This window comes from Stylophora pistillata, chromosome 4, assembly GCF_964205215.1.
Source record: "Stylophora pistillata chromosome 4, jaStyPist1.2, whole genome shotgun sequence".
Lineage (NCBI taxonomy): Eukaryota > Metazoa > Cnidaria > Anthozoa > Scleractinia > Pocilloporidae > Stylophora > Stylophora pistillata.
This window is the reverse complement of record NC_142522.1, coordinates 33440616-33581752: the sequence shown is the minus strand read 5'-3', so window position 1 is coordinate 33581752 and position 141137 is coordinate 33440616. Positions and strand designations below refer to the sequence as shown.

At 38.9% G+C, this 141137-nt stretch overlaps 13 protein-coding genes, 1 long non-coding RNA gene and 5 pseudogenes across 22 annotated transcripts in view; 11 read left to right on the top strand and 8 right to left on the bottom strand.

Moving 5' to 3' along the window:
* LOC111332340 (voltage-dependent calcium channel type A subunit alpha-1) overlaps window positions 1-25108 on the top strand; it is a 50475-nt gene extending 25367 nt beyond the window's left edge. Inside the window, exons 20-44 of one of the 3 annotated variants that reach the window (XM_088756533.1) lie at window positions 305-434; window positions 1192-1251; window positions 1918-2024; window positions 2741-2852; window positions 3781-3888; window positions 4585-4637; window positions 5228-5276; window positions 6249-6349; window positions 6802-7003; window positions 7422-7586; window positions 8315-8422; window positions 10386-10469; window positions 11672-11803; window positions 12243-12308; window positions 15200-15309; window positions 15607-15745; window positions 15920-16047; window positions 16629-16725; window positions 17890-17995; window positions 18792-18908; window positions 19310-19419; window positions 20786-20797; window positions 21124-21201; window positions 22113-22202; window positions 22995-25108. In XM_088756533.1, the coding sequence (XP_088612659.1) occupies window positions 305-434; window positions 1192-1251; window positions 1918-2024; window positions 2741-2852; window positions 3781-3888; window positions 4585-4637; window positions 5228-5276; window positions 6249-6349; window positions 6802-7003; window positions 7422-7586; window positions 8315-8422; window positions 10386-10469; window positions 11672-11803; window positions 12243-12308; window positions 15200-15309; window positions 15607-15745; window positions 15920-16047; window positions 16629-16725; window positions 17890-17995; window positions 18792-18908; window positions 19310-19419; window positions 20786-20797; window positions 21124-21201; window positions 22113-22202; window positions 22995-23330 (2800 nt within the window). In that variant the 3' untranslated portion in view covers window positions 23331-25108. The remainder of the gene's footprint in view (window positions 1-304; window positions 435-1191; window positions 1252-1917; window positions 2025-2740; window positions 2853-3780; window positions 3889-4584; window positions 4638-5227; window positions 5277-6248; window positions 6350-6801; window positions 7004-7421; window positions 7587-8314; window positions 8423-10385; window positions 10470-11671; window positions 11804-12242; window positions 12309-15199; window positions 15310-15606; window positions 15746-15919; window positions 16048-16628; window positions 16726-17889; window positions 17996-18791; window positions 18909-19309; window positions 19420-20785; window positions 20798-21123; window positions 21202-22112; window positions 22203-22994) is intronic. The other 2 variants (XM_088756534.1, XM_088756535.1) reach the window with 2 other exon arrangements.
* A 2807-nt stretch (window positions 25109-27915) lies between these two features.
* Window positions 27916-31070, bottom strand: LOC148733425 (uncharacterized; annotated as a pseudogene).
* Window positions 31071-33958: 2888 nt separating this feature from the next.
* Window positions 33959-43031, top strand: LOC111332339 (uncharacterized). The gene is made up of 10 exons (XM_088758481.1): window positions 33959-34402; window positions 34745-34956; window positions 35581-35645; window positions 35761-35865; window positions 36646-36778; window positions 36932-37633; window positions 38696-38774; window positions 38958-39026; window positions 39640-39728; window positions 40662-43031. The coding sequence occupies exons 1-10, from the start codon at window positions 34163-34165 to the stop codon at window positions 41338-41340; spliced, it is 2373 nt and encodes a 790-aa protein (XP_088614607.1). The 5' UTR covers window positions 33959-34162; the 3' UTR covers window positions 41341-43031.
* A 74-nt stretch (window positions 43032-43105) lies between these two features.
* Window positions 43106-44798, bottom strand: LOC148733424 (uncharacterized). The gene has a single exon (XM_088758480.1). The coding sequence runs from the start codon at window positions 44730-44732 to the stop codon at window positions 44046-44048; it is 687 nt and encodes a 228-aa protein (XP_088614606.1). The 5' UTR covers window positions 44733-44798; the 3' UTR covers window positions 43106-44045.
* Window positions 44799-48152: 3354 nt separating this feature from the next.
* LOC148733423 (uncharacterized) lies at window positions 48153-50146 on the bottom strand. The gene is made up of 2 exons (XR_016000149.1): window positions 49249-50146; window positions 48153-48904 (listed from the first exon to the last, which is right to left on the bottom strand). It is a non-coding gene; the product is annotated as an uncharacterized LOC148733423 (long non-coding RNA).
* Window positions 48357-60636, top strand: LOC111332335 (uncharacterized). 3 transcript variants are annotated; one of them, XM_088757396.1, is made up of 4 exons: window positions 52376-52528; window positions 53911-54011; window positions 56001-56431; window positions 58556-60636. In XM_088757396.1, exons 3-4 carry the CDS (start codon window positions 56050-56052, stop codon window positions 59113-59115), a joined length of 942 nt encoding a protein of 313 aa, XP_088613522.1. In that variant the 5' UTR covers window positions 52376-52528; window positions 53911-54011; window positions 56001-56049; the 3' UTR covers window positions 59116-60636. The 3 variants fall into 3 exon arrangements, with proteins under 3 accessions (XP_022793382.2, XP_088613521.1, XP_088613522.1); XM_022937647.2 differs by lacking the exons at window positions 52376-52528; window positions 53911-54011 and adding an exon at window positions 48357-48684; XM_088757395.1 differs by lacking the exon at window positions 53911-54011 and having other exon boundaries at window positions 52371-52528.
* A 720-nt stretch (window positions 60637-61356) lies between these two features.
* Window positions 61357-63955, top strand: LOC111332304 (sulfiredoxin-1). Of its 2 annotated transcripts, none has more exons than XM_088757397.1 (2): window positions 61357-61818; window positions 63442-63955. In XM_088757397.1, the coding sequence occupies exons 1-2, from the start codon at window positions 61687-61689 to the stop codon at window positions 63649-63651; spliced, it is 342 nt and encodes a 113-aa protein (XP_088613523.1). In that variant the 5' UTR covers window positions 61357-61686; the 3' UTR covers window positions 63652-63955. The 2 variants fall into 2 exon arrangements, with proteins under 2 accessions (XP_088613523.1, XP_022793350.2); XM_022937615.2 differs by having other exon boundaries at window positions 61389-61899.
* A 1804-nt stretch (window positions 63956-65759) lies between these two features.
* On the bottom strand, window positions 65760-67714 carry LOC111332320 (dolichol phosphate-mannose biosynthesis regulatory protein). The gene is made up of 4 exons (XM_022937634.2): window positions 67516-67714; window positions 67242-67331; window positions 66564-66666; window positions 65760-66147 (listed from the first exon to the last, which is right to left on the bottom strand). Exons 1-4 carry the CDS (start codon window positions 67594-67596, stop codon window positions 66086-66088), a joined length of 336 nt encoding a protein of 111 aa, XP_022793369.1. The 5' UTR covers window positions 67597-67714; the 3' UTR covers window positions 65760-66085.
* Window positions 67715-67802: 88 nt separating this feature from the next.
* LOC111332319 (uncharacterized) lies at window positions 67803-70772 on the top strand. Of its 3 annotated transcripts, none has more exons than XM_022937630.2 (6): window positions 67804-68067; window positions 68480-68512; window positions 69119-69157; window positions 69245-69307; window positions 69786-69881; window positions 70395-70772. In XM_022937630.2, the coding sequence occupies exons 1-6, from the start codon at window positions 67912-67914 to the stop codon at window positions 70482-70484; spliced, it is 477 nt and encodes a 158-aa protein (XP_022793365.2). In that variant the 5' UTR covers window positions 67804-67911; the 3' UTR covers window positions 70485-70772. The 3 variants fall into 3 exon arrangements, with proteins under 3 accessions (XP_022793368.2, XP_022793365.2, XP_022793367.2); XM_022937632.2 differs by having other exon boundaries at window positions 67805-68067; window positions 68483-68512; XM_022937633.2 differs by lacking the exon at window positions 69786-69881 and having other exon boundaries at window positions 67803-68067.
* A 1088-nt stretch (window positions 70773-71860) lies between these two features.
* On the bottom strand, window positions 71861-78068 carry LOC111332328 (potassium voltage-gated channel subfamily A member 7). Its single transcript, XM_022937642.2, has 2 exons — window positions 76656-78068; window positions 71861-72912 (listed from the first exon to the last, which is right to left on the bottom strand). Exons 1-2 carry the CDS (start codon window positions 77863-77865, stop codon window positions 72611-72613), a joined length of 1512 nt encoding a protein of 503 aa, XP_022793377.1. The 5' UTR covers window positions 77866-78068; the 3' UTR covers window positions 71861-72610.
* Window positions 78069-80847: 2779 nt separating this feature from the next.
* On the top strand, window positions 80848-89615 carry LOC111332310 (high affinity copper uptake protein 1). The gene is made up of 4 exons (XM_022937622.2): window positions 80848-81063; window positions 85092-85158; window positions 86135-86321; window positions 87224-89615. The coding sequence occupies exons 1-4, from the start codon at window positions 80947-80949 to the stop codon at window positions 87423-87425; spliced, it is 573 nt and encodes a 190-aa protein (XP_022793357.2). The 5' UTR covers window positions 80848-80946; the 3' UTR covers window positions 87426-89615.
* Window positions 89616-89686: 71 nt separating this feature from the next.
* On the bottom strand, window positions 89687-93134 carry LOC111332311 (protein SLC31A2). Its single transcript, XM_022937623.2, has 4 exons — window positions 92621-93134; window positions 90857-90926; window positions 90272-90485; window positions 89687-89963 (listed from the first exon to the last, which is right to left on the bottom strand). The coding sequence occupies exons 1-4, from the start codon at window positions 92624-92626 to the stop codon at window positions 89702-89704; spliced, it is 552 nt and encodes a 183-aa protein (XP_022793358.2). The 5' UTR covers window positions 92627-93134; the 3' UTR covers window positions 89687-89701.
* A 131-nt stretch (window positions 93135-93265) lies between these two features.
* LOC111332334 (gamma-butyrobetaine dioxygenase) lies at window positions 93266-98719 on the top strand. Its single transcript, XM_022937646.2, has 4 exons — window positions 93266-94005; window positions 95350-95455; window positions 96368-96570; window positions 97754-98719. The coding sequence occupies exons 1-4, from the start codon at window positions 93344-93346 to the stop codon at window positions 98088-98090; spliced, it is 1308 nt and encodes a 435-aa protein (XP_022793381.2). The 5' UTR covers window positions 93266-93343; the 3' UTR covers window positions 98091-98719.
* Window positions 98720-103004: 4285 nt separating this feature from the next.
* Window positions 103005-104103, top strand: LOC148733422 (uncharacterized; annotated as a pseudogene).
* A 1032-nt stretch (window positions 104104-105135) lies between these two features.
* LOC148733421 (uncharacterized) lies at window positions 105136-109688 on the top strand (annotated as a pseudogene).
* Window positions 109689-109729: 41 nt separating this feature from the next.
* On the top strand, window positions 109730-111105 carry LOC148733420 (uncharacterized). The gene has a single exon (XM_088757416.1). The coding sequence runs from the start codon at window positions 109750-109752 to the stop codon at window positions 110695-110697; it is 948 nt and encodes a 315-aa protein (XP_088613542.1). The 5' UTR covers window positions 109730-109749; the 3' UTR covers window positions 110698-111105.
* Window positions 111106-126410: 15305 nt separating this feature from the next.
* On the top strand, window positions 126411-128540 carry LOC148733419 (uncharacterized). Its single transcript, XM_088757777.1, has 2 exons — window positions 126411-126631; window positions 127031-128540. Exons 1-2 carry the CDS (start codon window positions 126504-126506, stop codon window positions 128268-128270), a joined length of 1368 nt encoding a protein of 455 aa, XP_088613903.1. The 5' UTR covers window positions 126411-126503; the 3' UTR covers window positions 128271-128540.
* LOC148733418 (uncharacterized) lies at window positions 128138-131277 on the bottom strand (annotated as a pseudogene). Its single transcript, XR_016000298.1, has 2 exons — window positions 130068-131277; window positions 128138-129826 (listed from the first exon to the last, which is right to left on the bottom strand). The product of XR_016000298.1 is annotated as an uncharacterized LOC148733418 (transcript).
* A 7536-nt stretch (window positions 131278-138813) lies between these two features.
* On the bottom strand, window positions 138814-139855 carry LOC111320917 (uncharacterized; annotated as a pseudogene).
* Window positions 139856-141137: the final 1282 nt, after the last annotated feature.

Here is a 141137-nt window from a genome sequence, read left to right as displayed (position 1 = left end):
ATCACAAGAAACCAATCAGAACAAAGGCTTATACGGAACCAATCAGAACAAAGGTTATTGTCAAAAGGAACCAATCAGAACAAAGGTTATTGTCAAAAGGAACCAATCAGAACAGAGGCAATCGTCAAGAGGAACCGATCAGAACAAAGGTAATTGTCATAAGGAACCAATCCGAATGTAAATAAACAATGCCCTGTAGCGCTTGAAAACGCGGTTAGCTTGTGATTCCCTATTGGAAATAGCTACAGTGCCTCTGGCAATAAAATGAAAGGAGGTCATGTTATGTTGCTGGTCTTTTCTTTAGAGTACGGAAAGCATGTCACTGGCTGGTGAATTTAAGGCATTTTGACAACTTCATCCTGGTCATCATTCTTATAAGCAGCGTCTTATTGGCTCTTGAAGATCCAGTTAACGAAAATTCCAAAAGAAACGAGGTAAGAACCCGCGCAGTTTAAGTAGCCACTGTAAAGAGGTAAAGGTTACAGTGACAGTAATGACCACCGTGTGGTTCTAAGGTAAGTCTGCTGGGAGAGAGGTCTGGGTTCGAGATCCGACCAGGTCAATGTGTTGTGTTCTTGGACAAAACTCTTTACTCTCACTGGGCCACTTTGCACCCAGGCCCCTGTGCCACTTCGCACTCAGGCCGCTGTGCTACTTTGCACCCAGGCCGCTGTGCCACTTTGCACTCAGGCCCCTGTGCCATTCTGCACCCAGGCCCTTGTGCCACTTTTCACCTAGGCCCCTGTGCCACTTTGCACCCAGGCCCCGGTTGTTCAAAGGTTAGATAACGCTATCTTCTGGATAAATCTCTATTCGGTAGATAGCGCACAACGTTTTCCTAGCACTTATCCGCTGGATAGCGATTTATCCGTTGAATAGCATTATCCACCCTTTAAACAACATGGCCCAGGAGTATGAAGGGGTATCGGCGAATTGTCAGGGAAGCTTGACTGCAAGTCGCCTCATGTTAAAGAAACTTTGGCTTGGGTGGGTGACTTGGCTCGAGAACAAACTTTTACGATATGTGCAACTGTAGAGAGCTGACCGTTTGAAGTGGTTTGCTTTTTTAATCACCCCTTCTTTGTCCTGGTGTCACTCTTGTGCAGCCTCATGGCATCGTTTGTATTATGATATAACGATAAGTGGTGAGTGACTAGGTGTAATAACGATGATTTCTTTTGAATGTTTTAGGTGCTCACGTATTTTGACTATGTGTTCACGACAATATTTGCAATGGAGGTATTTGTCAAGGTAATCTATCTTAAATTTCCTGTATTTGTATTTTCCAGTCAACACAAGCACCATGCGGAAAGGTCAAAGTAACTTAAGGGAGCTTAATGAAACATAGTTTCAGAAATACTGTGATTTCATTTTTTTTCTTTAACCTTTACCACGTTAAGAATCACCCAACTGGCTCTTTGTAGCCGGAGTGTCAAAAATGATCCGCGATTGCGTAAGTTTTATTTTTCTGCGCTTGGTGATTGGTTCAAACTCTCGCTGCCCTTTTAACCGATCAGAGACAAAACTAAAACCAATCGTAACTTTGGTCGGTTTCCTGTGTTTTCATTGACTCTTCTGAAGTTGTTCCTTGTTCTGATTGCTTGCTGTAAAAGTCCATTTCACAGTTGCGTGCTTGGTTGCCAAGCCTTTGAACAGGAGTGAGGCTAAGGGTGACCTTGTAATGATAGAAACGTTGCTGCCTATGAAACGTAAATTACTTTGTTATCATGTTATCTAGAAAATGGTCTCTATTACAACAGGGTCACCTTCAGCCTCAATCCAAACCAAAGGCTTGGCAACTAAATGGCCTATTACTATAGCATTAGTCGTGGTTTTTACGACCATCAATAGAAGATCTAAATCCCGATTAAAAAAAAACCTTCCTTACCATAGCTGTGGACTGTTTTTCTCTTACAGCTGGTTGATTATGGAGCTATTCTTCACCCTGGCTCGTACTTCAGAGATGCCTGGAACTGTATTGATGCTCTGGTAGTATCATGTGCCATAGCATCGCTTGTGATGGGGTAAGAAGGATTGTTTTTAATGCCTTGCTTTACCCTTTACCCTTTACACCCTAGCATCATGCATATTCTCCAAATTGTTCCCCATACATTTCCTGAGGTAACAATCAGGAGCTTCTCTAGTTGATGATCATTTCCTACATTCTTGTGACCTTATTGTGTTTGATTCAGCGGTTTTTTGTTTGGAGAAATTCAATGCATATCCCTCTTAATGGTCTAAGGGTTAAGAGGATGGCTCCAATGAGCTTTGGGTGTGGACACTTTGCTTTCAAAGTACCCTTTTGCACTGCATCGTCAGGAAAACGTGACGAAATGCTGAGGTGGGTGGGGGGGATGGGGCCATTAAGTCCAAGCAAAATCATTCCAAGTCACGTTTGTTCGCAAACCGAGACTAGCTCCGTCAGTCTTTGCCACTTGTAGGATTGACCTTAACTTTTAACCAACAAAGAAAATTTACTTCAAAACAGCAATATTGTCTTACCGATGAAAGGTCAGTAGGCGAAAGGTTTCCGCTGTGGGGCAGGTATTTCTTTCACACGGAAATAGAATAATTACTCAATTTTTATCTTTTCACTGGCACTTCACGATTTTAAGACTACTCAGTAGTTCCTCTGGCCTTGAAAATCGTAGTTGTTTTCTGCGCTGAATTGAATAGTTCTGCGTGATTATTATTGGCACCTGAATTAATTATTTATGTTTTGTTTGTTTGTTTCGTGCAGCAATCAGGACCAATCCACGATTAACCCACAGTCTAAGAAGACTGTAAAAGTTTTGCGAGTTCTCAGGGTTCTTCGGCCACTCAAAGCGATCAACAAAGCCAAGAAATTGAAGGTGCAGTTGATTATGATTCTAGACTTTTATTTGGTTCATTCAAGGAAACAAGACTTGGGGCCTGTTTCTCGAAAGTCCCGGTAACATGGCTTCGGTCCTTTCGAGAAACAGGCCCTTGGACCGTTAAAAACGAGACGAAAACGAAAAATGTCGAGGCGAAAAGCTCTATTATTACACCAACACAAATTACGCACATCTTATCGGCTGTGCACAAGCTGATTGGATCAATGAAAGGATCTGAGCAACTACATACCAACCCCCCCGTCCCATGACCAGTATTAACCCTAACTTGTTATCAGTTGACTGTTGTTTGGTTTGGGGAGGGGCTGGAGCGCAGTTGCTTAGAGCCTGATATTGATCCAGCTTATTCATGTAACTCGAAACCACGTCAAAACAAACGGTGCACCCTAACAGGTTCCCTGATCACTTATGTGTTCATATAATAAAATGCCTTAACATGTAATTTTAAGGCCTTGTCAGTTAAGGTATGTTCAGTCTGAGCTTCAAAATTTTTACTGGTACAAGAAAAGTGCAAGTGTTTCTGAAGTGTTACAAAAGTGTATAATGATAACCTACAGGGGGATATACGGGAAGCGCGGTGGCCGACTGGTTAGTGCGCTCGACTTCAGATCGAGTGGTCTGGGTTCGAGCTCTAGCCGGGGACATAGTTTTGTGTTCTTAGGCAAGACACTTTACACTCACAGCGCTTCTCTTCACCCAGGTGTTTAAATAGGTACCAGCGAATTTAATACTGTGGGGGGGGGGGAGCATTACGCTTGACTGTATCACTTCTAGGGGGGAGTAGATATATTCCTATTCGCGTCATGCTCTGGAAACCGGAGTTAAGCGCCGGCCTGATGGGCCACTTTGCTTGTAAACAGACTTTAACAGGGGAATATCATCTAACAATATTTTTGTGCCATTACAGGCTGTGTTCCAGTGTATGGTTTACTCACTGAAGAATGTTCTCAACATTCTGATCATCACTTTATTGTTTCTGTTCATCTTCTCTGTTATTGGAGTTCAGCTTTTTCAGGTAACTTGCTTTATCGATAGATGATATCTTTATTCCAGGCGTGATTTCTCCAGCATTTGATAAGCCTGGTGCAGGCTTTCGGTCAGCGGAGAAGAACAAAAGTGTGGGTGAGCCAAAAAGTGCGGTTGTTAAGGAGACGGCCTCCTAATTTTTTTTTTTCTTTTACCTGACTTCCCGCCTTGTTTTGAAATTCCGCCTTTTCGTTTGTTTCTTCTGACCGAGAGCTTGACACACGGCAGGTTAGCATGAGGTATTATAATCCCTAGCACGCCCTAAAATGCCTGTACAACCCTTGTATCTGAATCCCCCTCCCATTAGTTTGAACCCCCCTCCCATTAGTTTGAACCCCCCTCCCATTAGTTTGAACCCCCCTCCCATTAGTTTGAACCCCCCTCCCATTAGTTTGAATCCCCCTCCCATTAGTTTGAACCTCCCTCCCATTAGTTTGAACCCCCCTCCCATTAGTTTGAACCTCCCTCCCATTAGTTTGAACCCCCCTCCCATTAGTTTGAACCCCCCTCCCATTAGTTTGAACCCCCCTCCCATTAGTTTGAACCTCCCTCCCATTAGTTTGAACCCCCCTCCCATTAGTTTGAACCCACTCTAGTTTTATAGCTATGTCATAAACCCACTAGGAAATGAGAAACAGCAACAGCAAGAAGTAAACAGCCGTTTGTGTAATTTGAATCCTTTTAGGGAAAATTTTTCGGGTGTGATGATCCCTCGAAGATGACAAAAGAGGAATGCCAGTAAGTACTCCTCATCTCTGCACCATTTTACACGAATTCTCGTGGTAGTTAGTATCTAAACGTTTCTCTATCACGGATTGGAATCGATGACATATACAAGCTCATAATAATGTTATTTTTATTGAACGGATTTTTTGAGTCAAGCATATTCAATTTCTTATTTAGGAAATAAGGTCGAGGGCCTACTCAATAATAATAATAATAATAATAATAATAATAATAATAATAATAATAATAATACCTTTATTTAGACACCATAATGTTTAAAGCTGAACAGCTTGTGGGGTCGCGTGTAAATCCAAATAAACTCTAAATGAAATAAATTCAAATGATGATGGTTTTTGAAGAGAGGGGAAAACCGGAGTACCCGGAGAAAAATCTCTCGGAGCAGAGTAGAGAACCAACAAACTCAATCCACTTATGACGCCGGGTCCGGGAATCGAACCCGAGACACATTAGTGGAAGGCGAGCGCTCTCACCACTACGCCAACCCTGCTCTCCCTCAAAGAAGTCTATGAAATAGTTCATACGCCACCGAATAACCCACAAACCTATAAGTTTGTGACAAATGTTTTCTCTTCTTTTCGCAGAGGAAAATACCTGCATTACCCTGACTTGACGGACATGTCCAAAGTTGAGGTTAGTAGCTCGGCAGACCTAAACATGCCCCCTGGAAAAATGCTTACTGCCAATTATGTTTTTCTCGCTTTACATTTATCTCATCGTCGACAATGAGCTCTGTCGTTTAGAAATGATTAAGACGTGAAACGAGATTGGTCACCTCCCTCTCTATGTCACGCAGCATATTTTTAGAAGCGTCGCGTGACATCAACCGTGACAGCCTCGAAAACCAGTATCTGATCTGGAATGCGAAACTACATTGTCGAAATGAGTCCTTCTGGTGGCAACGGAAATGGGCATAAATAGGCAGAAATCTTCAAATGATAGCATCAAAGTTCTAAGAATAAATCGAAAGGGAGCAAGGGGCGTTTGAAAACAGAGAAGATCTAACGCTTTTCATTCCACTAATCTATTCGTGTTTTTCTCGTCGCCATGTTCCCACCAGTGGCGTAGCTCCGCTTTCTGCATATAAATCCACATACAACCCACGATTCCTCCATTCTCTCTGACGAAGGGCTAACGCTCGAAACGTCAGCTTTTTTATTCATTACGGTGGCCAATTTACAATTTCAACTTAGTTGATACAACCAAATCACCTTGTTACCCCCACCGACGCAACACCACAGTTCTTTTAGAAACTTTCAGCCTTTATTCGAAGATCTAAACAGATTCGAGACGACGGTGTTGAAACGTAAAGAAAGATGTCTTTCGTCTTGTCATGGGTGTGCGACCAAAAACAACATAATCATCACTCGTCCGGGTTCCGCGCTCCTATGTGCTATCACTGAACCACAGAGACTCTTCGGGTGAGCTAGGCTATAACTAGTTTCGTATGTGACACGACCTTGCATGCTGCACAGATCAGCAATGTTTAAGGCGTCATGAAGCTATACATAGTGATATTGTTAATTTTTTTAAACAAGTCTACGTGATTAGTTTAATTTAACACAAACTCTTTCACGAATGTGTGTCATCATATGATCCTATTAGGTCAAAGATCGAACATGGTCAGGTCAAGACTACAATTTTGACAATGTAATCCAAGCAATGTTAGCGCTGTTTACGTCATCCACAGGAGAGGGCTGGCCAGCGTAAGTTACCCCCCCCCCCCTTCAACAGGAGAATAGCTTGTAACTTCTGTCAATATCATTACATGAGCCAGCAATAAGCTGATTGAATGAGAAAAAGAACTCAACAAGAGGTTGTTGTCTTGATGTGACAGGAAATTCTCATAACTAATTTGCAAAGTAATTAGGAACAATTTGAAGGGAGAATTACGTCTGAGGTCTTGAGGTTCAGGGATATAACAATGGATTCAGGGCCAGTTTGTAAAAGCAGACGGAAAAATGTAAACAGAAGAAAGTGAGCTTTTGATCGTTGAATAAATTTTGTGCCCATTTTCAACACTCGACACCTAAAAAACCGTTCCTTGTTTATTGGCTCCTACCTTTTCAAGCCAAATAAGAGCCCTCCCCCCCCCCCTACCCCGGCGAAATTCTGACTCACTAACCGCTGAACAGAATTTTACTTTGTCCTCTTGCAGACTCATGCAGGCCTCTATCGATACAACAGAAGTCGATCGTGGACCGATCGTGGATAACAAAGTCGAGATTTTGCTTTTCTATATTTTCTTTGTCGTGGTTTTTTCGTTTTTCTTCTTAAACATTTTCGTGGCTCTCATCATCCTCACTTTTCAAGAACAAGGAGAAAAAGACCAGGGAGAGTGTGAACTGGACAGGAATCAGGTGAGTTGTCGGTCTTAGGTGAACAAAAGTTCGTACTATTGTACAAAATCGATTGAGACGCATTCGGATTAACGGGGGAAAGGAAAAAATAGGGAAAAAAGTCAGTAATTGTTTGTTAGAAATCTTTTTAGTTTATTTTTGAAGAACTCTAGGGTTGTACTGTTTTAAATTTTGCAGCTAAGAGTATTAAGACCTTGAAAGGAAACGGAGGACTGTCCCATCTGTGTGACAATCTTGTCTGCGTGACAGCATTTAAAATAATATGAGAAAGAGATACCGCTTTGAATTTTTCCCTTAAAACAGAATAGCTCCAATGGATGAATTCAATGCGTAAGAACTTCAATTTAGAAGTGAAAATCCATCCTACCAGTTTACTGGAAAGTATTTCTTAAGAAAAATCTTCTTTTCTTTTCATCAGAGAGATTGTCTCCATTTTGCTATTGTGGCCAAACCCTCAGAGAGATTCATGCCGGAAGATCCTAACACGTGGCAGTACCGTATATGGACAATCGTGGACTCCAGACCGTTTGAATATTTTATCATGTTGCTCATTGCTCTCAATACGCTCATTCTAACTATGAAGGTGAGTATGGAACCCAGCATACAGCTGTTCATAGGCCGATTAGCCCTGACCCAGGGTTAAATTTTAATTCAGGTTTCTTTATTTTTCTGTTCAAAAGCCCTTTTGGGATACTTTTCCCAATTCTTTTTGGAGCATTCAATCATCAAATTGTAGACAAATGGAATTAAACTGAATTTTCTTTCACGGCTTTCAGACCAGAAATCAAATTTTACACCAACCCTGTGTTATCTTTACCCAGCTTTGAACAACCCGACCCAGGCTTTTGTCATCACTCAAAACCCACTTGACGCACCGGAGTCCCAGAGAAGGGGGAGAATGGGGAGAAAGGGGAGGAGGGGGGGAGTCCTCTTGCAACTCAATCGCTGTCCAGAAGTAATTATCGTAGCGCTCTGATAGACCCCATCTCCCATGAACCAACCGCCCAGACCTTCTCATAAGCTCCCTGTAAGTAAGCCCCTCCCTCCATCCCCAAATAGATAGATACTCAGATTTAGCTTATCCTTTTGGGCCAATAAGCGTTGCAGTAACTGTACTTGATTGCGACCAATCACAGAGTGAAGTGAAGTAAAGTAAAACCATACAATCTCGGATTGCTTTCGACACTTATTGGAAAATTTCTCTAAGGCTATTGGCGACGGTTTTAATTTGTCGGTGCATCGCATTTGATTCAATACTCTCTATGTATACCAATTGTGCTTTCCTTTTTTTCTTTTTTTTTTTTTTACCAGTTTTATAGAGAGCCTAAAGAGTATCGAGAAATTCTGGATCTGTTCAACACAATATTTACCTTCATGTTCACTGGAGAGGCTATCTTGAAATTATTTGCCTTCCGGACGGTAAGTGGTGTCTCGATTCTCTTTGAAAGAGTCGTGGCATTTTAAGGCTTCTTGTTTTGTTGAGGCTTCACATTGACCTGGTCCCAGTTGTTCAAAGGCCGCTTATAACATAACTAAAGCAAAGTGCGTGCTCTGATTGGTTAATTCAGCATCTCCTATTTGCCCATGGGTGCATGCTGCTGACGTGAGCAAATGCTAAGATAATTTTTCCGGGCGCGCTTGTTTTTTCTGATCACGTAAGATTTGTAAATAAAAGGGAACTGTTGTTCCAATGTATCAATGTTATGTTATAAAACAAATGGTAAACGCCATAGCGTGTACTATTGAGTTATGGATGCACTTGGGAGGTTTGCTAAGCACTCAAGAAGCTAGAGTCGTACTCGGCTATCGCCTCGTGCGACTCTTACGCTTCTTTCGTGCTTAGCAACCTCCTGCATGCATCCATAACTCAATAGTACACGCTATGGCGTTCACCATTCGTTAATTAGCTCTAACCCAGTGTTAAATTTTAATCCAGGTTTCTAAATTTCTCTAATCAAAAGCCATTTTGGGATAATTTTCCTAGTTCTTTTTAGGACATTCAATCATCAGATTGTAGACAAATGGAATTAAGCTGAAATTTCTTTCAGAGCTTTCAGATCTGAAATCAAATTTCACACTAACCCTGGGTTATCTTAACAGAGCTTTGAACAAGCCTGTCCTGGTCGTAATGTTGTGTGTGGATGGCGCATATTAATCAGAGGACCATAGTGTTCCTTGACTTGTGAGATAGAGAAGTGTTGAAATTTATCTTGGGCCCCACAGGATATTTTTTTTTAAGTCGAGATGAACTTTTAAACCGTGTTTCCCCAAAACACTTGCATTCCACCGGCGGTCCATTCCTATCTGAATAAGTTTGAAAGGGAAATGCTTCCTCGGTATCATATGAAAAACAGAGCATGCGCACATACTGGTTGAGAGGTGACTGTTACCGAAACATGTCGGACGTCAGCGTTTTGAAATCAATACAATACAATACAATAATTTATTAAACTCTCTCCGGAGGGGCCTTTCAGAACTTAAAAACTATCTTAATAATTACAATTCTTACAATAATTACAACAATTATAATTACAATAACTACAATAGGGAAGATAAAAATATACAGATGTATTTATATATATAAAATGTTAAAAATCAAAATCGACTGATCAGAAGATGATTTGTCAGCTTACGTTTAAAAATGTTCGTCGAGGAGCTCAATTTTATATCCCTGGGTAAGTTGTTCCAAATGGTCACTGCGCGGTATAAAAACTTCGCTGGCCCGTAGCAGTTTTGTAGCGCGGTATGTCCAGTGTATATGCATTGCGAGTCGAGCGGCCGCTAATCGTGCCTCTCTTAATGAATCTAGAACTAAGGTTGCTCGGTGCCATACCGTTCATGCACTTGTACTTAAATGTTATCACGGCATCACGATAAAATAGATAGTCTTTAACTGGCATCCAATGAAGCTGTTCAAGTTAAGGATCGGTGTAATATGGTCAAATTTTCTTGATCCGGTAACTATACGGGCAGCAAAGTTCTGAATAGCCTGTAACTTATTGATATTTGTAACAGAAGTGTTTGACTATATGCTTGAACAATAGTACATTTTACTGAAAACTAATCTCTTAATTATGGTTAAAAGTAAGTCTTTGTCGAAAGCATGTTTGGCGCGATTTATTTGGGTCAGGCTTGATATACAGGTTGACACGGTCTTAACAGTATGATCACTGAAAGTAAGCTGATTATCAAAAATCACACCTAGGTCCCTAGAACAACGGGTAGGGACCAGATCTTTACCAAGCAAAGACAGGAACATCTATTGTGTCGGTTTTTTGTTCTCATATTCATAAAAAAGAACAATTGTCTTGATAGTAGTTAAAAATATTATTTCAGTGCTTATCTGTAATTGTTTTCTTTTTTCTTTTTTTCGTTTTAAAAGAATTACTTCCGAGACAACTGGAACGTTTTCGACTTCATCATCGTCTTGGGGAGTTTGTTGGACTTCGCTTTGACGACTTTCCAGGTAATTCAAACAATGAAATTAGTCAACAACAAAACAGTTTCTCGTTTATGTGATAGTGGAGTATTAAAGTTCCGGGAAATACTGAAAAGTTCTTGTTGATGAGAGTTATCGGAGGATGGTCTGGGGAAGAAATGCCAGAAGTTATTAAAGAATGGAAGAACCAACGATGTATGTCTCCATTTTTTTAATGTTGTTCAAACGATGACGGGTACATTAAAGAAAAGAGTGAATGCATATATCTTATTAGACGTTTTGTTGTGTAGTATCGCTGTGTATTTTTACGAGTTGTGCCGTATTTTGACGAGCCCATAGGGCGAGTCAAAATACAAATAACGAGTAAAAATACTCAGCGATACTACACAACAAAACGTCTAATAAGTTATTTATTATCCAACACGCCAAACTGTTATTTCAGTGCGGGCGAATTTCGCGGATATTTATTTACGGGGAGTGCGTGACAGAAGTATGCGGAACGGAATTGGCGCGTTCTGTTGCTGTTTCTATTTTCTTCATTAAATGAAGAAATTTTCTGGTCGTCAAACTGTTTTTCTTTGTTCGATTCATCCAATAAACTTGGATCTAAATTTGCCAGCCATTCTGACTCTTCGTCGTCGGAAATATGATTCAAATTGTCCGCCACTTTTTGGTTTTTTTCGTAACTACAATCCAATTCTTCGCTTGCGCGATGCGAGAAAACCTGTTTAACCGGTACTACAATAGACGAGTACAAATACCGCGTGATATTTGTACTCGTCTATGGCGTTATTTGTACTCGTCTAAGTGTAGTTGGATAATAAGGGACCGTATTTCACAGGCGAAACGATCAGGAAAGAGCGCGGTAATGTAATTGGACCAAGGGGGAAAGCCCTTTCGAGTTTACGGTATTTTCGAGGTATCTATGGTAAAATTACGGTAAATCTATGGAGCAATTCGAAAGGAAATCAATTTCGTTTTTAATGCGCGTGAACTTGGAGTTATCGATGGTTTTGGTTACAGGGGGGGTAATGGTACTCTGCTTTAGAGATCTGCGCGCAGTTATCAAGCAATTGAAGTCGTCTTTGTGCATACTTTGTTGCTTTTCATTTGCAGTTCACTCTGTCATTCTACTTGCTAACTCCTTGGTCATTAGGATTATAAGTTAATCCTAACTCAGCTCTCAGGTTATATTTAATCTCAATCGCTTCACTCTATTTTCCTCGCAGTCTGAAGATAGCCAGCAGATCCCTTTCGACGTCAGTCTCTTCCGTCTCTTCAGGGCAGCCAGGCTGATCAAGCTGTTAAGACAGGGTTACACAATCAGAATATTGTTGTGGACCTTTCTTCAATCATTCAAGGTGAGCCAATGTATCTAATAGCGGGAGAGTCAATCAAATGTGCTTTTATATTTGAATATAATTCGCTAGAAGAACCGGTTACGTCAAAATAAAGGCGCAGTATAGTTTGGCCAAAAGCAGATTTCGTACACTGTACACACTGTGCCAAAAGAACTTCAGTTTGCTCTTGGTTTGATCCGATCTGGTTTGCATATAGTCAAATCTATTTCAATTTGCATGCGGCTAGTTTTCAGTCTCCAGACGGACGCTTGAATCATGCGTATACAAAAGGGATGTGAACATGGCTTTTTGAGGTAATGAAAAGTACTCTCTCTGTCGTGAGACTCAACATCATCATGGTCACCAGTGAAATATTGCCTCCATCGAGTGCCAAGAGGAGGCATACCATGGAGTTTATTTACTTCAATTTTCTTAACTGTATGAGCGTTCTTTGTTGCAGGCATTACCTTATGTCGGTATGCTTATCGGTCTCTTGTTCTTCATCTATGCGGTCATCGGCATGCAGGTATGTTAGCTTAGATGACGTACTCTTATATTTTAGTTTACTCCATTTTCACTGCAGTTATACTATCACATGATGATGATAATAATGATAATATTAATAATAATAACAGTATCCTTGGGTTTCACCCACGTGACCAATACCTTAGCAACGGTTAATATCCGCCATCTTGGTGTCCCTCGAGCGTAAACAAACCGTATCTAACGAAGAGTTCATGTGAGAAAGAAGGGATGGTTTTATGCATTATTGTTGGCTGTTCGAGCAAAAGTGGAAAGCATAAAGACTAAGGATTTTTTCGTATAATAATTTAATAATTTAATTATCTCTATAGCGCAAAATTCATTATATATATGATCTAATGCGCTATACCTAAGATCATCACAAATCAAGGGGAAGAACAGGAGGAACTAGAAGTTGTTGTATGGTTCGAGGCTTGCGGCTGTTGTAGATCCTCGATTTTTTGGTCGAGCTTTTCTTTGAGCTTCTTAGCCGATGAGAAATCGATGTCTTTAGCCCTCGCATACAGCACTTCATTGACCTATGTCGGCAAAATCCATGAGCATTTTACCTGAGTGCAAGTAAGCTTGGGGTGTCACGAAAACTCACACCCCGAAAACTCAGACCTCAGACCTCAGACCCCGAAAACTCAGACTCCTCGAAAATTCAAGAGATAAACTCGACTCATGATCACTCCTGGTAATCCCGCGTGTATTTTGACCTTTTGGGTCTTGATCCAACTGAAGCAGCAAAAGCAAGGCCGCAAGTTGCACGTTTCGCAAAATCGTCCGATGGTTAAGTATTAAAACATTTTAGAGTGACACAAGACTTCATTTAGCTTAGATTTACCTCCATTTTTCCCGTTAATTTTGAACTTTTCATTCACAGTTAACGGGATCAAATGCGTTCGCTCCAACATCAAAGTATTAAAATGTGGCGTGATTTTGACGAGCCGAAAGGGACGTTTGTTTACCTTTTTGTACTTCGTTGCACAGATCCTTGTTGTCGCTCTGTTAAAATTCTTAAATATTTCGCGATAATAATGGATACAAACAGAGACTCGGCCCACCAGTCCCAAAACGAAGACAATTTTGCGACCCTTGGGCTAGAGTTCTTAAATGAGGCAGAAAGAGAAAAACAACGCGAAAGAAGACTCGGCATCAGCGCCGTCACGATTCGCTTCACTGAAGAATCACTCTTGATATTGTTGTCCGTCTTTCGCGTCGGATTTGTTGCATTGTTCCACCGGTTATATTACAAAAAAAATTGGTTCATGGTTTAAGCTATGCACTATCGAATTATGGAGCACTTCGAAAGCTTGGAGAACACTTCGAGGGACCTGAGTTTTCGGTGTCTGAGTTTTCGTGACACCCAGCGAGCTTGCCATGAATTCTAGTAGTTGCCTCAAACATAAATAAAACACTTGCGATATGTGAGCATGACTCAGCCAGTCCAGCTTTGCATCCCAAGCAATGGGCTGACAAAATAGCCCCATCGTTTTCGGAAATGACCCAAATGTTCACTAAAGGATCATTCATATGCTGTGAATGCCAAACTCGTGCTCTCACGGCATACTTGCCGGCGATTACTTTGCCTACAACTGAGGTTACAAATCCCGACACCATTTGATTAAACGCCTCTAGACTCTTGAACGCCTTGAACTGCTTCTTGGTGTAGAAGCTGGTCTCAAGAACGAGGTAACTCAGCAAGTCCGACGCTTCCACAGGAGGCAAGCATTTTGGACTGAACTTCTCGGCTGGTATGCTTGCAGGGTCAACCCCAATGACCGAGATCTTTTGCAAACATCTTTCCTTCCAACTCTCTAAGCTTTCGGCATACTCAGAGAGCACTGGGATACCTTAAGATGAATGCCGGATACTTTTATCGCTTTTTTCTGTCTGGATATTCATGTAGTTGGCGAGATAATACGGCGATAAGAGAGAGGGCTTCACTATAGAAATCGACTAATTATTCATAAATTTGACACCCGAGGGACACCAACATGGCGGACGCTAACTTCAGCAAAGCTTGTGACGTCACCTGAAACCCAACCATTAATAATTACAATTACAATAAAAATCTAAGTCCATAACGAAGCAGTGGTGTAGACTAGAAGGGAACTGACGAACCATGCGTGCTAGTCAACCCATTTTAAAAAGGCTAACTTACTAACTAGCAACCTTAAGATAATAACAATTATAATAGTAATAGTGTTAAGGATTACAATAACAATTAATAGAAATCTAAGTCCATAACAAGGCAGTGGGGTAGACTAGAAGGGAACTGACGAACCATGCGCGTTAGTCAACCCGTTTTAAAAGACTAACTTACTAACTAGCAACCTTAAGATAATAACAATTATAATAACAATTGATAAAAATCTAAGTCCATAACAAGGCAGTGGGGTAGACTAGAAGGGAACTGACGAACTATGCGTGCTAGTCAACCCATTTTAAAAAAGCTAACTTACTAACTAGCAACCTTAAGATAATAACAATTATAATAACAATTGATAAAAATCTAAGTCCATAACAAGGCAGTGGGGTAGACTAGAAGGGAACTGACGAACCATGCGCGTTAGTCAACCCATTCTAAAAGAATAACTGAGTAACTAGCAACTTTACTGACTAACTGCTGATTTCAGCCCAGGTGGGGTGGTATGTGGGCGCTCAGGGTCGAAGACCTTATCTTTACAGAAGGTAGTGCGTAATGGAGGAACGTTTTGCGTTACGGATTCGCGATTTTTCCTTTGTGTGCTTGCTGGAACAAGTTCCTGCAGTTCACGAAGGCGAATTGAATGGAAAATGTGTTTCTATCACATAGTCGCTGAGAGCCTGGGGCCAGGGTGCATTGTGATAGTAATAAATGGATGTAATTGACGCTGTGGTCTTTTGTAGATGTTTGGCCAAATCAGCATTAACAATGACGAGCGTGGCGAGCCATGGTCCCAGATCACTTCCCGGAATAACTTCCAGTCATTTCCAGAAGCCATTCAAGTACTCTTTAGGTAGGAACACTACTTTGCCATTTGTCCTTTTTCCTAAAAGCGTTTAGGTCATACCGCAGATATATAACTCGCACTGACTGGTAGCTCATCCGATAGGAAACTTCCTTCTGAAAACTGAGACAATGCGTGTCCTTATGCTTGTGTAAGTACAATAACGCATGTTACCAAAATATTCTGAACGCACTGAGTACTGTTATACTCAGTGCCAAGATCTTACGATTCCTGCGTTACTCACCTGTAAATGTCGATTGGGTGGCTGAAAAGATTGTCACGCTTCTTACGTTACTATTTTTGCAGGTCCGCAACAGGTGAAAACTGGCACCTCATCATGAAGGCTTGTGCAAGCGATGCAGACTGTCAGCTGACCGACAAGAAATGTGGCAGCACGTTCGCGTATTTGTACTTCATCTCCTTTATTTTCTTTTGTTCCTTTCTGGTTAGTTTTATTTTCTGGCTGTTTTCTTTTTAAATTTTACTAATTTTGTTTCGTGAAACTAATCACTTATTGCCGGACTGACTGACAGTAATAGATCAGTCAATCTCTCGGCTGATAATATGGTTGGTTCATGATTGCATTTGTAACCGAGACCTTCTCTTATTTTTACGACAGCTTTTGAATCTCTTCGTGGCTGTCATCATGGACAATTTCGAGTACTTGACACGTGATGAATCTATTCTCGGTCCTCACCACCTGGACGAGTTTGTCCGCGTGTGGTCTGAGTTCGATCCAGGAGCCACGTAAGTTTCTCTATTCGGTCACGTGTGTTCGTGAAAGGTTAAAGAAGAGGGCATATTGATTAGTTGTCGTGGACCAAGCACGGCCAATCAGAACGCAACCAAAAAAAAAAACAACCAAACTGTCTAAAGCGCGGGAAAACGCGGTCGACCAAAGCGTGGTTGGTTTAGAAGTGGTGGAACAGAGAATTAACTCTGACGGATTAGATCTACCGTTGCTCTGCCGACTAAGTGACGAGGTCGGACAGAGAAAGTTTAAGTTTGCATCTGATTGGTGGAGAGAACGGTGCGAGTTTCCTGGACCAATCACAAAGCGAAGTAATGCAAAAACAATCCAATCCCGGATTGCTTTTGACACTCAGTTGAAAATTGCTCTATTATGTCGATTGACTCTCCTGGCACTAACGGAAAGAATTGACGCACAAAAGAACAAACAAATGAACAAGAAAATGGACCGGCGAAGGAACAAACGATCAAACAAACAGATTTGTAATGCAAAGAATCAACGACAGAACAAGGGAAGCTATAAAGCGATGAACCAATAGTTTACTTATACCTTCATTTGTGTGTTTCCTTTTCCTCAGAGGCCGCATCAAGCACACAGAAGTATGTCAATTGTTACGACAAATGTCTCCTCCAGTAGGAATCGGAAAGAAGTGTCCCAAGATTGTTGCTTACAAAGTAAGTGAAAAGCAAATTTGAACTTAAAGTGCACCTACACCCAAAAAATTTTTTTCGCTTAACGAAGTAAGCGTATTTTTTTGAGTATTTCTGCGCAAAAATTTTTTTATTTGCTCAGATCTTCAATTTTCTATGCCCAGTCAAAATACGGAAAATCGGCCGCCATCTTGCCCCACGACCGAGTTTAAAGAGGAATGGCTCTAGTGGGTAATGTGACGTCAAATCGAGAACACGAAAATCTGCATTTCACACATTTTCACTTGTTTGGGAAGGTTGTAGTCGATAATTGTCCGAAAATATGCCGACTAAGTGTGTTGTAGAAGGATGTAGCAACGTGCGAAATTTGCAAGAGGGTATCACGCTTTATACATTCTTCATACAACACACCTAGTCCGCATATTTCGGACAATATCGACGACAATCTTCCCAAACAAGTGAAAATGTGAGAGATGCAGACTTTCGTGTTCTCGATTTGACGTCACATTACCCGCTAGAGCCATTCTTCTTTAAACTCGGTCGTGGGGCAAGATGGCGGCCGATTTTCCGTATTTTGACTGGGCATAGAAAATTGAAGATTTGAGCAAATAAAAAAATTTTTTGCGCAGAAATACTCAAAAAAATAAGCTTACTTCGTTAAGCGAAAAAAATTTTTTGGGTGTAGGTGCACTTTAAGATAATTAACTTGTCAAAGGAGAACACTCTGACTGTCAAGTCAAAAGTATGCTCCCTATTTGCGCCATACAGCACGGTGGCCAAACGTGTGCACAAGTGCGAACGTCATAAAGGCGAGATGACCGCTTAGTCTGTGAATACCAAGTTGTCCTGAAGCTCAAAACAGAATGGTATTTTAACAATAAACCTCTTATTAAGTTAACTTCGTGGACGAAAAGTCGAATTTCCTCTTCCCTATTTTTGTTGCCTGTTACAAATTTCTGTGAACGTGTATTATTTCTTCGCACATTTTGCGTGGCAGTGGTTGTTTCTTATGTATTCTCTTGCATTTTTCTTACGCGTGAAATTGGCGCGCAACAGGCCAAAATTGATCCCCTCACGTGTGCCCTTCGTTTGATCACTGTGTTGCACCATAGTAGCAGGGTCATGGCATCTGAGATTGTTTCAGATATGATCGCACGAATCACTAACCTTCGTCGGTTTCTTTTTCAGCGCCTGATCAAGATGAACATGCCGCTGCACTCAGACAACACGGTTACCTTTACTGCTACTCTGTTTTCCCTGGTGCGAACGTCTCTCAAAATTATGACAGAGAAAAGTAAGAAATGACATCGTTATGTTTGCAAGTTGATACCAAACAATTTTTTTATGTTTGATTTTCGAAAATTATCAAAGGTGGGTTTTGCTGGGAGTACACTGACCCAATGTGAGGAGGTCCGTGGAACTACGTATTGGAAGGGTCTGAGTTTTTACCCTGCCCAAGGTTATCTAGGTCCTTTCTCACATAAGTAGACTGGATCGAGTACAAGGGTCGAGGAGCCTAAGAACAAGAAAACTTCAGGCGAAATAGTGTGAAACATCATTCCTGTCTTGCTTAGCGGCACAACTCAGAAACGTTTGTAATGAAAGAAAGTAAAAGCCAAGCAGAACGGGTCTAAGCAAAAATAAAGCTGGCTTTGCTTTTTTACAATATTTTACGTCTAAGTTGCCTCCAAATAGTTCGCTCCTGGGGTTTTAACAATTTTACTTCGTTTACCCTTTAGTCCGTAACATCATTATGTAATTTTTCCACACTGTTCTCTGTGCATTTTCTAAGGCGTTGACAGGGAAGATTTGTCTGATAATCAAGTGCTTCTCTAGTTGAAGATCATTTCCTTTATTCTCACGACCTTTATGTGTAATTCAGGAGTGATAATGTAAGGAGAAATTAGATGCTGGTCACTCTTTGGGGTTGAAGGGTTAATGGAGGAACGGTCGTTTGCACCCCACTTGTCTCCACCACCTATTTTCATCTGGGAAACGTAAAGAATTGCTGATGTGGGTGACTTGCTATGGACTTGAATCCCAGCGTTCCATCCGGGAAGTGTAGCATTGATCTTTGTTGCTTTTTCTAGATAATCTAAAGGAGAACGATAAAGAATTGAGAGCCATGTTGAAACGAGTTTGGCCCAAACTTACCAAGAAGACATTGGACAGAGTGGTGCCCAAACCCCCAAGTCTCATCAACAATGGTATGCATACTCCGTGCAGTACGTGGAATAGGCCATTTTACAGTTGTGTACTTAGTTGTCAAGCCTTAGATTTGGAATGAGGCTGAAGGTGACCGTGTTGTGATAGAGACCAGTATCTATTTAGTATGACAACAAAGTTATTTACATTTGAAAAGCATCAACGTTTGTATCATAACAAGGTCGTCCTCGGCCTCAGTCTTATTCAAAGGCTTGGCAACCAAGCACGTAACTATAAAATGGACTATTCCTTTAGTAGACATTTTCTTTTTTTTCTTGGACCAGGCTGTTTAGTTCTTGTAGTGGTGATTGTTTTCCCCCTTTTTTTTTTTTTTACCATCGATATGTGGAGTTTCATTTTGATGAGAATAGTTTACAGATTTCTTCGCGGTTCTTTTCCTCAGCGAATCAAGTGAACCAGCAGCCACAGATGACAGTGGGTAAGATCTATTGCGCCAAACTCATCTACGAAAACTATAAGTTCATGAGACGGAAAGGGCAAGTTCAATCTAAGGTGAGTGAGGCAGGAAGCTGAACAACTGAATTAGATAGACGAAGCGTTTTTAAACTACGAAAATTTATTAATAAAAGGAGTTCGGTAGCTTGTGTAGGTGGCCGTTTTGTCAGGATGTTTTAATAGCGAGTTAGCTCCGTTCGTTTCTGAAGCCTCATCACTGCCTTCGAGAACCCGAAAAACCGCCAGCTCTTCTGGCCAAGGGATCAGAAGATGTGTTTATTCCAATGCTTTCTGGGTATGTCACGTGATAAGTTTGCCAGGACCATGGGAACAGATACGAGATAGGGCCGTCGAATCACGCTCCAAGGATGTTCTCGAAAAAAATTTGCATTAGAACAGTTGGCTCAAAATTGTAACTTTTCTGTCCAATTTCCCACAAGGCGAGTCTTTTTGGTTCGCTTTTCATTCCCAAGAGCAAAATTTATGTCCCAAGAATAGGATTATTGTTTCTGTGAAATCGAGCTGAATACCGGTTGCTCTTGACTCTCGACAACTGCCTCAGACTCCTGGTTCTCGAACTGGCTCGCAGCTCTCCTTGACCGGGAAGGCACCTGCGTTGCCGGAGAACCGGGGCGACAGTGTGCTGGAAAATGGCTACCACCCAGCCGTCTTCCTCATCCATTTAATCTTTTATTGCTCACGGGTTCTTCGTTGCTGAACGCCGTATATTATTCGCGTATGCTTTGTTCTTACATTGTTTGATGTTTTCTCACTAGCAAAGCTCAAGTTCTGTTTTAATGCTGTTCGCACACTGCATATGATTCTTATACTAATCTTTAAATCATGCCGAATTTTAACTTGCTCAATTCCACGAAGTATTCCGCAATAACATTATGGACATCTAAAAGAAGCCGCGATAAATAAGCCTAAACTTGTTTCACTTGTTTTCTGCACGAGCTGTTTCTCTATTAAGAACGACTTTTCTTGCTCAAAATGACGCGTTCACGAACTTAAAAAAAAATCTTTTAACTTAAAATCTTTTTAATCTTAAACTTTAAAACTCTATTTGTTAAATATAATTTTTAAGGAACAAAGTTATTTCCAGGGCTCTTTCCTCGGCCGTCCCCTAAGAAACAGGGAGCCTGTGAACAAGACAGGAAGTCACTATTAAAGTTTTCAGTAAGAAGCATCAACAAAATTAACAACAGCTCCTAAAGACGACGATCTAAATGATTATCTTAAAGCCATGAACTGATTATGATGATAATAATAATAACGATAATAATATTAATAATAATAATAATAATAAATGACAATAGTAGTTATAATGATGAAAGTAATAATATCAATGATAACAATTTTATTTGAAGAATTTCTTCTCATCTTCATCTCTCTTTCCTTTCTCTTCTCTTTCATGGAGCAGGATTCTGACCAGGTGGGTTTCACTTCATATTCTTAACTTTGTCTCCATCTTTCTTCTTTATTTCTCTATTATTTTATCCAAAACAGTGTTCATCAAAAACCACCAAGTGAGAGAGATTTTTAGCATATGATCGACTGACTGATCGATTGATTGATTGATTGATCTTTTCGTTCAATCACTGGCTGCTTAATTGATTGCTATGACAATTTTAGAGGTTTTTTTTTTTTGTAAGCGATCAGGCAAGCTGTTTCTTTTGCAAGTTTTATTTTTCTTCCTCTATTTTTCTTTTTTTCCATATCTCTGTTTTTCCTCACCATCGACTGGTGTTGATTTCCCAGGGGACTGTTCTCAGTCGATTCGTCGGAGGACCAATGTTCCAGAAATTCCGACGAGATAACGACCCCGAGCTAGGAGAGGTACAGAAACGTTGATATCTCACACATGCGCGTCATCGTTTATCTCTTCCACTTACTGTTAATCAATGGTTGTAAGGGTTGGGTCATGTGACTGAGAAGCTGGAAATATCACGTGTCTATGTTTTGTGTTGCGTGCCCTTACACACACGCAAACGATTGCGACGCATTTACTTATTTTTTTCCTTCGCTCATTACATGTAAACTTAACAATAATAACAGAATAATCTGTGATAATGCAAACTGTGAACGAAGGATTTTTTAAACCTAACTTTTTAACCATATTTTATAATTAGATAACATAAACTTACTTCCTCCTAAAGAGATTTTTAAAAGTCGTGTTTGTATGAGCAGCTTGTTTACGTCTTGCGTTTCCTCCGGTATTACTTGCGTGACCAAAATGACTCGTCTCAAAACGTAAATTAAGCTGTTTAGACAAAGATAACTATTTTTGCCGTGAAAACGTTTGCATAGGACAGTACTCACATTTATTTGCTAAACTTTATACTAAAAAAGAGTGAGTCTAACAGACGTTAAAAGAAAAAAAATCATCCTCGTCACAATCCCTTCTATCCCTCCATCTTAACGTCTTGTTCGCACTGTTATAATTGGCCCCGTCTTATCTTCCTTTGGGCTAGTGTTGTTCATAAATCACTCATTGGTTCTTTACTTTTTGCCTCTGAGTCTTTTCTCCTGACCATGCATCACCCTCTTTACGGGGCCTCCAATCCCTCTTGATAGTACGCCTAAAACACAAAGTGGTCTGCTAAATGTTCCATTCTTAAGTCATTATTCATGTCAAATAACATGCAGAGAAAATTAGCTCTTTGATTCGTGAAAGGAGCGTGGAGGTGAAAATATAATTGAGTTTTTTAAGGAAATGCTTGATATACTTTAAAAATTGTGTGTAACAGGGAGTTCCGATGAACGACATAGCGATTAGCTTAGCTGATGGACCATATCACTCTGGTTCGGCACAGGCTTTGTACCATCCCAATCATCAGGTAAATACAACCTTTTATTACACGACTCGGGCAGCCAGAGGGCCAATAACTAAAATCAACCAATCAAAATGCTCTATTGCCGGTCCAATATTCTCTAAGTATTGGACCGGGCACTGTCCCGAATGGTCCCGAATGATACCGCACTTGTGTCGCTTTGAACTTCAGTCTTATAATAAATCTCTTATTAACCAAGCTTGCTCGGGACCGTACTGGAAGAATATCGGCCCTCAGTCTTTTTTGTACGGACCTCGCTGCGCTCGGTCCGTACTGTCAAGACCTCGGGCCGATATTCTCCCAGTACGGCCCTCGCGCTTGGTTAATAAGATATAAATAAACCAGCTTTTATTGCCTAAATCAGTAAGATTTAGTAATTATTGAGATTCTCAGTTTATTCCGATTAGAACTGAGATTTTATATATTAAAACTGTCCCTGCTCAGCTGTCGTGGCGTTTCTAATCAAATTTTGTCCTATTGATAGAATTAAGGGGCCGACCATTTAACTTTCGAGGGGGAGTGGGTGATTTCTGCTGGCCAATTAGTGCGCAGGACCTCGGAGCGAAAGGTCTGGGTTCGAGCGCTGGCCGGGTCATTGTGTTGTGTTCGTGGGCAAGATACTTTACTCTAACCAGGTCTCTCTCAGGGGAACCTGTCGAAATACTAGGGAATTACCTTACTTGGATTAGCACCCATTTACGGGAGAATTAGCAACACTGTTAGTCACTTTGGAATATCGTAACCATAACTTGGCTCGAGTGCAGACTTAACCTTTTTTTTTCCCTTGTTACTTTCCAGCCTAATGATAGCCCATCCCGCCGTTACCGTCAAAACACACCCATTGCTCACCGATCTACGACTTCGTTAAACGAAGGACGCGGTCCGGGTGTAACGACGGCTTTAGTCGGCCCCCACCGTCGACAACTGCCTCAGACTCCTGGTTCTCGAACTGGCTCGCAGCTCTCCTTGACCGGGAAGGCACCTGCGTTGCCGGAGAACCGGGGCGACAGTGTGCTGGAAAATGGCTACCACCCAAATATGAACCAGCATATTGCCATGGCGATACGAAGTGGGCAAAGTCCTTATGCGATTTACGGTTTAGAAGAAATTGGCGACGAAGATGACTGGTGCTAGCGGTTAAAATCACGTGTGAACCACGTGCTAATGATTTGAAGGAAACTACCGTCGATAGACTTCTGTGGATTGGAACATTCGCATGCTGGTGGTTTTTGCTGATTGCATGATTTTCACGTGATCATTTTGGTACTTCGAGCTTCCTTTTGAGGTTTAAAACATATAACGTGGCTAGAAATTGATTCAGAGTGAAAAACAGATGGAGAAGACACCTTCGTTCCGTCAGCCTTCAGAGGGGAGGAAAAATTACTGTTGCCTTTCTATTAACCAAGTTTTGTAAGCCTCACTGTGCCGAGATGAAGCAGACTTCGGCCAAGAAGTGGAGGAAAATATGCACTCTTTGTTGAAGCCAATTTGAAATATAACTAGGAGAAACAGAACTCCAGACAGAATTGTTGAGTGTAGCTACTCCACTGCACTAGAACCACGCAAATTTGTTTGCTTTTGATAACAAATTTTGCAGCTTTTTCTTGAATTTGTTGTTGTCATCCACTTATTTATTTGATAATGATGGCATTTCGGATGCAATAATGCGCAATTAATTGACCTTAGTATAACTTAATATGTAGAAAAAGCGATAGATTACTAAACGTTAGGATAACAAGTGAAGCCCGCTAATAAAGAAGGCGTTTCCCTCGATATTTTTCCGATACAGTCAACCATAACACTCCCTTGAGTGTTAGCTAATTTTTCCCGGCAGACAAGGGCTTTTTACCTGTTTAAAACCTATTCTCGGTTGATGCGTTTTTGTTTTGATATGGTTTCAATTTGTGCCTTGGTCGTATTACGCTTGCGCACTTTGTAAGACGTTGAACGCTTTGAGTGGTTTGTAAACATGGCTACGTCTAGAATGAACTGAATGACAACAGAAACAGTAAAAGGCTCCAATTCTTGAACGAAAAAAAGACAACGCAAGCGCTGTGGAGCACAGGTAAACTTACAAAGCAGTGCGTCTCGCTGATTGGTCAAAAGGCAGAAATCTGTTTGCTCTGATTGGTGGACTGTCTGCACCTATCAGAGGGCTCAGAATTCAAGCAAGCACAGTTAGGTGACACACTCAGCCAAAAATTGGGTCAATCGCAAATTAGGAATGTGTCTGAGTGTGAAGTTTGTAAGTGGTAGCAATGTCTGCATTTTATTGGCACATTTGAATCGAATGGAATTCATTTTCAACACTTGTTGAAAACAGGTTAGGAGAATACAGGTCTTTCCGCGCTTCGAAGCTCAATTTTGGTTTTGGAATATCTCTACAGAATCTTCCTACCTAACAGCGAGAAGTTGTCATTTAATGCCTTTATGATGTAGTTATAGAATTAAAATATAATAATGATAATAAATTTAAAAGGACCATCGCTTTTAGCAAAGTTTTCAGTACGCAGGCAACTTGTTTCTTACAATTGCTGTTGACATTTTTTAAGTTAGAGTTCCTTTTATAATGAGTTATTCCACTTTTAGAGAAAAAATCACACAGAGCCGTGACGAATATTAATTTTTTAACCGTTATTGTTATTATTATAATTATCTCTGATAGAAGAAACTACTCGTAATAATATATTAAAATCAGCTATAGAAGATTCCTATTCTGTACTCGGTGCAGTTTATTTATAATATTATTGTAAAAATGACTTATTTATGGCTACATTGCTTTTGAAGCACACACTTCATAGTTTCAAATAATGTTCTTATTGTACATAAAGCAAATATGTAATGATTCTTTCAGACACGAGTAAATTCAGATTTGTTTTGGAGAAAGAATAAATTGCTACATTGTGACACTACTGGATACTGTGAATTTGTTTTCGCACGGACGAGAGGGCCTGGAGGGTTCATGGAATGGACAGCTGGTGCAAACATCAGTGTGCGATTTCGTGGTGTAATCCTTGCAGACTACCCCTCACCACCACCACCCCCCCCCCCCCCCATCCTGCCACGTTCTGCGACTATTCTCAACAGAACCCAGAATAACTCATAAATTGTTCATGATCAGGGACCGGTAATTATTGATCAGGGAGCAGGGATGGCGCAGTGGTGAGAGAGCTCGCCTCCCACCACTTTGGCCCGGGCTCGATTCCCCGGACCCGGCGTCACATGTGGGTTGAGTTTGTTGTTGGTTCTCGTCCTTGCTCCGAGGGTTTTTCTCCGGGTCCTCCGGTGCTCCTCCCTCCGCAAAAACCAACATTCTAAATTCCAATTCGATCCGGAAATAGTGGACAAGAAGAGCCACCCAGTGGAAGGTCCATTGCTAAATTTCCTATTTATTTCCTATTTTGATCGCCTGGGGTTGAGGAGGCGGTGAATATAGAGGGATCACTTAGTTTTCAGGGGAACCTGGATCAGTCGTCGCGGAAAGAGTATAAAGTGGGGACTATAGAAGATCGACTGCCATTTAAGGGGGAATCCTTAGAAACCTACAGAGACTAAAGGGAGTTCAATTAAATGTTATTGTGGCACAACCAACCCCTCCCCCCCCCCCTTTCCTGCCCCCAGGCAATACATAATTACCGGTCTCTTAATGTGTTGTCGTTCAAAAGCGCATTTGGTGGTTAGAGCATCCGACTAGATCACGGAGGGTCGTGGGTTCAAATCCCATCTGGAAACTCGATTTTTTAAAATTGTTTATTTCAATTACTTTGTTAGAGTTATAGGGAGGAAACTTAAATAAGGAAGGAAATAGAAATCAATCATTTAAAGCTATTTAGCTTTAGAAGAAAACAACGCTTGTAAGCTAGAATGATCATGTCGAATTGCGAAAATTCAAATTAACACTGTCAAGGTATTATACCGTAGTCTTGACATTAGCTTCACATTGTAAACCAATCAACACAGGGTAGGTCAAAAAATAGTTTTGATCGACATTAGGCACGGGGTCTTTTTACATTGCAGAGACTATTAAATCCCACTAGCCCCTCATACCCCTTTAAAAGATCGAAATGTTCCTAAGCTGTTAATGTCGCCACTATCTTTCGTACACTATTGTCAGAAGCGTTCTCAGAGTACGTTCTTCTTGACATGTAGAATCCTTCACCCTTTAGCTGGCATTTTTCATTCAGCGGGACAATTCTCACGATTTCGTTAACCCTGTTCCTCTCGACAAGGAAAAAACCTTTCGGTGACCCGTTGTGTTTCCAGGCTCCCATATCGTCGCACTTGATGTCGTCTTGATTCTACAGTTTGGAGGAGTCAACCTGGAAACATGCATTATTCTCCACATTTATAGGCTGGGAAACGCACAAGTACTCGGGGTCTTTAATAGGAGTTTAACAAGCGTAAGACCACTGTAAGCCGATTTAATCCAACAGAAAACGGGAACGCATATGCATGCATCCCCTTTGTAGGGAGTTCCAGTCGGCTGCAACGTCTGGGTATCCTCTGACTCGGAATTGCTAATGACACAAGAGTTCAAAACTTATAAGTGCTGATTGTAAGTTATAAATATACATACACAAACACACACATATAATATATATAGATTATAAATATATATATATATATATATATATATGTGAGTTAGAAAAATGCAAAGACTACGCTTTCATCCCTGCAAGCCTGTTTCGTGATTTACAATCACAATCTAAGAGTAAAAGGAGTACTAAAATCATAAAAATACTTGCAATTAAGATCACATCCAAACACCGTCACGGGTATAGTTACTAGACTAATGCGTTCGAAAATACTTGTCCTTTACATTTTGGATTCTTTTACAAATTGCAACCCTGGAGTCATTCGCAAAATTTCACCACTCTCACCAGACAGGGGACTTTAAATCTGTACTGCTTCTCTTCTGTTTCGCTTTTACAGTCCGATATTTGATCTCATTTAATGTGTATCCTTACTCTAAGTGCTTTTATATGGCTGCTCAATTCTATTAGCCTGGTGGTTATTTTGGGCAGCCATGCACTTTATTTTATTTGTTTTATTACTTTTTTTGTAACGTAAATTTAATTTAATTCAGAGGTGCAAATGAAGTTGTTGTTGTTGTTATATGAAATGATGGTGATGAGGATGAGGATGATGAGGATGTTGGTGATGATGATCGCAAAGATAGTGATGGTGATTTAAAACGTTATTGGCATTATATTTCAGTCGATATGACATTCTATACCTTTTGATTCTCCTCCTTCTCCGTTGCCACCTTCAACGTCGTGAATTGTTTCCTTGCTTTGACCTTTTTCATTCTCCTCTGCAGAGGTGCACTGTTCAAAATAGAAACATTAAACTTTTAGCTTAAAGACCAAATAAATATATTTACATTTTGATTACATCAGACACGGAAAGAGGTACTGGTTGTGATTTCTCTTATCTAAGAAGGAGAGAGCACTACCGAATGGATCGAAACAAGTTCATAGCCCCAAACTCAGATGTGAACACTTACTACTTTATTACTAATTCGTTTATTGTATTTTTATTTACATATAAAAACATTTCTCAATTGGAGTCATTTGACTTTTGACCGGTACCATGACTTAACCTCTTGAAGCATAATACGACGTTGATGTAAAAAATGTTTGGGAAATGTTAGTTATTTTTTCTCCCTAATTGACTTTGTGTATTTTTGCAGATAGCTTTAATTTTCTGTCTAAAAACTTCAGCTTGTCAAAACTGAGAAAGGATTAACATAAAAAATTGTTGAAAAACTGCATAAAACTTTCCTGACACTCGATTTTATTAGGATTTGCGATATCCCTCATGCTAATAACTAGCATAGGTTTTCTTTTTAATGAATTATATGGAGGTTGAAAACTCACCAGAAAACGCCATGTCATCCTTGCCAAGCTGATCAGGTCCGCTTCTGCAAAGGGCTGCGCTGGTTTTGTCAGCGGCTTGAACTTCCAAATGGGCATTACTGAGTACAAGAAAAAGAGAGAACTTATAGTGTCTACCTTAAAAAAGTACTAATCTGTTAGCCTTATCCTAAAACAGCTTAAAAAGAGAAAGGCTTCTACCGCTACATGAACACACAATTTTGATTGGCCTCAAATGAATTTGGCAGACTTGAGTGGAGCAACAAACGAGCTTAAAAAATAATTTGAACTCAGAGCAGACAATTCGAATGGAAGCTCGTCAACTGATGCATGCATTAAATTGGGTGCAGAATTACTTCATCACCAGGCTGAAAACGACTTTTTGTCGCAAGTGAATTCAGAGTTGCTCTGTTGTTGGCGTCAGAATAATGTCTACCACAGAGTTTGAAATTTTTTTTAAGCTGGCTTTAGAGTTGAGATGTCCACCTTATATTCACAATCATCGCTGGATTGTGCAGAGTTGTCTTTTTTCCTCGCTGGGTTGCACCAGCTAGTTCATTCAAAAATATTTCTGTCGTCCAGTTCAAAGTGTCATAGTTCGTTTCTGATGACTTCGTCGTTGTCGTTGTCACTGAAAGGGACTTTTGAGTCTAGTTAAAAAATTTTTTATTTCATTTACTGCAAATCGGGATTTTATCATTGGAAACTGAGGAATTATCTTCTACGCGCTGGTTTCAAATAAATCAAATTTCGTTGATTGTTCGTCGCGAGTGCTTTTGTTTTAAAGTCAACATAATGAAGAAAACCAAAAATAAGCAAAATCCCGATTTCTAATGGCTTCAAAAGTAATCAAAACAGTGAAGACTATTTAATTGTATGGCAACTAATGGAGGGTTTCTATAAGAGTGCAAATTAACCTGTTTCTAAATCTGAAGCCAACTGAGCATAATTTTTCTAATTTTAAGCGCTTTAAATCGAAAACTTACCCCTTTGCCAAGTTTTGGGTGTAGCCACAACCACCTTGCATTACCTTCCCTAACATGTTAAGAAGCTCACTTGCATCAGGTCGATTACTGGAATTGAAGTTCGTAGAAGCCTCGTATAAGTTCCATACATTTAACCACTCTGTCTGACATTTCTGGTGATATTTTGTGGATCCTAGAGGTTTCTTTCCATTTTCGAGAAGACGATGGATTTTATCCCTACCATCATCTCCACCTTCCTGTTTAATCTCGACTTCGAAAGGGTAATGGAGACAAGGGTTGATCATGGTAAAAAGGAGCATACCGTACGCCCAAATTTCAGCTCGTTTGAAGGCTTCCAACGAAGCTCCCCGGAGTTCCTAAAATACTTTCGCTTGCAAGGATCTCGGGTGCCATGAAGGGTACTGTTCCTCTATCAATGTTTCCAGTTCTCGACTGACACAAAGTATTGGTTTGGATAAGTTTGGAGCGACTCTCGCCAAAATCGCTTAATTTACAAATGACTGGCTCCACGTTTCACGCAATTGCAAGCTGATCTCTATCCTTTTCCTCACGCTAATGATGGTTGCTGACAAGGACATTTGCTGGTTTCAAATCCCGATGAGCTATTTCTTTACCGTGAAGGTATTTCAACCGGGCGTTTACAAAACCTGGATCGGACCGGATCGTACCGGATTAACAAAACCTGGATCGGATTGCGTCCGATTGACAAAACCCGGACCGGATCCTAAAAAAATCGGATCGCCATAAATTTCCCGCCAAAATAGTCACGTAACATCTCATGATCAAGTTTTGGCATAGAAATAAGACTGCCTTTTTTCGCAGCTCTGTGAAGCAAAGTTGTAATGGTTTTTTCGTATAAGATATTCCACAGGTGCCCCCAGCTCACTACACTAAAGGTATAGCTGTTTCGCCTAAACAGGCATAAAGAACTACAGAAAACAGACGAGGTAAGTTCACATACTTTATTATTTTGAAAACTATACATAATTATGCCCTAAGAAATTCATTTGTAGCCTTGCACACTGTACATGGTTTTTTTTAATTTATTTAAACATTAATTGTAAATTACTGACCCGTCATTGTAAATAGTTGCCGAAAAGCCTTTTTAGGAGCAATTATTAAAGATTATCGTTATCATAACGAACGTTTTGATAGAGCGCTATTACGGACTCCATACACTAGCTGTTTCATAGAGCGCTCAACTTCGACGGTCGACACTGCACTGTAATGTAACACCGCTTTTAGCAACTTGTCACAATACGCCACTTGCATTGTAACACAACACCACTTTCCCGTCACGGTCACGTCCACTCGTAATTAAACAACTATACATTTCGTATTGTGAGCTTGAGAACGTCTGTGGTTATTCATTTTCAACTACAATCAATTACGGTCAAATCATAGCGGCCTCAGTTGACCGGCACTTGCTTAGCAGGTGTCGTTACCTTCCGGGTTTTGTCAGTCGGACGCAATCCGATCCAGGTTTTGTGGATCCGGTCCGGTCCGGTCCGGTCCGGTCCAGATTTTGTAAACGCCCATTTTAACCCACTTATCACATCGCTTGCAATTTTTTCTATGAATTGTACTCCAATCCCCTCGCAGTCGTTTAGGTCAAGGCAACTCAAAAAATTTTTCAATGAACTCATCTTTTCTTCACCTCCGAAAGTACCAAGGTCAAAGTACACATACTCTAACATCATTGCCACAGGCTCCTTACAAACGGCCTTGAACGATGATACAATGTTCTTGAGATGTAACTCGTTCAATATGTTGGTCTCCTTTACGAACGTTTCCGTAAAGTCCTCAGCTGTACTGAGCAGCTTTTTCACTACCACCTTTTCGCCCGGCTTTTCTTTCGGTTCATATTGGGTGACAAAAACCGCTCCGAATGTGCCTTGTCCTATCACATCTTGCCCGGCTAATTCTTCCCAGCTAAACTGCGGCAGGCCATCAAACCGATCTAGTTTTTTATGTTTACTGGCAAAAGCCAAGGGAAACTTAAATTCAGTCATGTTTACCGTAAGTTCATCCTCGGAGACCCAGGGGCAGTGAGTCGATTTCAAGTTAAGGGCAGAAGAGCCCCTGGGGACATTGTCTTACAAGACTAGTTCCAAACGGTCGCAGTCGTTCTGGCATCTGATTGGTGCCAGAAAATCTTTGTGTTTTTCTGCCCAATCAGAGTGAAGTGTCGTTTGGAGTCCTTTCGTGTGTTCTAACACGCACATATTCAACAAGCTCTGTTGCTCCCTATGTTTGTCTCGGCCGTGCGACGAAGCTTTGCGCGAGGTGAAAAGTTTCAGTCTCAACACACAATGTAAGAGAAATCGATCAGATTGTCCGCGAAATCTTACCGGAAATTATACTGAATACTTTCGCAGGTATCACAAGAGAACGAGTTTAAAAGTTTGCGATGTTCGTATAAAACATAATGGTTGCAAGCATTGATATGTCGCTTTAAAAGTTAGATGAGATGTAAGCCTAAATCTTTCAAGATTTTTTTGTACAATTTGTTGTGACTGAAACTTTTTCAATCCCGTGAAGTTATTTCGTCGCACGGGCCACGCAGGTATGTCAAGCAACTGGCGCTTACGCTTACGTAGCTTTTTGTGCGCGCCAAATTCTAATCGTTGCTTTGTAGTAAAGTCTTTAAAATATGGCCAAACTTGCAGAGAACATTAAGTACGTGGACGACCTCCAGCAAGCGCTTAAAGAAAGCTTAGCTGTGTTTCCGGTTAGCTAATTAAAATCTGAACAAAAACTAATCATCGAGAACATCGTGGAAAGGAGATATGTTTTCGGACAGTTACCGAAGGGGTTTGAAGAAAGTTAATCTTTCAACTGCTGCGTTGAGTGTTCAAATTCTTGAGCTCGAAAGGCCACGGCCTCTCTTCTAATCCCTTGGTCATTGTCACTTCACCTCTTTTGTCGATTGTTGAAGACCAAGTTAATTACCTTTGATCATTGGGAATCGATTCTGCTTTCATTGGGGAAAACAAAACCAAAGACAAAGAAATATTGGATGGAAAGGGCGAGCTTGCTTTTATTGTAAATGTCAGCTTAGTACATGGTTATCTACCCACATCTAATAAACAAAAGTTACCATGTTTAGCTTTTCTTTTCAATTTTTTAAGCGAAGATTAGATTAGATTTTTGCCGGGAGTGCACAAAAAAATGCGTAAGCGCCAGTTGCTCGACATACCTGCGTGGCCCGTGCGACGAAATAGCTTCACGGGATCGGAAAAGTTTCAGTGACAGCAAATTATACAAAAAAATCTTGAAAGATTTAGGGTTACATCTCATCTAACGTTTAAAGCGACATATCAATGCTTGCAACCATTATGTTTTATACGAACCTCGCAAACTTTTAAACTCGTTCTCTTGTGATACCTGCGAAAGTATTCAGTATAATTTCCGGTAAGATTTCGCGGACAATCTGATCGATTTCTCTTACATTGTGTTGCTGAGACTGAAACTTTTCAACTCGGGCAAAGCTTCGTCGCACGGCCCAAACAAACATAGCGAGCAACAGAGCTTGTTGAATATGTGCGTGTTAGAACACACGAAAGGACTCCAAACGACACTTCACTCTGATTGGGCAGAAAAACACAAAGATTTTCTGGCACCAATCAGATGCCAGAACGACTGCGACCGTTTGGAACTAGTCTTGTAAGACAATGTCCCCAGGGGCTCTTCTGCCCTTAACTTGAAATCGACTCACTGCCCCTGGGTCTCCGAGGATGCCGTAAGTTAAACAAGACGCGTAAATATATATTCCCTTCCCGCCGTTTCCCGCCATCTAAAGCAGCTTAGGGAGAATTTGGCTTTTTGATATGTTGTGGTACTTCTCTTTATACTGAATGGACATATTTTTTCCCATGATTTTTTTAAGTGAAGGGTAATATATGAAAATTCTGGTTACACAATTGACGATAAAGTCAAACCAATTGAAATCAGGAAAAAAAAAATCATAACACTACCATTAGACATAAGGGATATGTTAATTGTACATTCTCCCAACTGTTGATTGTCACTGAACCTTTGCACATTTATATTCACGTGAATATTATAAATACCATCATGTATTCCCACCCATTTCACCGAATCACCGTCCCTTGGTCTGCAGTACTTTTAACGATATCGAATCAACTAGTGATAAAGCTTCGGATTAAAGCAAACTTGAACCTTGAGGCGGGATTTCCATTCTAGCATAGTTTTACCTGGGTAAACAGTCATGAATTTTGATGGATTCACTGGTGTGAAATTGAAAAAAAAAACAATAACAACAACTTCTCCGCAGACCGTTCATTTATTTGGTCGATTTCATTTCACTCTTCTAAAGATTACTCATTTTAAAGATTCTCGCTTTTAAAGATTCTTCCTTTTAAAGATTCTCGCTTATAACGATTCCCGCTTTTAAAGATTCCTCCTTTTAAAGATTCTCGCTTATAACGATTCCCGCTTTTAAAGATTATCCGTTTTAAAGGTTCCTTCCTTTAAAGATTCCCGCTTTTAAAGATTCCCCGTTTTAAAGATTCCCGCTTTTAAAGGTTCCCATTTTAAAGATTCCCTCATTTAAAGATTCCTCGTTTTAAGAATATTTTTGCTTTTAAAGATTCCCGCTTCTAAAGATTTCCCGTTTTAAAGATTTCCCATTCCCCATTTCCCATTCCACATTACGCATTTCCCATTCCACATTACCCATTTCCCATTCCACATTACTCATTCCCCATTCTAACTGAGATATTTAGAAGAAGAAACACGAGAATTTCCGGAATCAAATGCGAACCAAAACTTAAATTCCCCAGGGAAAGAATGCACCCGATAACGGGAGAACCTGAGGCATAGTTATGAGGACAACTCATGTGACTTTTTTGGCACGTGTGATTGGTTTTCAGCAGGTTTAAATCGACGCGCCGTTCCGCGCCAAATTTTGAATGAACTTGTGTCCGACCACACGTGAAAATCAATCAGTTTGTGCGTGAGAAAAAGGCGAGCCGACAGAACAAAAGCTTTCATCTTTGCTATCGTTTACAACGAAAATTGTCTCCTTTGAAACGACAGCTGAGAGGAAAAGGATTAGGAATTTGCCGGCAAATTTTACACCATGAGCGCCGTAAGAAGAAAATTATTTAGGGAAGGATCGAATACTTGGGCTCCGGATCAAACAATCGCTCAAAGGCCAACTAACGAAGCAGTTGAAAATGACCGCACAGAAATTGTCGAATACACTGTTGTAAACGAGGGAGATGTAGTTCTGAAAGAGCCAAGTGTAGAAACTCCACATGGATTAAAAACGCCCCAAGAAAATGTGTTTCGACCGACGACTCCTTCGTGCTATGAGAAGGTAAATTACTTGTATCTGTTACAATTTGTTTCTCCGTAGTCGAGTCACTCAATTCACGTTCGTTTAACTCAATTTCTAAATTTTTAGGAAATTTAAAACAAATTGTAATTCGTACACTTTGCTTAAAAGTAAAGATTACGTGAAGTTTTAAGTAATCTCTAATCCGAGTAGGACTCTAAACAACATGTTGTAATTAAGATTTAAAAACTTCACTGTAATTCGGTAAGCTCCTCCGAGTTAAAATCTTCCCTTAATTCTCTTGGGCTCGCTTTTATGTCTTCCTAATTTGTAGAGAAATCCCAATACACAGTTTTTACGAGAATCACTGATTTTTTTTGCTAGGATCGTGAAAAGAAACTTCTGATTATTCACGAGGCAGACGATGAAACCGTTCGCAAAGGATGGGCAGGAAAACAGACACTTGAAGGGATACAAGTTGTAACATGTCAATGTGCAAACCTGATTTCAGTCTGTACAAAAGAAACATTTCTAGTTATTTTCCTCGACATATCCTCAGTGACAGGAAACGCTCAAAAAATATTTTCAACTATAAGGTAAGTACTTTAAAAAATGTCGACAAAGCAGTTTTAAATTACTTTGAGAGTACACTTTGTAGCACACGCGGCGTGCCGCCGAACAATGGCAGAAAGGTGTGATGTAACAAACGAATATCATTTTCTGATTCGAAGAACTTCTATTTTGAGGATAACAATAGGTCAAAACTAGCATAAAAAGTCGATAAGCAGTAATTAAAAATTCTTCTACGATTCAATAAACTATAATTTATTAATTTTAATCGATACATTGGACTTAAATCTGCTTTAGTAGTCCTATACTTGTCTTTGTCTGATGTATTTTATCCTTTTCCTCTCAGCCTGGTGTTAATTCTTAATTCGTTTTATCTTCGTTTTATGTGAGAAATTTGCAGCATCTTATATTATTCAATTCAATTAATAATGCTAATGATTCGTATGCATTCCTGAACCCCATGCAGTACAAAAAATAATATTTAGAGCAGAAAGCTGAGATTTAATTGAATGTTTTTCATCATCAAGTAATCAAATAATTTTACATGTTAACAAATAAATGCTTTTCAAGATGAAAACTTCACCTGCCTGCATAGCAGAATTTACTTCAAATTTAACAGATCACTCGATTACTTTTACAAATCACTCTAGGTACAATCCCAATTCTCTGAACCGTTCAGTAGCAATAATTGGATTAACACAAGAAGGAAGTAAAGGTATGTTACAAAATCATATTTTTCATTAAGAAGCTGATCACATAGATCTGCTCTTTTGGTGGCTTTTTTAAATCAAATTCACAATTTTTTTTTTTTTTTTTTTTTTATCACCAAGAGGACTTCAGCTCCCCTGAAATAAATGGCATCATTCAGCTTCCAGTGACGGATGAAAAAGTGAATCAGGTTTTGTTGAAGTGGGCTGGGCACAAGTCATGTGAAGGTCAGGATCAAAACCACCAATATTGACAACCTGCCTCCACCACTCTTAAGGGGATTAGTTCTTAACTTATAAACACTTTGTAGAATATTATCCTCTTAAATAAAACTACCATCTATTCTTGCCTAACCTACAGCACTAACTACTTTCAACAACTGACTCTGGAAAGCTGGTTTACCAACTTAGAACAGACTCCCCTAAACTTCTGTCAACTACTACCGGCTCCATACAAATGACTCATTCACGACATTGACATTACAAACAAACCAAACAGAATGACCTAACTTTACAGGTGGATTGAAACAGACCAATCACAATGGTCTAACGCCACTTGAGTCTTACAACCAATAACATCACGGCAAAACTGACCAATCATTTTACACAAATTGTACCAAGAACATTCTACTGACAACAACTATTCACTTGACTCTGATGATGACTTCGCATAAGTTGTCAAAATGTCATTCACCACCACCAACAACAGTCATTCTCAGGACTACAATCACCTGGACAATCACATTACACTTCCATAGTCTATTCCTCCATTGGTTAAGGTATGAGCTAGATAGGCTTCCAAATAGTCAACATTTTTCCATGTTATGATTATGAAACTGTTTCCTGAATAATGTATAAAATGGCACTTCCAAGCCCCTGAAAATGAAAATTTCCAGGAGAGAAGCATGCTTCCACAACCTCCTACAGACTTTAGGTGCACACTCCATAAAAGGAAACTCTTTATGCTCTTGAGTGCTCAAATGAATTTATAGTTTCACACCATTTCAGGCATGCCATTGACACCAGAAAGTCCAGGAGGAAAGACTCGTTCAGCTGTATCAAAATCTACAGGAAAAACCAAAGAAAACACAGAGGAGACTTTGTCATTACTTGTAAAATATTCAACACCACTACCAATTCAGTAAGTGGGCTCCCTAAACCATTCAGATCTGGGCCAGTTATTGACCCTTACTGAACCAGGATGTTGCAAACACGAGGCCACTTTAATAGTACACATGATCTAGTGTATCACAAATCAATCACTGATTTAAAACTGGTATCATTATGTTTTTAGACAAAATTATAGTAATAGAGTATCCCAGGCAGACAACTCAGATGGAACACTGGAATCCTTCTGCAAAGTCTCCACACTCCACAACAACCAATCAGGGCCCCCCTATCAACAGCCATGTCACCTTGGCCAGTTGATTCCTGTCAATAGAAATAGCTTTGCTGATCTATCACAGAACAATCAAGTCACAGAAGAGGACAGGTTACATCAACAAAACAGCAATACTGCTTCTCCACAAAACTTTCTCATTGGTGGAAACCAGATCCAAAATCAACCTTTATCATCACTGATTCTCCAACGATCAGCACCAGATCACATGCCCACCCAGGAAGATCATGTTTCTGTTCATGTTCCCCCAAATGCAGTCAACACAGTGTATCCTGAGCATTATAATCATACTTATTACCACATACAAGCTACAGATCAAAACAGACCAAACACTATTCCACCACATTTCGTTGCCATCAATCCACCCCCTCTGCATCCAAACACACGAGTTCAAAACCCTGGAGGCCTAACATCACAGGCAGCACCCAAGGCAGATCTCTCTGTGGTGACCACCCAAGCATCACCTGATGGAGAAGGTGGGAAGATAGTCGGCCGTCCGGCATATATGATCAGTGGACAACTGGGCAGCAAAGATATGAAAATCACGTTACTTCATGATGACCTGTCCAAACACAGTTCCAAAGAGAGGATTAGAAGGTAACAGTGCCAACATATTTACTGCTAAACTGTTAAGTTCAACACAAAAGGGATAATATGTTTGTCCAATTCTCATAAATAGTGGTAAGTGTTTGATCCCTACAGAGGGGAAGGGAGGCTGTCACAACTAACTAATTTGACTTTGTCTTTGGCTAATTACAGTGACAATGTAACAGGTAGGATCACTGGACTAAAAGTAATTAGGGATTCTAGGTGTGACAGAGTCACTTAGGCTTATTTCCTACTTAAAACATGTTTGTTCTGTTTATTTTATTTTATGGAATTTTAGTGATTTGTCAGTAATGTTAGTAATGTGTTAATTGTGTTAGTAATGTGTTAATTGTATTATTCCTTTAACTGCCGATTTCCCATATGTAATTCCTGTTTAATTGCCGATTTCCCCTATGTAATTCCTGTTTAATTAACTGCTCCTAGCCCAAATTTGGTTTTAAGTTATTTTTACCTTTTCCTGTATTTTACTATAAGTTACAACCGTTTGCTCGGTGAGTTCAGTTGAATTGTTGCCTTCCTGAGAGTGCCTTTAAAGCGGATTCTAAGCTATACTAGCTTTTGTGTCACTCGTTCCCGTTTTTTTATTGTACCGTTGCATTTATTTCCTGTGTAATAAACTTGTAAATCTTCCCTCGGATCTTTTGTTCTTACGTCAACCGTTTTGGCGGTCTTACATAGGGATAACACCATTATTTCTTCTGCAGAGAGAAAGGGTGATTTTGATATCCTTCTACAGAGTAAGAAGTGCAAAAAGCACATTTATACTGTCGAGCAGCATTTCCTCCTACTGCCAGTGTAAATTTTAAGAAGTACAGTTACAGCTCTCTAGGTCTATGTTACATTAACAAACCACGCGTGAAACATCCAGCCTGGTGAAGTACTGTGCATTTGTCAATAGTAGTCAATAGCAAGTTAGCTATGCAGTATTTGACTACACTAGAGGGAAATATCATGCAGAAAAAGGGGAAAAGTATTTGCCCTGCCCATCATTCTAGATTATCTCAGTCTGTTCTTCTGATGAAATCCTCACTTCATTGTGTTTTCTTCTAGAGAACGAATTAAAGAAAGTTGTGATCAGCTACGCTTTTTGCTGCCAAGTGTTGCCGGAAAAAAATCTGATATGGCATCTGTAAGTAATTAATAAAAATTTGATTCATGTACTTAAAAAAAAAAAAAATTAAACCTGGTACCATATGTTTGTGACAAAACAAAGTTTTTCTCAATGTTGTATTTGCCTAAATTAAATGATGATGGTTGATTTAAATCATACTTTTAAAATTGCAATTACAAATAAATTTTCATTGCTGATCAGATTCTTGAAATGACTGTGAAATATGTGAGAATGATCAAGGAAAGGCTTCCACCAGCTGTCCTTCAAGAGGTAGTTCTAATTGTTATTATTCATTGAATAACACTTGGCTGTCTTCTCAGACTACTTGAAAGGTTGAAGGAAGTGAACAAAATCTCAAGAAAAATTATACAGTGAATTATACTGCAGAAAAGTATTTTGCACATGAGATTCCACCAAAAGCATTGTGTATTGAAAATAACAATCATTAAATGTAACTTGGGAACTTTTCTGACCCCCAACCCTTTTTGATACTTCCATAGTGATTTGCTGTTCACCTGTACAGGTTCTGTTCCCTTGACAAATCAACAGTGGTTTGGTGTGGTTTGTACTCTTATCAACAGCTACAACATTCATTGTCACAGTGGTCAAAATATTGTGGACTCACAAGGCACAGACAATTGAGTCCACAACAAATTTGATTTTCCATTTGTTAGTCTCAAAGTTATCAAATTATTTATTAAATAGTAGGTTAGTTTACTTACCGGCTACCCTGTTTACTTTAATATTTCCTTAAGAACACTTGTTGGGACTATTTACTAAGCTACATGTAATCTATTGGTAGGCATGACCTCTTTTGCAACCAATGTTGTTCAAAGTACAACCTCTAGATTATATATATAAACTTAAAAACTTGTTCTTTCAGATCTCTCAGAACATCGCTGACACAACTACTATACTTCCTAGAAAAAGAAATAAAGAATTATCAGCAAACACTAAACAAGCACGTCCAAGGTAGTAAATGGAAACATTCATCATCTCTCAATAACTTCAAAAAGGGATATTTAATCTACATTTCAAATACACTTTTTAGTTTAGATGAAAACTTTAAGGCATTTGTAGGATGTTTTTAGGCAAAGGTAAACCTTGTGACAGTTACCATGATGATAATTCATAGAATATGATAACTACCTTTGAATATAGAATATGATAACTAACTTTGCTGACCTTTTTTGCTGGTTAATACTTAGTTCTTATTAACCGAATGGGAGGTCTGTATGGTAGAATCTTGACCGAGGTCGTCAGTACAGACCGAACTCAGTGAGGTCTGTACCAGTGACCGAGGTCAAGATTCTCCCATACAGACCAACCTAGCTCAGTTAATAAGATGTTTATTATATGGCTGTGTCTTATATGCCAATTTTATTATATTCTTTGTACCTTTTCTTTCTAGACCAGTCTAGATGTTGGTCTAGATGGGAAAATCTAGACCGCTTTCAATATTGATTTCAGCCAATCAAATTCGTGCATTTGGTAGTTCCCAGTCCTTGTGAGACATGGCCATATAATAAATAGTAATACACTTAATAATTGCTTAGTTTTGTGGTAATCTGCCTGCAGAAGATTAGGGGTAGGCTTAATCAAGACTCGTTGTAGTCATTTTTCTACTCTATTCAAGACAAAAATTGCACTAGATTGTGACATATCAGCTTTACGACACTACACCTTGCATATTCAGACAATGTAGTGAACTGTGTACTGGCAGCATTTACACCTTATTCAAATCCTTGTTTCTGGAAAGACTTCTTGCACAAGATGGTAACTGGTGTAATGTCATACCTTGCTGAAAATTATACACTGCTTGGATGTATGGCCTGTCAATGCAAATTACAGTATCTCCTTTGCCTTGCAATTTAACAGGCTGCATTAGTTAAGTTTTCATTGCAGATTTGCACCACCTGCTAATGTTTGTGAGGGACCACCTGGATTACCACACCCTTTACCACCATTCTATATGAGGTCTGCACCATTTCAAGGCAAAGCCCCAGCAATTGTAACCACAACAGGTCCCATGTATGTGCCCCACCTACATATCAGGCCCAGTCATGAACACACCCAGATCCCTTTACAACAGCATCACATTCATCAACCTGAGCCAGCTAGCTTCAGACTGGCAGCATCACCTCCTTCTGTATTCAACAGCTGTAACAATGGGAATACAGTTCGAGGTACAAATACATTTCAGCATCAATCAGCACATGAACATGTCACAATTAATCCACACCAAGATTACAATGCAACTCACTCATCATTCCACTCCAAACACATCTATCATGGAAACCATCCTCCCATCCCCCCTGTGCCTGGCCACAATTACGACATGCCACAGCAGTGGAGTTTTTTAAAGCTTCCTCCCATTGGAAACATTTTTCATTCCTTAGGTTCAGGTAATTTAAGCCAAGAAAGTGTTAAACATGATCCTAGTGAGTCTGGAAGATCTACACCAACAGATCCTTCATCAATGACTCCTCCACTTTGGGAGAGCAGTGGAAATCTCATGAGTTCAGGCCGACAAGATCATGCTCATATCAACAGTCCTGTAATGTTTAAAGGTACATCAATGTAACACCTGAAAAGAAAAAGCTCTACTTGAAACAAAATGAAAATTTCTTCCAACACGAAAATGTAGGAGAACAACATAGCTTATTGAAGCAAGAGGTAAAAGAAAGCATTGTCTTGTTAGGTTAACAATCCAGCTTAAAACTCCTGGAAAAAAATTGGTTTCAAAAAGCAAAGTTCATGTTTGTTCTTAATAGCTGCCACTTCTACAGAATTTGTCTATTTATTATATCTTTCCAAAATAATTCCACTTTCTTGAATGTCAGAGTTTGTGTAATGAGATAAGACAGCCAAAAATAAATAAAAACAGATTAATTAAAGAATTTGGAGAACCACTCCTTAAAGAAAGGGATAAGAAACCATGAATTCATAAGAGCACACAAAGCTTTAGAAAAATGCATAGCAGATGCAGTCAATATTTGAGAAAGACCTCCTGGTGTTCAGTTTATTTGTAGAAGGGTTAGCTCTTCAAGAAAGTAACGTACCAAGAGATACAAAAATGCTTTCATTGGTGTGTAGAAAGCTCGAGAACTGCCCATTTTGTATGGTGCCTCTTACTGTGTTTTCTATGCAAGCAAATGGAAATCCAAACAGATGCAACAACAATTGTGCGAGTTGAAATCACAATTTTCACTCTGAATTTAAATCAAATTGGTTTTAATTCTGTACATCAGATCAAACTCAAAATAAGAGGCAGGTCTAGAATGTATATGGTTGCTACTGGCTCTTAAGAAGAGCCACACATTTGCACAGCTTAAAGTAATGAGTTATGCTAAAAATAATCATTGTAAATAATTATTGCAGTTCATAAATTACTTGAAACTTCTGCAAGCTGCTTTAAACTAGAAAAAGGCAATTTATCTCTTCAACAATGTGATATCTTCATCATTTTTCAACCAAGGAAGTAAAATCATTTTTAATTTGGGGTTAAATTACTCATCACTTGCTCACTAAAGGCTAGGGTCATGTTGTTCACAGCTAGGTAAAGATAACCCAGGATCAGTGTGAAATCTGATTTAAGATATGAAAGCTTTAAAAGAAAATTCAGTACAATTCTTTTGATCTACAATTTGATGAATGGCTGCCCTTCAGAGAACAGAGAAAAATTATCCATGAAAGGCTTTTGAACAATGGGATAAATTCCTGATTAAAATTTAATCCTGGGTTGGCACTAATCAGCCTGCAAAGAACTGGGCTCAGTAAATTTATTTGTGTGAAGTAGCAAGTTTTGGGTCCATAGTTTCCTGATCATTAGTTTTTAAGCCTTCTATAAAACCTTACAGATTGACAACAGTTACTTCATCCGAGTAACATAACCAGATATGAAGTATGAAGTGTTTCCTTTTTCTCTTGAAAAAAGTAGAGGATATTTTGTAACATTGTTGAAGAGGTGCATTTCCTGAAGCAAAAATTTTAAAATAGGTATTATTTCATAAAAAAAAATTACATTCGGTCTATTTTCTTGAGTTTCAAATATAGCTATGTATCAGGAGGTAAGGCTTCATTCCTCACATTTTAACACAATTTTAAGTCATTAGTTACGTTTACAGATTGCCTTGAGTCATCCTTCAATGTGTATCTGAATGAAGGGATATTTTGATATTTGAAGTGCATCAAAAATGTTTCTTAGGGATGTTTTAGCCCAACCAGAAATACAAAAACAAAATAAAATTTGATATTATCAGTGGCCTTAAAAAGTTTGACACATTTTCTATGGTTACAATTATTAAACTTACAGACTTGGTAAATAAATTATCATGAAATTACCCAGCTTATTGTCTCAAAAATTGGTCTTTATTACAATAAAAATATCCATATTTATCCTGTACAGTAATATCCAGACTGTATAAAAATACTCTATTAATATATACCCTTGTGGACAGCTTGATTAAGGAAGGGGAAAAGGGTATACTCTGAACAAGCAGAGCGGCATGAGTATGTCTTATATTTTGTTCAGGGTATGCCATTAATATGGATCTGCAAACATCTCATCAGCTAACCTTGATAAATTAGTAAACATAATGAAAAAAATTGTCTATCATTTATTTTCTCTTGCACAGAATTGCTTTAAGCAATTCACATGTGTAAATATTCCCCTGCTAAACCTGTGGAATCTGACAATATCTTCAAGGTGTATCTTAACTTTCAACCCTTGTATCCTGTGCAATGGAAAAAAATCCTTTTAAGTTGTTACATAAGCAGAGAAAACCTTTTAGTTCTCAGATTTGATCTGAAAAGTTAGATCTGTTTCAAAGGTTAGCAGTTTATATGCATTTTGATTTGTGCACTGTAAAGAATATTTAGTGGATAATGAAAACAAAAGTATCTATTTTGTTAGAAAATATGCCTGTTTATTTGTCTGTGGACATTACCTATTTCCTTGAGCTTTGCTATCTGAAAATCCGTTCAACTTGCACAACAGATCAAGTCCACAGGCAATGTATCTGGACTGGAGCCATCAAGAGCAGGTTGCACAGAAGCATAATAATACAAAGCAACCGCTTTCTTTGCATAATGCAAGGTTTCAAAAGCGTTTTCTCCGTGGTTACTGGTAGTGGAAGAGGTAACTGTAACAATTAAACAAGTGGTACAAATTGCAGGAGCACCAATAAACCACTGTAGTTTTAATTGGAGCTACTGAATCAGGGTGAGGTTTGGAAATGTCTACACTATTATCCTTGTCAAAATTTCAGTAACAATGTCCTCATACCATTATCTCCTGATTCTTGACAGAGATCCAAAAGTTTGTTCGAATATTTTTTCAATAGCGACTTTTCCATTCTCTGGTAAAGCCCTTGTCCCGATGCCTGTAAAATTTAAAGTCAGCCTAGGAGGTTCACAACGCACAAATTTCTTCTTGCGATACTCGAACTGTTTCCACAAACCATTCACAGTGTCAAACACAAACACAGGCTTTATGGAATCAATTGCCATTTGAACGGCCCATCCTGTACCACCCTCAATGGTGCTTCGACTCGCACTAAGTTTGCCAATGGCAAACACACCGTTTGAATCTCTCACTTGGTACCAATTACGACGAAGTAAATTATTTACGAAGTTATTTCTTGTCGGGAAATGCCTCTTTAAAGTCTTGTTCGCTTTATGCAAGAATTCATCGGCCTGTTTCAATTGTTCGTTATTCAAAACAACTCTAGCAGAAGTTTTTCCTCCGTGGGCCTTGAAAGAAAATGCTTGTACGCGAACACCGTACTTGGTGCCCAAATTTTGCCAGTACGTGTCACTGCCATTAGCAGCACCGCTGAATAGAGTGTAATGTCGCGGATTTCCCAAGTAGTTGTCTTCTATCCTTTGTAAAGTTTCTTCTAGGAAACCTTTTTCCAACTCGTCCTCATCAAAATCATCAAGATCAAAGAATGCATCCTCAAATGAGTTCGGCATTTTAAGCGCCAACTATGAAACACCGTTAGAGTGAGCTTTGACTGAACGGCACCGACAAATCTGAAGAACGCATGCGCATGCGTCAAGTTTTGGCGCGGAAAAAGGAATTATGGGCCGATATTATTTGCTCGGTTGATGATGATGATGATGATGATGATGATAATGATGATGATGATAATGATGATAATGATGATGTTATTTAAATTCGGATGAAAATGAGGCTTGTTAGGCCTCTAGCAATAGAGATGCTAATATACCGAGGAAAATATAAATTACAGAGTTTAAAAATAAATATAAGTCTAAATATAAATAATGATATAAAATTACAAATTACTTAGTTTTCTTATCTCATTCCTGAAAGGGCCAAATCCTGCCATTAATCTTAGCTTATCAGGTAATGTATTCCAAGCCTTAGCAGCAATGTAAGAAGTCGATTTAAGGCCGTAAGTTGTGGTCTTAGCTTCAAGTAAAACAAGTTTGTCTTTTCCCCAAAGATTTCTCTTATTTTCTCTTACTTTAAATAAAGATTGAATATACTGAGGCATATTGTTATAGAGGGCTTTAAAAATGATTAAAAGCATATCTTTTTTCCGTCTACAACTTAATGAGTAACCAATCTTATAACATAGACCGTGATCATTTCCGTTTGAAAAGTCATTAAACACGTATCTAAGGGCCCTCTCGAGTATCTCTCTAATCGGTCACTATCTTCTTTGAGACAGACGGTTTGATTTCCGGATTTCCTGTTACTTCGTGGCGTAGTTTTCCTTGCCGCTTTTATTTTACAGAACAACCTCCAAAAACTTTGTACACCCCCTAAATATTTTCAAAAACTAATTTTCTCCAGCTTTAAAACTTTGGTCCCTAAATACATCATCAAAAAGCTTCAATCAGTGCAGAATGCAGCTGCCAGACTGATTACACGGTCTATGAAGTGTGATCACATCACTCCAATCCTCCTCGATCTTCACTGGCTACCTGTTTGTGAACGAATTAAATTCAAGATTCTACTACTTACTTTCAAAGCACTGCATCGGCAAACTCCAAGAAGAAGAAGAAGAAGAAAGAAGAAGAAACTTTATTAAAGTGTCAAAAAACCGTCTAGCCAGGGAACAAATCCCCTACTAATTTGGGGACACCAATTAGGGGAGAATATACAAACTAAATACAGTAGTAGATAAAATATCTATAGTTAACTTATTAAGAGATTTATAGTAAAAACACACAGAAGTCAAAATGAACAAAGGCTACAGCCTGCGCAGCCATCATCTAAAAGTTCACTTATATTGAGTTGGCGTATCTTGCTTTTAAACGACGTTAGGGTTGTGACGTCCCTGATACTCTTGGGTAGTTTTGTCCATAGCTTAGGCCCTAAATATCTAATAGAGTGCTTGCCATAGGTGACTGTCTCATACCTAGGTATAGAGAAATCTGCTTGCCGCAGATTGTAATTACTATTTGGTTTTTTAAAGATGTTACTTATATATGTAGGGCACAGTTTATGCCTTACTTTATACATAAGTATGCACAGATCCTGTAAGCGACTATTTAGTAGTGTTGGCAGATCTGCCTTCTCTAATAGTTGTTCATAACTAGAATTATTATCCTTGAAAACCGCTCTAAGTCCTCTTTCTTGTAGTCTTTCAAGCTTTCGAGTGTCACTCGCTTTACAAAAATGCCACACTAGGTGACAGTACGTGAGGAATGGTAATATCGCGCTTTTGAATAATATTAACTTAGATTTCATAGGAATTAAATTACGTAGTCTCATCCAATCTATATTCAAGACCTTATCACTCGCTACTCACCTTCCAGATCGCTTTGTTCATCCTCTACGATCAATTTGAATCCTATTAGTTTTAACCTTAAGACTTATGGTTCTTGAGCTTTCTCTGTTTCAGCCCCTGAACTCTGGAACAAAGTACCCAAAAACATACGCTCATGCGAGAACTTAAATCTTTTTAAGCATAAACTTAAAAAATCTACCTTTTTGAGAACTTTTACTTTAGCCATTAGGAAATAGACTTTATATGTTTTTACTTCAATTTTAAGTTTATTTACTTTAATTAACTTTAATTCTATATTTCCTCTCACTTTGTTAAGCACCTAGATCTATCATTGGATAGGCGCTATATAAATATCATTATTATTATTATGCAGTATACACGTTTGGATGCTAGTGAGCTAAGCAAGATAGGGCGAAAATTCGTAACCTGTCTGCATGACAGGACTGTTAACTATAATAATATCTAATACTACTTAAATATAAATGATCAATATAAAACGATAAAAGTGTCAATTGGCCCAATACTAAGATGTTTTTTTTCTTTTTTTAAATGTTCATGATTTACTGTTCGGTTCTTAAAATATCCTTAACTTAAAATGTCCATAAAATCCTGTGCATAAAAACCAAATCATAATGTCATTAAAATTCTTACGCTGTAACCCGTTTAAATGTTCTTGCAATGTTCAGAGTGCTACTTAATACAGCTTTCTGCATTCTCAGCAATATTTCTTTGTATCTTGTACCAAAGAAGCCCTTCATTTCAGTTTCCATGGCTGTAGACCATCCTCCAAGTACATCTATAATGACGTTTACTTGTGAGATCTTGTATTATTGTTATTATTATTATTATTATTATCATTATTTCCATAAGGTCGTAGTAGTAGCAAGTAGGATAAATATTGTAAGAAATATACAACTTTTTTTAGAGGCATGTTTCGGCATGCTTATGCCATCTTCAATCAATGAGTAACTGAACGTGAGTAATTATATAACAGACACGTATCTGAATAAAATATTTTCAGTATGATGTAATACAAAAGCGGGTACTAATTACAGCGTGACAATAAACATGAAATTAAAGGTGTGAACTAAAATGCTAGAAAAGTGTTATAATGCTGTAATTGTTTGTTAAGTTCAGGTTTGATCTTATTTATATAAAAAGCTTCTTTCAGTTTTAAATCGATTGAGTTGTTGGCAGAATCCAGAATAATAAAGCAAGAAAGGGAGTATTTGTTCTTACAAGAAGGAGATGTGTTAAAATGCTTAAAAATATGCGAGTTTTTATCGCTTTCCGTGTGCTCCTTTATCCAAATGTAGTTCCCGTTATATTGGCGAACTTACTTCTCTTTCTAGCATTTTAGTTCACACCTTTAATTTCATGTTTGTTGTCACGCTGTAATTAGTACCCGCTTTTGTATTACATCATACTGTAATATTTTACTGATTCAGCTACTTGTCTGTTATATAATTACTCACGTTCAGTTACTCATTGATTGAAGATGGCATAAGCATGCCGAAACATGTCTCTAAAAAAAGTTGTATATTTCTTACAATAATTATCATTATTATTATTATTATTATTATTATTATTATTATTATTAAGGAGAAAATACCCTCGACGACAACAAAATGCCTCGGTTATAAAGCCAGCTTTTTATTATTTTCCGCGAACGTCGCTAACTTTTAAACCTCGCACGCTTGATCCCGCGTTGTTGACTGCATACGATTTGACCTAGAATTCTATTATTCAGCTCCGTCGAAGGCACCACGTGGTTGAACCGTTGTATGTCACCACTTATTCTATTAATGTCCTCTGTACTCATTGGTTGAATGTTTTCCCGTACGGTTTCGTTTTTCGCTTACCAGGCCTGAATATTCATAGTAGGGGAATGTAAAAGTCTTAAGCGTCTCCATAACCTCGACGGCTGTAACGTAAGAAAATACTAAAAATTATCAGCTAGTCGATTCAGTTTTGGAAACAGAAAAAGTTATGGCATCGGGCGGAATACCAAGTCGAAAACACGCGGTGATCTTTAGTAGAACGTGTCTAATTTTGGAAGATAAAGAGAAACAAGCAGAGCTCAACCAAGAGATTGAAACTCTAAAATCCAACCCTGAATTTGATTTGTACTATACATCACATAGATTAGGCGCACTCCCAGAAGGGTAAGTGAGACCTACTGTTTGTTCTTGTTGTCGTAATTACATTAACTAAGAAATCTTATGACTCGATTACGAATCAATGCTCGTCGTTCCGTTGGAAGTCCCATCACTTTCGTTTGTACCGGAAAGACGTCGTTTCCTTCACCAGTGGTACACTCGTCTTTCTGTCATGGGGTATTTTATCTCTCTGAGTTACTCTTGATCCTTTATTTCCATGAAGAGTCTGCGGATTTAGAGAAATAATTGTTATTTCTACTTCCTGTTCCCGATTTGATATTTGGAATATGTAGAATTTGACACCACTGTTTGTAGATTTCATTTCTAGTTCCGTCAACCTACTATGTCAATTTGATTAATAGAAATGTCGAAATGTAGTAACTGAACATCTGGTACAGTGGTGCTGCTGCCTTATAACCCACAGGCAGCCCAAGCTCACTACGAGAAAAGCGGACGTGACTCTTACCGTGTTGCGTAACGTTATATATTTATAAAGGTTTGTATGGGATGTTATCGGTTTGCCTTAAAAGAGAGAAAAAAATGTCTTGTTTTGAAATAAAATGGGCTCACTTTATTGCCTTGTTGTTTTCTTTGTTGATTCCGAACGTCTCAGGCCATTTTGAAGCGTTTTCGGCGAGTTAGCGCTATGTTGGTGTTCAACTGCTAAAAGAAAGACAAGGCCGGAAACCTATTTTAGAAGCGTCCGTCGCCCGAAGCGAATAATTCCGCCAAAAAATTTCCACCAGTCTCGATTCCTCCAGAAAATCAAAGCAGAGATGTTGCAGTTCCATTTTCCATTCACTCGATTCACAATTCCTCCCCCAGATCTTTCACTAGCGATACTTTTATCTCCAGATCGATAGGCTTTCCCATTTCGAATTTGGCTGCTCTAAACGATCACTGTCCCTTCGCCGATCGCACAGTATGTTGGGTAACAAAAATAAGCCCGGCGAGGGTAGCCAGCGGCCCGCAGTCCAAAAACAAACCCGTTAGCTCCCCTGGTCCCCTCGAGAGGTTTTGTCAAGACCGCATTGTTTTGATCGACCAATCAACATCGCATTGTTTTTGGACTGCGGGCCGCTGGCTACCCTCGCCGGGCTTATTTTTGTTACCCAACATACTGTGCGATCGGCGAAGGGACAGTGATCGTTTAGAGCAGCCAAATTCGAAATGGGAAAGCCTATCGATCTGGAGATAAAAGTATCGCTAGTGAAAGATCTGGGGGAGGAATTGTGAATCGAGTGAATGGAAAATGGAACTGCAACATCTCTGCTTTGATTTTCTGGAGGAATCGAGACTGGTGGAAATTTTTTGGCGGAATTATTCGCTTCGGGCGACGGACGCTTCTAAAATAGGTTTCCGGCCTTGTCTTTCTTTTAGCAGTTGAACACCAACATAGCGCTAACTCGCCGAAAACGCTTCAAAATGGCCTGAGACGTTCGGAATCAACAAAGAAAACAACAAGGCAATAAAGTGAGCCCATTTTATTTCAAAACAAGACATTTTTTTTCTCTCTTTTAAGGCAAACCGATAACATCCCATACAAACCTTTATAAATATATAACGTTACGCAACACGGTAAGAGTCACGTCCGCTTTTCTCGTAGTGAGCTTGGGCTGCCTGTGTATAACCATGTGCCTTTGAATGAGTAGAACATGGTTAATATAATCACTCCCACGTGTTTCGCGTGCCTTAGTATTCTGCTTCAAATATAATGCGTGGCAGTGAGGTATGCAGAGTAATTTGGACGCAAAATGTAAATCATAGTTAGTAGAGGTGTGTAAATACATTCCAAGAAAGATCTGGAGGTTAAAGGGAGATGACGACAACTATTTCTTCAGTGAATTAATTCCCTTTGGAAATGGTTGCATGTTTCATTTTGAAACAGATAAACTGGCTTATCCAATTTTTTGTCTCAATATTCGAAATGCTTTTGATATATGAGAAATTGCACAAAATTTTTATAATAAACCGAGGCATTCAGTGATTTGCTAGTTCATGTTTTATTAAGACAGTTTCTCAGCGGATATGGTATTAGTCACGCGATCTTTATAGAACAATCGGAAAGACGAAGGACCCCTGCATGCGAGGCAATGTGGTTGTGCTTTTTGAAATGATGCTAGAATGTAAAAACTTGAAGTTAACAAAAGTTATTTCTCGCTGTCAGATCTTGAATCAAAACAGAATATTCAAAACTTACCTATCGATCCCGCAACGCCAGTAGCACGCACAACTAAAGACTTGATCGAAGACAGCAAAGAAAACGAACTACAATTAAGAAAGCTAAGTCAAATTGAAACCTTCAACATCAAAGGGAAAAATCGTAGCCCAACTGTAATGCAATGCTACGCACTTACAAAACAAAGTTAATGGAGTAAAAGCATTCAAAGAAAAAGAATGTTTGTCTGTTTCTTGTCAAACGGACATTGACCACAAACAAAATGATAAGAAATGTGTTGGATGACAAAACAATTCGAAACGAACTCAGTAACAAGCCAGCATTGAAACGAAACTTTTCACGGATGATGTACTGAAAAATGAAGAATCTGTGAAATTCTACAAGGGATTTCCGACTTTGGCCTGTCTTATGACTGAACTGGAAATTGCACTATCCAATTTTAATCATCTTTCTCGTCATTACTAAATCGTGGTAGTTCAAAGATTCAAATCCATCCTCAAGACTTTTGTACGAACAGTCTTCGTCGCCGGTAACCATCATTTCCAACCAGACAATGGTAAATATCAGTAAACCTGAAGTCTGCAATACCAGTGAAGTCATGAGCCGGAGTCCAGTCCTTGAGCGAAAGAGGATTGGGAAGTAATTTTCCTCCTGACAAGGAGTGTTATCTTGGAGGTAACCAATTAGTCGCGTTTTGTTGATTCCTCTTCAATTTTAGAACTTTTATTTCTGCTGCATTCAAACACAGCTCCAGTGGTTCTGCCCTTCTCCTCTTCCCTTTAAAATCTTTTGAAGCTCTGATACTTTCATATTTGCAAGGGGGGCCAGCATTCACCGGATTGTTGAGACGAGTTTAATTCCCCCAAGCCTCGACTTGGTGCTAAAAAACTAGGTATTAGACTTTCTCGCAAAAACAATATGCGATTTTGCTAATACTGGGGTTAGAATGAATGCCGGCCTTGGCCCAGTCGCTCGAGAGGCATGTTGCTTCACGCGGCCTCAATCTTTACTTGTTATTGTATATGTTGTAGTTCAATTTTATACTTGGTTCAAATTTTATTTTCCTTTGTTCTCGTTCATGTTGATGTATGATAATGAGTTTGAAACAAAGGAAAATAAAATTTGAACCTCCAAAGCTTTGCAAGTTTCTTTAGATCTGTCTGTTTACAAACCTTTTTGCTTTTTATGACGGGTCGAGGTGATCATTTTTCTATGTGGGAATGTGCAAGTAACCGTAGACATCCCGAAAGGTACAAAATTAGTAACGAAAACCTTTTGCTTTTAGGATGTCTACGGTCGTTTTCACATTCCCACACAGATCAAAGATCCCCTTGGCCCATCATGGAAAGAAAAAGGGTTTGCTAACACACAACTTGAAGAGAATTAGCGAGGCTTTTTTCGTCTCTGCATCTCCCACAACAACACCAAAAATCGAGCCGCGTGAAACAACATGCCCCTTGAGTGACCTGGCACTGGCTTCGAACCCGGTATTAACAAACTCAGTACCAGACTACCAGGTCCCTCAGCTTGAGGGGGGCAAGTTGTTCGCGCTCGCGGGATTACGAGCAGCTTCGCAAATTATTAAAAAAAAGTGTAGTTTTGCAAACCTTTTTCCGTTCCACGATGGACTAAGGAGAGAATATGTAATAATGGCGAAGGGTATCCTGAAAGGTGCGTAAATTTAAAGAAAACCTTTGTAGTCACATGTACTAGTAGCGACAGTAGTAGTAGTAGTAGTAGTAGTAAAACCTCGACTCGGATTGAAGAGTATAGTCTACTAGTGTATAAGCACTATTATTAAAAACTGGATCATTGGATAATGCTATTCAAGACTTTTTATTGGCTTATCCATTATGGTATATAAGCCAATCTACCATAATCTATAAATATGGTAAGCATATGCATCAGCTTAAAATTAAAAGGGAGCTGAAAATTTAAGATTTGCCTAATATCTTGAGGGCGTTTTTAATAAAACAATTATTCCACTTGCGCTTGTTGGATATGAGATGATTATAGCCAACTCGGCACTACTACACGCCTCGTTGGCTGTCTGTCATCTCATATCCAACACGTGCTCATGGAATAATTGTTAAATATCTCAGAGAAATAAATACAGTGAAAAATATATGTACAATTAATGAAAAAGAAAAAGAGAACAATAAGATGTATATATGCTTGTAAAGTTATATATTCAATACAGTCATATAAAGATAGGAATAATCAATCTAGCTAGTTTATAAAGTCCAGGCAGTCGTTTCTAAGAATAGGTTATGCTAAAGGTTGTTCTTAAGTCATCGTTTAACATATTCCATAATTTGGGCGCAAGAAATTTGAAAGAGTTTTTCTCCCATAAGGTGCAGTATTTAGATGTGGTAACTGCAACTTGTAACCTCTAAGCCCATTAATGTTGGTTCTAGGTGTAAGTAATGCTGATATATATGTAGGCAGGTGTGGCTGCTTGAAATAACTTGTGAACTAAAATCAATATATCGAGAAGTCTTTTCTTTCTCATGCTGACATTAGGTTTAGACTTTACAAAAGCATCTTGAACAAAGCTATCATGCAAGACTGTCTCTGTACCAATTTACTATGTTTTTAATTGAGAAGCACATCACCCAGGACACAATGGATGGTGTTTCCCCTGAAACCACAAAACAAAACACCAAGTAATGGTTAGGAAAAAGACAACCTTCATAATTATAAGATCACTATTTTAGTATTTAATTAATTATTTAATATTAGATAAAGAAATATAGAAAGATGTTTGGGACAAAGATAAAATTCTGAGTCCCTATGAGGAACCAAACCTCTGCCCCGTTAGCCCAATGGATAGTGCGCTGGACTTTTGTGCGGGAGGATGAATAAATGGAGGTCCCGTCTCCTGCAGGGTTGGGGTTGGAGACGTTAATTTCCCACACACAAGATTACTGTGTGATGGATGTCCTCCCCTGGGTTGGGATGGTGGGATTTAAAGTTATAAGGTGTTGTTGATCTGTCATTGTAAATAGCGCTCTATAAGAAATAAATTATTAATTATTATTATTAAACCTCAGTCCTTTGGATTCTGCGCTCCGATGCTCTGCTACTGAGCCACAGAGACTCTATGGTGAACAGGCCAGTATGATGATTTGTATATTCAACTGTCTCCATCTTGGTAAATATCCGTGCTATCTGAAACAACTAATCAAGCTAAGATCTACTGCTTACTCCCTAAGGGGCACGAATATTTTATCACTTCCTAAGCCGTTTACAACCACATATGGTCTAAATTCTTTTAGCTATTCATCTGTTAAGTATTGGAACTCCCTCCCTGACCACTTTAGGAAAACTGTAGACTATAGCGAATTTAAGAGCAAACTGTCGGCGCACAATTTCTGTTAATATTACATTTATATCACATATTATTATATTAACGATTATTATATTATTATATTATGAATTATTTTTATCGTTTAACCTGTTCTTTCTGTAATTTTAAAGTAGTAATTAGGATCAGAGATACTAGCTTATAAGCTAATCTAAAATCCGAGGATAAATAAAGTTTATGTATGTATGTATGTATGTAAGTTCATATTTGACACGTGTCCAGCACACTGCCAGGGTCTGCAAATATGTTACTATAAAAAATGCGTCTTTCTCAAGGAGGTGTTGATGTGTTGTTTTGCATTACGGGTGGGTTTTTTTTAGTTAAAGTTGTTTTATGTATGCAGCCTTGCAGGCCGCGCACCATGCCTTCCAACCCTCACCACCTCATATATTGGTAATTAAGACTCATGTTAATGACAAATAAGGGTATCTTTCTAGCTCAGCTGTTGATTAGCCTTAAAACCTAACATTCAAATGTATTTCAATATGCCTGATGCAGTACTTTTATCAATTAACATAAATCCTCTTTGTGCCATATGCATTTTCCTATCCCTGTGAAAAAGAATAACTGTCAGATAGCTTCAGGGCACTTTAGACAGAAGACATCTTTCCTTGTGTCCCATGAAAGCAGTTTTCTGTTACCAGTGTTATAAATGGGTGCTCAAATCCCCTATTGTATAACTCATAAATAATTAGATCTCACTTAAAGCATTTCCCCATGATTAGATTGTTTCATTAAGGAAAAAGAGTAAAATAATTAAAAAAACTGTAATTTTCCTCAGAATATTTCAGAGTATAAGCCTTCTGATATTATGTGAATATTTATATATGACTAATACAGCCATGCATGCTGCTAACTCCAAAGACAAGTGGTTTGGTCAGCATTTTGTAATTAATGTAACACAAAGTGTTCTGTTTCTGTTAACTATTTAATAATATCAGATCACCAAATGGTGACTTTAAGAATGCATGCTAAGCTTGAAGCCTTAGTTTATTGTTTTTAATGAAAAAAAAAATAGCACTTAAAGGCCAGAAACTTGGGTAAGGGGAGTGGCATGTTTTGGTTGTGCCCTTTACATGAATGGTTCAATCTTAGATGTAAAGTCCCCCTATTTCACCAACCTAAACCTTTATCTTCATTATTATAGTCATTATCAGTATCATCATTAAGTTATCTCGTCCATCATCATGATTGTGTGGAGTTTAAATTTAAGATCCACATAGTTGAGGTATCCACATAAACTACAATTTTATTGTTTTGTCAAACTTTGAAGATTTCAACACAATTAACAAAACAATACATCTACTTACACCACCTCTGAATTGTAAGAATGAATTACTAAGTATATAGCTAGTGGACTTACTGCTTATCACAATAGTGTTTATTCTCTGAAATTTACAAAACACCGACACAATTAAGATTGAACATCTTTTCATTTTCAAGGTGCATGATTAACTAAGTAGCTTCTGCCATAGTTAGTTTCCACAGGTGATGGAATTTTAACTTTTTTCCTTTTTGAATATGCTAATGAAGTTAATACTTTTCATGTGTCTCCAACTGTCTTGAGGAACAAAAAAATATTTGGTAGTTTTCCTTTCATTTTTCCCAAAAATATTTATCATTTGGAGAGAAGAATGAAATGGTTGAATATGAGACACAAAGGTTTCACGGAATTGTTGCCATACGTTATGGAAAATTTATCATAAAGCATCAGATCTCTTCTTATTCCTTAGAATGGCATAGTGGCAAATTAATTTAATTTTGTCCTTTTTTCAGATTGCAGCTAAGTTTTTTAAGACGGGGCAGTGAGCTGCGAGGTTTTATCATGAATACCTCAAGTAGAGGTGAAGTTGTAATAATATGTGGTGCTGTGGATAAGGATCTGCATGTGGCATCAACCACAAAGTCGTTTCTCATTGCTGCTGGGTGGGTAGGTCTAGAGCCCCTGGTTGTGAAATATGGGATACCAGCACCCACACCAGCAAAGATGACAGCAATTCTCCAAATAGTAGCAAATCAGACCAGCTGGTACTATTTGTGTACCTTCAATGATCCTGTACCAACAAAAGTGGTTTCTCTTTGTCTGGCAAACACATATACAGTCAGTGACGATGAAAAAGCTATGGCAGAGGCCTTTCAGGCCATCTTGAAAGATGATAACAATAACCCAGTGATCAAGCAGGCTCTAATCTGCCACCTAATGGCAGGTGAGGACATTTTTTTTTTCAATGTTGTCATCTTTAATTGTCAGACTTCGAACTTTTTGGTCATCTTCAGTACACAAGCAGTATGTGAGTGCTGTGGGTGAGAAATGAGAGCTTTCTCCTAAGCAATCACAGCTCACACCACAACAGGTGGGGATTTTTCAATATTCTTATTGGTTGTTTTGCAACTTACCTGTCAAGTTTGCTGATTAGAATTTTACGCACGCATGTTATGTCAGAGGCCATTGCAGGAGATCGATTCTGAAAAATGGAATTCCCCCACACAGTCTTTTAGGTTGTATCTTGGCAGTCTTTGGACCAAATTGCAAGGCAATCAGTACAGTTTACATACTCTAACAATTTGTTCAAAGAAGGCACATTGGCATAAAAACAAAGAACAAGGTGATTTTTGCTTTCTGAGTTTCCCAACAGTTCATGTCTTCGCGTGACCATGGTCACATCTCAGGTAATGTCAACACTGAAAAACTTGAAATGCCAATGGCCAATAGAAACACAGAAGCGTCTCAGGAGACTCTCAGCATAAACATATTTTGGGGGTAATGATAATCTAACACTACCCATAACAAACCGTTTTCTCAGTTATGCTGAATGACAATTTTTCACTTATCTTTTTCTTTTTTCAACCCAAAAGCAGCCTAAGTACACTGCAGCAAAACTTAAATTATGGTTGCTTATGAGTGTGTTTCACTCCAGTAAAGCTCAGTCAGAGATTAAGCATCCGGAGTTTTATTCACACTAGACTACACAGCTCATGGCATCCATGGTTAGTCTTAGTCGACTGAAATTACAATGCAATTACAAGATAAAGTTAGTGTCCACAACATTCTTCTCAGTTAAAATGATGAATGATTTGAACTTACAATTTGTGTTTCACAAATGCTTTAGATCCCTTTGCTTCACCATGTTTACTCAATGACCTGCAACACCTCAATAAAAATGTCCCTACAAGGGAGAATCTTTCTTTTTAAACCCTTGTCACCTAACCTATTTTTCCTGCTTCAGGAAGTCAAGGCGATTACATTAATACCAACGATAATATGAATATTTTTTACAAAAAAAAGTTTACTCGTGACTGAAAATGTAAATTAGAGTGCAAGCAGTGAAGATTGCCTAAACAACGAGCCTTATTTATCCACTTGTGTGAGAATCTTTGGCCATTCTGCATTGAAATTCTTCACTCTTTGTGCTGACAGCCAGGCTTCTTTTTTACTTTCACCTATTCACCTATATAAATTATGGACTCTTCTCCTTTTTGTCTTTCTCCATTTTCATTCTTGTTCTAAATGTGAGTAACCGAAATCAGGAGATGTTTATGAGATTGAAATTCAAAGACCAGGATGTTTCGTTGTAAGAAACCCTTATCAGGAGTCACTTATGTCAACATCTTATATTCACACTTTGGCAGGCTAAAGAATTCAGTTAAAATGTATGTTTTTGTGAAATAACTCATGTGCATTTCAATATTTCACCAAAGTTTTTCTTGGAAACTATAATTGAGATAATAATGCTTAGTTTGATGTGACAAAAAAAACCCTTTAAAATTGGCCCTCAAAGGCCCTCAATTGGCCCTCAAATTGGCCCTCAATTGGCCCTCAAAATGTATGTATCCCTTAAAGCATGAAAATTAAAATTAACTGGACATGCACCTGCAAATGCCTAAGTTGGTTTTATTATCAACTGTTTAATATAAATGGATATGCACTACCAACTCAGTAAACTGCAAAATGACCAATGTCTCATTTTTTGTGCATTTGATTGTTGGCTTTTAACTCTGCCAATAAATGTCCTGTAATTGTCATGTCAGAATTCAAAACATAAAATTCAGCATAACAATCCAAGGAGAGCTTTGACTGTATATTGATCTTGGGCACCAGGGAATATGATAATAATTAAGTTTTGCATGGAATACTCTGACTCTACTAATTGCAAATTTTTTTTAAAAAAATTTAGAGAAATAACATCACTGATAGAATGAGATAACTTGGTGCTATTTATGTAAAAATTCAGTCACTATATTTACCTTTATATGAGTGACTAAGTAAATCTAATTTCGAACATTTTGTAAGCAAACCCTAATTGACTATTTTTTTTTACTTATTCTAACAGCTATTGCTCATGATCATGACTTTAGAGATGTTCAAAACTGGGCAGTAGCCCCATCCTCTTCAACAAACCCCCCACAGAGTATGGAAGAATTGAAAGAGCATGTTAGATACATGATGAATGGACGGAAGCCTGATGCAATATTCTCCAGGTACAAAGCAACAAGCAAATCAAGGTTTGATGGAAGAGATCGCAGACAGAGTAATGACTACTGCCAAAAGCATTTTAAATCAATACATGTGAGTGACAAGTATCGCAAAAAACTAAAGGATAGGGTTGTCTGTGTGTTTGATGACTATCTCACACAAGGCAATACTTTTGAGGCATTACGGAATCTCTTAGTTGAATGCCAAATAAAACAAATAATCTTTGTTTCCATTGGAAAGTTTAAAACAAGGTATGAAACCAAATACAAGCAAAGATCCTTTTCAATTAATGGTGATGTGTACACAGAAGATTACACAGCAGAATTTAAATCCTCTGCACAACACAATGTTCAGTTCAATGCTGATGCTCAGCGAAGCCTTCAGCATCTCAAGGAGCTAGCCAACTATTTAAAGTGAATCCAAGCAGAACTCTTTCAACTAAGTTTAGCAGGCAGCTTGTGTAGATTTATTAAGATGGCCTTTAAGTCATGCTATAACCTGAGAAGCTCTTGTGACACCCTCTTGCTTAAACAACCCGGATTTAAATCTAAAGTGACACTTGGTGACAGGTCGTTTACTTGCGCAGCACCTAAACTCTGGAATGCATTACCATTCGAAGTTAGAAACTGTAAGTCATTGGATATTTTTAAGTCAAAGTTAAAAACATACCTTTTTTGTTTAGCATTTTTATCTTAGCCTGAACACGATATTAGAGCAGTATTAGTAGAACATTAGTATTTGTATGTATTTCTAGTATTTATTTTATTTTATTTTGATAGTTGTATTAATTATTACTGTGTTATTTTATTGTGAAGCGCATTTGAACATTGTATGGAATTTGTGCTATACAAATTATTATTATTATTATTATTATTATTATTATTATTATTATTATTATTTATCCTGTCCTTAATTATTGTGCTGGCCATCTTTTTCATAAAATTAGTATTATGACTTGGTTGTTATCTTGAGCTTCTTATGAGTGGAGAATTTTATCAGTAATATTGTACAAGAAATTTGTGGCTCCATAGAGCTTTAGCCTGATTGTTACCTCTTGTCAGTAAACCTTACTATTAACATTATTAAAGGCTGGTAGTTTCTAAAGAAACTGTTTGGGGCTGCGTTGATGGGGTAATAAAATGATTTCAATATATCAACAAAGTTGAAATGGTAAATTGGCCACCGTTACGATTATAAAAGCTGACATTTCAAGTGTTAGCCCTTCGTCGGAGCGACGAAGGGCTAACGCTCGAAATGTCAGCTTTTATAATCCTAATGGTGGCCAATTTACCATTTCAACTTTGTTGATATATTGACATTATTAACATTATTAGTAGTGGTAACAGGACTAAATGGAGCCAAGATGATCTTTCCAACCTTAGCCAAAAGAGGAACCAAAAGGCAAGAGAAGTTTATCAATTAAATATGCCTCAAGGCTGTGCTCTAAGAAAAATTGAAGAGGGCCAAGTGCTCAGAAACTGTGAAATCCAGGGTGCCCAGCATATGCTTTGTATGAAAAAACTAAGATTTCTGAGTCGCCCAAGAGCAAAAGTAAGGCGCCAGGGGCCACTGGGCACTGCGAGACCACAGCCCTGTGCTTTATGCAAATGATTTCATTCTTGGTTTGCGAAAATGTTGGGTTGGTTTCATTGCAACACTTTGCAACACACTAATTCCATGACATGATTGACATGAGGGACAGTACCCTGACACTCTGATTGGCAATCTGATTGGTGCAAGATACATACCCTAGTGCAGCAATCTGATTGGTGCAAGATTCATACCCAAACACAATGATCTAATATGCTAACATATACCAGCTAACATATACCAGTAGTTATTTTTTTTATTTAAAATATATCTCATAAGTAATGAAGCACTTTTATGGTTATGTTTTAATTTTTATTTGCAATTAAACAGTCCAAACTTTTGGTGTTACACAGTGCATGCATCTATATACACAACATTTTCCCTGCCACACTTTATAAACTGGAATTCATGTGAAATGATAGTTATGATCCATCAAAAATTTTCTTTTGCTCACAATTCTTTTTAACTCTTCACACACCCCAGTTTAAACAGGAGAATTTCCTGTGTTGCTTCCTGTACAATTAAAATCTTCCTTAATAAGTTCTTGCAAAGAAGATACATGTACAAACTCACTCACAAAGTTACCCTGAAAATTAAGGTACTGGAAACTTCTGTTTTGGATGATAAGCTGGTTGTAAATGTCTTCTTTTTCCTCCCCACTGAAAGCTCCATTAGAAGATTTATATTTGAGCCTCGCCATCTACAAATTTCTAGATGAATTGCCAGACATGCAGAACAGGTTAAACTAAAAGTTCCCGAGTTATAATAAAAATTATAAAAAAAAAGAGTTATTTCATTATAGGAAATAGTACCCTATAACCCCATACATTAATTATGCATTCCACTTCTTTGTCTTTCACGACAAAACTTTAAAAACAAAGTCTACCAGTCTGAATGCATAATTAATGTATGGGGTTATATGGTACTCTTGCCGGATAGGGTTTGAAAATCAGTGTCTTAACTACCCTTGACAAAATTGAAGTTGTACTCCATCTTTGAACCATACCCACATACACCCCCCCCAACCCACGACTTCATCTGGCTACATGTAAGTAATTGTTAACGTCAGTACCAGAGTTGTCATACCGTTAACTACTGAATCTTGGTAGATTTCCTGAAGAGTTCTCAAAAGCTTCTAAAACAGCCACCTTTTCATTTTCCAGTAAAGCCCTTGTTCCGATACCAGTAAAATTTAACGTTAGCCTTGGTCTGTATAACTTTTTTCTATCCTTTTTAAGGTTTCTTCTGATGAACTCGTGGTTCTCTCGTCCAGATCAAAGTCATCAACATAATCTAGCTACATACCTTTCTAAAACAACCGCCATTTTTGAATAAACAATGTTCGTGTACCCAGTTCTTTTGGCCGAGCATTGACAAACTCGTCCCACGGTCCCAGTTATGACACGGAAATGGCCGCCACGTTTCCTTTTATACAGATTGGTGTTCATGTGTTGCAGAACTGAGCCATTTCTGCGATCTATGGCTGAAGGAAGTAGTGTGCATTCAGATGGAATCAAAGAAGTCCACCAGGTACCGATGAATGTTATTAATCGCCCAATACCTTCTGTGCTTGAAGAAGAAAAAGTACAGTCTCTAATACAAACAATTCAGGTGAGAGTGTTTTTGATTCACAGCCATCTCAGAAAAAGCTCAGACTTTCTTTCGAAAGAGTTCTTATGCATCTGATAAAAGCAGTTTTCTTCATCGAAAGCAGTGCTGGAAATGTTTTGCCCCTCAAACATATACAGTACAAACATTGTTTGAAATCATAAAAGAACTACAGTAACAATTTTTGATATCAAGCTTAAATATGGATCAGTAACGCTCACTGAAACCGAGACTTCAAAAAGAAAGAAAAGCTCTTTTAAAAAAATTCATACTTACAACAAGATTTCCAGTCAACCGTTGAAATCTAAGTTATTATGGAACACCACAATCATGTTTCATGATCACCCATATTAATTCAACTGATAAAGTATGCAGAGCTACCACTTGTTTATTTCCTCTCCTCCCCCACCCCCCACCCACCCAGCAGGTCTCTGTTATTTCCTTCCACTGGTTTGCACAAAACCAGTGGAAAAAGAAAAGCATTATTCCTATTGGTAGTGTTCTGGTTTATTGTCACTGCATTAGCTGAAAAAAAAAAAAAGAGTAAGAAGACCTTTTTTCCCCAGCAGTGAAATATCTGAAGTATTAGATATTCACTGTGAAAAAATAGTTTTTTAGGAGGGGGCATTGGGGCCTCTGAGAAACCACAAAACTGGAGAAAAAAGGCAGCAAAACCGAAAAACCGACGAAAAAAGGCAGCAAAACCAAAAACCACATGCAAACCTGACAAAACCGCTACATTTTCACCTTTAAAGGGGTCGACCAAAAAGGAAAAACAGAAAACTGCGTCAGAGTTTTCGTGAAAACCGAAAACCAAATGCAAAAACACATAAGATCTGCAAACCGCTCTGAACATCAAAACCGAAAAACCGAACCTTTTTGGCCCAAAAACCGATCCAAAAAACAGTCAAAACCGAAAATTCCAAAGCCATCTTCTTTTAGGGATTTTCTCTCAACAGTAGATTTTAAATGTGAATCAATTAAAAGGCCTGTGTCAGTGAAAAAAGTTTTTAATGATGCTTGTCTACTGTGAAAACAAAGTGTACATACAAAAACACTATAATTCTGAAATATTTTTAAAAGGGCCATGGAATTGATGGGTCATTTTTTACCTTGACTCCTTCATATTATATTATAACATAACCAAAGTAAAGTGCGTGCTCTGATTGGTCAATTCAGTGTCCACCATTTGCCCATAGGTGCCGCTGACGTGAGCAAATGCTAAGACTAGTTTTCTGCATGTGCTGGTTTTTTATGGTCAAGTAAGATTTGTTACATGAAAGAAAACTCTTTTGCTACAATGTGTCAATGTTAGGTTACAAAACAAATGGTAAATGCCACAGTGTACACTATTGAGTTATAGATGCACTTGGGAGGTTTGCTAAGCACTTAAGAAGCTAGAGTCGCTCTCGGCTATCGCCTCGTGCAACTCTTACGCTTCTTTTGTGCTTAGCAACCTCCTGCATGCATCCATAACTCAATAGTGTACACTGAAGTGTTTACCATTTGTTAAATACTAAGACCAAATTGTCTTTTTAACTTAAGGACGAGCATGCAAGATATTCTGTGCCTCCAATTGATGTGTTATGGATTAAAGGCAGACTAGGGGGAGACTATTTTTACTCATTTGGAGGATGCCATAGGTTTGAAGCTTACAAAAGACTCAAAGAGAAAACTATTCCCTGCAAGCTAGTTAAATCAACAGTTGAAGGCCTCAAGGTTTATTTAGGGTCTTCTGTACCTGACCTGAAATAAGGATCATCCCATAATTGTGTTTTGGACACGTATGACGTGGAGATATTCTCAGTCATCTGCCGTAATAGAGGTGGTAAAAAGTGAAATCTGGGACTACCCAAGATGCCAAGACTTTTGTTTGAAAATCAGAGACAATAGTGCTGCCCTTGAAGCTTAATCACACTTCAGTAGAAGAAATGCAAGGGAAAGAGAATTATGTTCATGTAAGGCATACAGACATGTACTGACTAGAAATGGTGTTTTTAAAATTGTACATATTATTGTGAATTGCCTAAATAAATGACATTTCATTATTCTTAAGAAATTTTGAAGCTTAATTTACAGAGTTCTCTCTTTATTCTTGAATTTGCTCCAGAGCACTCTGTACTCTTACTCCTGACCAGACATGATACATGCGTCCAGTTGGTTTGGTAGGGCACAAACACTGAACTAGTAAACACTTTGAATTACCATCCCTACTACCTCTGAATTCAGCATAATGCAAGGGATATTCATGTGATATTCATGTGATAAATTGAGAGGGTGGGTTTCATTAAAATGGAGATGCTTACATTTTTTTTTCTGAATCCTTGAGAGTATCTACAGGGAGAGGGACTGATCAGTAACTGTACGTGTTTATACATGTAGACTTCACATGTTCTCCTCCACTTTTCAAGAATATTTTAATCTCTGGTACATTTATTTTTCTTTCTTTGCTCTTTGGCTGAGATTTGTACCTGTGACCAAGACAAGCCACAGGTTGGGTTCAAATCAAATCATATCAAATCAACCCAGTTTATGCATATTGTTCCTGTCTCAAGTCTGAAGAATTACTAGGTCATTCATCCACTGATGGAAACAACTTTGGCATTCATGCTGTTCATGTTAGAATGTTCCTATTTCTTTGTAATGAAATGTGTATGTACCGCATTCCTCTTAAGTTTATTGTGCTTTAAGTTGTCAGGTTTCCTTGAAAAATCACTGGAAATTCTTTCCAAAAAACACCTATCATGGGAAAGGTAGGTAGGTAGGTAGGTAACTTTATTTCAACTTGGGTTGTCGAGGCTGACTAGGCCCCTAGCAATACATGCTAATATGCCGAGCAACACCCATCCATCCCACCCCAGGGGAGGACATCCATCACACAGTAATCTCGTGCGTGGGAAATTAATGTCTTCTACCCCTAACCCTGCAGGAGACGGGGCCTACAGTTTATTTGTCCTTATCTGAGAAGACTAGAATATCTATCCATTTCTTGACATTATAGAAAGGTAGCAAATTCTCCTCACTTATTTTAAGACCATGAGTATTGGTCCAGCCAAGGCTTGAACCCTCGCCCTCCCACACAACACAATCCGGCACTTTAACCAATTGAGCTAACTGGGAGGCAGTAAGGAGATTTCATGCATTTCTCCTACAAAAAGGGTTGCGATAGTCAATTTCTATTCTTGTGTGGGGAAACTGTCTACATTAGGAAAGCCTTACCAACAAGCTCCAAGAAGAACCTCCCATTAGTGCACTTCATTGCTATAACTTTGTTTTGAGGGGTAGAATTTGGTATTTAGTTGAGAATTTCTCTTTGATGTGAAATGTAAAGTGGTGAGATAATGATTGACTGTTTAACTACAAAATGTATACCATTAAAATATAATTTTCACAATAAAATTACAAGTTGAAGTCTGTCCAAAATTTGTCATAATAGATGGTCATAATCAAAATGTACCAAAGAAAATGTTGCTCATGAAGCAGGTAACTAAAGCTATGTTTGGTATCAACAGTTCACAGTATTACACCAAGACTAATAATTACACAAAGTAGTAACCACTGGTTATTGGATTTTTTTGTCACAATTCAAGGAATTTGTTATTTTCTGTGGTTGGGAAATATGTCAAGTAAGTCATTACTAATATAGATTTTGTAAAGCAAAGATAAACATTTTGAACACTATTAGTTTAATTCTTAGAGAAAACGATGAAACTTTGGGAAGTGTAGGAATTTTCAACAGGTACAAAAGTGAGATGTTTTGCCCCTAGAAATGGTTACAAAGTCAATTTTATTGGTCTTCAATTAACAATTAGGGTACCAGTACACAAAAACACAAAATTCTTAAAAACAATGCTACCAGAAACTTTATATTACAAACATCTTTATTCTTCCTTTTTTTCACAACAAAATGCTTGAACAGTTCATTTGAAACAATAAACTCTGTAGTCCTTATGTTCTTACTCTTGCTGTATATGTTAGCTCTACACAAGCCTCTTTTGCAAGATGCACCTTGGAAGCAAAATTTGGTCTTCTTTACCAAGAGTATGAAAACCAAATACCGCTACTCTATATAGAGTTGGTTTCACAACAGCTTCTTCCATGTGCACTAGCAATTTGTGAGCCTTTTCTTGTTTTAAACAATATTTTTTTTCCTAAGTGTAGAGTAGATTCCATTTTCTAGACAACTTCTTTAACTCTCTTTCTTTGGGGTTGGTTTCTTGCTCTTGATCATCACCACAGCAACAAATACTCCTAAAAAATAAAACTACTTTGATAAGAAGGCAAAACATCTTAATATCACATCATCATGATACTCTGTCACTTAATCTGTCACATAATTGTGTAATCTTAGATAGAACAAGGTTCAAGCTGACAAAAAAAGTAGAGAAACTTGTTTGCCCATTCAAATACAGCTAAAAATGTTACAAACAATATAATTCTGAAAATCTGAACAAAACAAGGTTGAAAAGGCAGTCCAAAATTTTCCCCAAGTTACTTGTTCATCCAACCATAGAATTTCTACATTAAAATTAATTTTGGTAACAGTGAAAACACTTCTCCACTCTTGCAATGATAATTTGTGCCTCCTATCTCTACCATTAGTCCACCCATTCTGTTCCCCCAAATTGATGTCTTTTTGTACAGGTAGTAAAAAGGATAGCAGTTACCTATTACTCCTAACAAAACCACACCAGCAATGACTGGAATTATGACAGCATACATTCTGGGTAGAAATAATCTTTGAATTGGATGGCCTTTCTCCACAAATGGCTGAAGAGAAAATGCAGAAGTTTGTGAGGTCTACGGAATACCCTGACTATTATCATGTGCACCAATGGCATATTTTAAATAACCAAAATTGTTTGGGTGAAGTCCAACTGAAACAAAGTAAATCTTAAAATTAAAAACCAAAAATACTAATTTTAACTAAATAGTAACCATGCCTTTTAAAAATATGACTTGCCCCCTGCCCCCCCCAAAAAAACTACAATCCCAAACACTTAGTTTCAATGCATTGTGTAATTCCGTGCATCTGAAAGAAAAAAACCTCACTTCTCTCCCCCCCCCCCCCCCTTCAGCCATAAAATCAACCCCGAGACTGCAACTCAAGGAGACAGAGACAACCATGACAACAAGAATCACGTCAAAAAAATGCGAAAAGATTCACAAAGACATCTTTCGTGGCTATTTCTGGTTAAAATAGTTAAGAATCCGTTGAATTAGTATTTTATGTAAGGGTAGAAGATTTCATGTAAGTAAAAAAAAAAAGCAAAGTCAGAGTAAATTATCGTTAGGACTGTTCCAATCTTTGGGGCCGAGTGAAAAGGCACCGCTATAGTACTTACCAGTAAGACAACCCATATCGTGTAATACACAAAAATTACAGCACTAACTAACATCATCCCATAGCCAGCAGCACGATCCGTTCCTGTAGCCTGCAATGCAAATAGTAAAGTCAGGAGAGGTTCCATGTCTCTGTGGCACGAGCCCGGAGGTGCACATATACTCATGTACTGAAACAATCGAAGCCTTTACAGCTCGGGAAAAACGAGCGATCGAGAGAAAATGTCAGTGGAAGACACATCAAGACCATAATGAATCCTTAAACAGAAAGCTTACCATTTTATATGGGAAAAATAACCTAGAACTATCAAGATGAACTAAAAGGCAGACAGAAAACGCTGTGAGAAGTTGAATCATCAAAATAATTGGTCAGCGGAGTGACGACCGGAAGTTGAATTACGACTAGTCAAGGAAACAAAGTTCACTTAGCTAACTTTTGTGAAAATGTCAAAGTTAACAAAGGGTTTTGTCAAACTTGTAAACAGGCTGATAATTAATTCTAACAAGAATATTCCCGTCGCATGAGTGAGGTAGTCGTGTCCTTCACCATGGAAGAAACCATGCTTTCATCTCTAACTACTCACAATCTTGTGTCAGCCGCGGTAACGGTAACGAATCCTTATCTAAGAAATTTAAAATTGTTTCAAGATTACAGAACCGTTTGTTTTCAAAATGAAGCTGTTAATTCTTTGCCTTTTGGTGTTCACCTCTGTGTGCTTCGTTTTCGGTGACGAAGAAGAAATCAAACCGAATTTTGTCGACTTGGATGAGAACGATGATCAAGTATCCGATGAATCACCAGAAGAGTTCGAGGACGAAGGAGACAACGTAAGTAAATTTGAGTTACTTTTGTCAGGACGCGGCTAAATCTGTCGTCAAGTAACATCTGTTATTTATTATTGGATTGTTTATCTCAACTTTTATCTTTTGTCAAAGATATCACCAAATTTTGACTTAATCGTGAGTTGCGTATCAAAAGATCGAAAAGAACAGACCAAGAATACACCGTGTTCGGTTCTTTCAAATAATGATTCACCACTTTGGCGCAATGGTCATTATTTCATTTGGCAACTTTGAATATTTGAGTTCACCGCGATCTAAATTCCATAGTTACTTGAAATATTCAATTTTGTTTTGGAGAGGTTTTTCATTTGTAAAATAAGAGAAAGTAAAGCCCCTTCTATTCTAGCTCTCATTATCTTGAAATAATTATGTGCCTTTGTTCTATTTCCTTTTAAAGCAGTATATGCTGGATGAAGAAGACCTCGATGAAGTAAGTACAAACTATAAATCTGTTCAGCACCACAAAAATCGCTCACGGATTCGTGAATTTCTTCCAGTAAACGAGAGCATCGCCTCAAAAAACTTCACCACGCACAAAATTAAATCTCAGGAAAAATGAGAAAAAAAACAAAATGTCTGATCTAAGTTGTTGCCAAAACTCATCGAATAAGTGAGTCACCAAGAAAAAATATTTTTAGTTGGAGATTTCATATATTTGGTTTATTTAGTTCAAGAAGTTTCCATAGCTAAAACCTTAGAATGCTTTAGAAAAAGCGCAAAGTTCTGAGGATTCAAAAACGGTCAAAGTGTAACAGAGCATTGGAAGGAAATTCCTAAATTTTTTCTGTTTGAGACCAAAATGCGTAGATCACGGGTATCCTCGACAAATAAACTCATCCCGCAATCGTCTCAGCGAGAAAAAATCACTCTCCCATTCCGGGAAATGGTAAAAATAACCAAAAGAAACAACGAACTGATCCTATCCGAAATCTCTGTTGCTGAGTATGCCATTTGGAAGAAATCATATTTCTCGAGTCAGCGTAAATAGTTTGTGAGCCATTTTTAGATTCAATGAAAAAAATTTTTTTTGCAACAGGAAGATGACAGTGAACCCGGGGATCCTGATGGCTTTAAGGTAATTATCATGTTTTTGTTGTTCTTCTTCCAGCAGGATACCAAAGCTTTTCATGTCAGATTTCTGTTTTGTCTGTTTTAAATGTAGGACGATGATAATGATCCAAATTCAACAAAAGCTAAAGGAAGAAAACCCGACGTCCAAGCTAAAGTTAGTACAATTGCATTCCCGATATGTTTTTGGAATGTTTCGCTTGACCGTTAAAATCATCTTATTCAAGTTTTTCATTATTTCAACGGTAGTTTTGTTTGAAGAAATTTCGAAAAACTCTGGGAGGAACGAGAAAAGAAGATAAACAATCTACAGGCCCCCCTCCTCCTCACCTCTCACATACATCAATCTGCATAACGAGTTGTAACTTGCTAAGGAAAACTGTTATGTCATTGACGGTAAAATGTCCACGTTCATCCACTGGATTGGTTAACGGGAATATCACGTGAGAACTGCCTGAAATACTAATTCTATCTCGAACAGGGCTGTCCATGAATATAACTCTGACTTTTTTTTTTTTCAAAAAGTCTTGATCGACGATTTAGCGTCATACTGGCCATACACTTCATGTTCAGCAGTCTTCTGTTTTTCGTAAAAAGATAGGTAATAAAGAATGTGAAATGAATTGGCTTTTTAGATCGATGAAATAGGAAAACCAGGAACTGGGGAACCCACAGGCAGTGGCGAGCCAGGGTCAAATATGAAGGAAAATCAGAGCGCTGAGGGAAAGCAAGTAAAAGCGGAATTTTTTTTCTCTTCAACCGTGTCGCTCTTACAAAGAAATCTTTAAATGTGTCAAAGTTTCCATTTCGAAAAAAAGTATTAAGAAATGATACTTATACCTCTTCTAGATAAGAGACTGATTTATGAACTGTTGTACTAAACAGATAAAATATACAACTGAATAAAATTTTTATTATACATGACAGTTTACCTTTTGAGCCTCAGACGTGATTCGCATCTTAATGCTCTCTACGATATCAAAACATCACTCAATAAATAACAATGAGAATAGAAAAATTGATCATTTGGAGTCGGATTTTTTTTTCTTAAAATAACGCCACAATACCTAGTTTCTAAATGATTTTAAAGCCGCGACAAGTTAAAATTTAAAATAAAATCTTAAGTGTTGAAAGTTTAGTTGCCCTAACTTACTAGCCAGTGGTGTACTAAAAAAAATTTATGCGCGAAATTGCCATGTATCTGAGGTTTTACACTCAGTCTTTCCTACAATTTTCTTTAACAGGACGAGAACCTGAAAGACGCTCTGGAGGACAAGCTGGGATTGAACTCCGCAGGAGAGTCGGATGACCCAGACTTCGTCACCAAGAAATAACTCCAAATGTGGCCTCCACTGCCAAAAATAGTACCACTGGCGATCAAGAGGCATAACTTATACTTTTATGGTGCACAGATATACGTTTTGTTACAATTTTTGCTCAAAATTAAGGGGAATTTTTTTTAAGAAGTAACTGAGGTTTTTGGTTTACTTTTTTTTTACAGTTTTGCTTTTAACAGACAAACATATACATTCCTATTTTTGTTTCATTTGCTGCAAGAGTTTACTTGTCAATTGATTTTTAAATTTTAAAATTTATTAAAGAGTGTTGCACCCCTATACAAAGTATGCGTTCTAAGTTTTGCTTGATAGCTTTAATCTTACAAAAAATTAAGGGAAGAGATAGCCATTGGCACTCTAGCTTTTGCGACCAAAGAAGGGAACCGAAGTAACTATGGTGCAAACTTTTGAAACAGTCTAAGGTAACTTTTATAACATGAAGAACTTCAACTGAAGGAATGATAAGTGCAGCCCAAATGAAAATTGAAGAGCCAGCGAAAATTTTTCCGGCGACAACCTCCCCACTTAAAATGTTTCACTTTTCTCCCCTTTAGGATTTTGTATGACAAGTCTTGTATCACGCCTTAAAAGGCACTTTTTTTTTATTCTTTTTTTTTTTCGCAACAAAAGTGTAAGCGAGCAGTCATAAACTCAAATCCCATTTTTTTTGTTTACTCCAGATTCGTTCTCCACCATCGGTTTCGTCAGTGAACCACAAATATGGTCTTAGGCAAAGTTTGATCTATGCGTTAATCCCATCTCCTGTGCCGGTGTTTTCCAACAAGGGCTTCTATTATTTTCTGTTTTTAATGAAGGGTCTTTTTCTTCATTTTATCCGCGGTGATCTCATTTCTCGAGGTTTTTCCCGATCATGGTTTCCTGTGTTTCTGAAATTCATCTGTTCGATAAATAGTGCCAAAAAATCTTCCATGGCTTAAGGTCCTTATGGGAAAGGTGAAAAATTATAGAACCGTCTTAAATCGATTATCTCAAATCAGCGAGGCCAAGTGAACGCTTGGTGAACTGAAACCTACAGCATGTGCCAAAAGACTTGGAAAATTTTGTTGTTCGTGAGTTTTACCTCTCCCGGCCAATCTCCGTAGAAAGTTGAATAAACAATTTCGTGTCACAAAAGTCTGCATTCCTACGTTGAAAAGGTGACTGGGTGTCTTCGGTGAAAAAACTAGATATTTTTATGAATCCGTTTTAACCAAGTGAATATGAACAGTTATGATATCTTGGTTTTTAACACAATCTGTTTGAGATATTAGCTAAGAGCTCAAAGTAGTTTTGCTTTTAACCATTTGGACGCAGAAGTCTATGAAACATGGGAAATCGTTTTCGTTCCTGGTCACTTTAACTACTAAGAAGGAAATGTGTGCAAATTAGTGTGCAAGGGAATGGAAAAGAAAAGAGAGCAAATAACGAAATCTCATCATGATTCAATCTTGGTACTACACAAAGGGGTAACCGGTCACTTTTTATGTCATTTTAGCTGCTAAAGTCACCATAAAAACATATTGGTTTAGCAAAGTATAAAGCATATGATGCAAATTCTGACTTGTAATGGACTTTCAGTGAAAATTGGAGGGCATTCATGCGTGATCGGCAGTTTTTGATAGAGTACAGCAAGAGCACAGGCCTCACTCAGTATTCTACGACGGCTTAAATTATTTCTTATCTTTATTAATGATTTACCCCATTTGGTCAGAACTCGCAAAGCAAAAAGGAGGTGATAATTTATCACTTAAGAATAATGATAGCTATGGATGGAAAGGGTTGAAAGGATTGTAAAGAGATGACAACCTTAAAAAATTCCAACTACATTTTTTCCAGATGCAGTTAATCCACTGATTCTTCTATTCCCAATACTGACTAAAAAGGCAGTTCTCTTGTCTTGTACCCAGATCTTCCATGACAAAGCAATAAGATTTAAACGGTGAGATCTGGGTACGAGATCAGCATTTCTCTACATTGAGATACTCATACATTTTCAACCAGGAGGGCGATGACGACGATATCGTTTGATATGCGCGTCACACCAGAATCTCAGAGTTATCATTATACGAAATCTAAGGCAGACAGTGCGGAGAATTGAAGTTCTGATGTTGGGAGTGAAAGTGTTAAATCACTGTAATACTTCTCGATCGCACATTGTGCCCTATCTGACTGTCAAGTATTAAGTTCTTTACGCTTGGTGGAATCTCAAATAACTCTTCTTCCTCTGCAAACGTCACGAACCTTCTCCAGTCTTCGGAAGATTCTGAAGAATCATCATCTGAGATCTGCAGCTTTTCTGAGGTCAAAAGTTTTTCAATTTTGGCTTTTTCCTGGACGCTGTTGAACTTGGAGCCTATGATTGGCAGCAGTGGGGTGATGATGATCACCCCAAAGACCACGCACACGGCACCATTTATTTTGCCAGCTGAAATAAAAGTTTCAAAATATATCAGGATGAATATTGTTAGAAATTTCGTCTGTCTGGATGAGAGGAAGAGGAAGGGAAGAAAATGAAGAGGGTTACGGCTGTTATCGATGTTCTCTTGCTGTTATCCATGTTGCATCAGAGACTCATCGTTGGTGAAGATAAGGGAAACAGCAAAATTACACAATAGCATCCCTGTAGTTAACAAATGGTAAACACCACAGCGTGTTCCATTGAGTTATGGATGCACGCAGGAAGTTGCTAAGCACGAAGGAGCGACTCTCTAGCGGGAGAGAAGAAACATAGGGGAGAGATCGCCTGCTAAAAATTAAGGAATTGGACCATCGTTGCTCTGTAACTTCTGTCGTCAAGATTACCTCGACATACATTGCATCAAACTGTAATTTGTTTTTCCACAAGGCCGCGATAAAGCTGCAAGAAGATTAGTTAACGTTCGAGAGTCATTCCCTTTGCTAGCACAAAATGGCCCAGGTCATGGGTTCAAACCCCGTGCAGCAGGTCCGTAGGGGCCTGAGTTTTTTATTTTCAGGCCTTATCATCTCCACTACTACATAAGTAGGGTTTATTATTGTGAGGATCGCTTTCATACATTTCATGAAACCACAGTACACAGATATGATTATCATATACTCAAAATTCATTGATTTGTGGTCGAATTACTTTTCATGCAAGGCGAAATCGGATGTATGAGACTTAAATCGGAAGGTACATCGGGATTGAGATTTGCAAAATTGGAAAGAACCGTGGAAATTAAAGGAAAAAGTCCGAAACTTGACGGAGGTGTGTCGCTCTATTGCAATACATGTTCCTTTGATAGTGATATGATTTACTTTCTGTTTAACTACAAATAAATTTCAGGGATACTGCGTCCTCCTTCATTTTAATTTTATGCTAAGAGCGTGCTCAGAACCATTCGTGAATTTCTCTGTTCTTGTCAATTTTTTTTCTTGATTCTCTGGTCTAAGTTAAGCTTTCATTTTCGGCATTTTGCATATGTCAAATCACTTTAAGTCCTCTCATTTGTCATCGGGACTGGTTGTTTAGGTTTCTTCCCACTTATTTGGACGGAAATTACGTCACCTTCGTTAAATAAAGAATATTACATTGTATTGTATTGAAAGGGCGTTCTTTGTTTCCATTGCATCTTTAATTACAGTTTAAACAATATCACAGATTACTGTGATATATCACAATAAACTGTGATATTTTCTAATCAGTCCTTAATCGGTGTGAGCTAGGAAAAACTTGATTACATCAATGATGTGGTATCGTTATAAACAATAACAATTTCATGCCCTCTATACTTAGGATCTCAGTTAAGAAAATAGGTACGTTTTGGAGGAAACAAAAAGCTCTAATGGTGTTTGAACCTTCGAAAAAACTTTATAACTGGAAAGCCATCATTAATGGATAATTACTTCGGCACATGGCATTATAAGAAATATTGCAGCCAGCTGAGGCCGTAGCTGGCTGCTATGCTGGCTGCAATATTTCTCATCATGCCATGCCATGTGCCGAAGTAATTATCTATTATAATTATTGATCCCCATGAAATCCTATTGTTCTGTGTCTGTGTTGGATCTTCGATTTTAGTCGCACTTATGTGTGATAATTGTGATGTTCATTGCTTTTGTTCTTTGTTGTGATGAATATATCTTAGATTTTAATTGTACCGAGGGTTGTTATTGTAGCTCGTTGTTATAGTTGTTTAAAACAGTTCTAATGATGGAATTAATTCGTGCAAGGCGTGTAACACTGCTAATTTGCATACTTTATAAGCCAGAGAATTCAGTCATTTTACTCAGTGCGAACCTGGGTTTAGAAAGAGGATGGATTCGTCGGAAGACGAAGGATTATTTATTACACAGAGCACTACGAAGGCAGATATCTCAGCAGAAATCGAAGGGCACTACACTAATCACTCTCTCAGGCGTTCTTGTGCTACACGGTTGTGGGATGGTAGTGTTTCAGAACAACTTATCCAAGAAACGACTGGTCATCAGTTTTCCGATGGTGTCAGAGCATATAAATGTACCTCATCAGCACTCAAAAGGGAAGCAAGCGAAATTTTCAGGGTTCTCTTTCAAAAAAGGCTGTAACTGATGTAGAGAAAAAGGACGAAAACGGTGCTGGGGAAAATAATACTGCACGAGAGGTTAAAGTAGTAAGTCCGGAAAAATGTGATCAAGAGGGTAGTAATCAGTCAGTAGTTGTTAGCACTAATTCCACTAGAATTGTTATTTCCTATAAATAAACTGATGAGTATAATTCTTCTTAATGCAATAGATTGTGCTCCATACTATCAGTCTCCTTGATTGTATTTATTTTCAGTGTTTGAAAGTTTTAGTTGATTAAAGTGGCACTTCGAAACAAAAAATTAAGTTGCAATGAACGAGAGTTAAACGCAAACGGTAATGTTGACAATGTGGTAAGCTATCAGTTTTGGTGCGCTTTATCCATTAAATTTCCGAAAACAAGCTGCAATATTTTTAATAATTGTAACCTGCACACTGCAACATTTTCAATATTGCAGCCTGGACACTGCAATAAGTTTAATATTGTAGCATGCTTATTTAGCGCGTTTAATTCTATTACCCCTGATAATTTCCCTGCTAACAAAAAGGACCACCTCCGTTTTCCTCATACAGTTGTTTTGTCCTCTTAAAGACTACAATCGTTGATTTAATGCAGAGAGAGAACAATAGAATTTCATGGGGATCAGTAATTATTTGTGGCTACCTCCTTCCATAGGAGGTGAAGGCACATATGCTATCGAAATGAGTGAGTGTTGCTAATAATAAAATACCAAACTTCACCCGATTTTTAACCCAACATCACCTATTGTTTATTTCAAAGAATCTTCGTAGTTCGACACTTAGCGTAAGAGATTATAAGGCGCAACATATAATAGTGTCCGATTTTTGATTTGGACACTAAGTGTCTGACTATTTTGGACACCAGTGGCGGATTTTAGATTTTAGACACTAGTGGTCGATTTTTTATTTTGGACTCAAGTTGCCAATTTTTGATTTTGGACACTGTTGTGACCATCTGAGAACTGACTGGTGGTGGCTTTGTCCCGTGTGGCTTTTCGGGTAGAAAGGGATTTTTTAAGAAGAACGTTTTCGAATCGATGTTTAAGCTAAGGATTTTACAGTCAATAAATTTATTGGTTTGGTTAATATTGGATTTAACAGACACTAATGGTTGATTTTTGAGTTTGGAGTCGCTAGTGGCCTATTCTGGATTCTGGATACTAGTGGCCGATTTTTTATTTTGGCCGATTTTTTTATTTGGACTCTAGTGGCAGTTTTTTAAATTTGGACTTATTTTGTTGATTTTGCATTTCGGACACCAGAGTAAAGTTATAGGATATTGATGAAAAAACACTGCATCCATAACTCAGTAGTGTACGCTGTGATGTTTACCATTTGTTTTATAACATAACATCGATACATTGTAGCAAAAGAGTTCCCTTTCATTTAACAAATCTTACGTGACCAGAAAAAACGAGAGTGTGAAAATTTGTCTTTGCATTTGCACACGTCAGCAGCGTTTACTTGTGGGCAAATGATGAACATTGAATTGTCTTATCAGAGCACGCGCTTTACTTTGGTTATATTACAATAATTGAGAGAGACAAAACCTAGAGTATCACAAAACCTCAAATTTGCACAAAGTAGGAAAGACGTATCTACTTACAATAATTAATTTAAACTTACCTGGAGTTACAGGAACCATATCTCCGTACCCCACACTGGTCAGTGTTATTATGGCCCACCAAAACGCCGCGGGAATGCTCACAAACTCAGTCCCTTCATGTTCTCCCTCGAAATAGTAACAGGTGCTGGCAAACACAGTCGTAGTCATGAGAATCAGAAAGTAGAGCAGTAGGAAATCCTTGACACATTCTCGAATTGTTTTAACAAAGATCTGAACGGAGGAGCTATAGCGATAGATTTTTGCCAGCCTTAAGAGGCGTACCAGACGCAAAACCCTTAGGGTGTACGCGGATTGTGTTGCGCTAACAGACTGCGAAGATACAACGAGAGAGAGATAGAAAGGTAAAACTGCAAGAAGGTCGAAAAGGTTGAGAAGATTCCAGAAGAAACGCCGTTTTTCAGCAGAGGCTAGAAAGCGGATCATCAGCTCTAATGAAAAACAGGCAATGCAAAATGTCTCGATGACAAACAAAGTTTGTAGTTTATTTGATAAACTTTGAGTTACATATACCACTGTACGAATATCTCCGGTGATATTGTCCGATTTGTTTCCATTTTTCTGTTGCCGATTGCGTGCTAACACATGCCCATTTTCTTCATCAAGGTCAGGGAGAGTTTCAATGCACAACATGACGATGGATAAAATAATCACCAGAAGCATAAACGCGTTGACGAGTCGGGCAGCAACGCTAGAGCTGGGATTTTCAAAGAGTTCCCACACCATTCTCTGATACTTGTTACCTGGAACAATTACCTTAGAGGGGCCTACAGACAGTAAAACATTTCCCGGCAGCGAAAGGTATTGCAGTAGACCGTAAAATTGCATTTCCTTCATAAGTAGGTCGTCCGGAATGTGTTCAGGACGAAAAAGCTCCCCAGCAGTTTGGTAAAAATAATAAACACTTTCAAATGCCATTCGATTCCTGTCGAAGAAATACTCGTCCCTTTCAGCATCGTAGAATTCTTCTCTTCGGGCAGAGCGAGCGAGCAGACTCTTGGGGAACCTAAACAGTCGACCGTATGTCAATTCGTACTTCTTCCCACTCACGTTTATTTTGATTCTTTCAACGCTCTTTCCTGGGATCGCGACAGAACTTATGCGCGGTTGTCGGTAACGCGTCAAGTCTCCAAGTCTGTGTCCCAAACGAGGAGATTTAACTCTTGATTCCGACCAGGACCTTCTCCTCGTTCCTACCGGCGACAGAATCATGAAGTCAGCTCAGTGTCGATGAACTTACTGCAACCCGATAAAACTCGGCACGTCCGGCGAAGGTATGTGCACAACAGTAGAACTCCAAACTACATGATTTGCGAATCATTGCTTCCTTTTTTGCAGTTCTGGCTCGTTTTGATTTATAAGTTGCTCAAAAAATAAGTCCTGCTCCAATCTGAGAGTATAATCAGCGGGCATGCTGACGAATTTATTACAACTCTTCCTAATCTTTAGACACGAGGTGTCGCCGAACCAGATTGTTCAGATAATTCACCACTATCTTTACTCAGTAAATTTATTCAGAGTGACAACTATCGATCTTTTTTTAATGGATACCGTGTTATTTTATAAACTCCCTCAGTCACGTATCAGTTGAATACTCTCAAGGCTGACACTGTTAACACAGTAACACTCTTGATTTTGACATCATAAACCCAAAATTATCGATGTTAAGTGTACTTTTATTGAGGTGCGGAAGTATGAATTCAACGAAGCCGTTTATGATCGCTTAACCCAGATCCAAGGTCCAGACATTTGCCCCATGATTTTCTTTCTGACATAGTGAATTTCAAGCAAATGAGATCAGACAAAAGATAATGCCACGAAAGAGAGGCATATTTTGAGTGTCACGTCAATGAGTAATTTATGATTGGCGTTCCATCCATAGCCTGCAGAACAGGCGTATTTTTTATTTTTTTTTTTTTAGCGTTTTTTACGGGAGGCAGCGCGAGGCGAGCGTGACGGTACGAGTCACGCACGAAGGGAGGAGCGCAAAGGAAAATGTTTCTTATTCATATTTTGCACTCCACTGCTCCCGCGTTGCTGTTGTGATTTTCAAGACAAACGTTGAGTCCTTGGACATGACAGATACCTACGAATCATATCGAAAATCGTGTAAAAACAGTACAATGTACTTAAATAGCTGCTACTTTCATGATCTTCATTACTCTAGATTTCAAGAGAGTCAACTGTTTGAAAGAAACTTGAATATCAGTTCATAACAGCCTTTCGCGTTGTCTGCTTGTGACAGAAACAAGATGCTGATTGGTTTGTGTAAATTGCGATTTCTTCTACCTAACAAAAACGATACACGCAACAATTACGGCAAAAAAAAAATGGACCCGCTACCAGTCTTAACCGCATTCATATTTTATTTTATCTGGATGAGTTCAATTTTTATGAGAACGAGATGGTAGTGATGCACCAAAAGGATCAAAAAAGCTCTCAAAAAGGCGCAGATGTCATCCGATATACCTGGTTTTGATGAAAATTGATCGTAAAATAAAGATAGAATCTAAAAATTTTGGACACTAGGCCGATTTTGGATGTTGGATACTGGTTGTCGATTTTGGATTTTGGATGGAAGTGGCTTACAACGCGGAATGCCTTGTTGTGTGAAAGAAAAGTGTCACAAAAATGGAGTTGCAATTAAATAAGAAAATTATCAATAACTAACAGGCGAAATTCAAATTTAAAGAAGCTTAGTTTTATCATTGGAGCCAAGAGGATAGACCGATAGAGAGACAGTGAGGTTCTTGTTAATATCCATAATACCATTCGCTCCGACGAAGGACTAACGCTCGAAACGTCACTGCTTTCATAATCGTAACGGTGGCCAATTTACCATTTCAACTTTGTTGATATATTCAAATTATTCTTGTTAATATGATTATTTGATACCATCTAATCATTGGTTGAATGTCAATTAGTTACTATTTTCTTCCATCATCTTCCTCTTGTGTGGAACAGGATGCTCGTGACAATATGGTGGATACAGTAGCAGCTATATGCAGTCTGAACTGCCAATATGTTACCATCAGTCAAGTGGTATATCGCTCGCACCGATCAAATTGCCGCATTTGAGTATGTATCTCGCACCAATCAGGTCGCCGCACTAGGGCATGTATCTCGCACCAATCAGATCACAGCATTGAGGCATGTTTGGACCAATCAGAGCGTCAAAGTATATGTCAACCATATCATGGAATTAGGGTGTCGCAAAGTGTTGCAATGGAATCAACCCAACATTGACGTACGTTAAGAACGACATCAACAAAGAATTGTGAGCATATCTATCTTGTGAACTGATATATTTCCTCCGTGTGGACCTAGTCGCTATGATCTGTCGAGATTACAAAAGTCAGCTGGGAATTTTTCTGCCATTTAAAAGGTTAAAGCGTGTCTTGTGTACCGCTCCTTCGCTTACAACGCACACGCCGGCGCGCCGTCAGCAAAAGGCCTAACACGAAGTTATCACTGGAACGTTTGTTTTGGAAGGGCTAATTTGGCTGACTCTGCGAAAAGCATTTGCATAAAGCATATTTGATCGATAATCTTGTTTCTGCCTTAGGGTTGCTCTTTTGGCTAACGTCGAAAAGATCATCAAGTTAGAATTGCTTTCTGTGACACTTGGTGACAGGTCGTTTACTTGCGCAGCACCTAAACTCTCGAATGTATTACCATTCGAAGTTAGAAACTGTAAGTCCTTGGATATTTTTAAGTCAAAGTTAAAAACACACCTTTTTGATGCTTCATAGATAGCTGTATGATGTAACAGCGGAAATATGTTTACTTATCTACGTTGTATCGGTCTTGCCTCTATATTTATATTTCATATTCGTTATTTTGGGCCGATCAGATCATCGCTGATCCAACTTACAAGAGTAGGAGTATCGTCCACGGTTGCCTGCTGAACATTTCACAGTTATAAAAGTAGCGTTCAGTTCCAAATGAAAATTAAACTAATTTGCCGTCGTGGTTTCCGTTCGCAGACGTCGCAAATTTTGTTGATTTCACGCTGTTTTCGACACAGGATGGCTATGAAATGTACAAAGTTTTAACGCGCGTAGCATGCCTATGTTTTTGTTCTACCAACCACACAGGCAGAAGCCTGCCTTCACTACCCGAAGCCAATCTCCAAGTGACACACCGAAATGATTAGCGAGGGAAGACTGGTACCGATATCCTTTCAGCATCACTCTCTGCGCATGGTATTGTTATGTTTGGTAGTTTCTAAGCAGTTGTTGAACCGTGAACTTGGTGCCTTGATAACAATTTAGAAACGATTTGATCCCTAACATGGCTCATAACAACATGAATCATAATATGGATTCTGGAATGAACACGTCTACAACGGCGCCGATGACTCATGATCATGGTGGTCACGGCGGTGGTACAGTCCACCATATGATGCAGGTTTAGTTGTTTGTTTTTTTTTCTCTTCAAATTTCATCTTTTAAAACGACATGATTCTAGGCAGAAATTTGGCTGTTGCTTTTGTCTTGAAATGGCCGTCTAGAGACAAGATTCGTCAACTTCCGTTAAGTAAAATGAAGGGTAGTATGGCATGCCGTTTCCCATCCCGTGACTTTGATGTAATTTACTTCGATTTCCCTTTGCATTCCGTCGAAAACTCAAGGATTATGTCACAAAACATGAGCTATTCGTCCATGATCGTGTAACAACGTATGTTTCATTGTACTTCTACAGTCATCTGATGTACTCTTTCCCCGTACTTGAAGAGCTTTTGATTAGATCTCGCCACAGATATTTATTCTATCAAACCATCAAATTTTTGATTGCCGCAATTTCGCACGCTAAACTGATGTTATTGAAAGCTTAAAACATCTTCTGGGTTAAAAGTTTGGACGGCGATCGTGTGTATCATTTTTTTGGCCTTTAAGAATGTAAGAAATTGTTTCAACTAACTTGAACGAGGCAAACTTTGACGTAGTACTTTTAAGGGCAGTATTTATATTTTCGGTTTTAATGTAAGATGTAGCGGCTTGTAAACTTATTAAGCAAAGAGATATTTCATTTACTCATGAGTTGAACTTCTATTAAAGCGTATAGAGAGAATGGTTCTGGGAAAAAATATCAGGAATCTGGCCATTCATCATTTTAATAACAAGCCCATTTTTATCAAGATCACAAATTTACATCTGTTAACTAATGACGTATTGAATCATACGCCCTCTTCTTTGTTCTTAGAATTGTTCTTCTTGCCACTTCGTAAGTTTTCCTATGAGACTATATTAGCTTTACACAGCTGGTTAAACACATCTTTTTGTGTCTTGAGAGCTGAGCCTGATGTAAAAACCACAGAACGTTTTCGATGTGCCAGTTTACAAATATAACTGACTAGCAACAAATTTCAAAATCTGACATTTGTTGCGCTTGTTTGATAAGCTTGACGTCAAGGGGACAACAGCCTACATGGATATTTACATTTCACAATATTGGACCTGTTTCAAGCACTAGGATTCTCACACCAAGATATTGCTACTTTTGTTTTCAACCTCAATTAACTTTTTATTTATTCCACACAACCTTTGAGTTTCTTTTTTAAAGTGCTTGTTGACGATGTAGTTTGGTAACTCCCCTAATTAGTACAAGGTTCTACCTTTCATGTGTTGCTGACAAAATGCTTATTTAGTTGTGATGTTTTTTACTTGAAGTAAGAAATTTTTGCTTCAGCTGTGACAAGTTGGAATGATTTGTTATCATGGTGTTCCCTTTTAATAAAATTCTACTTGGATCAAATTTGGCATCCATCCAACTTTCTATCATAATTGGACAAATTGTACGAAATAGCTTGTCAAAAATTGTTTAGACTGGTTGATAGTATCTGAACAAATTATACTTCAACTTTATTTTTATCCCTTAAAATATAGCTTATGATCCTTTGATTTTGCTAGTGCAATCATGAGCAGTTTCAGTGATATTCTTATTTAGCTGCAAAATGATACAAAAATGATACAAAAATGATCCTCAACAAGAACTACTTTCTTCTTCCCTTTAATTTTACATATCTTCCAAAAGGGAAAGACCTAATTAGGATATTTGGACAACATGACAAATTGTATGCATAATTTGGCATTTATCATAAGACCAATTTCAGAAAAAGGAGGCTGGAGAGTTACCATACATTTCACTGTGACTCAAGCTAAAAATAATATACGTTCAAATCATTGGAACTTGTTCTTTGATTTTCAGCATATAAAAATTGAATTTGCATGCAAGATGCAAGCATTTAGTGGAGGGTCTGGTGAACTGAGATTTTCTAATAACACACACAAAAATCCGCTCAAGTGTGTTCTTTAATTCTTGTGTTATGTTCTTAAAGACACATTAACATGTGAAATCAATAAGGTTGTGAGGGTCAGAAAAAAAACTGAAGGAAAAATTGAGACAACTTATTCTTATAAAGGTTCGTAGTTATAGAATGCTTGGCATTCCAACCAAAGTGGGCAAATTGTGCTTTGGTCCAAATCATGTCAAAAGGCAGAATGTATTATGCAAGCTGTTAGGGTTGCAAGTGTCAATTTTGCTTTAATATTAATTGTGGGTATTAAAAATTATAATGTGAAAATTATTGTAACTTGAGAGTGAAAGTTTCCTGTATTGAAAAGATTTCACCATATCACGGCACAAATTACACCAAAACAAATTACACTAAACAAAGTTAATATGAAAACATTGTTAAGAGAAATTTGCTGAAGATAAAACTTTGTGTTAAGGAAATTAAGAAATGCGGTAATGAAAAATCTGTTTCTTGTACCACCTTAAATATTTGATATGTGGTGGTTATTACTGACAGCAGGTAATATAATGTAACACTTGGCTGCTGACAACTGCATTTTTACCATTTTCTTGGTTACTAGGCCAAGCTTTACGTTACACTGTGAGCTGGATACTGGTTCTAGTTTTTCCTTATAACTTGATTTCTAAGATGCATTCCACGATGGGAAAGGTGATGAAAAGTTTTCCATACTATTTTGATTACAGCCTTTTCATGACATTTACTTCAAGAAGTTCTTACTTTCCATCAGATTTCCAGGCTCAGAGAATTCTTAGTGTGCGTCATCAAATGCAAACCTGAGTGGGACAGCAGTGTTTGTTCATTCCAGTAATGTGAACTATATGGGATGACTTGTCATAAAATCATGTAAACTTAACACTCTGTTATCTTTCCTTTTTGTGTCCAGCCATTTAAAACTTTTCACCCATATAGAACATACCATTATGCTGTGTATGGCCTGATATTACATTGGCATATATAAAATTGGTTTTTGGGCAGATGCTTTCAAAGGGTAAACCCTTTCAAAACCATAGTAACATAATTTTTCCCCAAGCCATGTTTATGGGTTATAGTAATCTAGATAAATGATCTGACTTAAAATCTTGTGATATTTATGAAAAACTGATGTATAGCTTACACTGTAACTGTTACTTTGTAATATAGGTTTCTCCTTGGAATGAACTTTTCCACATTTGTTTGTCACAGTGAAGTACAGTACAAGCTGAATTATTCTCTTCATTTTCAATTGTTAATTGTATTTGAAAGAAATAGGTAGACTGTCAAATCTACATCGTTAGAAACTGAGAAATTTGTGTAGGCTTATGTGAAATCAAGAGATGTGAAAAAAGTTGTTTTTTTTAATTGAAAATTATCACATTTAATGTAGCTGAATGTATCATGATATAATGTCACTTAATAATTGGTAAAAACTTTAATTTGTAACATGCTTAAATTAAGGTGTTTTTCATTCAAATATTTTCGTATACTCTTCTTGCAATTTTGCCTGTGTCAAGAGTACCCTATACTTTTTTCATGAAGGGCAATTTGGTGATTTTTTCCTTGTGAGTCATGATTTGAGTTTTTTTTATTTGTGAATCGTGATTGAAGAGAATAAGATCTTTTAAGTCCAGATGAATGGATTTTTTATTTAAGTGTGACCAGTAAATTAAGAGCTGAATTAAATGTGATTTGTGAACCATTCTGTTTTGCATGATGAATTTCTCTCTATGTAATAGTTTTGGAAATGTGTGTATTGCTCTAGAATGGCTGTGGTTAGGTTTTGAGATGGACCTGATATGGATTGATGAAAGTCATAAAACAGACTGCCTATGGTTCTTAACAAAAAAAATATTTAGACAGTATGTCATCTTTTGATGCAAAGGACTTGTCAAGATTCAAATTAAAAGTAAAAATATTAATTCAACATGATTGTCTTGAATTTTGCATGAATGTGAAAGAGGTTTGGATATAATTTGTGATGTGTGAAAAAGCAAGATATTCACATGATTGAGTTTTGCAAAGGGGTGTAGGGGACCCTCTGTGTTGTTTTGTATTGGAAAATGTTCCTTTTTTTCTTGCTCTTCTGGTCATTAAACAAGTATAAGTGTACAGTTGTATTTATATCTTGTTTGCATTTTTCTAGATGTATTTTGTTGTAAGCGAGAGTGCAACTATACTGTTTGAAGACTGGAAAGTAGATACAGCAACAGGTACAGTACACATGAAAACAACTGGAATTTAACCCTCTACACCCTAATATCAGTATGCATATTCTCCATACTGTTCTTTATACATTTCCTAAGGTGTTAACAAGGAGAATTTGTTTAACAATTAGGAGTTTTTTTTTTTAGTTGATGATCATTTCCTCTATTCTCCTGACCATAGCATGCAATTCAGGGGTGCTATTGTAAGGAGAAATTAGATGCTAGTCACTCTTAACATAGAAAGGGTTAATAGGATGCTATTTCATGGTTAAGATTTATTAACAACCCTTTCACTCCCGAGATCTTGTTAGCAGGGATTTTATTAATTTCGGAATTAGGCATATATTAGGACATAAGTAGGTGGAAGACAGTTCAGGGGTAATTGAGGCAGATTTGTCACCAGTCTTTCTCTTCCATCCATTCAACATGGCACACAGCGAACCAATTGTTGTTGATTGAATTGTTGGAACTTGTTACAAAACTCACCCAAAAACCAAAAAGGAGACAAAATATCAACATAAAACACCTGTATTGATGACTGCCTTTGATTATAATGACTGTTTTCTTAAAAAACATGCAAAAACCAGGAGGTGGAATGGCCATAGTAGCCAGTTCCATTGTGGAGAGTAGCTGCTGGAATTTGCCAGTTGCCAGCTTCTAATGAAATCCCTGTGTTAGTATTTCTCCTTATTGTATGCGACAGTATTCTTATAAAGTTGGGTCTGAGAATTTAGTATTGGATCAACTTAGAATCCTCCATTTGATATTCTTCCGTATTCACATCACTTGTCAGCTTGATATCATATTGATATTGTAAGGAGAAATTCTGTCTTGGTACACATGAGAGTTGAGTGGTTAAGCGCTCTCAGGTTTTTTTTGTTAAGAAATGGTTAAGATTTTGGTCATAAACTTGACTGTATAACTCTCTTTTTTTTTTTTGGTTTGTGCTATTCATTTGATGCATTGATTTATTGGTTGATAGAAATGGTTTTCTCCTGCCTTGGCATTTTTGTTCTTGCTGCACTCTATGAAGGCCTAAAGGTTCTTCGTGAAATTTTGAAAAGGAGATATAGCTATGTGGTCAGCGTGGATTTAACAGAGACCAAGGTGTATGGTACAGGGCCTAACCAAACAACTGTTGTGACTGAATCAAAAGGAAATCTTCCAAGGTTGGAATCATTTATTTATAAACTAGTGCTAGTGGGGAAATATTATTCAACTGTTTTTTTTTCTTTTTATGCAGTAAATAATTTTTCTTTATTTTGCTCATTGTTAAGGTTGTGGACACCTGTCACAACACCGCCTTTTACCCTTTCATTCATAAGAAAGAGCAATGACTTAGTTCTCCTTATTGTGTCAATGCGTCGTTAAGCAGAGAGGGAGATCGAGTGGAAAGAAAGAATAATAGATATTGGGATACGATACTTTATTTGACTGTGCACCAAACTTTCAATGATGAAATTCTCAAAAATGTTTAGCAGGCAGCACTGGGATCTTAGCAATGGAAGGATTGAAATGTTGTATGTTGCTGTGTTGACATTCCTTTTATGTCTGTGTCCTTAGTAAGTGATGGGCAAGAAATGGAAGCACTGGGTCAAATCAATTCTGAAAACCAGAATAGTCACATCATGCTGTACTAGAATTCTTATAAGCTCAAATATTATGGCAACCATGCATTATACTGCTCCTCATCCATCTTTTATGTCTGCGTCCTTAGCTCTTGATGGGCAAGAAACAGAAGCAGGGTCAAATCAACTATGAAAACCAGTCAATAGTTACATCATGCTGTACTAGAATTCTTATAAGCTTGAATATTATGGCAACCATGCATTATACTGCTCCTCATCCATCTTTTACGTCTGTGTCCTTAGCACTTGATGGGCAAGAAACAGAAGCAGGGTCAAATCAACTATGAAAACCGGTCATGCTGTGCTAGAATTCTGATAAGCTCAACCATTGTGACAACCAATGTATTATACTGTTCCTCATCCATTTTTCTTTTGTTGTTGATTTTTATGGTATTTGTTCCTGAAAAAGTCAAGTTGTATTTTTTTTGTCTGTTTTTTGTCAGGTCCAGAATTTGCAATTGGCATCATGTACTTCAAACATTCCTTCATGTTATCCAAGTCACTCTGAGCTATTTCCTCATGTTGATCTTCATGACATACAATGTCTGGCTGTGTCTGGCCGTTGCTCTGGGAGCAGGCTTTGGGTATTTTGTGTTTGGATGGAAGCTGAACAAAGTGGTTGATATTTATGAGCACTGTCATTGATTGATGTTATTCTCTTCCAATTAAGTTCATTGTTTGGAAGGGTAAAAGCATTGATAGCTGGTATCTTTCATAATTTCAGTTTTGTTTAGTTAGTTATTTAGTGTAAACATTGTTTATTTAATTGAAACTTGAAGTTCATTTCAACAATTCCACACAATCACATTCACAATGCTCTTAATTTAGACTGATCAGACACATTAGCTTTCAAGAAATGCTCTTAACAAAATTTATGCATGGTTCTTTTCAAATTATCTCATTTGAAACTTGTTTTGCACAACCACAACAATTTTTTAGAATTTGATTGTGACTGATATGAAGAACATGTGCACTGAGAAAGGATATGGTGAAACACACACTCGTTTTGCTGAACATAGGGTTACAGAAAATACCCAAAAGTATCTCGTGTTCTTGAAAAATCCAGGTGACCATCTTAATGGTTCATAAATAAATTTGTAATAGTTTACATCAGGTATCTCAGGAAAATTGATAGTACCATTCAAGTGACAAAGTAAAGGGGAATGTTTAAACATGAGCTAAAATTTAAGTAGTTTGTAATACAGGCAACACTGTTTGCACTTTCTTTTCTAACTGATTAGCTTCCTTTTTTTTTTTTTGGAAAATATTTGTGAGTACCAGTTTTTAACAGTGTGGTTGTAGAAAAGTGTTGCAATTTTTCATTTATAGAATGAGTAGTTGGAATGAGTAGTTTAAAATAACTTTTATTTAATTTAATTGCTTGCATAGGATCACCCAACAAAGTTTCTCAGAGGTAAATTGATTTTCCAAACTGGGGAATGTATAATTAAAAATATTTTTGTGGTTAAAGGTTAAGTAATAGGGATATTTTTGTTTTTATTATGATATTCATTAGATTTTATTTCTTTACTTTAAATTAGATAGATAACTTTTATGGGCCATTCAATACATTTGATATAAAGTTAATTATGATAATAGTTGTGGGTACTCAGTGCATGTTTATAATGGGCATTAACAGAAAGAGAAACAGAAGATGAGAAGTGCAAAGGAGAAGTGAGATGAAGGACGGACTGAGGTCTAGACAGTGGGAGATCATGGGAAGTCCAGGCTCGACACTAATGGTAGCCAATTAGCCACGGACTAATAGAAATTCAGTTTTGGCTGGTGGTTTTCTATTTCCACTCCATTATCCAATTTGGCCAATAAACAAGCTGAAATTGTCGTTACATCTAGGTTGTCATTAGCTACTTGGCTAGTAAGTTGAAGAGTTAGTGTTGAGCTCTGGGAAGTGCCCAAGTCTTCCTCCTCCAATGTTCACTTCTTGTCGCACTGACTGCTTACCTTGTTTCCCTGTTGCTGCTCTCTGCGCAGGGCAAAGACTAAGACTGTTACAGCTCAGCATGGTTTGGTGTAGTTTTTGCTTTGTTTTTGGCTAGCTTGTGGTGAGATTTGCTCTTTATTTGTTTGCATCAGTCTGTTGGTTTTGTTATTGTTGGGCGCTGTAATTGGGTATTACTGTATCCTTTTTTCTGCTAGCCTTTAGATTATTAGGATCATTATATGAGCAACCAGTTCACAGAAACTTGTTGTCACACAATAATAGCAAAAAGGGTAAATAAGGGTGATGATTATTAATTTTGAAAAGATGTATTTAGTCCTGTACAAGGTTTTTGGAAAATTTTTGCATAAGGTGATGTTGTATTCTGAGGGCTTGAATGATAGATGGATAAGATTGTTTGCAATTTAAAAACATAGTTGTGCACTTCTCCTGTATGGTACTCAAGTTTGAGCCAGTGAGTTACAGTTTCAAGAGCCAGAGATTAAAAAAAATAACAAGGTCAACTAAGACTAAATGAAATTGCTACTGTGATGTGCTGGCTTGCATTTTGAGAAGACAGTTACTTCAGTAACTGTAGACTTCAGGAGTGCAACCACTGATCTGTCTCATAGTATACTATCTCTGACAGAAAAAAATTTGGTGTTGAGAATTTATTCTGGACACAAATTATTCAAGCGAATAAGTTTTCCTTTTTCCATAAATTGGATCAGAAATACTGAGATAACCTTTGTTTTTTTTTGTGAAGGAAAATATGTTTAATAACTGCTTTTCAGCTTAATTTGATAAAGCCTATTTTGCTAGATCTTATTGCATAAGAAGGAAATGTATTTTTCAATCGTAAAGGATCATTGATATTAAATCAATTGAAAATTTCATTTTGTTGTTTTCCTTGTGTGGAGTCTTTCAATTAGGAGGCTGAGCGTTGGTAAAGTGAATGTCAAACGAGTGAGTCACATTTCCTTTATTGCTGTAACAAACGATTACTTTGACATGAAAGCTCATTTAGATCTAAAGTTTTTTCGTGGTCTTCAATCTTTTGGAGCCTTAAGTCATCCGGGAAAATGGCTGAGAAAGCCATATACCCAACTCCTGCCCCAGCAACCACTGCAACCCCAAGCCAAACGTTATACGTCATCACTATTAACATCAGCACATATCCCACCAGCACTTGGAGTGTGTGAAGAAACGCCTGTAATGTGTGGATTTTAATTCTCCATCTTTGGCTGCAAAGAGAAAACAAGTAATGAAGGTCACTGACGTGAATCAAACGCTCGTAATTTTTAGGATTCGATGATTTTATCTCAGGAGAGGTACGTGAGGGTGTCGCCACTGGGGACATAATAGTAGCATGAGGAAATGTCAACAACGGCGCGCGTCCTGTTTCATTTAATAATTGCGCAATCGGCCAGGTTCAGTCTTGTGTGCTAATTAAATTGTGTGTTCTTGTTTTATGTATTTGTATTTATTTTCAATGAAGAACAGACAAACAAATTTTTGATGACAAGTGATCAAGAAAGAAACTCATGCTCACCTCCTGTTTGGGAATCCAACAAATAGTCGTTGTAGGGTTTCTTTATTGCTGCAGGCGTCTTCTGTATCTAGTACATCTAAACTTGTTGACGTTGAATGACAGATGTCCTTGAATAAGAGACGGAGAGGTCTACAAACTAGCCATTGCCTGAATATTTTGAGGCCCTCGTATAGAGCAGTAATTAGAAATGTGATGAAAAAAGCTCCGATAAGAACTGAAATAGAAAGGTTAAAATCTCGTTAACAAGAAAAAACTGTCGAAGACAATATTTCCTGAAACTCTGTTTGCGCAGAAATAATGAACAAGGTTTTGCACTCAAAAAAAATACCTGGTTTCAGCCGGAATTTTTTTCGGTGCGTGGCACTCAGTGAAAGTTCGTTTGTTTACCTGTTCAAGAACTGACTATTTTATGTGATTGTTGGCAGTATTTGCGATTGGCCAGCTCTGATCTTTTATGGGTCAGTTTGTCACGTGTCGTCAAACATCTCGTGGTCCAAAGATCAAACAAAATTATCCTATCTTTACGGTTTGAGAGGTCAACCACTGAAACATTAGTAAGAAAGACTGGGTACAAGACTGTCATACCTTCTATTGAATTAAGCTTCCAGTCTTGAAATAAGAGAGTTCCTTCGGTCCTCAAATGAAACGCATTATCCTAAAAGAAGTGATTGGAAAAAATGTTAAATTGATGATTGAACAAGTGATCGCCTACAGCCTGTTTGCCTCAAACTCATCCTAAACTCATCACGTCTTTGAAAGATCGCTTTTTTGGAAGATTGCAGGCCAATTCGTAGAGAACAATTTCATCCCCGAGGGTCTTTTCCCATCAAATCATTCGTAGGAAAAAACATCCTAGGAACGACCTTAGTCAGAGCATAGTAACTATGGTCAGAGTAGAAATTTTTATGGTGCGATAACTGTAAACGCGACAGCAGTTAGCAAGAGCTCGAGTTGCTTGGAAGTCTGACAGGCCATCAAAACGCGCGTTTGTTGTGGGGAAAGAGGAGGAAACTATGGAGAATAGATGGAGCGATGTTTTGCCTGTGAAACATTGGAAGCTTTTACCAGAAAGCAGTGTTAGTGGCAGTTTCATCAAAAATGTTCCCGTCACTATGCCATGCAGCAACCTCTTAGCTTATCTTTACTTGTGATGTTTGTATTTTTATACTATTTTTTTCATTTGTTCATAAGATTTAGGTAGAAACAGAGCGTGTATCCTAGATAATAGTGGCCAGAGAGAGAAGAGATTGTTACCGACGTTATGGCTGTTATTAAGATAAAGACGGTATTTTAAAATCATTTCTGCCTATTGAAGCCAGAAAAAGGGATAGGCAACTGTCTTCATGGCAACGCTCCTGAAGGGCAAATGCGGGTTTGTTTTGATAACACCCTCTTTTCTGTCAAACAATCTAACTAAATTACAATTTGAAGAGATGTTACCATTGTTTCCCTATTTCTAATCTCTTTTGGAATTTGCATACTAGAGAATTATTTGTGCTAATAGCACCTTTCAGATAATTTTTTTTTTTTTGCAATACTGTTAAAAAAAACATACAACTGAAAACTTTTTTTATCCTTTAAATCGCGAAGACTGAGCTATTTTTGGACTACTCCATGGCAGAAGAGGCCGTTTTTCTTTCTAATCGTTCCTCTATACTGACTCTGACGCAAGTTCATTTCTGTAGTTGTCTGTCTTACGTTTTAATCGGCAAAATATGGGAACCGAGTTAGACAATAATACTGCTGCCTAACAGTAATATTTTTCCTGACCGAAAAGATATATGAGAACATTGTTATCTTAATCTCTCTTTCTCTTTCCTGTTGTTTGCGAGAACAGCGGTTTTAGTATGCCACATCATTGCGCCTGCATAAATCAAACAAAAGCCGACTATATATCGGCAGGGTAAAATTCGTCGTTTTATCAAAGCCTGCTAAGAAGAAAATTAATTAAACTTCGTTTTATAACTTGATTCGTAAAATTTTTGCTCGAGATTTTGCACTGAGCCATGTAATAAATAAGAATAAACCTGTTATTACTTCCCGAAAAGAAAAATATTACAATATCAGTTTAGCGTTGATGAAAACAAAAATTCGTAATTGCGTGAATTCGTTGTCTCATACACTCTTCATAGGAGTACTGAACTGAACGAGTTTTGATTCCCGAAAATATTCGAAATTTAAGCTCGATTGTTATCCATATTAAGAAATTATTAGATCATGTTGAAGATTCCCACACTATGCGACAAAAGAAAATATACTTCGGCATAAATCGAAACTGCCCGCAAGGTCTGACTTTGTTTAAATTAAAACCAGTAGGTATATATTCGATCATACGATTTCGGTACTTACCTGCATTTTACGCTAATACGATGACGACCAGATTTCACCTTGGTGACCCACTAGTTCTTGGTAGGAAATAATGAAATTTAGCCACGACGTGAAGGTACGTCTGAGCTCGTGCTAACGAAATCTAAACAGAGCAATGGCAAAAGCGGAATATTTCACACTGGTAACAGGTGTAAGAACAAAACACGGAAAACCATGACAGCTGACACACAAAAAAATTTCCATGTCGAGAAACTTAGTTATCAATCAAAGGCAAAGGCGTCAGTCAAAGCAAAGACTCGGCTTTGTTCAGTCTCTAACCAGCGAAAGACTTTCATATGTCTTTTGTATAAACCGATAAAAGACCAGCGCGATTAGTCTGCCAAAAGTACGGGAAGTTTGAAGGGTTCAGGAATATATTCGAAAATTCGCTTCTAAGAGAGGATTAAGAAACTCGACTTCTCATCGGCCCCTTGTTCAAAACGAAAAGAATTCCTTGAAGTTCCATTTGTATGGAGTATTTCAAGTAGAAAAGAAAAAGAAGAAGAAGAAAAAAAAATACAAGGGTCAGGCTGTGAGGGGACGGTAGAGCCGCTAGATCCCGGGGCGGGGGCCTAAATAAATACATGGCGTTGCGTGACATCCCAGGACACTGATGGTAACCGCAAGGTATTGTGGTTAGTATAGTTGAGCAAGATATGCTTGACGTTTAGAACCCTTAGCGAGAACCTGAAAACGTTAAAAATAATGTCCTCTTTTGTAAGGCAACTTTTTAGGGCACCACTCGTCACACGATGTAGACTTTTAAGCCCGATGTCGACGGTATCCAAAGCTGCAAATGCCGTAGCTTCCAGTTTTCTTGTCCAGAAACTCGAGAAGAAAGTCAAATGTGGTATGCTACATGTAACATGGAATAACAACTCCGTGAATCGCTATCCTTTTACGTACCTCCGCGATAACTGCCAGTGTTCAGAGTGCTTCCACGAATCTGCTTTCCAGCGATCATTTGACACTGTGGGCAAGTTAGATCCGAATATTTCGCCGGAGGACTACAACGTCATATCAGAAGGAAAAGAGATAGTCATTGCATGGCCCGATGGACACGTCAGTGTGTTTGACTCAGACTGGCTGCACTCTCGTCGACTGAACGATGCGAAGGATGATCCGAGCAGTGAAATGTCCACTACTCTTAACAGAGAAGGGGTAGAATTTTGGAATGCTGAAACTCTTCAAGGAAATGTTCCAAAGCTCGATTTTCAGGAGCTCATGGAGGATGATGGTGCACTTCTAGATTGGATAAAAAATTTGCACATTGTAGGTATTGCTTTGGTGATCAACACTCCCTTGGAGGTGGGACAAGCAGAAAAACTATGTGATAGGGTTGGATATTATAAGACCACTCACTATGGGTATGTAAATACTATTATTTGTTATTTTTTTTCCTGCGGTACGATCCAGCATCTACATGTAGAGTAGCCGAGTCTCAATGTTTCTTCAAATTATGTTTAGAGAAAGAATATAGAGGTTTGATGTAATGCTGTGTTACAGGGAGTTAATATTTTAGTTGGTGTAGATTTGATGGATCAATTTAGCGCGTTGACTGCACTGTATAGTTTTTAGTGTACCACCAGTGGTTCTATTTTTTGTACTTAATTATGCAATTAAGGTTTTGAATGCTTCTATTTAAACAATAGAGTGTTTCTGTCGAGGAACTATCGGCCGATAGTTGCCCCGTGGAAATTTGATGTTCTTAAAACAAATATGCTAGTTTTCTCATTGGCCCCTTGCTAGTTTTAAGAACATCAAATTTGCTAGTTGGTTTTAAGAACATCAAATTTCCAAGGGGCAACTATCAGACCAATTGTTCCGAGAAATAAACAATCTATTGTTTTTATTGCTCGCCACTAAATTTTCTTCTGTGCCTACAGCTTGTCACAAATGTCAATAATTCGCAACCGTACATTGGCTAAATACATTATACCTGTCAGAATTGAAAAGTCAGTTTTTCCGATCTGCCTAACTTTGCGACCGTCAAACTATTCAAAACTTTTCACGGATGAGTACTATCAATCCAGGTATTTTCCACGGACAGGCAACATCCTTCCAGGTATTTTCTGCGGGCAGGCACTATGGGCTGATAGTGTCTCTCCATGGATGAACACTATTGCATCACATGATTGATTTAAACCAATAAGAACCGGAGAAAATTTAGTGGTGAACTATAATAAGTATTAAGTCATTTGTCCTTGGTCTAGGATGAGATGCCACCTTTTTTTTTTGCTCTTCAGCTAGAAATGGGAAGTTGAGACAGAGGGAATGTTACATTCATTTTGCACACCACATATCTCTGGAATTCATTCTCAAAGCACAGACTTTTTTCCCATTGCAAGGTGTAATATGCAGTCTTAACCCCTTAACTCCTATGAATGATCAAGAATGAATTTCTCATTACCATGGCAATACAATTGCAAGCAGACTAGTGATGTGAATATAGAAAAATATAATTCAGGGGATTATTGGTTGATCCAATATCAAATTCTCTCAAGTAACATCATACTAATCATAAAGAAGATGGTAAGGAGAATTATGAATGAGATCTTTGGAGTTAAAGGATTAACTTTTAAGACTCATAATGTGACCCATCCAGTTTAGATCACTGGTTTTCATTGTTAAAACTTTTCTTGACTCTTGTCAGCTGTAGAGGAGGTTCAATTCTGTAGACATCAAGACTAACTTTTCTTTTTTACTTGCAGGCATTATTTTGATGTGAAAACGAAATATGAAGCAAATAACTTAGCATATACTTCAAACTTCTTGCCACTGCATATCGACCTGCCGTTCTATGATTATATACCAGGGGTAAGTGATTTCAGGTTGTTCATGAAGGTTTGGAACCTTGGGAACCCTTAGATGATATCTGTTTTAGCTACTGGTTCATTATTTTGAATCTGAGTTACAGCATTTGTTGACCAAGAGAAAGTAGAAGTGGTTAGTTTCCTGGTTTGTAAGAAGGATTGGCTGTGAGAGAAGGTTGAGGGTACAGGAATGCAGTCTGATCTGAAAGAGAAGTATGGGAGATAGTGTAAAGCTAATGATCATTTATTACTCAATCATCTTTGATACTTCTAAGATGTTGGACTGCATTCAAGTCCTTTCATCTTGAAGGATGTCTTTCTGGCATTTGGACATGGCCCTGTGAAAATTCATGGTCTCCACTCTTTCTTCACATCTTTCTGCCTTAATATTGTTGTTTTTTTTTTTCCTGTGGGGGTTGATTTAATCATGGCTTCTTGCAACTGTTGGTTGACTGCAGTTAGTTTGTTTCAATTGAGATTACAGAGGTGGGGAGGGGGGAAGTTCTCCCCTACACGTGTTGTGTGAAGACATTGCTCTGACAAAAACTATCCAATGAAATTGTAAAATGATATTGTCTACCTGTCCCATGGGAAATGACCTGTTTTTGTTTTCTTGATTAATTTGTAGAAGAGGGTCTTTTGCTGGATTTGTCTGAAAGCTACAGCTCATGCCTTTTTCCAGCAGGTGGGGCTAAAGTACAGGTTGCTAGGGTCACATGTGTAAGTCATCTGACTTGAACTTTGTCCTGTGCTTCCCTTCCCCCTCCCCTCGCCAGACCTATTTCATCTGAAACATGTCTAAAATATCTGAGTCGTGGCTATTACTACCGAGGTGATGTAAATTTAAGAGCAAGAACCCCTCTATTTGAGTCCCTACAGACGCTGCCTATTTTTTAAGTAATGTTCCCTGTTTTAGGTTCAGATGTTGCACTGCATTGAGCAAGCCACTGGTACAGGCGGAGCAAACCAGTTTGTAGATGGCTTCTTCGTTTCACAGGAGCTACAAAAGAAAGATCGCAAAAAATTTGATATCCTGACAAAGGCGCGAATCCAGTTTGTTGACATTGGAAAGGATATGTTTGGGGATTTTCACTACAAATTTGCTCGACACACGATTGAGTAAGTCAGTTGCTACTCAGAAACATTATTGTAGATCAAGTTATATTTGACTGTCAAAAGTAAGGGCAGAAACGTTTTTGGTTCGCTTTTCTATTCCTTGTGAGTGGTCTACAGATGGGGAGCCACGTTCTCACCCTTTCAGATGCAAAGCTAAAACAATTTGCGACTTGTTCCCTCGCGTTTTTTAACGCTTTACAATAGATAGCTTGCCTTTCGTTTACACAGCTCGTTATGATCTCAGTAGACTCTGCGTGATACGTTAACTCGACAATCCAGGGGTGGAGTCTACAGTGCGCTTTTCGAGTGACTTTCGAAAAACCAAAAGCAAAGAAAAATAACCAAACTGCTTAACTGTTTCGTTCCTGATTGGTTTAGAAAGTGGAGCGAATTTTCTGGACCAATCATAGAGCGCTGTAAGGCGCGGGAAAACGCGGACGACTAAGTCGTGATTGGTTTAGGTTTCCTCCTGATTGGTTGAGAAAGTGGAGCAAATTTTCTGGACCAATCACACCGAGGTAAAGCGCGGAAAAACGCGTGTAACATACGTACCGGTAACATTACTCAATGGCTATCCGAACCATGTACATTTATTGCTTGACCAGTGGTTTCTATAACAAACTTAAATTACACTAAATCCAACTACCGAAAATAAATGACATAAACGAAATAATAAACGAAATAAACGCGGCGAAATGAAAACGAAAAACACATCTGACGGTTTGGATCTTGAAAGAACGCGAGACGCAGCTTAAAGACATACAACACCAAATTACGTAACATAACGAAGCTTCACGCTCGAACACTACAATGTATATGTTGACGCGAGGGAACTGAACCCCACCACATGAACAGACCGCTGGCCCCAAAATTTGTTGTAACAACGCGGACGACCAAGTCGTGATTGGTTGAGAAAGTGGAGCGAATTTCCTGGACTAATCACAGAGTGAAACACTAAAAACACTAATGTGGCCTTGAATTACTGTAAAATATTGTAGAAGTCCGAGCTTTCGCCGCCCAACGGCATCATCGGTGACTTCAAAGATTAATCACAGAGTGAAGTAAAGCAAAACCAGTACAATCCCAAATTACTTTCGTCAAACAGTTAAAAATTGCTCTATGGCCAATCGATTTTACCTGACAACATTTAAGACCTGATTGCTTTTATGTCGCCCTTTTGTCACAGGTTGGACAAGAACGGCCAAATTGTACGTTTTGCTTACAACAACCACGTGCGAGACTCTGTAGTGCTCAACTCCACCCCTGAGGAGACTGTTCAGCTTTACGAAGCTTATCTTACTCTGGGCAAGATGTTAAGGGACCCGGCCAATCAAATGGAGCACAAAATGGTCCCTGGGGATATGATCACCTTCAACAACAGTCGTGTGTTGCATGGGAGATCAGCTTTTACTGTCAAAGGGGGACAAAGTCGGCACCTTCATGGCGTCTACCTGGATTGGGATATCATGTACTCTCGTATGAGAGTGCTGGCGAAAAAGCTGAATGTTCCGCTTTTGTACTAAAGCGTACTACATCGTTCTGGAGGTGAAACAAACAAAAAGGGCTTTGGAAACCTGGTCGAGGTGAACTAAAACAGTATTAAGCCATTATACGACCCTTTCCGATACAAAGAAAACAATCATTTTGATTATTTACGGTATTTTTAGCAAAAAAATTATATTTTGATATTAATTGTTTTTCGGGAATATATTCTTCAACATACATCAGGCGCGAGTGGCTTTAGAATGGGGATAAAATGCACTTCGATATTGTTAGAAGTTTTTCCAACACTCTTCAGTAGTCGATACTTTCTTTTTTTCTTCACCTTAAACTTAACACAACTTACTGCCTTGGGGTGTAGTTCAGATCTGAGTGAAATATTGGTCACCAGTTTATAATGGTGACACTTACTGGGCTCTCAATCCACATCCATCGTCATCGTTTCTCAACTTAGCTAGCGAATCACGTTAAATTACGTAAAACAGATTCCGCATACTATGTATGTTCCTTCGTAATATTTACTTTTTAAAAAACTATTTCCTACATCAAATTGTTTACTCTTGCGGCGAAGGTCGGGCAAAACGAAAACAAGGTTGGTGATGTAAAAATTATAGAATACCTATGGAAAGAATAAATATCACATTTAAAGAGATAGCTACAGATAAAATAGTTAAGAAGATTGTTACATCACTAAAATAAACAGAGAATTTGGAGAAGAAAGGGCGCGCCCAAGGTACAATAAGTGGAGTTACTGAGCGGTGCCTAAACTCCCATAGAAGCCTCCCATATTAGCCTCTCAGGAGAGCTTGGGCCACCGTGATGTGCTTAGCGACCTTCGGCATGCACTACAATCTGGAACTGGAACACCAGAACACTCCTGAACACGTAAATGTTAACTTTTTAAAGTGAAAGTGTCCACGCTCTCTCGTAAGAGGACAACCGCGCAGGATAATTGATGCATGGCGATAAAATTTTTCTTGAATTTGCAAATGATCAAAAATATGACTACTGACAGAGCAACAGAACACTGTCAAATTTTCGTTTGTCCGCGAAGAAGCAAGCTGTCTATCCGTTTGACATAAACGAGAGTCGACGTTACCCTCTCTTCAGAAAGCGGACATCTACCTAATTTTCCTCTGGTGTCCGCATATGAGAATAATTTCCGTAGGCGATTGTTCTAGAAATGGACACTTTTTCTTATTCCTAAGGGCGTCCGCTTACGAGAGAGTCGACTGTATTTCTACGTTGGGAGCTGCAAGTTATCAAAAAGTCCCTCATTTCCCCCAGAGCACCCACAGCGAGGTTACTGGTCAGGGGAAATCCTGATTGCAGATTTGATACATGAAGTGAAAGGATTAAGCTGCACGCAAATTGAGTTTTAATATCCTACATCCTATTGTCATTATTGCTATAATGTTCTAACTTATTGATGTGGTGTTCCAGCTTGTTCTGGGGTTCCAACATGTTCCGGTGTTCCTATATGTTCCAGCGTTCTAGCGTTTTCTGGTGTTTTGATTCTGATCGTTAATTGATGCGTGACATTTAAGTTATAATGCTCAGCTCTCTTGTTCGGGTGAAAGCAGCGCACGAAACGTTTTCTTTCACGAGGCTACTTTTTTGGGCGCCATTCGTCGCTACGTGTATAGATTCTTAGGCCCGATGACGGTGGCAGCTAGTTCCTGCTTGTTCCGGAGTTCCTACTAGTTCCGGTGTTCTTGCATGTTCGAGTGTTACCTGGTGTTTTGATTCTGGTCCCGGTTGTTCGAAGGATGGATAACGCTATACGCTGGATAAATCTCTATCCGGTGGATAGCGCAGTACGTTTTGGTAACATTTATCCGCTGGATAGCGATTTATCCGTTGGATAGTGTTATCCGCCCTCTGAACAACCGAAGCCTGATCGTTAAGTGATGCGTGAAATTTAAGTTATGATGTTCTGCTCTCCTGTTTGGGTCAGACCAGCGCACGAAACATGTCTTCTTTAATGACGCAACTTTTTAGGGCGCCATTCGTCGCACGACATAGATTCTTAAGCCCGTTGTCGGCGGCTGCTAAAACTAAAGCTAGAGATGTCTCAGTTTCAGCCGCAGCGTCCAGATTTCTTGCCCAGAAACTCGAGAAGATTACACTCAACGTGGAATGACAACTCTGTGAATCGCTATCCTTTTGCGTACATCCGTGATAACTGCCAATGTTCAGAGTGCTTCCACGAATACTTACACACATACATGAGCACTCTGGCATGGCTTAGACGATACCACAAATGTGGGATCGTTCGGGGTAACCATATCGGTTCTCCCCTATACTAGCATCAGCACTACACTGATGAGGCCCAGAAGGCCGAAACGGTACCTTCTGCAGTTAGTGACATACATATACATTTATTGCGCTCCCTGAAAAGGGCTTTTCAGCAGCAATATTTAAATAACAAATAGACTAACTTGAATATAAATTAAATGAAAATCTTACATGAATTTGCAATAATTTAAAAATCTTAATGGTCTCAATGAAATAAAAGATAAAATCGAATATCAACTATTAAATACAACGTTTCATGATAAATTATTTAAAAGCAGTTCGCATAAATTCTTTTTAAAAGTCCTTAGTGAAGGGGTTAACTTTAGGTCCAAGGTGAGTGAGTTCCAAACTTTTGCTCCCCGAAAGGCAAATGACCTCTGGCCAGTAGAAAGTGACCAGTAGAAAGTCGACAGTGTCGCAAGTTGAGATCATTATTATCAACAGATCTAAGTTTTCTATTATGAACTTGTGACCTATATACAAATTTGTCTTTCAAATAAATGGGCACCCGATGGTGTAGGCATTTATGCACCATGACGGCTGTGTTAAATCCCAATTTATCTTCTATACTAAGCCACCTAAGTGATTTAAGGCCCTGAGAGATATGCTCGAACTTTGTCAGGCCGAGTACAATCTTTCCCGATAAGTTCTGAACCATTTGCAGCTTCTTTATATTTGACTTGGATGTGTTTCCCCAAACAGTCAAACAATAAAAGAGTTTACTAAATACAAAAGCATTAATCGTTAAAAGTGGAGTTTTCCGATCTAATAAGTGTTTTATCCTATTTATTTGAACAAGTTTGTGAACACAGCTCGAAACTAGCTTTGATATATGTTCATTGTAATTGAGAGTTTGGTCGGTATAGACACCCAGGTCTCTGGCAACAGAAACAGGTTCAATCTCTCTTCCAAGGATGGTAAAAGATAGACGTGGCAAATTACGCAAGATGTGTGGAACGCCAATAACCAAGAGTTTAGTCTTGTCAGGGTTAATCAATAGTGAATTCTTGCAGCACCGACAGGATATTTCCAAAAGGTCTTCATTTAACGCATTGCTTCCGTCAGTAATATCACGAGAGGGAAAAGATAAGAAAACTTTTGTGTCGTCTACGTAACCTGAAGATCTGCAGTGCTTAGGAATCGACAATAAATCGCTAACATACACTGTGAACAGTACAGGACCTAGGATGGAGCCTTGGGGAACCCCGAAATTTAGAGAAAATGGATCAGAAATAGCGTCCTCGATTCTCACGAATAGTCCATTTTACAGTTGTGTGCTTGGTTGCCAAGCCTTTGAATGGGAGTGAGGCTAGAGATGACCTTGCTATGATACAAACCTTGCTGCCTTTCAAATGTAAATCACTTTGTTGTCATGCTAACTAGATACAGGTCTCTATCACAACAAGGTCATCTTTAGCCTCACTCTGAATCAAAGGCTTGGCAACTAAGTTCACAACTGTAAAATGGCCTATTGACTACGTTTTGTCAAGTAACTCTTAAACCAGGTCCAAGCGGTAGTAGAGACGCCGATTTTGTGGAGTTTTTTAAGTAGGCGCTCATGCTGAATGCTGTCAAAATCTTTCGACATATCCAATAAAACAATCAATGAAATTTTCTTCTCATCCATGTTCTTTAAAATGTTATTTGTAAATTGAAGTAGAGCCGTCTCGGTAGAGTGTAATTCACGATTACCGCTTTGAAACTTTGAGAAATCTGCCCTCCAGCGATCATTTGACACTGTAGGTAAGTTAGGTCCAAGTATTTTGCCGGAGAACTACGACGTCAGGTAAGAAGCCTTTGATGCAATAGGTTTAATAACCCTTTAACTCCCATGAATGACCAAGACAGCACTTCTCCTTAGCATATCAATACAACATCGAGGAGACAAATGATGAGAATAAAGAAAAATATCAATGAGAAGATTATTGGACGATCTAATAAATTCTGCAAACTAATATCATAAGAATTGTAAAGCTGACACTAAGGAGAATTATGAATGAAATCTTGGGACTGAAAGGGTTGACAACATTATTTGTTATTTAAGTGTTGAGCGGCTTTGTTAGTTAAGAGATATTTGAAGTGGTAAACAGCACCCCAGTGGTATACAGAATATTCTCGTCAGTAATATAATGAAGCATGCAAATAGGAACAATATCCTGTACCATCTGCAGTATGGTTTTCGAGAAAAGAGGTCTTGCGAGACACAGTTGCTGGAATTTGTTCATGACTTAGCATGTAATATGCAGGGAGGAGGGCAATCGGATGTCTTGATCATGGATTTCTCAAAAGCCTTTGATAAGGTGGCCCACCAACGTTTGATAAGGAAGCTTGACTTCTATGGTGTAAGAGACAAAATAAGGGATTGTATACAGGCTTTCTTAGCAAACCGAACTCACCAAGTTGTCGTTAAAGGCAAATTTTCAGACTCTGCTTAAGTGCAATCTGGTGTCCCTCAAGGATCTGTATTGGGTCCTTGTCTTTTCTTGTTCTACATTAATGATTTGCCAGATAATCTGACTTCTACAGTTCGCCTGTTTGCAGATGACACCTTGCTTTACTTAGCTGTGGAGTCGCAAAGTGGCGCTAATTCTCTGCAGAAGGACCTGCATGAACTTGAAAATTGGGAGAACAAATGGCTTATGGAATTCAACACAAATAAATACCAGGTCCTGCGTGTGTTCCGTAAACGGGATCCACTGAACCATGCATACATTTTTAATGGTAAAGAACTGGAAATGGTTGACTCTGTAAAGTATCTAGGACTAACTATAACTTCGGACCTACGATGGAATCAACATATCTCGAACATTGCAACTAAAGGAAACCAGACTCGAGGCTTCTTGAAAAGAAACCTCCAAATTAACTCTCCAGACCTGAAAGCAATCGCCTACAAGACCTTAGTACGGCCCACTGTGGAATACGCCTCAACTGTTTGGGACCCTTATACCAAACAAAATAGGGATAGAGTAGAAATGGTACAACGTAGGGCAGCACGTTATGTCCTTAACAATTATGACAGGTCTGCTAGTGTCACCGAAATGTTGAAACAACTTGACTGGGATACTTTAGAACTACGTAGAAAGAAAGCGAGGCTGACAATGCTGTATAAGATGCGCCATAACTTAGTTGCGATTGACTAACAGAAATATCTCAAACCGGCCGATCCAGCAGACATACGCACAGGCTCTCGTATAAAGTCCCGACATCTGTAACAAACTATCACCGATACTCTTTTTCCCTACTAGCATTAGGGACTGGAACAGCTTACCCCTGAACGTTGCTGAGGCTCAATCTAGAAACTCTTTCCGTGCCCAACTGGACATGATATGTTAATTGCTACTTAAATTGTTATTATCTTTATTAATTGCTATTTAATTTTGTTCCTTGATTCTTATTCTTGGTGTTATTATAGTAGTATTTTTATAGTATTTATCCTAAGTATTATCCTTAGAATTGTAAGGCCGCTGACCTCTTGCTAAGAATCATCGCATAGATGGAGAGCAATTATTAGGAAAATAATAACTAAAAAGAATGGTGCAAAGAAAAGCAACAGACTAACATGTTCATTAAATTATTCAATCCTCTTTGTCTGTACTGAGATATAAGACTGCAGTTGATCCCCATCATCTTATATGTTGTGGACGACTGACTTTACTTTTTTTTTTTCCTTTTGACTATCCATCCATTTAGTCTTGGAGTATCTTTATTACTGAGCCATCAGTATATACTCCCTTTCATTTTTTCTTTTTCTTTGTTGTACCTCTGTTTGCTGGCTGCTATTAGTTTACTTTATTTGAGCAGGCGGAGTTAAGGAGGATTGGGTTCTCTCGTATATGAAATATGAGGAGATAATGGTCCTCACAAAAACTACAGCAGCTGTTGCAGGAAGTCTCTCCTCCACCCCTTACCCCCCCCCCCCTCCCCCGCCTCATGAGTCTTTATAGACTCCAAGAATTTTTGTTCAGTGACATATTGCACAATGATTGAGTCAAATTTTGCCCTTTGTGTTCATTATAACATGTCTCTGATGGTAAAATTACCTGTTTTAGGTTCAGTTGTTGCACTGCATCAAACAAGCCACAGGTAAGGGTGGTGCAAGCCTGTTCGTAGACGGCTTCTTTGTTTCACGGGAGCCTCAAAATAAAGATCGTAACCAATTTGACATTTTGTTAAAGACTCCATTCCAGTTTGTTGACATTGGAAAGGATTTATTTGGAGATTTTCATTACCAATTTCCCCGACGCACCATTGAGCCATTGAGTAAGTCAGACATTACCTAATGCTATCAGATAAGATGGCTTTGCAAGTGATCTCTTGGAATACTAATTTAGAGCAAGGTTTAATTGGATGTGAAATGTTAATCAAGGAGTGTTTTGGTTTTGTTTTCTCCCCTCTGTGAGTGGTTTAGAAACCTAGAGAGATACGTGACCAGCTGAGGGTGTTGAACAAAAACGAATATCAACTGATTTGTTCACTGATGTCATGGTCTAATGTCTCGAGAAGTGCATAAAAAGAAGCAAGTCGTTTTGTTTGTTGAAAATTTTTAAACAGCCTCATGTGTTCTGAGCTGATTCTGCTTGGAACTTTAACTCAGTGTTTCGTTTAGTAAATAGGCGTTGCCTTTGATGACAGATATAATTTAATTAACACAACTCGTGATTGACATTAATTCCTCACAATGATTTAAAGCGTTAGCTTGTCGTGATTTAAACTAGTCTTTTCAGAAGAATCAGTGAGAGAGAAGTCGATTTTTGTATCTGTTCGCTTACCCGAATCTGCTAACCTGAAGTGAAAAACCTGTTTTTACGACCCGCCACAGAAGTAAGTTTCCAGTCATGTTTTCTTGAGTTTTGCCATGAGATTAAGACTAAATTTACGTTTTCTGATTTCGAATTACAAATGTATTTCTCATAGATCGAAAAATCATTAAAGTTTGGATAATATTATACGGTTTGTGGTGGTCGTCTGAGCTGACCAGTTCTGAGTAAGGAAACATTTCATTCGATTTCTGGGTTGTAACGAAGAATTACGGAAGAGCACATGGATGAGGACGCCCTGAAAACTGCGAAAACTGAAAGGAGGACTGCCAAAGGAACGCTCACCCGGTGTGGAAAGTCCTTGGCAAAGTTATTAGAAGCGGAAAGACCAGAGCAAGAGGTAAGAGATGGTCTTAGTAAACTACAGTTAGCGTTTGACAATCTTGTGGCCAAACACGAACATTATTCACGATTAATTGAAGATGACAGTGAGTTTGAAGTACAAGAAGGATGGATAGCAGATTGTCAAGAAGACTTTATGTCAATGGAAATAGGCGCAAAAATATATTTGGATTCATTCTTAAGTAAGGGAAAGGCCCCATTACAAGCTCATGATACATCTACAGCATCTAAAGGGAAAAATAATGGTGTCGGTGGGCCGGGAAATAGTGGAATTCCAAGTATTCAAATAGAAGACGATGCCCCTAGTGCAAGTTCTGGCGGTTATCAACCCATTAACACCCATCAAAGTACAAGTTCCGGAAACGATGATGTCGCCCCACACCACGAAAACACGTCCTTTGTTTCGGGAAATGAAATAAATGAAAGCATTCAAACCAACTCTAATGCTACAACTTCCGCCTGTGGTTTTAAGATGGAAAAGCCTAAGATGCCCAAATTTACCGGAGACGTAAGAGAGTACGCCATTTTTCGCGCCGATTTTAAGCATGCGATAGAATCAAAATACAGCAAAAGGGATGCGATAACTTTTCTTCGCACGTGTCTGCAAGATAAGCCATTAGAGTTAATTAAAGGGATAGGCTCGGACTATGACGCAGCGTGGGATTATTTGGACGCTATTTACGGAGATCCGAGGTTCGTGTCGGATACGATCACTCAAGACATAGTAAAGTTTAGAGCTTTACAACCGGGAGAGGATGCGAGATTTTGCGACTTAGTTCATCTAGTTAAAAGAAGTTTCAACACTCTGAAGGAGGTCGGAAGTCAAAATGACATGGACAATAGTCACATGCTATCTGTAATCGAGCAAAAATTGTGTTCGGATGATCGAAAGGTTTGGTCACGAGACTTGGAGCGACAGGGAGAAAAAGCGACCTTGGAGCGACTAATAAAGTGGATGGATGTGGAGATGAAATCACGTATGCGTGCTACTGCCCCATTGAGATCTGGCAGATCAGTCAACGCCTTTCAAGTCGACACACCCAACCAAAAGTGGTACAAATGCTGGTACTGTAAAAGTTCGTCCCATTGGCCAGATATATGCCCTAAATTCACCGCACTCGGTATCGACCAGCGCATCAAGGTCGCCAAAGAAAACCATGTTTGCTTTAGTTGCATGAAAACAGTCGGAAGGGACCATCGAGTTGATAATTGTAGAAGACGTCGCAAGTGTACGAAAACTGAGAATGGAAGGGAATGCATGCACTTTCATCACCCGTTGCTTCACAAGAGCACTGCAGTTAAAGTTGGCGTCGCGTCTATCTCCGAACCACACGAAACTCTTTTACCGGTGATAACATGCAAGATTTACGGTCAAAACGGGTTCCAAAAGCAGAGCAACACTCTCCTTGACTCGGGAGCACAGATCAGCCTAATCCGCGATGAAACAGCAGCTGCACTGGGGCTCAAAGGAAACGACACTGTCGTAACAATTACGAAAGTGGGAGGAGAAGAAGAGACAATCAAGACTAAAGTTTACAAAGTTCCTGTGTCAGCACCAGACAACACCAAGATGTTCTCAATAAAGGCGATTGGAATCCCGTGCATTAGCGAAGAAGTGTCAGCAGTTCAGCTTAAACCGATCGCCAAGCTTCTAGGACTGGAAAACGAAAAGATACGCAGAGGCAATGGTCCTGTTGACTTACTGATACGAATCGATCACGCCCAGATGCATACTGGATAGACCAGGCAAACGGGACAGTTAGTTGCGAGAAAAACGCCTCTAGGATGGGTGGTTTTCGGTGGACCGTCCGGAGAAACCCAAGTGAATGGCCGTGTCTACCATGTAAGATTTGCCGCGCCAGTAGAAATGTCAGATTTTTGGAAGACTGAAGCAATGGGAGTAGAAGTTAAACCGTGTGTTTGTGAGGCTGACAAGCTAACGCAAGCCGAAAGAGAGGAAGCGGAAATCATTTCCAAGTCATGTGAAAAGGTGGGCAATCAGTGGAAGGGACCGTACCCCTGGAAGAAAAACCCCATGCTGTTGCCGGATAATAAACCATTAGCGATGAAACGGTTGGAAAGTACGGAAAGACGCCTTAAAAAAGACCCAGAACAAGGAGTGGCTTACGACAAACAAATGGAAGAAATGAAGGAGATGAAGTTCTCAAGAAAGCTGTCTAAAGAAGAAATTAAGAATTACAAAGGCCCGGTGCATTACATTCCTCACCATGCGGTGATTCGACCCGAGAAGAAAAGCACACCCGTACGTATCGTCTTCAATTCCTCATCAGTTTACCAAGGTCACGCGCTGAACGATTACTGGCTTAAAGGACCCGATCTGTTGAACAATCTGTTTGGAGTCGTCTTGAGGTTTAGAGAAAGAGAAGTAGCAGTGATGGGTGACATATCCAAAATGTATCACCGAGTACTCATCCCGGAAAAGGATCAACATGTCCATCGGTTCCTATGGAGAAATTTGGAAACGGAGAAAGAACCCGATGTGTACGTAAAAACCGTCCTGACGTTTGGTGATAAGCCGGCGCCTGCTATGGCCCAAATTGCGTTAAGAAAAACAGCTGAGGAAAACAAGAAGGACTACCCGGAGGCAGCCGAAGTGCTCACTAAGAATTCTTACATGGATGACATTTGCGGTTCTGTGGACACTGTAATGCAGGCTCAGAAGTTGACTGGAGATATAGACAAACTACTCGAAAGTGGAGGGTTTGCCGTGAAGGGCTGGACTTCGAACAAAGTTGTGATCAACGCAGAAAATCAAGAAAAGGGATTCAAGATTTTTCAGGAAGAAGTTGAAGAAAAGGTACTTGGAGTGATCTGGAATTACGTTACAGATGAGTTCAGCTTCAAAGTTAAAGTGGATTTACCGCGCCTGAAAAATCGTTCAGTGGACCGTGAAATAAAGATGACCAAGAGAACGCTTCTCAGTCAAGTTGCCCGCTTCTATGACCCCATTGGATTCGCAGCTGCATTCATCATCAGAGCCAAAATAGGTTTACAAGAGCTGTGGCAGATTGGTCTTAATTGGGACGATGAGCTTCCATGTGAGGTACAAGAAAAGTGGACTCAGTTCTTGGAGGAAATGAAGGAGCTCGACCAGATTGGTTTCAAAAGATGCCTGGTTCCACCCGAAACTCCAGAATCACCAGCACTGTGTGTCTTCTCAGACGCCTCGCAGAAAGCATTTGGGGCCTGCGCGTATATCCGACAGAAAACGAAACATGGCACCTATGAAGTTAACTTCATCGCGGCTAAGTCTAGGGTGGCACCCCTAAAGCAGCTGACAATTCCACGTCTGGAGTTACAAGCAGCTGTTCTCGCCTCCCGCCTCGCGAAAACAATAGTGAAAGAATGTACGATTCAATTTGGCGATGTCAAATTTTTCACAGACAGCAGTATCACACTTGCATGGATTCAAAGCCCTTCCCGCAGTTTCAAGCCGTTTGTCTCGGCAAGGGTCGGAGAGATCCAGAATAATTCGGATCCAAGTCAATGGAAGCACATTCCCGGTGAAGAAAACGTAGCGGATGATTTGTCGCGAGGATTACATGTAAAGCAGCTAACGGGGAGATGGATGAACGGCCCAGAATTTCTGAAACTTCCAGAAGAACAATGGCCAGTCCAAACAGCTACACTGCATCGCGAAGAAGATATGGAGCGTCGCCACGTCAATGCCGTCAGAGCAGCCTCGCCTGCAGATGTCGGAAATGTTATCAACGTGGAGAATTTCTCTAGTTGGCGAAAAGTGATACGAGTCACCGCGTGGATAAGGCGGTTAGCCGAGAAGATACGCCTTAGGAAAAATGCAACCAGTGGACGAGAAGGACCTCTCATGCCCGAAGAGTTAAAGAAGGCTGAGATGTCATGGATCAGAAATGCCCAAAAGGATTTGAAGAGTCGAATGAGGAATGAAGAGTTTAAGACCCTAAGCCCGTTTGTTGACGACAAGGGGATTATCAGGGTTGGAGGAAGAATTGACAAAGCCCTCGTGTCATACGAAGAAAAGCACCCAGTGCTGCTTCCCAATGAGCACAGGATATCCCTGCTGATCACGCGCCATATGCACAACCATGGTCATCCCGTAGTAGCGACAACAACTGCAAAAGTCAGACGAAAATACTGGATCTTGAAAGCGAACAAACTCAGTAAAACAGTGAAATTTAAATGTGTCACTTGCCGAGAGATGGCACACAAGGCAGAAACGCAATTAATGGCGGACCTTCCGGCTCTTCGCTTAGCACCGCAAACGCCACCCTTCTACTACTCCTCATGCGATTACTTTGGTCCATATAATGTGAAGATAGGGCGCAACAAGACAAAAAAGCACTATGGCGTCATCTTCACCTGCCTAAACACAAGAGCTGTCCATCTGGAATTAGCAGTTGACCTCTCGACAATGGAATTTATTCAGGTGCTAAGAAGATTTTTCTCCATCCGTGGATACCCGGAAGTACTGTTAAGCGACAATGGATCGCAGATGGTTGGCGCAGAGCGGGAACTGCGTAAAATGGTCGAAGGTTTAGATCCTGATAAACTCCGTAATTTCTGTGCAGAAAGAAGCATCAACTGGTTGTTCACTGCTCCAGCTTTCCCTCATCAAAACGGATGTGCTGAGGCCCTCGTTAAAAGTTGTAAGCGAGCCCTAAAGAAGGCAATTGGAGAACAGATCCTGAGTCCGTTCGAGCTGTACACATGTCTACTAGAAGTCGGAAATCTCGTAAATCAACGCCCTATTGGCCGTGTTCCTAATGACCCGGATGATGGCAAATATTTATGCCCAAACGACATGCTCCTTGGACGGGCAACATCGGAAGTTCCTCAAGGCCCATTCAATGACACAAAAAACCCGCGACGCCGCGTAGAATTTGTGCAGAAAATTGTGGACCCCTTCTGGAGACGTTGGAGCAGAGATGTACTCCCAGCACTGGTGACAAGGAAGGCGTGGCACACAGAAAGGCGTAATGTTGAGGTTGATGATATCGTCGTCATGGCCGACAACAATGCTATCCGCGGTAAGTGGACTATTGGCAGAGTTATCGAGGTGTATCCCGGGACAGACGGCCGAGTCCGCAACATCAAAGTGAAAACACCAGCAGGAGAGTACAGCCGCCCAGTTATCAAGATTTCTGTTATATATCCTGCTGAAGGAGACCGTTAAAGAAAGTTCTGCTGATCAAAGAAGGATAAGGACTACGCCCTTATCGGGGCGGAGAATGTTTCGTTTAGTAAATAGGCGTTGCCTTTGATGACAGATATAATTTAATTAACACAACTCGTGATTGACATTAATTCCTCACAATGATTTAAAGCGTTAACTTGTCGTGATTTAAACTAGTTTTTTCAGAAGAATCAGTGAGAGAGAAGTCGATTTTTGTATCTGTTCGCTTACCCGAATCTGCTAACCTGAAGTGAAAAACCTGTTTTTACGACCCGCCACAGAAGTAAGTTTCCAGTCATGTTTTCTTGAGTTTTGCCATGAGATTAAGACTAAATTTACGTTTTCTGATTTCGAATTACAAATGTATTTCTCATAGATCGAATAATCATTAAAGTTTGGATAATATTATACGGTTTGTGGTGGTCGTCTGAGCTGACCAGTTCCGAGTAAGGAAACACTCAGCAATCCTAACTTTGAGGTCATATGGCCATTTGTTTTGCCTGACGACATTCGAGAAACTAATTGCTGTCTTGTGGCCTCTTACAACAGGTTGGATGAAAATGGTCGAATTGTACGTTTTGCATTCAACAACCACGTGCGAGACTCTGTCGTGCTCACACTCCACCCCTGAGGAGACTGTCCAGCTTTACGAAGCTTATCTTACTCATGGCAAGATGTTAAGAGACCCGGACAATCAGATAGAGCACAAAATGGTCCCTGGAGATATGATCACCTTCAACAACAGTCGCGTGTTGCATGGGAGATCAGCTTTTACTGTCAAAGGGGGTCAAGTCGGTGCCTTCACGACATCTACATGGATTATTATTATTATTATTATTATTATCATTATTGTTATTATTATCATTATTATTATTATTATCATTATTATTAGCTGCGAACCCTATTTTTGTAACATTTCAGTCAAAAACAAACCATGTAAAATGATAATGTTTTTCGTACTCTTGCCGATTTAAACAATAGCAAAATCCCTCTTTATCACTCTTCTTTGTAACCGGGATGGATTTTGAGAAAATACAATAGGCAAATGTGTTTACGATCCTCAGAGGGGGCGATTCGGGCTTTGCCATGCCCGCTCCTCCCTTCAAACCTTTTCCGTAAACATTCCTTCAGTGCTGGACATTTTCGCTTTCACTAAATTCATCACCTATCCCGGCCGCGGCCCAAAATCTCATTCCTGATGGCTGGAGTTTCAGGGCTTTATTCTCGACATTGGATGAGGGTGATAATCCTTTCAGCTTTCAGGAACAGCCTCCTCCGCCGTTAGATTCTGTGCTTCAAGCATCAAATCATGTAACAATGCTTAGGGAAATAACTTCCATTTCTCTTGTACTTGCATGACGAAGAGCAATTCACCCTTAATGTCGAGTGTTGTCGCATGTAACCGCGCGGCGGAGTGCCATTCCCAGAACGTCGACATCAATCACCTCTTCCCACACCCTAATGCAAACCTTGCAATCTGCGCGTACTAAAGAGATTGCGATGGTCTTGCCTTGTCCTCGCCAGGACTTCCCACGGATCTTTTTTCCAGTTGTACCCGCTCACATCACGTATGATATTTTGTAAGAGAGAAAGCTAAAGCATCCCACATAGAGCATGCGCACCTGACAAGTATTATCCAGTTTTTGCAAAGGGCCATCAAATTGCCAGAGTCTGAGAGGAGCTGTAAGTGCCTAACTTTGCGGCACTCGTCGCGCAAATATTTCATTGCGTTATTTCTTTCAAACATTTTATAATTTTTTTTTACCATAGTATTTCTGTCTTTAAATAATTTTTTATTTTTGCTTTTTCGTATTATTTAACATTTTTGTTCACTTTGACATGATAATGATGTCAAGGTATTGTCAAGCGTTGTTGCCTTTAGGAAATTCTACCAAGGATAATTTCAAGTTTTTCCAAGTTTACCACAATGTTTTGAAATTAAAATTTTAGGCAAATCTTTGATAATAATGATAATGATCGTATCCGAATTCTTAGCCTCATTGTACCGATCAAGAAAGAGTGGAAGAAGAAGAAGTTCTGAAGTCAGGTGACCAACAGCGTGAAATAACTGACGTAAGTGAAACCTGCATTGAAATTCTACAAAACACAGGAGCCAAAGATTAGAATGATCGGGGAATGATATGGAAGGAATGTTCCATGCAGAAAGATCATTCCTTCATACTGAAAGATGCAAGCGAGTTCGCCATAGAGTTGGACCTTGATCAGGATAAGAGTAAATCAGCTGAAATCGAAAAGTTGTTTGAAAAAAGATGAAAAATAGCTGAAATTTAGTTGGAAGATTCATTGAAGAGAGCGTCTACCTAAAAAAAAAAAAGAGTAATTTTACAAATCACCTTGTAAAGCCCTATTCAATTCATTTTGGACTATCTACAAGACTTATCGAAACAGACAAACGTCTTTGTATTGATTGCCACTCGGACATGAAGCCTAGTTCCACATATTCTGCTAAAGGTAACACGCAGAATACATTGGCCATTTACAAAACTTACATGAGAAAAGTATGCCCACTGCAGACGGGAAGCAGTCACTGACAGATCTTCATTATTAACCTGGCCCCTCCATCTCCCACAAGATTATCGAAATATATAAGTTCTTCGGCATTATTTCAACAGTGCAGCTGAATACCCAGCGCACAGGTGGTTAGAAATGAAAAAAATAATTATCTGCAGGATTAAAATCTCTTAACTAAAACGGATAAAAATTATTCAGCACTAAGGAGGTAGAATTGCTCGTTAGATTTTAGTGGTGAAACTCCCCGTTTTACACAAGTATGAACACTTTTTTACCCCTTACAGTTTTGTTAATTATATACATTAAATATCTTTTTAACGTACCTTATCAAGTAACTGTATTTTACTTTTTGTTATTTTAGAGGGCACAGGATCATCAGTTTTTACAACCGTTTTGTGCTATCCTTTTAAAAAAGAGTCTGTTGATATAGATCGAGCTTCTAATATTAATCACTGCAACAGAAAACAAATAGTTCAATAATTATTATTTCAAGGTTTGATTGTGATTATGTGAACATTTCTCCTAAGAGTGATTGTTCAGCAATACGATTGGCATAATGTATCCAGGTATATACTTCATGGTTGAATCCCAGATAGATGACACAAGGACGGAATGGTACCACCATATAGAGGACTTTTGGATTTTGCTTACTTGAGACCTTCCTTTACTTGAAGCACTTTCCTTACTCGAAGCGGTTTACTTACATAAGGTCCTTTACCTACTTGAGGCTCTTTACTTGCTCAAAGTGCTTTCTTTACTTGAGGTGCTTTACTTCCTTGAGGTGTACTGCTTATCTGAGGTGCTTCATTTTCTTGAGGTACTTTACTTTCTTGAGATGCTTAACTTCTTTGAGGCTCTTCACTTACTTGAAGCACTTTCCTTCCCCGAGGTGAGGTGCTTTATTTACCTGGGGTGCTTTACTTAGTTGAAGTGCATTACCTACTTGAGGAGCTTCCTTTTCTTAAGGTGCTTTACCTACTTGCAGTGCTTTACTTACTTGAGGTGTTTTATTTACTTGAGGTGCTTTACTTACTTAATGTCCTTTCCTTAGGTAACTCACTGAGGGGGTTTACTTGAGGACGATTGGCTCAGCATTTAGCACATAGAGTAAGCAACACTCCTCTGGAGGTCAGACAAGGAGAGAGACTCCGGCTATCAGAAGTTAGTTTTAACACTTAACAGGCAAGTTTCCAAGTTTCGACCCTTTTATGTGTTCATGGACGATGAGTGTGAACTTTTCGATTGGCTCAGCATTCTGGCAAGCAACACTTCTCTAAAGGTCGAACAAGCAGGAAGACTTCAGTCATTAGAAGTAGTACTTGTGGTCTTAACATTGAACGACTTTCACGTGCTCATAGAAGACGAGAGTGTACGTTTCGATTGGCTCAGCATTTTGCACGACGTAGAAATTGCTGTGGTAAGCAACGCTCCTCTGGAAGTCGGACGAGAAGAAAGACTCCGGGGACCACAAATAGTATTTTACATGACATCATCATTATCATCATCAGCAGCATGGTCATTTAAAAGTCTGCACCATCTATCAACTGGTGTTCAATACCACAATGACAACAATAGCAATACTACTAATAATAATGATAGAAAGAAAGGTATAATGAGAACAAGCATTAAAATCAATTTGGTAATGATAAGAACATATTAAAGATTATAATAAGACGTTTTTGGTATATCGGCGTAGACACTTCAAAAGACTTTTTACAAAAAACTACTCTCCCTGGAACCACAAGGTACACTCAGATTACTATTCCAGGTAGCTAGCCATGCGGACCTGCTTCCTCAACTTTGGAAGCTCACCTAAGGTCGCTCACAATGATAAGGAGTTGTGAATGAGCAGTTGTATGGTTCTGTCACCATGAAGCAAATGTAAAAACGAGTGTTGGTCAGGTTATTTTTTAACGAGCCAGTATAAAATTGGAATCAAAATGAAAAGGACCCATCCATTTAATTGTGAAATTACTTCAGTATATTATCGCCTTGGTATCTGTGCACGTGTTATTAGCAATCAAGCAAGCAACAAGCTTAATATTAGCTTCTTAGAAAGTTTGAGTTTCAATTTCATCGTTTTATCATGTCAAGTGATTGACAGTCAGAGAAAAGGGTAGCTAAATGCGCAGGCTGTGGAACACCCATTGCCGACCATGGCTGGGGATTTCCCAGTAACTACCGTCAAGGAGGGGAAATCAGTTCCCCAAGTTCCTACAAGAGCAGGCAAAAAGCCACGGCTGCCGACGATGACGAAGACCAACAAATTGCAGACCTTGGGCATGAGTTGGTCGAGCTAGACTTGGAGGAACAGCGAAAAGCGAAGCACAGACGCATAGCTTCCCTCCAAAGGCGGATTTAGAGAAACGGATATATTGTGATAGCCGCGGGTGAGCTACTATAGCAAGCTGTTCCGTCAAATGCCAAGGATCTTCGCTCCCTCTTCCTAATAAAGTACTAACATCGCCACGTGCAAGACTCTATCGTGCTCAGCTCCACCCCTGAGGAGACTGTTCAGCTTTACGAAGCTTATCTTACTCTGGGGAAGGTGTTAAAAGACCCGGCCAATCAGATAGAGCACAAAATGGTCACTGGAGACATGATCACCTTCAACAACAGTCGCGTGTCGCATGGGAGATCAGCTTTTTTCTGTCAAAGGGGGTCAAAGTCGATACCTTCAAGGCATCTACGTGGATTGGGATGCCATATACTCTCGTATGAGAGTGTTGAAAAAAAAGCTGAGTATTCCGCAAGCTGGTCCGTCAAATGCCAAGGATCTTCGCTCCCTCTTCCCAATGAAGCACTAACATCGCCATGTGCGAGACTCTATCGTGCTCAACTCCATCCCTGAGGAGACTGTTCAGCTTTACGAAGGTTTTCTTACTTTGGGCAGGATGTAAAGGGACTCGGCCAATCAAATGGAGCACAAAATGGTCCCTGGGGATATGATCACCTTCAACGGCAGTCGTGTGTTGCGTGGGAGATCGGCGTTTATTGCATTGTCAAAGGGGGTCAAAGTCGGTACCTTCACGGCATCTACATGGATTGGGATTCTGTGTAGTCTCGTGTGAGGGTGCTAGTAAAAAGCTTAATATTCTGTTATCGCACTAAGCTTTCTACCATGATGTGCTGGGAATGCTGAGGAAGTTGTTATCATGGTCAATTGAAACAAGTCATTAAGTAAAGAGTAATTTTACGAATAACATTGTAAAGCCTTATTTAATTCATTTTGGACTATCAACAAGAATTGTAGCGAAATAGACAAACGTCTTTGTATTGATTGCCACTCAGACTTGAAGCCTAGCTCCACATATTCCGCTAAAGGTAACACAGAATACATTGGCCATTTGCAAAATTTATAAGAGAAAAGTATGCTCGCAGTAGACGGGAACCAGTCACTGACAGATCTTCATGATTAACCTGGACCCTCTATCTCCTACAAGATTATCGAAATATATAAGTTCTCATTATTTCAACAGTGCAGCTGAATACCTAGCGCACAGGTGATCACAAATGGTATTTTACATGACATGATAATTATCACCATCAGCTGCATGGTCATTTCATTATCACCCTTATATTGAGATTGAGAAAAAGAAAAGAGTAGGAGAGAATAGAAAAATGGTTAGGAAAGATAACCATGAAAACACGAAAGAATAACGAGAAAATTGCCATGTTCTACGTCCAAAGATAGTACAGATGCACTTCTTAAGATTCTGTTCCCGCGGAATGGAAAGAGTAAAAGCGTGTTGCCAAAATTATTTCACAACCAAATGAGCTGGTCTTTGCTGTCAGTAAAGCAAACTTCAACAGCCATGATTTCTTCCCAGGACTGGCCGGTACACTTTAAATGGAACAATGGGAGTATTGAAACTTTCTAAGTTCAAATTTATTATTATTATTATTATTATTATTTTTGTTATTATCATTATTGTTATCATTATCATTATTATTATTATTATTATTATTATCTGCGAACGCTATTTTTGTAACATTTCAATCAAAAACAAACCCTGTAAAATGATAACATTTTTCGTGCTCTTGCCGATTTCAACAATCGCAAAATCCCTCTATCACTCTCCTTTATAACCGGGATGGATTTTGAAAAAATACATTGGAAAAATGTGCTTACGATCCTCAGAGGGGGCGATTCGGGCTTTACCATGCCCGCTCCTCCCTTCAAACCTTTTCCGTAAATATTTCTTCAGTGTTGGACATCTTCGCTTTCACTAAATTCACCACCTATCCCGGCCGCGGTCCAAAATCTCATTCCTGGTGGAATGAGATTTTGGATGAGGGGATAATCCTTTCAGCTTTCAGGAACAGCCTCCTCCGCCGTTAGATTCTGTGCTTCCGCACGGCGGACTGCCATTCCCAGAACGTCGACATCAATCACCTCTTCCCACACCTAATGCAAACCTTACAATCTGCGCGTACTAAAGCGATTGCGATGGTCTTGCCTTATCCTCGCCAGGACTTCCTACAGATCTTTTTCCAGTTCTGCCCGCCCACATCACGTGTGATATTTTGCAAGAGAGAAAACTAAAGTATCCCACATAGAGCATGCGCACCTGTCAAGTATTATCCAGTTTTTGCAAAGGGCCATCAAATTGCCAGAGTCTGAGAAGAGCTGTAAGTGCCTAACTTTGCGGCACTCGTCGCGCAAATATTTCATTGCGTTATTTCTTTCAAACATTTTATAATTTTTTTTTACCATAGTATTTCTGTCTTTAAATAATTTTTTATTTTTGCTTTTTCGTATTATTTAACATTTTTGTTCACCCTGACATGATAATGATGTTAAGGTATTGTCAAGCGTTGTTGCCTTTAGGAAATTCTACCAAGGATAATTTCAAGTTTTTCCAAGTTTACCACAATGTTTTGAAATTAAAATTTTAGGCAAATCTTTGATAATAATGATAATGATCGTATCCGAATTCTTAGCCTCATTGTACCGATCAAGAAAGAGTGGAAGAAGAAGAAGTTCTGAAGTCAGGTGACCAACAGCGTGAAATAACTGACGTAAGTGAAACCTGCATTGAAATTCTACAAAACACAGGAGCCAAAGATTAGAATGATCGGGGAATGATATGGAAGGAATGTTCCATGCAGAAAGATCATTCCTTCATACTGAAAGATGCAAGCGAGTTCGCCATAGAGTTGGACCTTGATCAGGATAAGAGTAAATCAGCTGAAATCGAAAAGTTGTTTGAAAAAAGATGAAAAATAGCTGAAATTTAGTTGGAAGATTCATTGAAGAGAGCCTCTACCTAAAAAAATGTTAGTCTTCCGACGTTGCAAGGAAAGATAACCTCACGAAGATAGTATCATTAAGGCCTACATGTTATTTTCGACGAACACCACATGCTTTTATTTGTCTTTGTTGTCACAAACCACTCCACCTCTTACATTACAAAAGGTTTGATGTATTTGCTTCGCGTGTAAGTCGTACCTTATTTGCATTCCATTGCCAAATTCAAATCTTGGGAGGCAATACGACAGGAGCTCTGATCTGCCAGCCTTATTGTCAATCGACAGTTTTATTTTAGTTTATTGCATGCTTTGTCTATTTTGACACATCGGTAATATACAGGGATGCTGGTCTAAAGGACCTACCAGAGTCTACCATCAAGGCCCAGTTGTTCGAAGGCCGATCAATGGTAATCTGAGGTTAAATTTTAATCCGGGTTTCTTTATTTCTGATAATTTTCTATTCCTTTTTGAAGCATCCAATCATCAAATTGTCGACAAAAAGATTCATACTGAATCTTCTTTTAAAGCTTTAAGAACTGAAATCATATTTCACACTAACCTTGAGCTATCTTAACCCAGCTATGAAAAACCCGACCCAGAAGAAAACCGGAACAAGTGCATGGCGATGAAGGGGAAATGAATCGAAGAAATGATGAGAGACGCACAAGTATGAAACAAGCAGAAGATCAAAGCAGAGCCGCAACCTAAATACCGTATCAAGTAAGTGAACGTCGTTGTAGACGTAGAGGTTTAGTACAAAGCTTACTTGGTATTTCGTTGGTGTTTAAATGATAATGTAGTTTTTTTACTTACTCTCCTCTTAGGAGGGTATTCTGAGTTAGATAAGTTACAACCACAATAAAACATTTAACGATTAATAGGAAATTTTGACCTGCTTGCACCCACGAAGTTTATTCTTTAGTAAAGGTTTGGTTAGTGTGTGTGCGCCCAACTGCATGGAGTTTTTAAAAGTCTGCAGCATCCATCAACTGGTGTTCAATACCACAATAAAAACAATAGCAATACTACTACTAATAATAATAAGAGGAAGAAAGGTATAATGATGACAAATGTTAGATCAATTTGGTAATAATAAGAACATATTAAAGATTATAATAAGACGTTTTTGGTGTATCGGCGTAGACACTTCAGAAGGCCTAAGCCCTTTTACAAAAAACCGCTATCCCTACAACCACAAGAACCAAGGGGACAGTGTTAGGGCACTGAACAACGTGTTTAAGGATAGTTTGAATCGTAAATAACCCTGGTCATCTTGCTGTTGCTTAACTCTTTAAAATAATTTGGATATATCAACAAAGCTGAAATGGTAAATTGGCCACCGTAACGATTACAAAAGCTGGCGTTTCGAGCGTTAGCCCTTCGTCGGAGCGAATAGAGGAATTGTGGGTTGCGTGTGCTTTTAAAGGCAGAAAATGGAGCTACGTTATTGGTGGGAACATGGCAACGAGAAGAACACGAATAAACGAGGGGAATGAAAAGCGTTCGTAGATCCCTGTGGGATTTAGACTGCCGGTTTGAAAGACGAGCTTTTGATCAAGAGTTAGGTAAATTAAAATGTCTAGCGACTGGTTTCGATGTGTCCTTGTCATTCCTTTCCATGTCTTGAAGGTGTTCTCGGAATCGGTCACCTTGTCTTCTTCCTGTTTCTCCGATGTATATCTTTTTGCAACAAGTGCAAGTTATGCAATAGATTACATTGGCGGAGGTGCACGTGAAGTGATCGGTGATCTTAATGGATCGTTTAGGTCCCGATATTTTATCAGTGTTGTGAATGAAAGGACACGTTTTGCAACGTGCACGAGCGCATTGAAAAGTGCCTGGTTGGTCATTAGTCTGAAAAGAACTTCTGAACAAAAAATTGCCTATGTTTTTGTCGCGTTAAAAGACAACTCTCGCCAAAAAATCATAAAACCGATGCGGTCATATATCAGTATTATTGACCACAGATAAACATACCTCAGTCAAAAGAAAGCAACTGGCAAGAAAGAAATCCGTAGCCTTTTAGCAGAGTGTAATCAAGGACCTAAACTCGTGACGATCAATAGCCAAAAGCCGGGGCTCGAAACCGGTACACCCCGAGTACTATTCCAGGGAGCTAACCGTACGGACCCACTTCCTCGACTTTGGAAGCTCATCCAAGGTCACTCCAATGATAAGGAGTTGTGAATGAGCAGTTTTATGGTTTTGTAACCATGAAGCAAATGCAAGAAACGAGTGTCGGCTAGGTAATTCTTTAACGAGCCAGTATCAAATTGGAATCAAAATTAAATGGACCCGTCCGTTTCATTGCGAAATTAATTCAGTATATTACCGCACGTGTTTTTAGCAATCAAGCAAGGAAGCAACAAGCGGCTTAATATTAGCTTCTTAGAAAGTTTTAGTTTCAATTTCATCATTTAATCATGTCAAGTGATTGACAATCAGAGAAGAGGGTAGCTAAATGCGCAGGCTGTGGAACACTCATTGCCGAACATGGCTGGAGATTTCCCAGTAAATACTGTCAAGGAGGGGAAATCAGTTCCCCAAGTTCCTACAAGAGCAGGCAAAAAGCCACGGCTGCCGACGATGACGAAGACCAACAAATTGCAGACCTTGGGCAGGAGTAGGAAGAACAGCGGCAAGCGAAGCACAAACGTAAAGCCTCCCTCAAAAAAGTACATTGAAGAGAAGAAATGGACTAAGTTGGTCGCGGGTAAGCTACCGGAGCAAGCTGGTCCCTCAAATGTCAAGGATGTTCGCTCCCTACATCCCAATGAAGTATTAACATCACCATTGGATGGAATTCTTAACTCGATCATCGTACTTTCCAGCACTGTCGAGCGAAAAGCTCTGCTCCTAAACAATACTCGGGCATTCTCCAAAGTCAACCATCCGACGCCTTGTTGGATTCACGAGCTTCGGAGATGTTTCTGATGTCAGCCCAGCTTTAACGGGGTGAGAAAGCTTTAAGAATTATTGATTTTCGGAATAACTTTGTCCCCTAAGGACGAAGAACGAAGCTAAGCAGACGGTGGAAATACCAAATTAGTCGTTTCATATGGCCCCAAAAAGCCCCGTTTCGACAAGTTTCAATTTCTCAGTGGGTGGTTGGAAATACTGGGACTTTTTATAATCTTCTATCTAGTAACAAACTTAGTACGCCACACGATGTGCAAAATTCTTTAGCGTATACAATTAAGGTAATGGAACTTTCAAACCGTTACCAGTGGGTTTCGGTGCTCAAGTACGATGGCAAGTTCCGCCTCTTACAGGCGACGTATAATTATCCTAGGAGTTTCGGCTCAAATCACCTCCACTCCACGATTTTAAAACCTATTTTTACCAAATGAATAAAGGCTGATAGTTTCTAAAGAAACTGTTTGGGGCTGCGTCGGTGGGGGTAAAGAAATTATTTGGATATATCAACAAAGTTGAAATGGTAAATTGGCCACCGTAACGATTACAAAAGCTGACGGTTCGAGCGTTAGCCCTTCGTTGGAGGGCTAACGCTCGAAGGGCTAACGCTAACGAAGGGCTAACGAAGGGCTAACGTTAACGAGGGCTAACGCTAACGTTAACGAGGGCTAACGGAGGGCTAACGCTTGAGACGTCAGCTTTTGTAATCGTTACGGTGGCCAATTTACCATTTCAACTTTGTTGATATATCCAAATTATTTCTACCAAACCCTGCCTTACTTCCAGAGGTCTTCTAACCGCACAACTAACATTGGTCCCCTATTCGTACCCTTCGCCAGTGACGGGCGTTCTATTTGCTGCAACTTTAACAGTTCAAGGAGATGAAGCTTTCACAATTAAGGTCATAATTATGTTTCACAATCTGCACTGCAGCAGCACGCTTAACCAGCCATGCGAAATTGACTGGCGCTCCCAAATTCACCCCTTAACACTAAGCTTTGGCTGCACGAACTCGCGAGCGACGAGGACGAGGCGTTTTTGGCAGACATCATTATTAGCGGCTTTCAATTGGTGGACTCTGATACGCAATTTACCGAAGTAAATGTGCTAAATTAATTGGCTACTGACTAATTTCACCACCAAACAGATGGTGAAATGAACCCATGCCTGTCTTGCTACGTTTACGGCAAGATTTAGGCTTTGCTATCAGTCAGCGTAAACTCGTGCCACCGACCCGCAAATTATCCTTTCTGGGTATAAAACTGGATACGATCTCATAGCATGGCACTCTCAGAGGAGAAATTCACGAGTGTTAGACCACAGTTTCTAGTTTCTTGCATAAACAGCGCCCTTCCAAAAATCAGTTGCAGCGATATCTTGGTGAGTGTATTATTTGCAAGCCTTTAACGGGAAGCTATTGTTCCTCTATGACCGACCAACGGTGGATGGTATGACTGATTCGTGCCTTCTTGCAGCAGGCGGTTATTTCAGGGGCGATTAGTTTTATTTTAAATTCTCACTTGACCGCCCCGCCTGGTCTCGTCTACATATCAACCACAAAGAAACACTAGCCATTGTTCTATCTGCTAAGCGATGAGGCCACCTACTGGCAAACCAGACGGCCGTGCAGAAAATCATAACTGAGGACACTACGGACGACGAAATTATTACGCAGGAGCTCGGTGTGCTTTTCTGGCTTTCTGCCCCCTTCAATTTTCATACAGCTGCCACTAATCTCGAGGGTTTCCGTAACACTATTGCCGATTCGGTCTCGCGCCTTCATGAGCGCACGCATCTGTTACCCTTTTACTTCTTCCCAAAGGGCTTAAGTAGCGTTGACGGCTTACCTATCGTCTCACGTTCGCTCCTTTGTGTTTTCTCGGTGCACACGACCCTCGGTTGGCATTTCAGTTACATCAGGAAATTATTAAGTATCGATCTCAGCATCCACTAAAGCAACTAACAAAACTAGTTTAGTTCAGGCTAGCTATTCACCATGTTAACATCAATCTTGTAATGTATAACGCCAACGCTGTATAATTCCCAACGTGGTTACGGAAGTAAGTCTTTTAACTTTGCCTTCTTTTCCTTTTCTTACCTTTTTGCATCAGTTGACTGGAATCCAGAGTTTATTTCCAACGTTTTCCATAGTTTTTCAGTCTGTTTAATTATAGTCCGCTTTAGACCGCCTTAGACATCGATTACGTCGTCGTTTACTCCGCCTGTTTTAATCGCTTGGCTACGCATCACTTCATCTCCAAGCCCTGTTGATGTCTCATCGCTTCGCTTCAATAAATACATTTGTTTACATCTTCGTTTCGTAAAGCGTATCAAGGAATTTTTTGTTTTAACTCGGGATTAACCGATCTTCCTGTGATTAACGCTTCGCGAGTGACTAGTTCTCAACAGGCTGTAAGCTAATTATGAAGACCAACTAAAAGCTGGCTCCCAACAGGATAAACGAAATCTGAGTAAAATAAATTTGTCTGTTATTAATTGTCGGTTGGGTTGGACAGCCACAACACTGTGACGTTCAAGGTTCCTGAAAATGGAACCCGAGCTGTGATTGGCCAATTCGGAGAAAGGAATGTAGTTCGGTTGTCAGCAGCCTTTCTTTTGGGGGAGTGTTGCGTGACATCCAAAAAAAAAACGGCTGCGAGAGAGACTAACCTTGACCTAAATGCTCCACATTGTAAGGTCAAAGTTTTGGGCGTCATTCAAGACGCGTGAATTCCCTAGGGATCCCTACGATATGGTTTGTCACGCATTCCTCTCAATAACATTTGCATTTGGCGGCTATTCGAGATCAGTGGAGGCACGTGATTGTCGCTCAGATCGAAGAGAAACCGAAACCCAAATAGGTCAAATAGGAAAAACCGAAAACTGCATCGGATATCAAATCCGAAAACCCGTTAGTATTTTTCGCGAAAACCGAAAATCAAATGCTTAAAAACGGAAAATCCGCAAACCGCAATGAATACCCAAAACCGCAAAACCGAAAATCCTAATGTCCCCCTCAAACAGGGATTAAAACAAAGGGTGACCATTGTTGACATTAACATAATGATTTACATACAGCTCGTTTGTTTTTTTTTTTTTTTTGAATGCGTTTTAAGCCATATACCTACATTTTCCAAGATGGCGGACAGTTTACAAAAAGATAGGTTTTAGAGCACGTGCCCGACCGTGACACATGAGAGAGGGAGAAAGTGTATTATGTTGCATATTTGGACCAAGGAAGACGAAAACCATAACGTGAATATACCATGATAATGTAAGGAATTTACTCTTTCACTATTGAGGCATGATTAGCACAAGTCCACTGTATCCACAAAAAAGGTAATACTCAGGATTGTGGAAATTATCGTCCAATTTCACTCCTAAATATACCAAGTAAGTTATTGGAAAGTATTGCCTGCTTTCCACTTGACTCTTTTCTGAACCAACATAAACTAGTTACTACCTCCCAATGGGGCTTCAGGAAGGGTAGGTCCTCTGAGTTGCTGCTTCTTAGCATGACAGAAAAATGGAGGCTTGCCTTAGATGAAGGAAAATCAGTTGGTGTAATCTTTATCGACTTCCAAAAGGCATTTGACTGTGTGTCTCATCAAATTTACCTGATAAACTTCAAGCCTCTGGTCTATGTGGGGACTCACTTGACTGGATTGTTAATTACTTGAATAACCGCCACCAGTTTGTGACTATTAATGGTACAAATTCTGAGAAAATGAGAGTAACTTCTGGCGTACCCCAAGGCTCCTTATTGGGCCCAAGACTTTTCAGCATCTTTACAAATGACCTACCTTTGTCTGTTGACTCAAAGATAGAAATGTTTGCCGATGACTCCACTGCCTACATCATTGGAAACTCTATCGACTCTATTTCAACCCTAATTCAAATTCTCTTGCATCAACTACTTACCTGGTCTGAATTAAACTCCATGTTCATCCATCCAGCCAAGTCTGAAGTCATGTTTATCTCAAAAATACCATTCATCGACCCAATTAGACAAATCACTATAGACGATAAACCAATCAACTGTGTTTTCAGCTCATCTTGCTTAGGAGTCAAACTTGACAACAAGCTTAACTGGTCTCCTCATATTAAAATGGTGAACTCAAACTTCAATGCAAAGATTTCTAAGCTTAAACAGATGAGGACCTTCAACCGATCCACTCTGGATTCTATTTACTTCAAAGGTATTCTACCAAGCGTAACTTATTGTATATCTTTGTGGGGATCTTCCAACTTGTTGGCCGACCTCGAGTATTCGCACATCAATGCTGCCAGACTGATTCACAAGATCAGCACAAATATCCCAAAACATGAAGTTCTTAGCATAGCAAAATGGACATCTATACATTACATGTATAAGAGAAGACTTGCCTGTATTGCATACCAGGCCTTTCATAACCTAGCTCCTGATAACATAAACAGTTTATTTACAAAGCACCAGACTTCATACAATTTAAGAGATAACTTAAGATTTGCTCTTAAATGTCCCAAATCCAAAGCCCTGCACAATTCTTTCACTCATCGCGCTAGTATTGTTTGGAATTGCCTACCTAGTCAGTTAAAGTCTAAGCTTAGTTACTCTTCTTTTAAGGCTAGTATTAAGAAATTCTATAAATGCATTGACCAAATTAATTTCGGCTCAAACTCCACTGCTACCAACAATATCAGTGACGAATTTAAGTACTACTGATATCTAGTTTGGCATCTTGTTATCTTATTATTAGTAAAATTATTATATATTTAAAATTTTTTAATTTAAATCTTATCTTTGTATTTATTTTCCTTTAAATGCATCGTTTGAGTTAATTTGACTGATACTAATATATATATATATATATATATATATATATATATATATATATATTTACTTACTTATCATACCCGTATAAGAGTCCTAAAGTGTGACGTCACGTTGCCATGGGGCTAAAATTTCTGTTCTAAACAATCGAGCGCGTCCTGCTGATAACCGATGCGTTGCTGAGGTCAAGCATGGAACGGTTCAAAGAAGCTTAGAATAAGGTTCAGTTACATTGTTATTAACGCTGTAGGTCATAGAAATCTAAAACTGAGAAACGAAGGCGATCGAAACGATGAAAATGGTGCACTGCTTTGCGCCTGATTGCAACCATCACTCGGAAAGTCACACGTGTAGCTTCTTCGGATTCCCTAGCAAGGAAAAAAAGCTGAAAAAATACAGAAGATGGATTCACCTACTGAGGTTAGTAAGAGTTTTATTTCAATACTTTTTCTGTCCAGGAGAAAAGTATGCTTACGCAATTTATTGCGGTTGTGGAGTCGCCATCTTTGTTATGAAACTGTTTAAGCTTATATAAATCTTACCGATTTTTAGACTCCTTTTTCTTGTACTCCAACTTCAAAATCGGTTCCCTAGAAGCCACGAGCCAACATTTGACTCAATGATGGAAATCAGTTGTGAGAGCTTTTGGTGTGGTTGTTGATACTTAATGGTCACCCTGCAGTGTTAAAACAGGCAGATAGAGAACTGTCTTCTTAATTAGAGATTTTTATAAGATAGAAGCTGCAAGATAAAAATCCTCCGCTAATAGCACAGTAATCAGAAAGAATTATAAAGCTAAAATTATCCTTTTTGCGATAGGAGAGAAGACAGAGAGCCAGGAAAACATTCCAGAGTCTGTAGTTGCCATTTCAGAGAAGGAAAAAAAAGTAATGGTCCTGAGATTTTCAAGAGGAACCAAGACAAACTTTTCCCTGCAGAAGAAGCAAAGCCAAAAAAGAAAAAAATCGAATCACAACAGACCCTACAAGAAATGATAGAAGCTGCAAGGAAGAAAGAAGAACTTGAACAAGACACCTCTGGCAGTGTGGAGAGACTTGAATCAACAAGAAAAGAAGTTATACTGGAAGCAGAGTTGGAGCAGGCAAAAAGGGAAATGATTGATCAAAGAGAAGAAAATAACTATGTGCAAAAACATTACACGGTTTCGACAATGAGTGAGGAGGTTTTGAAGATGGAAACTGGGCTGCCAACAAAGGAAGTTTTTCAAATTATTGTCAACTATGCAGCTAGGTTTAAACAATCCGTCAATTACTTTGCTGGCTGGAGAGTGCAATCAATCAGTTTTGAAGAACAAATATTTATAACATTAATGAAAGTCAGACAGAATTACACAAATCTTCACCTTGCACAGTTATTCAATTGCAGTGTATCTACAATAGCAAATATTGTAACAACTTTCATTCATGTCTTACACTCAATTCTATTTATTGACCTCATGGCATCCATCCCATCTAGGGATAAGAACAAGCTGTGTGCCCCATCATCTTTTAGTCAGTTTGGTTCATGTAGAGTAGTGATAGATTGTCCAGATATAGAGATTGCCATACCTGGGCTTATGAGCCAGCAGAATGCTACGTATTCAAATTATAGGGGAATGCATTCCTTCAAAGTTATTGTGGGTGTAGCGCCAAATGGTGTTATTACTTATGTCAGCAAACTTTGTCCAGGGTCAATATCTGACAAAGCAATTGTGCAGAAATCAGGATTTTTAAATCACCTTACTGCTGGAGATATGGTCTTAGCAGACAAAGGTTTTGTTTTACAGGATCTTGTACCAAATGGTGTTTCAGTAAATATACCACCTTTTTTAAACAATGGTACATTCACTGAGAGTGAAGCAAGGGCAACAAAAGTTATAGCAAAATGCAGATTTCATGTTGAGAGGGCAAATGCTAGGCTCAAAGATTTCAAGATTTTAACTTTTATTCCCTCATATTTACGTTGTCATGCAGATATCATATTTCAACTCTGTGCTTCACTTGTTAATCTGCAGTTTCCACTGATCAAAGAGGGCTGTGAAGGATATGAATTTGATTAATGAACTAATTATTTTTCATATAAGGAAAATTGAATACTTTGTAAAATACATGTTGATCTGTTTGTTTTATTCAAAAAGTAAATCTGCTATCATTGTTGAATTTATGGATGCATGTATAATTTCAGCCCAACAACAGTTCACTACAACAGAGCAGTACAGCTCAACTGTAAAACAATAAAGTGCAAAAACTGTAACATATGTGCAAATATTTCAAGCAGAGGTTTCTAAAGTTAGTTTGAGTAAACCAGGAGAGCCCTGTTGGGATTTGAAGATCTGTGTTAATTTCCTAAAGTTACTAGAGTGAACTTAAAAAGTAAACCTGAGCTCCCAATACCCTCCATCTGAAAGGCCTCCCTATCTCAAGAAATTCCACAACAACATGCCATCAGTGAAGACTAAACACCAAAGGGCTCCTAATGATTCCTGAAAATTATTATTTCTTAAAAAATAATTACATGCAGTAATAGATCTGGAAACCTATAATCGTCCCTCTACAACCTTTGGGAAGAGGTGTTCAAAATAAAACTGAGTTAGCTTAGAAATGTTTCCAATCCAGCCTTCATCCTTTGCTATTTTCAAAACAACTACATCTTTAGATGTCCACACAACAAAATAGCAAAACTTCCTTTGAGCAAAATGTATCTCCCCTTGGACTTGATGCCAGTAGACATGTTCTTCCTTAAAGCATACTGACCACTTTCAGTTTTTTTCAAGCAGAAATTGGGGGAGGTATTCACTGCCTCTTCCATTGTCATATTCTTTTCGGTGTAGGGACACTTGACCTCCAAAACAGAGTCTTCATCCACAATTCCATCTGGGGAAGCACCAAGAATCCCAGAGCCATCCAGCCATAACCCAGTTTCCTGTACAGTTTTTGCAGTTAAATTGGTAAATGCCTTAATCGCTTCTGCCTCGTTGTTTACCCCCCATTGTACTGCCTTAACTCTTGATATGTCATACTCTCCAAGGAGCCGTTTGAGAAGTGAAGGGGTCACTCTTTTGGCATGCAGAACGGATCCAAAATTGCTTGCTGTAAGCCGTCCCCTTCTTGCAGGATGCCAGGCTGGGTTGTCTCGTTGGCCCACAGTTATCTGACTGACTAACAGGATATCTGCTTCTGTGAGTTTGGCTTTCCGAACCAAACAGTCCAATTGTTGCTGTGCACCTCTTGTTTGGATAAACTCCTCTGAGTAGATGATTTCTTCAATTGTTGGCACAGGCAATTTGGCTTGGGGAGCAGGCTCTGGGCTCATGAGCCAGCAAAGACCTGTGAACCTCCCATATGCCTTTAAGCTTCCATATAGTGCCTGACGATCTTCTGTGTTGGGAGATCGAGTAATCGCCACATAATTCTTTGGCAAAGGGAACAGTTCTTCGACTTCCTGTAAAGACAGGGAGGTATTAGACTTCTTTTTCCTCCACGGACATTCAATATCTGTGCGGCTTAAGTTGTGAATCCCGTTTATAAAAAGAGCAGCCGCGTGACTGCATTTGAATTTTCCCTTTGGGCATTCACACTCCGTGGATTTTATGTTGAAGTGGTCATCCAGGTAAATCTAAGTGGTAATTAAGATAAAAGTTCAAACAAAGTGAACTCATAAATGTCTTAGTAACACTATTTCATATGAATCATAATCTGTACGATTTAAGCCTCAGCCTGGCTTTTTTGATGAGGGAAATCGACAAGATCGAAAATATATATTTCTAAATTGGGGGAGTAGATAACAAGAAGGTACTTAAAAGATATTTAAAAATATTCCTTAGGCTTCTTAATGCGATTGGTGGCTCTAAACTCACCGTGACTCGATAGACCTTTTTCTTCATACTTGCTTGAACCTCACCGCGTAAAACACCTTGATGGTAAGAAAATGACTCAATGTGTTCAGATCTGTAATGATTTTCTCCTCGTTCGATTGACTTCTTTTCTCCAGCGAAGAATGATATCAGTGCAGCGATTGAAAACGACGCCATTTTAGCTCTGAGCACGTTTGTTTAGAACAGAAACTTCTGCTCCCATGGTAACGTGACGTAACGGCTTTAGAACTCTCATTGATACGTATGATTATTCATACTAGCAGACGTAAATATTTTTAGCTGTTTATTAGTAGATAGCAGGTTCACATCAGCATTAGCTGCCATTTCCTCAACCTGCTTTACCAAATAAAGGATGTATGTATGTATGTATTAGATACATTAATTGTGGTGTTACGTAATGTTATGATCAAGTTTCGGTCACCTTTATGCAATGTGCGCGCTCTAAGTACTTTCGCTTCGGCCGCATTAAATTTGACGAATTTCGCTCAAATTATCGCTTTTTCTGCGCTTAGACAACTGCAAAGAAGACAAGCTACTCTCTGAAACACGGCAATGATCGTTGTTAGCAACAGCGGTGTTAAACCTGTTCGTTATTTTTTGTGAGGTTCAACCGGCAGTCAAGTCCAGTATCGAAATAAACAAAAGAATTTTCAACCAATCGAACGTCCCGCGGATAACAGTGCTAATCTCTAAAAGGAGGGTAGGAAATACACTAACATGTAAGAAGAAACACTCAAATAAACTTACATGGAGAACAAGCCAATGCTATATGGACATATGGCGGTCACCGGTCATTGGGGCAAATCTGGATGTTTCTTGCCCACCTTGCGAATAATCACTTGGAAGCTTGCTCTGATATTCCCAAGTACTCGAGGTATTGTAAACAGCGATGAAAAATCAATCTTTACAATTCTCTCCCATTTTATCGTCAGTTCTTTCGATCCCCTTGCTGCCGTGAACACAACTGTTGTTCATTTCAAGCCTTTCAAAATGGTTTTTGAGGACGCTATTGTTTTCCGAATACCGTGCGATCACCTTGCCATTGCGACACAGACGAGCGAGTTTCTAACGAGAGACCCTAAGCCCTCAGGACGGAAACGCCGAATATGTCGATTAACAAATGATTTATATTTTTAGTTAGAATTTTGCGAATTCCTGGAGGTGTTAACCACACTTAACGGCGCCACACATCAACTTCTGAGCGGTAATTATGCGGGTTCACTGATCTGGGAGTGTTAACGAGTGTTAATGATTGGTGGGCGCGTCCTTTTGAGCCCCGCCTTTTTTGCCTTTCTTCTACTACTACAATAGCGATATGAATATCAATCACATGGAAATGGCATCTAATATCTACATCCAGACCCTGGAGGATAGAAATATACGCAATACCGAGAAACTAACTATGGTTCTGCTTAATGCGACGGCTCAATGAGCTGGAACACCTCAATCTCAGCTTCTAACCTAGACAGAAAAAGTATCATTTTCCAATGCAATAAAGCGTACGTATCAAGAAATGGTCTATTGTTCCGGCTCAAATTCACACATTAAGTAGTAAACAATAGTCCTTTTGTATATGTGCACGATCCTTCGCAGTAAAGCACTATTTAAGCAATAGTGAAAATCAGACCTGAAAAAAATTCAGGCCTGTACGGGATTCGAACCACTGACCTCTGCGATACTAGTGCAGCGCTCTACCAATTGAGCTAACAAGCCAACTGGGAGCAGGCCATCAAATTAATTGTTGTTTGATTTATCATCTACGGGTTTATGTCGAATTAATTTGATGGCCTGCTCCCAGTTGGCTTGTTAGCTCAATTGGTAGAGCGCTGCACAGTATCGCAGAGGTCAGTGGTTCGAATCCCGTACAGGCCTGAATTTTTTTCAGGTCTGATTTTCACTATTGCTTAAATAGTGCTTTACTGCGAAGGATCATGCACATATACGTTTCATAACCGCAGTTCATATATATGTATTTCATATGTTTATTGTTTAATAGTCCTTTTGTTCTTTGTAGCGCTGAGGGACTTTGGCCGAAGCGACGAGAAAAAGTTCGTGACTAATCGGAAAAAAATTTTTGGCATCACAATTTAGCTATTTTGGAAGAGTAGGTAGCGCATATTTGCACACGGCAGATAAATTGTCACCGGAGTACCCCAAGGGAAAATTAAACGCTGATTTAGCCGCTTCGGGGAAGTGGGTAGCGTAAATTTGTCTGATACAATGTATATTTGAAGTTCATATATTTTGAACTGCGGTATTAGATACGTATGATGGACGATCCTCCTGCGAGGATCGTGCATCATACGTATGTAAATTTGTCTCGTCGAGTCAACTCTCAGTGGTCTACCCCAGGAAAAAATTGACCGCTAACGTAGCAATGCACACATCGAGAATTCAAAATACGTTGTGTCTCATTCAGACCACCTCTCCCCGTATAAATCTTTGTCCAGAAACTGTCATAGTTCTAAACTAAAGTCGTCATAGTTCTAAACTAAAGTCTAGTCTTTCCGAGCGTTTAAATTTCTTGCTCGTATGCTAATCGAAGCTTCGACAAATCCCTCGTGTGTTCTGAAGCTGTTGCGCCATTGTTCAAAAATGGCCATATAGGGTCATTTCTCGCCTGTCTAACAAAGCCTATTGTTATCAAATTTGAGCCGCTTTTCTCGATACGTAATTGAACAGAGAATCGAACAGATGCAGGTTAAAGAAACGGTGTTCCTTGGTGTAGTCATTGATGAACATCTAACTTGGAAACCGCACATTTCTCAAGTGGCTTGTAAAATCTCGAAATCAATAGGAGTCATTGATAGAGCAAGATTTTTTCTACCTAAACCATGTCTAAAAACTCTTTACTTTTGTTTAGTTTATCCATATCTTCATTATTGTATCATTGTCTTGGGATTTACGTACAAAACTAATCTTCGCCGTCTTGTCTCTTTACAAAAGCGAGTTATCAGAATTATTTCTAAATTAACTTTCGATTCTCATACAGACCCTATCTTCAAAGAATTATAACTACTAAAACTCTTCGATATTAGACAACTAGAATTGGGTAAACTTATGTTTTCTTTTAACCATTCCCTTCTACCTCCAAAGTTCAACAATTATTTTTCTTTAAACAAACAAGTCCATAGCTATGCCACTAGATAAGTGAACGCTTTTCACGCTTCCTTTTTGTAGAACTAACCTTCGAAAATTTTCTTTCAGTTTCCAAGGACCTACTTATTATAACTCTTTAGAAAATGATATTAAAGAATCTAATTCTCTCCAAAAAAATTTATGTGAATTATTAGCTTAAAAATTATTTTAGTAATTACTTATCGTTCTTCATTGTGATGAAATTTTGTGGGCCGAGGCCAGGAACGTGTTCGATAATTGAGTCAGTTTGCTAGACATAACGTCTCGTAGTCACGTTCGACGCACTAAAAACTACTATAAAACGAATACAAGAATTGTAAAAACGTGTAAAATGGTATATAAAAAGTCACTTGTAAAAATGTAGCGGAATTCCAAATCGATTTCGATCAATTACGATCCTCATCAGTAGTACTCCGCCATGTTCAAAATACTCATAAATAATTGTTCATATAAGTGACTCTGAAATGTCCACACTTCTTCCAGGCTTCATGTAAGCGGTCATGATGTATCAATCACAGCTCGTGGGATTTGAAAAAAGTTCCATTCGTTCCAAACGAATGGAACTTTTTTCAAATCCCACGAGCTGTGATTGATACATCATGACCGCTTACATGAAGCCTGGAAGAAGTGTGGACATTTCAGAGTCACTTATATGAACAATTATTTATGAGTATTTTGAACATGGCGGAGTACTACTGATGAGGATCGTAATTGATCGAAATCGATTTGGAATTCCGCTACATTTTTACAAGTGACTTTTTATATACCATTTTACACGTTTTTACAATTCTTGTATTCGTTTTATAGTAGTTTTTAGTGCGTCGAACGTGACTACGAGACGTTATGTCTAGCAAACTGACTCAAATATCGTTCTTCACATATTTGATATTATCTTTAAACACATTGTTACATACTTAAGCATACTTAACCATTCTTTATATTTTGGTAACTCAGTCTACGAAATTAGTCAACCTATATTTGCCTTCATTGTATTTTACCTTCGATACTGGCCTTACTGTTACTGTTTATTATTATTTTTTTTTTACTCTAAGGGAGCCCAATATCTATAAGCACTATGGTTTCTCTTTGGGCTTCCTCGCCACTTTTATTTGTTTTTGTGTGACTGTGTTGTTTTTATCGTTATTTGCATTTTGTGGTGAAAATATTATTTGTATTTTGTGATAAATAAATAAAACTTTGTACACTTAGTAGACAATGGTTCGTTTGTTCACGAAAAATTGTGGACTTGGAATGAAAACAATTTGCATGGAAGGCTATCATTCCACAGAAGAACTCAGATGAAACGTTGCAAATGCCCGTGCCTATATTACTCCAACACCACTGCTAGTTTTCATCCATTGCTAGGTGACTTAGTGTTTAAATTAAACCCTGGCCCAATGACTGACAGAATACCTACCATTGTGTCCAAACCGAGGGACAATAGTTATTGTTCCGGAAAGACTAAAGACCCAGCGAACCTTTGACAAATTCCCAAGACAACTACAAACACCAAACAACATGTTTCTGTACCTATTGATTTCTGCTTGATAAAGACAAGTTCAATAATTAACAAAGCACTTGCTGTAAAAGACTACAATGTTGAACATAATATAGATATTCTCGCAATAACTGAAACTTGGCTGGAGACAACGATCAGTTCTAGTCTAGTTCTCGATTCTTGACTTAGAATAGCCTCTATTGTGTTATCTTCGTTCTTCACAATAGAGGCTATTCTTATTCAATGACATGTAAATGAGTGGTACTAGGGTATTCTGCAGTTTAGCCCTAATCGATAAATATGACAAAACCTTAAAGGATATCCTAGATATCCATGCACCGACTAAACAGCGTACGATTACACTTCGACCAGCAGCTGCGTGTTGCAGAATTCTCCGCTGCGTTAAGGAAAATCTCTGCGTTCCGCTCGTTCAGCAATCAGTAGGACTGTATCTTTCTGGTTTATCAAGTTTATTTACGATCCGCATTCGCCTCTACAATATCCGTACAATCTACGTTCAATCGATCTCAATGTCTATTCCGAATGCCCTCAATTGAGTTTGACTAATGGTCGTGGGTCGTGGGTACAAGTCGTGGGTCGTGGGTGTGGGTGTGGGTGTGGGTAAAAGTCGTGGGTGTGGGTAATACATAACAATTAATGGTTAAGAGCTCATATTTAAAAATGTTAATAGTAGCACTACTGATAATCAATTAGTGTTATTTTTGTAGGGGAAAAGGGTTTTTTCGTGATCGTGAAGGGCCCTTTGGCTGGTTTTAAACGTGATTTGGTTCTATCGCCGTGAACGTTGAATCGACTTTTCTTCATGGAAATTGCGAAATGACTGGCTTTTTTCGCGAAAAGTGACTTGAACCGTTGTTATTCTTCTTTTAAATTTATCTTGTAAGCGTCTCAAAACAAGACGGAAAACATGGCTGTCATTAGTTACCGTGAAATAATGGAATACTTCTCGACAAACAATGAAACTTATGTTTCTTGAGTACGTCACATTTCGCAACTCTGCAGAGTCTGGTCTTTGTCAGATAAGAAATGAATCGTTTAAAAATTGAAATTATTAGAACCTCTTTATTTATTAATTTACTTATTTCAATAATTCTTCATATCTAGTTTATTTTATGATTTAGAAAAGGACCTGGCCAGTTAAATGGACGAAGAAAAATTTTAAGATTGTACTAATTGGTTCTTCGTTTAATTTCTTGTCACCGAGCCAGTTGTCGTGACCAATTTAACATTGGCTTGCGATTTCCGGTTGTCGATTGTACCGCACACTGGATACCAGAGGTTTTATATTTTCGTGTCTTGGAAAAACCTTGGAGCCAACATCTCCGGACCTGCAACTAACGTTGCAACGTTGCCATCTATATATCGGCTTATCTTGCAACAGTTCGCTGTTTCACTTCATTTTGTTTCTTAGATGCGAGGTAGATGGTAAGCGATACGGAGATAAAGCATTCGGCTCTTTGACTGAATGTCATAGATCAATACAAGCTTTATTTCCCCTGACCAGCAGAGGGATATACTTTTACTTTTGAAACTTCATTTATTTTTAACCGGCACTGAAAGCACAATTTAATTTTAATTCAAGAACACAGCCAATAGCCGTGTTTCTGATCCTTTAAGCTTCTTTCATGTTCTGAAAACGTTGTTCTTTTAAGTTTAACACTTCACTCTTTTCAGTGTAAGATTATTTTTGTGTGTGTTGATCAAGCGTTTTACCTGAACAAAACTCCTCAAACTCTTTGGAATGACCCTCATTTTAAGAGATTACATCATCCTGCATATAATGGCTTTGTCTTTGGTTTCACTTTTCTTTTTGGGTGAAATTAATTAATTCTGTTGGATGAAATCAGTGAAATATTAGGCTCACTAAACCGAGCTGATACAATGACAAGGGTTGTATAATATTTATGTATTATTATAACTAATATTTTAAATGATTATTGTTATTGTTAAGTATTAATCACACCCACTACTTTTACCCACACCCACACCCACGACCCACGACTTGTACCCACGACCCACGACTCACGACTCACGACCCACGACCCACGACCATTAGTCAAACTCCCCTCAATTACAACATGTTATCTCTATTTATCACAACGGAAATACACACCTAGTTACGTAAATCCGAGATTCACGATAGCTGTGGTTACACTCACCTCCTTCCCGAGGTAACCCAGTGGGTAATAACCTTGGGTTGGGATGGGTTTGGGTTTCCGGTCAGGTTTAATCCTCCGGTTACATCGCAAATAATTACCCGAGGTAAACTTTTGAACATGGTGAATCGTTTAGAATGTACATATCCTGATATATTTTGAGCTTGTCAGCTCTCCGATTGTCGCAGTTCGATGTAGTACACGAATTGACCGCCATCTTGAAATTAACATTACACTGCTGACCACTTCCAACGGTAAGCTTTAATGTTGCAAGCATCCATAAACGTCATCGTTAATAGGCCGACTACCATCTATTTTCATATGATCTTCAAGAGGCCAAAAGGAGGAACAACCTTCATTCTGCAACGGGCCATACTTGATGCCGCGTGTCTTGAATTTGGTACTTGCGAAGATATTTGCCGCGATTTCAGCGCAACACCACAAAAATGCCCAGCATGTGCTGCGGTTTCCGGATTTACTATTTTCTTCCATCCGACTGGTTGAACTACTCTTGTAGTTAGATAAACCACTGCTAAACCCTACGACTTGGTTCGGGAAACGTCATGGGTAATTCTTTTGTTCCTTTTGATGTATCCATAACGATTTCCCATGGGCAGTTTCACTGTGGGAATAGAGGTCACACACAAAAACAGACTTCCCATGGCTAAAGTCTCACTTTCCCGTGGGCAGAAGGTCTAGTTTCACCACAGGTAATGCTTATTTGCGCTTTACTAAGCCATTTTCCAGTCGCACAGCTTGACTAGCGTCCTTATACCCAGACTAATCCAATTAGCCCCTAGCAATTAAACCCACACCCACTATTTGCGGAGCACGTGTCACGTATTTCTATGTGTCACAGGATGTTCCAGCCCAAACGTACGCCTTAAATTCCTCTAGATAATTCACTTGCGTGTATAAGCTAACATTCTACCCATTATTTATTTTATCTATTTGTTTTTTTCGCTATTATTGATTGTGCAATAACACGTTTCACAACATCAAAGAATGAGAACATCAAAGAGGCAAAGAGAAAACGCCGCAGAAGGCTTGAGCGCCGCTGGCGCGCATCTGGACTGCACATAAATAAAGGCTGATAGTTTCTAAAGAAACTGTTTGGGGCTGCGTCGGTGGGGGTAACGAAATAATTTGAATCTATTAACAAAGTTGAAATGGTAAATTGGGCACCGTTACGATTGTAAAAGCTGACGTTTCGAGCGTTAGCCCTTCGTCCGGGAGCGAATAGAGGAATTGTGGGTTGTGTGTGCTTTTAAAGGCAGGAAATGGAGCTACGATATTGGTGGGAACATGGCAACGAGAAAAACACGAATAAATTAGTGGAATGAAAAGTGTTCGTTAAAGTGCACCTGACCCCTAAATTTTTTTTTCGTTCAAAAAATCTTCATGCTTTGGTGAGTATCTCTCCAAAAGAATTTTTTGATTTGGTCAAATCCTTGAATTTTTGTGGCCCGTTCAAGTACGGAAGATCGTATGAAAATCACCGCCATTTTGGCTCACGACCGCGTTTCAAGGATCAAGAGTCTGGCGACTAATGTGACGTCACTTCGACAACCCAACAATCTGTATTTCGCGCCATTTTGCACAGTTCACTTGTTATGTTTGGAAGGTTAGATCGATATTGGTCGCAAATATGCCGCACAGATGTGTTGTTGGAGGTTGTAGTAATGTCAGAAGCTTAGAGAATGGAATAGCGCTCCATACGACATCGTTTTACGGCGATGAGCGTCCAGAGGCGAAGAAACGAAGGAAGAGATGGATAGATTTTATGAGACTGAAACGTGCTAAATGGGAGCCATCGAAGAGTTCTGTAATATGCTTGAAGCATTTCGAGCCAGATGATTTTGTTCGAAACTACACGTTGAAGGACCAAAAAACTCTATCAAATCCGTATTTAGAGCGAGACAGCTTCGGAATTACCGCTTTTCCGACAGTTCATACTGAAGTACATGTAACAGAGGACGAACAACCCCTGAGTAATCGAGGCAAAAGAATGGTGGTGGTTTCCCTTAGACTCTCAACAAAGTCAATACACGGACGACAAAAGCCACTTTTCAAACATTGGGATATTTTTTATGCGTCAGTTTTCAAACGAGACTATTTCGAACTTCATAACTTGAAAATCTAGGTGCGATATGTTTTGGTAAACTCGAAAAGGAATCACACCAACCAGCAGTAAATATTGCTAACCTTTCTTCGCTTCCTGTCTGCCGATACCTTTTCTTCCCTTTGGTTTTGAACTTGTCCGCAGCTAATCTCAGACTCCACCTCTGAAGACAAACGGGATGAAATCCTGGGTGTTCAGTGATACAGGCCAGGTGAACATCAGGGGCAAGATCTTGTATGACAAAGTCACTCTTGATCGATTCTTCGCAGCCTTCCAGTTCACAACAACAATAACATTCCCTGATGTTTTGTAACAAAGCGACATTGCAATTTCCACACTTGCACCTAAAGTTCAGCAAATTTATGTTAGCAGAAAAATCATCCAAGAAATACGTACACAATAGTGCCAGAAGCAATCGTGCCAACACATGTAATGCATAACCAAAGCTCACGCGATTATGTATATAAGGGAGAAACCCGCGAATCTCACCATTCCTTCAGTTCTACATTGCCCCGTAACCGGTCCTTAAGGCTTCGTTCGAGTTCTTCGTTAGCCTTCATTTCTTCTTGGTATTTTTCTATCCATTCTGCATCAGCCAGTGGCTCGTCAGTATAAGCAGCATCGTCATCGCTTGAATCGCTCGAAGTTTCTGGTGATAATGGTGAAACGCGGGATGACTGCCCTTCGTCTTAAAGTTCGTATCCAGCGATAAAATTCATTTCCGAGTCGTCTGAGTCGAAGCTCGTCTCCATGTCCGATGATTCGGAAGTCATTGTAATTTTCACTTGAATTTCACAGGCTACGAAGACCAAATAGAATGAATCTCTTGCTAGAAAGGCTTTCGCAGATCGACGACTGGCTGAGAATTCCTTCAGCGTCTTCTCGAAGTGACGTCACAAGTTACTCTGCCCAGATCCCCATTTACGTGGTCGTGGTCCATTCAGATCTCGACTTCAACAGGCCATAAAAAATTGAGGATTTAACCAAATCCAACAATTTTTTCGAGGAAATACTCACCAAAGCATAAAGATTTTTTTAAGTGAAAAAAATTTAGGGGTCAGGCGCACTTTAATACCTGTGGGATTCTAAGCAACATTTTGCCCTATGTTGCTTAGAATGATTAGGTAAATTAAAATGTCTAGCGACTGGTTTCGATGTGTCCTTGTCATTCCTCTCCACGTCGCGAAGGTGTTCTCGGAATCGGTCACCTAGTCTTCTGCCTGTTTCGCCTATGTAAATTTTTTTTTTTTTAAGCACAATTCCTCTATTCGCCCCGACGAAGGGCTAACGCTCGAAACGTCAGCTTTTATAATCGTAACGGTGGCCAATTTACCATTTCAACTTTGCTGATATATACAAATTATTAGACTGCACATGGACAGACAATTATATGTACAACAATGCAAAAAGTTTTAACTCGTCCTTTTATCTTTGGACTATTTGGGGGTAGACTGATTCCTTTACAGCCACCCTTATCGACCTTATCGGCTGGCAAACCAACGCCGAAGCTGCTAAAGAAGCTGCCCGAGTGTGCAGTCCAATGGTATATTCTTCATGGCTGAATGATATGAATTATGTACCGGCATCCAGGCCATCTTGTTTTTGCGTTACACAGGTCAGCAGACTTAATGATTATTACCACACGTGCTCACATGCCATGCCTACCGCATACCGAATTACATGCGAGTAACGTGGACTCTCTAACGCTCAGAATAAAGGAACATCAAATACATTTTTTAACACGTTTTTCTGCGCTCCCATATTCCCCCTCCCTCCCTCCCTCCCTCCCCCACTCCCTCTCCCCTCCCTCCCTCCCTCCCGGCTTAGGAAGGTGATGCCCGTGGTATTACAATCCATGCTATGCGGTCGAAAATCTCACTCTTTGGCAGAAAATCATCACTTTGGGAGCTCTGTTGTTGACAAAAACAAACGTTCACAACCCAGAGGTCGTCTATATGGTGGTACCATTCCGCTCTTTTGTCGTCTGCATGGAATTCAGCCATGAAGTACAAACTCCTTCTGTAGGTATTCATGGCTGCTAACTTGAAAATGGTGCGGTTCTCAAAAGAGACCTTTAAGCAGCTTGTAATAATGGCATTGCCTTCCTTTGGTCCTTT

Coding starts and splice junctions, on each gene's coding strand:
- LOC111332319 (XM_022937630.2), top strand. CDS start 67,912: ATGAAGCTGTTAATTCTTTGCCTTTTGGTGTTCACCTCTGTGTGCTTC. Junction 68,068..68,479: donor TCGAGGACGAAGGAGACAAC/GTAAGTAAATTT, acceptor TTCCTTTTAAAG/CAGTATATGCTGGATGAAGA. Junction 69,308..69,785: donor AACCCGACGTCCAAGCTAAA/GTTAGTACAATT, acceptor TTGGCTTTTTAG/ATCGATGAAATAGGAAAACC.
- LOC111332339 (XM_088758481.1), top strand. CDS start 34,163: ATGAGCGCCGTAAGAAGAAAATTATTTAGGGAAGGATCGAATACTTGG. Junction 39,027..39,639: donor CACCAGCTGTCCTTCAAGAG/GTAGTTCTAATT, acceptor TTGTTCTTTCAG/ATCTCTCAGAACATCGCTGA. Junction 39,729..40,661: donor ACTAAACAAGCACGTCCAAG/GTAGTAAATGGA, acceptor TTTTCATTGCAG/ATTTGCACCACCTGCTAATG.
- LOC111332328 (XM_022937642.2), bottom strand. CDS start 77,865: ATGATTCTGTCGCCGGTAGGAACGAGGAGAAGGTCCTGGTCGGAATCA. Junction 72,913..76,655: donor TATGGTTCCTGTAACTCCAG/GTAAGTTTAAAT, acceptor CTTTTATTTCAG/CTGGCAAAATAAATGGTGCC.
- LOC111332304 (XM_022937615.2), top strand. CDS start 61,687: ATGACACGGAAATGGCCGCCACGTTTCCTTTTATACAGATTGGTGTTC. Junction 61,900..63,441: donor CTCTAATACAAACAATTCAG/GTGAGAGTGTTT, acceptor TTTTAACTTAAG/GACGAGCATGCAAGATATTC.
- LOC111332311 (XM_022937623.2), bottom strand. Junction 90,486..90,856: donor GAAGCTTAATTCAATAGAAG/GTATGACAGTCT, acceptor TTTCTATTTCAG/TTCTTATCGGAGCTTTTTTC. Junction 89,964..90,271: donor GTTGGATTCCCAAACAGGAG/GTGAGCATGAGT, acceptor TTCTCTTTGCAG/CCAAAGATGGAGAATTAAAA.
- LOC111332334 (XM_022937646.2), top strand. CDS start 93,344: ATGTCCTCTTTTGTAAGGCAACTTTTTAGGGCACCACTCGTCACACGA. Junction 94,006..95,349: donor TATAAGACCACTCACTATGG/GTATGTAAATAC, acceptor TTTTACTTGCAG/GCATTATTTTGATGTGAAAA. Junction 96,571..97,753: donor TTTGCTCGACACACGATTGA/GTAAGTCAGTTG, acceptor CTTTTGTCACAG/GTTGGACAAGAACGGCCAAA.
- LOC148733420 (XM_088757416.1), top strand. CDS start 109,750: ATGGCGGACCTTCCGGCTCTTCGCTTAGCACCGCAAACGCCACCCTTC.
- LOC111332310 (XM_022937622.2), top strand. CDS start 80,947: ATGGCTCATAACAACATGAATCATAATATGGATTCTGGAATGAACACG. Junction 81,064..85,091: donor CAGTCCACCATATGATGCAG/GTTTAGTTGTTT, acceptor GCATTTTTCTAG/ATGTATTTTGTTGTAAGCGA. Junction 86,322..87,223: donor TCAAAAGGAAATCTTCCAAG/GTTGGAATCATT, acceptor GTTTTTTGTCAG/GTCCAGAATTTGCAATTGGC.
- LOC148733424 (XM_088758480.1), bottom strand. CDS start 44,732: ATGCCGAACTCATTTGAGGATGCATTCTTTGATCTTGATGATTTTGAT.
- LOC111332335 (XM_022937647.2), top strand. CDS start 48,509: ATGGCATCGGGCGGAATACCAAGTCGAAAACACGCGGTGATCTTTAGT. Junction 48,685..56,000: donor TTAGGCGCACTCCCAGAAGG/GTAAGTGAGACC, acceptor TCCTTTTTTCAG/ATTGCAGCTAAGTTTTTTAA. Junction 56,432..58,555: donor AATCTGCCACCTAATGGCAG/GTGAGGACATTT, acceptor TTATTCTAACAG/CTATTGCTCATGATCATGAC.
- LOC148733419 (XM_088757777.1), top strand. CDS start 126,504: ATGAAAATGGTGCACTGCTTTGCGCCTGATTGCAACCATCACTCGGAA. Junction 126,632..127,030: donor AGATGGATTCACCTACTGAG/GTTAGTAAGAGT, acceptor TTTTTGCGATAG/GAGAGAAGACAGAGAGCCAG.
- LOC111332320 (XM_022937634.2), bottom strand. CDS start 67,596: ATGATTCAACTTCTCACAGCGTTTTCTGTCTGCCTTTTAGTTCATCTT. Junction 67,332..67,515: donor TATTTTTCCCATATAAAATG/GTAAGCTTTCTG, acceptor TTTGCATTGCAG/GCTACAGGAACGGATCGTGC. Junction 66,667..67,241: donor CGATATGGGTTGTCTTACTG/GTAAGTACTATA, acceptor TTTTCTCTTCAG/CCATTTGTGGAGAAAGGCCA.